This window comes from Staurois parvus, unplaced genomic scaffold (genome assembly GCF_062004578.1).
Source record: "Staurois parvus isolate SC_StPar_1 unplaced genomic scaffold, SC_StPar_1.0 ptg000132l, whole genome shotgun sequence".
Lineage (NCBI taxonomy): Eukaryota > Metazoa > Chordata > Amphibia > Anura > Ranidae > Staurois > Staurois parvus.
The window spans coordinates 6,016,788-6,160,966 of record NW_028317928.1 but is presented as its reverse complement, the minus strand read 5'-3'; the positions used below and the strand labels follow the sequence as shown (position 1 = coordinate 6,160,966).

General features: G+C 47.6%; 1 protein-coding gene across 1 annotated transcript; it reads left to right on the top strand.

Annotated features, from left to right (window-relative positions):
* The first annotated feature begins 27,631 nt into the window (after positions 1 to 27,631).
* Positions 27,632 to 129,746, top strand: LOC149466237 (uncharacterized). The gene is made up of 8 exons (XM_089672718.1): positions 27,632 to 27,757; positions 44,982 to 45,183; positions 51,640 to 51,738; positions 55,519 to 55,581; positions 61,298 to 61,369; positions 108,647 to 108,691; positions 128,368 to 128,442; positions 129,364 to 129,746. The coding sequence occupies exons 1-8, from the start codon at positions 27,632 to 27,634 to the stop codon at positions 129,744 to 129,746; spliced, it is 1,065 nt and encodes a 354-aa protein (XP_089528844.1).
* Positions 129,747 to 144,179: the final 14,433 nt, after the last annotated feature.

Here is a 144,179-nt window from a genome sequence, read left to right as displayed (position 1 = left end):
CCTAGGGAGAGTAGCAATAGTGCTAAACTTTCTCCATTTGTAGACAGTCTGTCTTACCGTGGACACATGAACATCAAGGCTTTTGGAGATACTTTTGTACCCTTTCCAGCTTTATGCAAGACAGCAATTCTTGATCGTAGGTCTTCTGAGAGCTCTTTTCTGCGAGGCATGGTTCACATCAGACAGTGCTTCTTGAAACCAGTAAACCCAAAAGGGCAGGACAGCTGTCAGCAACACATCCAATATCATCACACTGATTGGAGTCAAGGTTTGCTCACTCCTGGCTCCAATTAGCTCTGGGAGAAGTCATTAAGCTAGGGCCTCACATACTTTTCTGTATGCAGTGCACCTCTGAACTCTGCACTCTGTACATAGCGCACCCCTGAGCTCTGCACTCTGTATGCAGTGCACTTCTGAACTCTGCACTCTGTACATAGCACACCCCTTAACTCTGCACCCTGTATGCAGTGCACCTCTGAACTCTGCACTCTGTACATAGCGCACCCCTGAACTCTGCACTCTTTATGCAGCGTACCTCTGAACTCTGCACTCTGTACATAGCACACCCTTGAACTCTGCACTCTGTACATAGCGCACCCCTGAACTCTACACTCTGTACATAGCACACCCTTGAACTCTGCACTCTGTATGCAGTGCACCCTTCAACTCTGCACACTGTACATAGTACACTGCTGAACTCTGCACTATGTACATAGCACACCCCTGAACTCTGCACTCTGTGCATAGTGCACCCCTGAACTCTCCACTCTGTATGCAGTGCACCTCTGAACTCTGCACTCTGTACATAGCGCACCCCTTAACTCTGCACCCTGTATGCAGTGCACCCCTGAACTCTGCACTCTATATGCAGCGTACTTCTGAACTCTGCACCCTGTACATAGCACACCCTTGAACTCTGCACTCTGTACATAGCGCACCCCTGAACTCTACACTCTGTACATAGCGCACCCTTGAACTCTGCACTCTGTACATAGTACACTGCTGAACTCTGCACTCTGTACATAGCACACCCCTGAACTCTGCTTCCCTGTGCATAGTGCACCCCTGAACTCTCCACTCTGTATGCAGTGCACCTCTGAACTCTGCACTCTGTACATAGCACACCCTGAACTCTGCACTCTGTACATAGTGCACCCCTTAACTCTGCACCCTGTATGCAGTGCACCTCTGAACTCTGCACTCTGTACATAACACACCCCTGACATCTGCACTCTATATGCAGCGTACCTCTGAACTCTGCACACTGTACATAGCACACCCTTGAACTCTGCACTCTGTATATAGCATACCCCTGAACTCTGCACTCTGTACATAGCACACCCCTGACCTCTGCACTCTGTACATAGCACACCCCTGAACTCTGCACTCTGTGCATAGTGCACCCCTGAACTCTCCACTCTGTATGCAGTGCACCTCTGAACTCTGCACTCTGTACATAGCGCACCCCTTAACTCTGCACCCTGTATGCAGTGCACCCCTGAACTCTGCACTCTATATGCAGCGTACCTCTGAACTCTGCACCCTGTACATAGCACACCCTTGAACTCTGCACTCTGTACATAGCGCACCCCTGAACTCTACACTCTGTACATAGCGCACCCTTGAACTCTGCACTCTGTACATAGTACACTGCTGAACTCTGCACTCTGTACATAGCACACCCCTGAACTCTGCTTCCCTGTGCATAGTGCACCCCTGAACTCTCCACTCTGTATGCAGTGCACCTCTGAACTCTGCACTCTGTACATAGCACACCCTGAACTCTGCACTCTGTACATAGTGCACCCCTTAACTCTGCACCCTGTATGCAGTGCACCTCTGAACTCTGCACTCTGTACATAACGCACCCCTGACATCTGCACTCTATATGCAGCGTACCTCTGAACTCTGCACACTGTACATAGCACACCCTTGAACTCTGCACTCTGTACATAGCGCACCGTTGAACTCTGCACCCTGTATGCAGTGCACCCTTGAACTCTGCACTCTGTACATAGCACACCGCTGAACTCTGCTCTCTGTACATAGCACACCCCTAAACTCTCCACTCTGTATGCAGTGCACCTCTGAACTCTGCACTCTGTACATAGCACACCCTGAACTCTGCACTCTGTACATAGTACACCGCTTAACTCTGCACCCTGTATGCAGTGCACCTCTGAACTCTGCACTCTGTACATAGTACACCACTTAACTCTGCACCCTGTATGCAGTGCACCTCTGAACTCTGCACTCTGTACAAAACGCACCCCTGAACTCTGCACTCTATATGCAGCGTACCTCTGAACTCTGCACACTGTACATAGCACACCCTTGAACTCTGCACTCTGTACATAGCGCACCCTTGAACTCTGCACCCTGTATGCAGTGCACCCTTGAACTCTGCACTCTGTACATAGCACACCGCTGAACTCTGCTCTCTGCACATAGCACACCCCTGAACTCTGCACTCTGTGCATAGTGCACCCCTTAACTCTCCACTCTGTATGCAGTGCACCTCTGAACTCTGCACTCTGTACATAGCACACCCTGAACTCTGCACTCTGTACATAGCACACCCTGAACTCTGCACTCTGTACATAGTGCACCCCTGAACTCTACACTCTGTATGCAGTGCACTTCTGAACTCTGCACTCTGTATGCAGTGCACTTCTGAACTCTGCACTCTGTACATAGCGCACCCCTGAACTCTGCATTCTGTATGCAGCACACCTCTGAACTCTGCACATAGCACACCCCTTAACTCTGCACTCTGTACATAGTGCACCCCTGAACTCTGCACTCTGTATGCAGTGCACCCTTGAACTCTGCACTCTGTCAATAATACACCCCTGAACTCTGTACTCTGTACATAGCGCACCCCTGAACTCTGCACTATTTACATAGCACACCCTTGAACTCTGCACTCTGTATATCGCATACCACTGAACTCTGCACTCTGTACATAGCACACCCCTGAACTCTGCACTCTGTACATAGTGGACCCCTTAACTCTGCACCCTGTATGCAGTGCACCTCTGAACTCTGCACTCTGTACATAGCGCACCCCTGAACTCTGCACTCTATATGCAGCGTACCTCTGAACTCTGCACTCTGTGCATAGTGCACCCCTGAACTCTCCACTCTGCACTCTGTACATAGCACACATAGCACACCCCTGAACTCTGCACTCTGTACATAGCACACACTGAACTCTGCACTCTGTACATAGCACACACTGAACTCTGCACTCTGTACATAGTGCACCCCTGAACTCTACACTCTGTATGCAGTGCACTTCTGAACTCTGCACTCTGTATGCAGTGCACTTCTGAACTCTGTACTCTGTACATAGCGCACCCCTGAACTCTGCATTCTGTATGCAGCACACCTCTGAACTCTGCACATAGCACACCCCTTAACTCTGCACTCTGTACATAGCACACCCTTGAACTCTGTACATAGCATACCCCTGAACTCTACACTCTGAAGGGGGTTAAAAGTGAGATGTGGATGGAGGATGCAGAGGTGAGCAGCTGTAGAAGAATGTAAGGGGTGTAGTGCACCCTTGAACTCTGCACTCTGTATGCAGCACACCCCTGAACTCTGCACTCTGTACATAATGCACCCTTGAACTCTGCACTCTGTATGCAGTGTACCTCTGAACTCTGCACTCTGTACATTGCACACACCTGAGCTCTGCACTCTGTATGCAACGCATCCCTGAACTATGCACTTTGTATGTGGAGCACTATGAACTCTGCACTATGTACGTAATTCACCCCTGAACTCTGCACTCGGTACTTAATACCCTCCTGGTGTTTAAAAGCCTTTTAAGACCCTCCCACAGTTATAGAAATTTGGCCAGACCTCTTATCTGATGCAGTATGAGGAATGTGTGTGTGTGTGTATGTGGGGGGGGGTGGAGGGGTTTGGGGCATTGTGGTTGAGTTCCTGCACCTATTTTCTGGGGAAAAAGCCCTAGTTCCTGTGCATATAAGGAAAGGTCCATTTCTAACCCATGTGTCAATGACCTGTAAGAAGTTTTTATGTTGCTTACTTCGAATCAACATTATACGGAATGGGCACTCCATAAATCTTTGTAATGCACTATGATAATTGTTTGTCTTGGCACAATGGCATGTCAATGCAGCTCTTTACACAATGTCAGCAATTTGCATACTAGATAATTAAGCCTTTATTTATGCCAAGAAAAGCATTTCCAGCAATAAAAAAGCACGTACAAGGGTATAGTAAAAGGATGCTGACGTCACAATGGCTAAGAACCTCGGTAGTCCAGTTACTTGATATAGAGGGCTTCATGTGCAGCCCCTGATATTACCAACAGCACATAACATTCAGTGTATGTAATGTTACAGAAAACTAGCAGTAATCGGTTAAAGACTATGGACTGTATTGACGTGTCATTGACATGTTCTGTATTTGTCGAGTGAATAATCAATAAATGTATTATCTTTTCATGAATACAAAGTTTTTCATGTCTAGCACAGCTGCATGTATACCTTGACCTTCCAGTGAATTCATCTTTGGCCTGGATGTCCGGTGGACATTGAGCCAGAATGTTTGTTTTACGTTTTGGCTAGAAGGTTAAAGTATTGGTACCTGTGTTGGGTTTTCATTGCTGTTCATGAAAAACCTGAATTTTTTGCACTTATTTAACAGATATACAGTTGCAAGAAAAAGTATGTGAACCCCTTGGGATTAGGTGGAGTTTTGCATGAATTGGGCATAAAATGTGCTCTGAATGTCATCTAAGTCACAACAATAGAAGAACACAGTCTGCTGAACATAATACTACACAAACATTAGATGTTGCCATGGTTTAATTGCACATAACATGTAAACATTCACAGTGCAGGGAGGAAAAAGTATGTGAGGCGCTAGCTTAATGACTTCTCCCAGAGCTAATTGGAGCCATGAGTGAGCCAACCTTGACTCCAATCAGTGTGATGATATTGGATGTGTTGCTGACAGCTGTCCTGCCCTTAAAAAACACACACCTGTTTTGGGTTTACTGGTTTCAAGAAGCACTGTCTGATGTGAACCATGCCTCGCAGAAAAGAGCTCTCAGAAGACCTACAATCAAGAATTGTTGCAAGAAAAAGTATGTGAACCCCTTGGGATTACGTGGAGTTTTGCATGAATTGGGCATAAAATGTGCTCTGAACGTCATCTAAGTCACAACAATAGAAGAACACAGTCTGCTGAACATAATACTACACAAACATTAGATGTTGCCATGGTTTAATTGCACATAACATGTAAACATTCACAGTGCAGGGAGGAAAAAGTATGTGAGGCCCTAGCCTAATGACTTCTCCCAGAGCTAATTGGAGCCAGGAGTGAGCCAATCTTGACTCCAATCAGTGTGATGATATTGGATGTGTTGCTGACAGCTGTCCTGCCCTTAAAAAACACACACCTGTTTTGGGTTTACTGGTTTCAAGAAGCACTGTCTGATGTAAACCATGCCTCGCAGAAAAGAGCTCTCAGAAGACCTACAATCAAGAATTGTTGCAAGAAAAAGTATGTGAACCCCTTGGGATTACGTGGAGTTTTGCATGAATTGGGCATAAAATGTGCTCTGAACCTCATCTAAGTCACAACAATAGAAGAACACAGTCTGCTGAACATAATACTACACAAACATTAGATGTTGCCATGGTTTAATTGCACATAACATGTAAACATTCACAGTGCAGGGAAGAAAAAGTATGTGAACCCTTGGCCTTAATAACTGGTTGACCCTCCTTTGGCAGCAATAACCTCAACCAAACGTTTCCTGTAGTTGCAGATCAGACCTGCACAACGATCTGGAGTAATTTTGGACCACACCTCTTCACAAAACTGTTTCAGTGTAGCAATATTCTTGGGATGTCTGGTGTGAATCGCTCTCTTAAGGTCATGCCACAGCATTTCAATCGGGTTGAGGTCAGGACTCTGACTGGGCCACTCCAGAAGGCGTACTCTGTGCTGTTGCAGCCATTGTTTTGTTGAATTACTTGTATGCTTTGGGTCATTGTCCTTTTGCATCACCCATCCTCTGCGGTGCTTCAGTTGGCGGACAGATGGTCGTACGTTTTCCTGCAAAATGTCTTGATAAACTCTGGAATTCATTTTTCCATCAATGACAACAATCCATCCAGGCCCTGAGGCAGCAAAGCAGCCCCAAACCATGATGCTCCCTCCGCCATGTTTTACAGTGGGGATGAAGTTTTGATGTTGGTGTGCTGTGCCTTTTTTTCTTCACACATAGTGTTGTGTGTTCTTCCCAAACAACTCAATCTTGGTTTCATCTGTCCTCAGTATATTTTGCCAGTAGTGCTGTGGAACATCCAGGTGCTCTTTTGCAAACTTCAAACGTGCTGCAATATTCTTTTTGGACAGCAATGGCTTCCTCCGTGGTGTCCTCCCATGTACTCCATTCTTGTTTAATGTTTTCCTTATTGTAGATGTGTCAACAAAAATGTTAGCATGTGCCAGAGATTTCTGTAGGTCTTTAGCTGACACTCTGGGATTCTTCTTTACCTCATGCAGCATTCTGCGCTGTGCTCTTACAGTCATTTTTTCAGGACGACCGAGCCTAGGGAGAGTAGCAATAGTGCTAAACTTTCTCCATTTGTAGACAGTCTGTCTTACCGTGGACACATGAACATCAAGGCTTTTGGAGATACTTTTGTACCCTTTCCAGCTTTATGCAAGACAGCAATTCTTGATCGTAGGTCTTCTGAGAGCTCTTTTCTGCGAGGCATGGTTCACATCAGACAGTGCTTCTTGAAACCAGTAAACCCAAAAGGGCAGGACAGCTGTCAGCAACACATCCAATATCATCACACTGATTGGAGTCAAGGTTTGCTCACTCCTGGCTCCAATTAGCTCTGGGAGAAGTCATTAAGCTAGGGCCTCACATACTTTTTCTGTATGCAGTGCACCTCTGAACTCTGCACTCTGTACATAGCGCACCCCTGAGCTCTGCACTCTGTATGCAGTGCACTTCTGAACTCTGCACTCTGTACATAGCACACCCCTTAACTCTGCACCCTGTATGCAGTGCACCTCTGAACTCTGCACTCTGTACATAGCGCACCCCTGAACTCTGCACTCTTTATGCAGCGTACCTCTGAACTCTGCACTCTGTACATAGCACACCCTTGAACTCTGCACTCTGTACATAGCGCACCCCTGAACTCTACACTCTGTACATAGCACACCCTTGAACTCTGCACTCTGTATGCAGTGCACCCTTCAACTCTGCACACTGTACATAGTACACTGCTGAACTCTGCACTATGTACATAGCACACCCCTGAACTCTGCACTCTGTGCATAGTGCACCCCTGAACTCTCCACTCTGTATGCAGTGCACCTCTGAACTCTGCACTCTGTACATAGCGCACCCCTTAACTCTGCACCCTGTATGCAGTGCACCCCTGAACTCTGCACTCTATATGCAGCGTACTTCTGAACTCTGCACCCTGTACATAGCACACCCTTGAACTCTGCACTCTGTACATAGCGCACCCCTGAACTCTACACTCTGTACATAGCGCACCCTTGAACTCTGCACTCTGTACATAGTACACTGCTGAACTCTGCACTCTGTACATAGCACACCCCTGAACTCTGCTTCCCTGTGCATAGTGCACCCCTGAACTCTCCACTCTGTATGCAGTGCACCTCTGAACTCTGCACTCTGTACATAGCACACCCTGAACTCTGCACTCTGTACATAGTGCACCCCTTAACTCTGCACCCTGTATGCAGTGCACCTCTGAACTCTGCACTCTGTACATAACACACCCCTGACATCTGCACTCTATATGCAGCGTACCTCTGAACTCTGCACACTGTACATAGCACACCCTTGAACTCTGCACTCTGTATATAGCATACCCCTGAACTCTGCACTCTGTACATAGCACACCCCTGACCTCTGCACTCTGTACATAGCACACCCCTGAACTCTGCACTCTGTGCATAGTGCACCCCTGAACTCTCCACTCTGTATGCAGTGCACCTCTGAACTCTGCACTCTGTACATAGCGCACCCCTTAACTCTGCACCCTGTATGCAGTGCACCCCTGAACTCTGCACTCTATATGCAGCGTACCTCTGAACTCTGCACCCTGTACATAGCACACCCTTGAACTCTGCACTCTGTACATAGCGCACCCCTGAACTCTACACTCTGTACATAGCGCACCCTTGAACTCTGCACTCTGTACATAGTACACTGCTGAACTCTGCACTCTGTACATAGCACACCCCTGAACTCTGCTTCCCTGTGCATAGTGCACCCCTGAACTCTCCACTCTGTATGCAGTGCACCTCTGAACTCTGCACTCTGTACATAGCACACCCTGAACTCTGCACTCTGTACATAGTGCACCCCTTAACTCTGCACCCTGTATGCAGTGCACCTCTGAACTCTGCACTCTGTACATAACGCACCCCTGACATCTGCACTCTATATGCAGCGTACCTCTGAACTCTGCACACTGTACATAGCACACCCTTGAACTCTGCACTCTGTACATAGCGCACCGTTGAACTCTGCACCCTGTATGCAGTGCACCCTTGAACTCTGCACTCTGTACATAGCACACCGCTGAACTCTGCTCTCTGTACATAGCACACCCCTAAACTCTCCACTCTGTATGCAGTGCACCTCTGAACTCTGCACTCTGTACATAGCACACCCTGAACTCTGCACTCTGTACATAGTACACCGCTTAACTCTGCACCCTGTATGCAGTGCACCTCTGAACTCTGCACTCTGTACATAGTACACCGCTTAACTCTGCACCCTGTATGCAGTGCACCTCTGAACTCTGCACTCTGTACAAAACGCACCCCTGAACTCTGCACTCTATATGCAGCGTACCTCTGAACTCTGCACACTGTACATAGCACACCCTTGAACTCTGCACTCTGTACATAGCGCACCCTTGAACTCTGCACCCTGTATGCAGTGCACCCTTGAACTCTGCACTCTGTACATAGCACACCGCTGAACTCTGCTCTCTGCACATAGCACACCCCTGAACTCTGCACTCTGTGCATAGTGCACCCCTTAACTCTCCACTCTGTATGCAGTGCACCTCTGAACTCTGCACTCTGTACATAGCACACCCTGAACTCTGCACTCTGTACATAGCACACCCTGAACTCTGCACTCTGTACATAGTGCACCCCTGAACTCTACACTCTGTATGCAGTGCACTTCTGAACTCTGCACTCTGTATGCAGTGCACTTCTGAACTCTGCACTCTGTACATAGCGCACCCCTGAACTCTGCATTCTGTATGCAGCACACCTCTGAACTCTGCACATAGCACACCCCTTAACTCTGCACTCTGTACATAGTGCACCCCTGAACTCTGCACTCTGTATGCAGTGCACCCTTGAACTCTGCACTCTGTCAATAATACACCCCTGAACTCTGTACTCTGTACATAGCGCACCCCTGAACTCTGCACTATTTACATAGCACACCCTTGAACTCTGCACTCTGTATATCGCATACCACTGAACTCTGCACTCTGTACATAGCGCACCCCTGAACTCTGCACTCTGTACATAGTGGACCCCTTAACTCTGCACCCTGTATGCAGTGCACCTCTGAACTCTGCACTCTGTACATAGCGCACCCCTGAACTCTGCACTCTATATGCAGCGTACCTCTGAACTCTGCACTCTGTGCATAGTGCACCCCTGAACTCTCCACTCTGCACTCTGTACATAGCACACATAGCACACCCCTGAACTCTGCACTCTGTACATAGCACACACTGAACTCTGCACTCTGTACATAGTGCACCCCTGAACTCTACACTCTGTATGCAGTGCACCCCTGAACTCTACACTCTGTATGCAGTGCACTTCTGAACTCTGTACTCTGTACATAGCGCACCCCTGAACTCTGCATTCTGTATGCAGCACACCTCTGAACTCTGCACATAGCACACCCCTTAACTCTGCACTCTGTACATAGCACACCCTTGAACTCTGTACATAGCATACCCCTGAACTCTACACTCTGAAGGGGGTTAAAAGTGAGATGTGGATGGAGGATGCAGAGGTGAGCAGCTGTAGAAGAATGTAAGGGGTGTAGTGCACCCTTGAACTCTGCACTCTGTATGCAGCACACCCCTGAACTCTGCACTCTGTACATAATGCACCCTTGAACTCTGCACTCTGTATGCAGTGTACCTCTGAACTCTGCACTCTGTACATTGCACACACCTGAGCTCTGCACTCTGTATGCAACGCATCCCTGAACTATGCACTTTGTATGTGGAGCACTATGAACTCTGCACTATGTACGTAATTCACCCCTGAACTCTGCACTCGGTACTTAATACCCTCCTGGTGTTTAAAAGCCTTTTAAGACCCTCCCACAGTTATAGAAATTTGGCCAGACCTCTTATCTGATGCAGTATGAGGAATGTGTGTGTGTATGTGGGGGGGGGGGTGGAGGGGTTTGGGGCATTGTGGTTGAGTTCCTGCACCTATTTTCTGGGGAAAAAGCCCTAGTTCCTGTGCATATAAGGAAAGGTCCATTTCTAACCCATGTGTCAATGACCTGTAAGAAGTTTTTATGTTGCTTACTTCGAATCAACATTATACGGAATGGGCACTCCATAAATCTTTGTAATGCACTATGATAATTGTTTGTCTTGGCACAATGGCATGTCAATGCAGCTCTTTACACAATGTCAGCAATTTGCATACTAGATAATTAAGCCTTTATTTATGCCAAGAAAAGCATGTCCAGCAATAAAAAAGCACGTACAAGGGTATAGTAAAAGGATGCTGACGTCACAATGGCTAAGAACCTCGGTGGTCCAGTTACTTGATATAGAGGGCTTCATGTGCAGCCCCTGATATTACCAACAGCACATAACATTCAGTGTATGTAATGTTACAGAAAACTAGCAGTAATCGGTAAAAGACTATGGACTGTATTGACGTGTCATTGACATGTTCTGTATTTGTCGAGTGAATAATCAATAAATGTATTATCTTTTCATGAATACAAAGTTTTTCATGTCTAGCACAGCTGCATGTATACCTTGACCTTCCAGTGAATTCATCTTTGGCCTGGATGTCCGGTGGACATTGAGCCAGAATGTTTGTTTTACGTTTTGGCTAGAAGGTTAAAGTATTGGTACCTGTGTTGGGTTTTCATTGCTGTTCATGAAAAACCTGAATTTTTTGCACTTATTTAACAGATATACAGTTGCAAGAAAAAAGTATGTGAACCCCTTGGGATTAGGTGGAGTTTTGCATGAATTGGGCATAAAATGTGCTCTGAACGTCATCTAAGTCACAACAATAGAAGAACACAGTCTGCTGAAAATAATACTACACAAACATTAGATGTTGCCATGGTTTAATTGCACATAACATGTAAACATTCACAGTGCAGGGAGGAAACAGTATGTGAGGCCCTAGCCTAATGACTTCTCCCAGAGCTAATTGGAGCCAGGAGTGAGCCAACCTTGACTCCAATCAGTGTGATGATATTGGATGTGTTGCTGACAGCTGTCCTGCCCTTAAAAAACACACAAATGTTTTGGGTTTACTGGTTTCAAGAAGCACTGTCTGATGTGAACCATGCCTCGCAGAAAAAAGCTCTCAGAAGACCTACGATCAAGAATTGTTGCAAGAAAAAGTATGTGAACCCCTTGGGATTACGTGGAGTTTTGCATGAATTGGGCATAAAATGTGCTCTGAACGTCATCTAAGTCACAACAATAGAAGAACACAGTCTGCTGAACATAATACTACACAAACATTAGATGTTGCCATAGTTTAATTGCACATAACATGTAAACATTCACAGTGCAGGGAGGAAACAGTATGTGAACTTTTGGACTTAATAACTGGTTGACCCTCCTTTGGCAGCAATAACCTCAACCAAACGTTTCCTGTAGTTGCAGATCAGACCTGCACAATGATCTGGATTTGGACCACACCTCTTCACAAAACTGTTTCAGTGTAGCAATATTCTTGGGATGTCTGGTGTGAATCGCTCTCTTAAGGTCATGCCACAGCATTTCAATCGGGTTGAGGTCAGGACTCTGACTGGGCCACTCCAGAAGGCGTACTCTGTGCTGTTGCAGCCATTGTTTTGTTGAATTACTTGTATGCTTTGGGTCATTGTCCTGTTGCATCACCCATCATCTGCGGTGCTTCAGTTGGCGGACAGATGGTCGTACGTTTTCCTGCAAAATGTCTTGATAAACTCTGGAATTCATTTTCCCATCAATGACAACAATCCGTCCAGGCCCTGAGGCAGCAAAGCAGCCCCAAACCATGATGCTCCCTCCGCCATGTTTTACAGTGGGGATGAGGTTTTGATGTTGGTGTGCTGTGCCTTTTTTTCTCCACACATAGTGTTGTGTGTTCTTCCCAAACAACTCAATCTTGGTTTCATCTGTCCACAGTATATTTTGCCAGTAGTGCTGTGGAACATCCAGGTGCTCTTTTGCAAACTTCAAACGTGCTGCAATATTCTTTTTGGACAGCAATGGCTTCCTCCGTGGTGTCCTCCCATGTACTCCATTCTTGTTTAATGTTTTCCTTATTGTAGATGTGTCAACAAAAATGTTAGCATGTGCCAGAGATTTCTGTAGGTCTTTAGCTGACACTCTGGGATTCTTCTTTACCTCATGCAGCATTCTGCGCTGTGCTCTTGCAGTCATTTTTTCAGGACAACCACGCCTGTCAGAGATGCGGGTGTGACCAGAGATGTGTGTACTGACACAGGGAAACGCAGGCTTCAGATATGGTATAAATAAGACAATTTATTAAGACTAACAATACAAATATAAACGCAGTGCACCAAACCCCAAGCTAACACAAATACATACAACAAGGTGAAACAAACCAAAATCTAAACTGATATAGATACACAGGTACATACACATATAGAGCACAACGTAGTCAGGCAGGCTGGGTCGATAACTATCGGGCAGGTAGGTACAGGAAGAGCAGGCGGAGAGAATTGTCAGGGTCACAAGCCAGGGATCAAACAGGAGAAGTCAGCAGAGGTCAGGATCAGGCAGGGTCGGCAACAAGTCAGGCAGAAACAGGAACAGGAATGCAGGTTACAAGGTACAGGGGCCCATGGAAAAACACACACCAAGGCACAGACTGCAGGTCTGGCCATCCCTTAAATACACCACCTGCAATCAGCCCCAGGTGATGGCTAATTGCCGAAGTGAACCTCTGGCTGTTGAGAACACCCGCTGGCCAGCCCTGGTACTGCATCCCACAAGGCAGGTGAGTCCCACCACTATTTGCAAGTCCATTCCTGACAGTACCCCCCCCCCTCAAGGAGCGGCCTCAGGACGATCCAAACAGTCCTAGCTGGGCAAAATGTTCCACCGCCCGGGTCCGGTGACTGGCGGGATATCAAAGACTGGCACATCGGGCTGGACACCGGACGGAGGCACTTCGGGCTGGAAACCGGACGGAGGCACTTCGGGCTGGACACCGGACGGAGGCACTTCGGGCTGGACACCGGACGGAGGCACGTCGGGCTGGACACCAGACGGAGGCGCATCAGGCTGGACGCCGGATCACTAGGCGGAGCAGCGGGCACCGGGCCCCCAGGCGCAGCGGCGGGCACCGGGCCACCAGGCGGGGCGGCAGGCACCGGGCCACCAGGCGGGGCAGCAGGCACCGGGCCTCCAGGCAGGGCGGCGGGCACCGGGCCCCCAGGCGGAGCGGCGGGCACCGGGCAACCAGGCAGGGCGGCAGGCACCGGGCAACCAGGCAGGGCGGCAGGCACCGGGCCCCCAGGCGGAGCGGCAGGCACCGGGCAACCAGGCAGGGCGGCAGGCACCGGGCCCCCAGGCGGAGCAGTGGGCACTGGGTCGTCTGGCAAGACTGCGGGCACCGAGTCGTCTGGCAAGACTGCGGGCACCGAGTCGTCTGGCAAGACCGCGGGCACCGAGTCAACTGGCGGAACAGCGGGCACCGAGTCGTCTGGCAAGACTGCGGGCACCGAGTCGTCTGACAAGAGTGCGGGCACCGAGTCATCTGGCATAATAGGATCATCACTCTGTACATAGTGCACCCCTGAACTCTGCACTCTGTATGCAGTGCACCCTTGAACTCTGCACTCTGTAAATAATACACCCCGAACTCTGTACTCTGTACATAGCGCACCCCTGAACTCTGCACTATTTACATAGCACACCCTTGAACTCTGCACTCTGTATATAGCATACCCCTGAACTCTGCACTCTGTACATAGCACACCCCTGACCTCTGCACTCTGTACATAGCACACCCCTGAACTCTGCACTCTGTACATAGTGCACCCCTTAACTCTGCACCCTGTATGCAGTGCACCTCTGAACTCTGCACTTTATACATAGCGCACCCCTGAACTCTGCACTCTATATGCAGCCTACCTCTGAACTCTGCACTCTGTGCATAGTGCACCCCTGAACTCTCCACTCTGCACTCTGTACATAGCACACATAGCACACCCCTGAACTCTGCACTCTGTACATAGTGCACCCCTGAACTCTCCACTCTGCACTCTGTACATAGCACACATAGCACACCCCTGAACTCTCCACTCTGCACTCTGTACATAGCACACATAGCACACACTGAACTCTACACTCTGTATGCAGTGCACTTCTGAACTCTGCACTCTGTACATTGCACACACCTGAGCTTTGCACTCTGTATGCAGCGCATCCCTGAACTATGCACTCTGTATGCGGAGAACTATGAACTCTGCACTATGTACGTAATTCACCCCTGAACTCTGCACTCGGTACTTAATACCCTCCTGGTGTTTAAAAGCCTTTTAAGACCCTCCCACAGTTATAGAAATTTGGCCAGACCTCTTATCTGATGCAGTGTGAGGAATGTGTGTGTGTGTATGTGGGGGGGGGTGGAGGGGTTTGGGGCATTGTGGTTGAGTTCCTGCACCTATTTTCTGGGGAAAAAGCCCTAGTTCCTGTGCATGTAAGGAAAGGTCCATTTCTAACCCATGTGTCAATGACCTGTAAGAAGTTTTTATGTTGCTTACTTCGAATCAACATTATACGGAATGGGCACTCCATAAATCTTTGTAATGCACTATGATAATTGTTTGTCTTGGCACAATGGCATGTCAATGCAGCTCTTTACACAATGTCAGCAATTTGCATACTAGATAATTAAGCCTTTATTTATGCCAAGAAAAGCATTTCCAGCAATAAAAAAGCACGTACAAGGGTATAGTAAAAGGATGCTGTTGTCACAATAGCTAAGAACCTCGGTGGTCCAGTTACTTGATATAGAGGGCTTCATGTGCAGCCCCTGATATTACCAACAGCACATAACATTCAGTGTATGTAATGTTACAGAAAACTAGCAGTAATCGGTAAAAGACTATGGACTGTATTGACGTGTCATTGACATGTTCTGTATTTGTCGCGTGAATAATCAATAAATGTATTATCTTTTCATGAATACAAAGTTTTTCATGTCTAGCACAGCTGCATGTATACATTGACCTTCCAGTGAATTCATCTTTGGCCTGGATGTCCGGTGGACATTGAGCCAGAATGTTTCTTTTACGTTTTGGCTAGAAGGTTAAAGTATTGGTACCTGTGTTGGGTTTTCATTGCTGTTCATGAAAAACCTGAATTTTTTGCACTTATTTAACAGATATACAGTTGCAAGAAACAGTATGTGAACCCCTTGGGATTACGTGGAGTTTTGCATGAATTGGGCATAAAATGTGCTCTGAACGTCATCTAAGTCACAACAATAGAAGAACACAGTCTGCTGAACATAATACTACACAAACATTAGATGTTGCCATGGTTTAATTGCACATAACATGTAAACATTCACAGTGCAGGGAGGAAAAAGTATGTGAGGCCCTAGCTTAATGACTTCTCCCAGAGCTAATTGGAGCCAGGAGTGAGCCAACCTTGACTCCAATCAGTGTGATGATATTGGATGTGTTGCTGACAGCTGTCCTGCCCTTAAAAAACACACACCTGTTTTGGGTTTACTGGTTTCAAGAAGCACTGTCTGATGTGAACCATGCCTCGCAGAAAAGAGCTCTCAGAAGACCTACGATCAAGAATTGTTGCAAGAAAAAGTATGTGAACCCCTTGGGATTAAGTGGAGTTTTGCATAAATTGGGCATAAAATGTGCTCTGAACGTCATCTAAGTCACAACAATAGAAGAACACAGTCTGCTGAACATAATACTACACAAACATTAGATGTTTCCATGGTTTAATTGCACATAACATGTAAACATTCACAGTGCAGGGAAGAAAAAGTATGTGAACCCTTGGACTTAATAACTGGTTGACCCTCCTTTGGCAGCAATAACCTCAACCAAACGTTTCCTGTAGTTGCAGATCAGACCTGCACAATGATCTGGAGTAATTTTGGACCACACCTCTTCACAAAACTGTTTCAGTGTAGCAATATTCTTGGGATGTCTGGTGTGAATCGCTCTCTTAAGGTCATGCCACAGAATTTCAATCGGGTTGAGGTCAGGACTCTGACTGGGCCACTCCAGAAGGCGTACTCTGTGCTGTTGCAGCCATTGTTTTGTTGAATTACTTGTATGCTTTGGGTCATTGTCCTGTTGCATCACCCATCCTCTGTGGAGCTTCAGTTGGCGGACAGATGGTCGTACGTTTTCCTGCAAAATGTCTTGATAAACTCTGGAATTCATTTTTCCATCAATGACAACAATCCATCCAGGCCCTAAGGCAGCAAAGCAGCCCCAAACCATGATGCTCCCTCCGCCATGTTTTACAGTGGGGATGAGGTTTTGATGTTGGTGTGCTGTGCCTTTTTTTCTCCACACATAGTGTTGTGTGTTCTTCCCAAACAACTCAATCTTGGTTTCATCTGTCCACAGTATATTTTGCCAGTAGTGCTGTGGAACATCCAGGTGCTCTTTTGCAAACTTCAAACGTGCTGCAATATTCTTTTTGGACAGCAATGGCTTCCTCCGTGGTGTCCTCCCATGTACTCCATTCTTGTTTAATGTTTTCCTTATTGTAGATGTGTCAACAAAAATGTTAGCATGTGCCAGAGATTTCTGTAGGTCTTTAGCTGACACTCTGGGATTCTTCTTTACCTCATGCAGCATTCTGCGCTGTGCTCTTGCAGTCATTTTTTCAGGACGACCACGCCTGTCAGAGATGCGGGTGTGACCAGAGATGTGTGTACTGACACAGGGAAATGCAGGCTTCAGATATGGTATAAATAAGACAATTTATTAAGACTAACAATACAAACATAAACGCAGTGCACCAAACCCCAAGCTAACACAAATACATACAACAAGGTGAAACAAACCCAAACCTAAACTGATATAGATACACAGGTACATACACATATAGAGCACAACATAGTCAGGCAGGCTGGGTCGATAACTATCAGGCAGGTAGGTACAGGAAGAGCAGGCGGAGAGAATGGTCAGGGTCACAAGCCAGGGATCAAACAGGAGAAGTCAGCAGAGGTCAGGATCAGGCAGGGTCGGCAACAAGTCAGGCAGAAACAGGAACAGGAATGCAGGTTACAAGGTACAGGGGCCCATGGAAAAACACACACCAAGGCACAGACTGCAGGTCTGGCCATCCCTTAAATACACCACCTGCAATCAGCCCCAGGTGATGGCTAATTGCCGAAGTGAACCTCTGGTTGTTGAGAGCACCCGCTGGCCAGCCCTGGTACTGCAGCCCACAAGGCAGGTGAGTCCCACCACTATTGGCAAGTCCATTCCTGACAGTACCCCCCCCTCAAGGAGCGGCCTCAGGACGCTCCAAACAGTCCTAGCTGGGCAAAATGTTCCACCGCCCAGGTCCGGTGACTGGCGGGATATCAAAGACTGGCACATCGGGCTGGACACCGGACGGAGGCACTTCGGGCTGGACACCGGACGGAGGCACTTCGGGCTGAACACCGGACGGAGGCACTTTGGGCTGGACACCGGACGGAGGCACGTCGGGCTGGGCACCGGACGGAGGCACATCAGGCTGGACGCCGGATCACCAGGCGGAGAGCGGGCACCGGGCCACCAGGCGCAGCGGCGGGCACCAGGCCACCAGGTGGGGCAGCAGGCACCGGGCCACCAGGCGGGGCAGCAGACACCGGGCCCCCAGGCAGGGCGGCGGGCACCGGGCCCCCAGGCGGAGCGGCAGGCACCAGGAAACCAGGTGGGGCAGCAGGCACCGGGCAACCAGGCAGGGCGGTAGGCATTGGGCCCCCAGGCGGAGCGGCAGGCACTGGGCAACCAGGGAGGGCGGCAGGCACCAGGCCCCCAGGCGGAGCGGCGGGCACCGGGCCCCCAGGCGGAGCGGCGAGCACTGGGTCGTCTGGCAAGACCGCGGGCACTGAGTCGTCTGGCAAGACCGCGGGCACCGAGTCAACTGGCGGAACAGTGGGCATCGAGTCGTCTTGCAAGACTGCGGGCACCGAGTCATCTGGCAAGACCGTGGGCTCCGAGTCAACTGGCGGAACAGCGGGCATCGAGTCGTCTGGCAAGACTGCGGGCACCGAGTCGTCTGGCAAGACTGCGGCACGGAGTCATCTGGCAAGGCTGCGGGCACCGAGTCGTCTGGCAAGACTGCGGGCACCGAGTCGTCTGGCAAGACTGCGGGCACCGAGTCAACTGGCGGAACAGCGAGCATCTAGTCGTCTGGCAAGACTGCGGGCACCGAGTCGTCTGACAAGACTGCGGGCACCGAGTCGTCTGACAAGAGTGCGGGCACCGAGTCATCTGGCATAATAGGATCATCACTCTGTACATAGTGCACCCCTGAACTCTGCACTCTGTATGCAGTGCACCCTTGAACTCTGCACTCTGTAAATAATACACCCCGAACTCTGTACTCTGTACATAGCGCACCCCTGAACTCTGCACTATTTACATAGCACACCCTTGAACTCTGCACTCTGTATATAGCATACCCCTGAACTCTGCACTCTGTACATAGCACACCCCTGACCTCTGCACTCTGTACATAGCACACCCCTGAACTCTGCACTCTGTACATAGTGCACCCCTTAACTCTGCACCCTGTATGCAGTGCACCTCTGAACTCTGCACTCTGTACATAGCGCACCCCTGAACTCTGCACTCTATATGCAGCGTACCTCTGAACTCTGCACTCTGTGCATAGTGCACCCCTGAACTCTCCACTCTGCACTCTGTACATAGCACACATAGCACACCCCTGAACTCTGCACTCTGTACATAGCACACACTGAACTCTGCACTCTGTATGCAGTGCACTTTTGAACTCTGCACTCTGTATGCAGTGCACTTCTGAACTCTGCACTCTGTACATAGCGCACCCCTGAACTCTGCATTCTGTATGCAGCACACCTCTGCACTCTGTACATAGCACACCCTTGAACTTTGTACATAGCATACCCCTGAACTCTACACTCTGTATGTAGTGCACTTCTGAACTCTGCACTCTGTATGCAGTGCACTTCTGAACTCTGCACTCTGTACATAGCGCACCCCTGAACTCTGCATTCTGTATGCAGCACACCTCTGCACTCTGTACATAGCACACCCTTGAACTTTGTACATAGCATACCCCTGAACTCTACACTCTGAAGGGGGTTGAAAGTGAGATGTGGATGGAGGATGCAGAGGTGAGCAGCTGTAGAAGAATGTAAAGGGTGTAGTGCACCCTTGAACTCTGCACTCTGTATGCAGCACACCCCTGAACTCTGCACTCTGTACATTGCACACACCTGAGCTCTGCACTCTGTATGCAACGCATCCCTGAACTATGCACTTTGTATGTGGAGCACTATGAACTCTGCACTAGGTACGTAATTCACCCCTGAACTCTGCACTCGGTACTTAATACCCTCCTGGTGTTTAAAAGCCTTTTAAGACCCTCCCACAGTTATAGAAATTTGGCCAGACCTCTTATCTGATGCAGTATGAGGAATGTGTGTGTGTGTGGGGGGGGAATGGAGGGGTTTGGGGCATTGTGGTTGAGTTCCTGCACCTATTTTCTGGGAAAAAAGCCCTAGTTCCTGTGCATATAAGGAAAGGTCCATTTCTAACCCATGTGTCAATGACCTGTAAGAAGTTTTTATGTTGCTTACTTCGAATCAACATTATACGGAATGGGCACTCCATAAATCTTTGTAATGCACTATGATAATTGTTTGTCTTGGCACAATGGCATGTCAATGCAGCTCTTTACACAATGTCAGCAATTTGCATACTAGATAATTAAGCCTTTATTTATGCCAAGAAAAGCATTTCCAGCAATAAAAAAGCACGTACAAGGGTATAGTAAAAGGATGCTGACGTCACAATAGCTAAGAACCTCGGTAGTCCAGTTACTTGATATAGAGGGCTTCATGTGCAGCCCCTGATATTACCAACAGCACATAACATTCAGTGTATGTAATGTTACAGAAAACTAGCAGTAATCGGTAAAAGACTATGGACTGTATTGACGTGTCATTGACATGTTCTGTATTTGTCGCGTGAATAATCAACAAATGTATTATCTTTTCATGAATACAAAGTTTTTCATGTCTAGCACAGCTGCATGTATACATTGACCTTCCAGTGAATTCATCTTTGGCCTGGATGTCAGGTGGACATTGAGCCAGAATGTTTGTTTTACGTTTTGGCTAGAAGGTTAAAGTATTGGTACCTGTGTTGGATTTTCATTGCTGTTCATGAAAAACCTGATTTTTTTGCACTTATTTAACAGATATACAGTTGCAAGAAAAAGTATGTGAACCCCTTGGGATTACGTGGAGTTTTGCATGAATTGGGCATAAAATGTGCTCTGAACCTCATCTAAGTCACAACAATAGAAGAACACAGTCTGCTGAACATAATACTACACAAACATTAGATGTTGCCATGGTTTAATTGCACATAACATGTAAACATTCACAGTGCAGGGAGGAAAAAGTATGTGAGGCCCTAGCCTAATGACTTCTCCCAGAGCTAATTGGAGCCAGGAGTGAGCCAACCTTGACTCCAATCAGTGTGATGATATTGGATGTGTTGCTGACAGCTGTCCTGCCCTTAAAAAACACACACCTGTTTTGGGTTTACTGGTTTCAAGAAGCACTGTCTGATGTGAACCATGCCTCACAGAAAAGAGCTCTCAGAAGACCTACGATCAAGAATTGTTGCAAGAAAAAGTATGTGAACCCCTTGGGATTACGTGGAGTTTTGCATGAATTGGGCATAAAATGTGCTCTGAACGTCATCTAAGTCACAACAATAGAAGAACACAGTCTGCTGAACATAATACTACACAAACATTAGATGTTGCCATGGTTTAATTGCACATAACATGTAAACATTCACAGTGCAGGTGTGCTGCCTTGTATTACACAAGGCATTCTTTAGCGTTCAGCAGTGTCTGTCCCCTTTAATGACAGGGACTTCCTGTTTGCTAACTTGGGAGGAAGTGACCTCATCTCTTCAGACTGAAGAAATTCTACTATGCGAGTAGATGTGGGATGCTGTTCCCTCTTCATATATGGGCTTGATTAGACCCCCAAAGTCTGTAAGTACCCCTCCTATGTACTGAGGAATGTTATGCATATAGCTAGGTAGTTAGATATGTACTCATGTCTGTTTATTCTGTTTGTATTCCAGTTTTACCTCACATTCATTCACTCACATTCATTCATTCACATTCATACTTCATGTACTATGTTCACATGTTATCAGTAAAAGATCATCGGTTATCAATCATCGACTCGTTACTGTGTGGATATCAAAGGTTATACTGCCTGTTACCCTCTATAACTCTTTCATAACTGCAGAGAAGGCAGGACAGTAAAAAGACTTACACGGTTACTTCAGAGCACATTGTGTGAAAACGCTACAGCAAGCCCCACAACACAGAAAAGACTCTTAACTGTTAATACAACAGCACGTGTGTGTCTGAAATTCCCACAGCACAGCCAGTCTAGGCATAGCAAAGTGAAACTAACTCAGCTTGTGTGCTGAACAGACAAGCTGTCATCATCATTAACACGCTGTGTACTCCACTCAAGCACAATGCAGCACGCAGACACAGAGAAAGATATAAAAGGTATCACTAAATTAACCCTTCCTAAAATCTCGTGCAAACAGGAAGAAAATATGCACAGTACGCTGGAAACTAGGTCACAGTGCAGCACGCCGAGAACTTATAACAAATCGGATCTGTCGTCATCCAAAGCAGAAACCGCCAGATCTAAGCGTTCAAGTTCCAGGCATTCAAACGTCACAGACCTATCGTCAGTCAGTGCTGGAGCAACCAGAAGTAAAAGCATGAGCTCCAAACATTCAAACGTCACAAACTTGTCTTCAGTCAGCGCTATCGCCGCCAGGGCACAAGCCAAGGCCGAGGCCGCATGCGCCATGGCCTCCTATGCCATACGGGAAGCAGAGCTTATGAAAGAGCAAGGCTACCTAGATGGAGAGCAGAAAAAGAGACAAGCCGAAGGGGAAGCTGAAATAAAAAGGAGAAAGGCAGAAGTGCAAGCCTCTTTACACATACTTCAGCAACTGAAAATAGCTGCAGCAGCCATAGCTGAAGCCGAAGTTCTCGCGAGAGCTGCAGATATTCAGTTTGTAGAGAGCGATGTACTGGAAACCCTGATAACACCTCTCAGTACATTCCAACGCACCCGTGAGTACGTGCAATCACAAGCAACCCTGTACCCTGATAAACAGCCTAGTGACGCACCGAAACCATCAAGGACCCAGTTGGGAGCAGCCAGCTTTGATGTTACGCATCACTACAAGACTGATCCTGAACCGCCACGTGATAAGTCAACGAATCACGGGCTCAGATACCAAACCACCAACACGCTAAGAAACCAAGTAGATGGCGATATAACCTCTCCTCGTGCAAGATCAGATCTAGACTACAATAGAGGAGAGCAACCATCTGACCAAAATAGACTTAGTCAAATACCTCAACGAACCTATCAGTCACTATCAGCCAGTAGTCCCGCGTTTGTACCCAGAACAAACGCACCTGACACAGCAAGGGTTACAGACGTGTCGAAATACCTGATGCGCCATGAGATGGTGAGCACTGGTCTCTTGAAGTTTGATGATCGTCCTGAAAACTACTGGGCCTGGAGGTCATCCTTCCTAAGCAGCACCCAAAACTTAGAGCTGACAGACAGAGAGAAGCTCAACCTACTCGCCAAATACCTAGGACCAGAGTCCTCAGAGCAGGCCAAAAGAATCAGGTCAGTGCATGTCCATGATGCAACAGCAGGACTTGCGATGGTCTGGCAGAGGATGGAAGACTGCTATGGGTCACCTAAAGTAACTGAAGAAGCACTTTTAAAGAAAATGGAAACTTGCCCGAAAATGACAAACAAAGACAATCAGAAGCTGAGAGAGCTCGGAGACCTACTCCTAGAGATAGAAGCAGCAAAGACTAGTGGAACTCTGCCAGGTCTCTTATACTTAGACACAGCATGTGGAGTAGAGTCCATAATCGAGAAGCTCCCTTTCAACCTGCAAGAAAGGTGGGTCTCTCAAGCATCCAGATACAAGAAAGACTATCGAGTTGCATTTCCACCGTTTGACTTCCTTGCTGAATTCGTTGTAGACCAAGCTAAGACACGCAATGACCCAAGCTTTGCCTTCCTGAACAAGAGAGTTGCAAGCTCCCCAAGGACAGAGAAGCAGCCGCCAGTACACTACAAAGAACGCAGAGCAACAGTGTCTGTGCAGAAGACAGAAGTCCTGCCTGAGGCTGCAGCCAATCAGGAAGACAACACAAGCAAGGAAGTTGAGGATCCAGACAAACAGTGCCCAATACACAACAAGCCTCATCCACTAAGAAAATGTCGCAGTTTCAGAAGTAAGACATTAGAGGAGCGCAAGGCCTACCTTAAAGACAATCACATTTGTTTCAGATGCTGTGCCTCAATGCAACATCTTGCAAAAGATTGTAAGAGAGAAATACGGTGCACAGAATGCAACAATGAATGCTGACATCTGTCAGCCACCACCATGGAGATCAGAAGTTTCAGCAACTCAAGGAGATCATGGTGGGGAGCAAAAAGAAAGTGCAACACCAGCGATAACTTCAAAGTGCACTGAGATCTGTACAGAACCAGGACTCTCTAGATCATGCTCCAAGATATGCTTAGTCAAAGTGTATCCCAACGGTCTCAGAGAAAAGGCAGTGAAGATGTATACAGTCCTAGACAAACAAAGCAACAGGTCTCTAGCAAAGACAGAGTTCTTTGACCTCTTCGGTGACAAAGGAAGTTCAACTCCATACACCTTGAAGACATATTCTGGAGTTATAGAGACATCAGGGAGAAGAGCAAACAACTACACCATCGAGTCATTAGATGGAAAGACGCAGCTGACTCTTCCTACCCTCATAGAATGTGACATGATACCAGATGACAGGTCAGAGATTCCCAAACCTGAAGTGGCACGTCACTACCCTCATCTCATACGAATAGCAGATAAGATCCCAACACTCAACCCAGATGCTGCAATTGTCCTTCTACTAGGAAGAGACATACTGAGAGTGCACAAGGTCAGAGAACAATACAATGGGCTGCACAATGCACCATTTGCTCAACGTCTTGATCTTGGATGGGTTATCGTTGGAAATGTATGTCTGGACGGACTTCACAAACCCGCAAAGGTGAATGTCTACAGAACATATCTGCTGCAGAACGGTCACACATCATGTCTTTGCCCATGTAACAACAGCATGCAGATTAAAGAGAAACTATCTAACCCAACACATCCCCAGAACATCCAGAGGTTCCTGGAAGATACAGCCTCAGCTGAAGATTCAGATCAGCTAGGCCGCAAAGTGTTTGAGAGAACTCAAGATGATGAAAAACTAGCACCATCTGTTGAAGATAACCTCTTCCTTGAGTTCATGGACCGAGAAGTCTTCAAAGACAAAGCAGGCAGTAGGGTAGCCTCACTACCATTCCGTACACCACGGCATCGTCTTCCCAACAACAGAGTGCTAGCAGAGAAACGCTGTGCGCTATTGCAGCGCACTCTTGAAAGAAAGCCAGACATGAAAGAACACTTCCAAGAATTCATGCGGAAGATCTTTGACAATGATCAAGCTGAAAAAGCACCAGCACTGCATGAAAAACAAGAACGCTGGTACTTGCCAATATTCGGAGTGTACCATCCTCAAAAACCAGGTCAGATACGTGTAGTATTTGATTCCAGTGCAAAGCATGAAGGTATTTCCCTTAATGATGTACTTCTCAACGGGCCAGACCTGAACAACACACTTCTTGGAGTCCTTATCAGATTCCGAAGAGAACTTGTTGCAGTAAAAGCAGATGTACAGCAGATGTTCTACTGTTTCCTTGTCCGTGAAGACCACAGAGACTACCTGAGGTTCCTATGGTATGAAGACAACGACCTCAACAAAGGTATCATAGAGTATAGAATGAAAGTACATGTGTTTGGGAACAGTCCCTCACCAGCTGTCGCTATCTACAACTTGAGACGAGCAGCGCAGCAAGGTGACAGACACAACCCTGAAGCCAAACAATTTGTTATGAAAAACTTTTATGTAGACGATGGACTTGCTTCCTTCTCCAGTAGTGGAGAAGCCATTGACATTTTGAAAAGCACTAGAGACTTGCTAGCAGAATCTAACATAAGACTGCACAAAGTGGCTTCCAACAACAGCAAAGTCATGGAAGCATTCCCAGCAGAAGACCGTGCAAAAGACCTCAAAGACTTAGATCTAGGTACAGATTCACCACCCCTTCAAAGAAGCTTAGGGCTTAGTTTGGACTTGAAGACTGACAGCTTCACCTTCCGAGTATCCAGGGAAGAGAAGCCTTTCACAAAGCGAGGTGTCTTGTCTACGGTCAACAGTCTTTACAATCCCTTGGGGTTTGTAGCACCCATCACCATGCAAGGCAAAGCTCTTTTGAGAGAGATTACAACTGAGCTAGAACAAGGTGATTGGGACACACCTCTACCTGAAAAGAAAGAAATGCAGTGGAAGTTGTGGAAAGACTCTTTGCTGGAGCTTGAGCGACTTAGCATCCAAAGACCATACGTCTTTGTTTCTTTGTCTGTTACAAAACGAAGAGAGATACACGTGTTTTCAGATGCATCCACCGTGGCTATAGCAGCTGTAGCCTACCTTAGAGTCATAGACACTCAGGGACAAAGCCATGCAGGATTCATCTTGGGAAAGTGCAAACTGGCTCCAAGACCGGCTCACACAGTCCCACGCTTAGAACTTTGTGCTGCTGTCCTAGCTGTGGAGATAGCAGACTTACTCATTGCAGAACTGGACATCGAGATCCATGCAGTGAACTTCTACACAGACAGCAAGATTGTTTTAGGTTATATCCACAACGCTTCAAGAAGATTCTACACATACGTGTCAAACAGAGTAACACGTATCAGAAGGTGTACAAGTCCAGAACAGTGGCATCACATCAGTACAGACAAGAACCCTGCTGACCATGGGACTAGACTGGTACCAGCTGCTATCCTCAAACAGACTAACTGGTTCACAGGTCCATCCTTCTTGACTGGACCAGAAACTGAAGAGACTGATCAGAAAGGAACTTTTTAGCTTGTAGAACCAGACCAAGACAAAGAGGTAAGACCTCTAGTTGCAGTTTACAAGACTCTAACCCTGGTCTTGGCTCATGTAAGTTCGAAAGGTTTTCCAGCTGGAAGTCACTCATCCGTGCCATAGGGAAACTCATCTGCTTGTCCAGATCCTTCAGCAAAACAGCCAGTGTTGACCAGGGTAACAATGACTATCTTGAGCGAGCCAATGTCACCATTAGCAGATGTGTTCAGCAGGAAGCCTTCAAGGAAGAAATTCAATGTCTTCTCAAGAAAGAAGACCTTTCTAAACACAGCCTGCTCAAAAAGTTGAACCTTGTCCTTGATGAATATGGAGTGATGAGACTTGGAGGTCGTCTACCCGCAGCTGATACGACTATTCTAGAAAAACATCCCATTGTTATACCCAAGAATCATCACGTTGCCGTTCTTCTGACAAGACACCACCACGAGCAAGTTGCACATTAAGGTCGCCACCTCACTGAAGGAGCAGTCCGTTCAGCTGGATTGTGGATCCTAGGAGGTAAAAGACTAGTCTCCAGTGTGATTAACAAATGTGTAACTTGCAAGAAAATCAGAGGAAAACCTGAAGTCCAGAAAATGTCAGACTTACCTCCAGAAAGGCTGGCTTCAGATCCTCCATTCACAAATGTGGGCCTGGACGTTTTTGGTCCTTGGAACATTTCTTCTCGTAAGACCAGAGGAGGCAGTGCAGAGAGCAAACGCTGGGCTGTTCTTTTCTCGTGTATGAGTACCAGAGCAGTTCACATTGAGGTAATTGAGTCTCTATCTACCTCAAGCTTCATCAATGCCTTGAGAAGATTTTTCTCCATTCGAGGACCAGCAAAACAGATTCGTTCTGACTGTAGCACAAACTTTATTGGAGCCTGCAAGGAATTGAAGATCGTTGCAACAGACTCAGAGACAAGTAAATATCTTCAAAACCAAAGATGCACTTGGATCTTCAATCCTCCTCATGCTTCACATATGGGAGGAGCTTGGGAGAGGATGATTGGAGTAGCTCGTCGAATTCTAGATGCAATGCTTCTAAAGATTGGATCTACTCCTCTCACCCACGAAGTCTTAACCACGCTGATGGCTGAAGTCATGGCTATCATGAACGCCAGACCTTTGGTTCCAGTGTCTACTGACCCAGAGATGCCAACCGTCTTGACACCGGCAACGTTGCTGACCCAGAAGATGGAGATGGTGACAGCTCCCAACGGGGACTTTGATCTTAAAGACTTGTACACCAAGCAAAGGAAACAAGTTCAAAGCCTTGCCAATATCTTCTGGAAGAGATGGAGGCAGGAGTACCTGATGACCCTCCAACCACGCAACAAATGGCAAGCCGACAAGCCCAACTTACAAGTTGGAGATGTTGTTCTACTAAAAGACTCTCAGGCCCACAGGAGCGAGTGGCCAGTTGGACTCATTGTGGGGACTGATGCTAGTAGTGATAGCAGAGTCAGGAAAGTAGAGGTCAGAGTAGTAAAACGGGGCACCCCTAAGGTGTACCTTAGACCCATCACAGAAGTCGTTTTACTCCTTCCAAGAGTTTAATAGTGGCATATCATTATTATGCCAGGTGGGGAGTGTGCTGCCTTGTATTACACAAGGCATTCTTTAGCATTCAGCAGTGTCTGTCCCCTTTAATGCCAGGGACTTCCTGTTTGTTAACTTGGGAGGAAGTGACCTCATCTCTTCAGACTGAAGAAATTCTACTATGCGAGTAGATGTGGGATGCTGTTCCCTCTTCATATATGGGCTTGATTAGACCCCCAAAGTCTGTAAGTACCCCTCCTATGTACTGAGGAATGTTATGCATATAGCTAGGTAGTTAGATATGTACTCATGTCTGTTTATTCTGTTTGTATTCCCTTTTTACCTCACATTCATTCACTCACATTCATTCATTCACATTCATACTTCATGTACTATGTTCACATGTTATCAGTAAAAGATCATCGGTTATCAATCATCGACTCGTTACTGTGTGGATATCAAAGGTTATACTGCCTGTTACCCTCTATAACTCTTTCATAACTGCAGAGAAGGCAGGACAGCAGGGAAGAAAAAGTATGTGAACCCTTGGACTTAATAACTGATTGACCCTCCTTTGGCAGCAATAACCTCAACCAAACATTGCCTGTAGTTGCAGATCAGACCTGCACAACGATCTGGAGTAATTTTGGACCACACCGCTTCACAAAACTGTTTCAGTGTAGCAATATTCTTGGGATGTCTGGTGTGAATCGCTCTCTTAAGGTCATGCCACAGCATTTCAATCGGGTTGAGGTCAGGACTCTGACTGGGCCACTCCAGAAGGCGTACTCTGTGCTGTTGCAGCCATTGTTTTGTTGAATTACTTGTATGCTTTGGGTCATTGTCCTGTTGCATCACCCATCCTCTGCGGAGCTTCAGTTGGCGGACAGATGGTCGTACGTTTTCCTGCAAAATGTCTTGATAAACTCTGGAATTCATTTTCCCATCAATGACAACAATCCGTCCAGGCCCTGAGGCAGCAAAGCAGCCCCAAACCATGATGCTCCCTCCGCCATGTTTTACAGTGGGGATGAGGTTTTGATGTTGGTGTGCTGTTTCCTTTTTTTTCTCCACACATAGTGTTGTGTGTTCTTCCCAAACAACTCAATCTTGGTTTCATCTGTACACAGTATATTTTGCCAGTAGTGCTGTGGAACATCCAGGTGCTCTTTTGCAAACTTCAAACGTGCTGCAATATTCTTTTTGGACAGCAATGGCTTCCTCCGTGGTGTCCTCCCATGTACTCCATTCTTGTTTAATGTTTTCCTTATTGTATGTGTCAACAAAAATGTTAGCATGTGCCAGAGATTTCTGTAGGTCTGTAGCTGACACTCTGGGATTCTTCTTTACCTCATGCAGCATTCTGCGCTGTGCTCTTGCAGTCATTTTGTACAGGACGACCACGCCTGTCAGAGATGCGGGTGTGACCAGAGATGTGTGTACTGACACAGGGAAATGCAGGCTTCAGATATGGTATAAATAAGACAATTTATTAAGACTAACAATACAAATATAAACACAGTGCACCAAACCCCAAGCTAACACAAATACATACAACAAGGTGAAACAAACCCAAACCTAAACTGATATAGATACACAGGTACATACACATATAGAGCACAATGTAGTCAGGCAGGCTGGGTCGATAACTATCGGGCAGGTAGGTACAGGAAGAGCAGGCGGAGAGAATGGTCAGGGTCACAAGCCAGGGATCAAACAGGAGAAGTCAGCAGAGGTCAGGATCAGGCAGGGTCGGCAACAAGTCAGGCAGAAACAGGAACAGGAATGCAGGTTACAAGGTACAGGGGCCCATGGAAAAACACACACCAAGGCACAGACTGCAGGTCTGACCATCCCTTAAATACACCACCTGCAATCAGCCCCAGGCGATGGCTAATTGCCGAAGTGAACCTCTGGTTGTTGAGAGCACCCGCTGGCCAGCCCTGGTACTGCAGCCCACAAGGCAGGTGAGTCCCACAACTATTGGCAAGTCCATTCCTGACAGTACCCCCCCCCCTCAAGGAGCGGCCTCAGGACGCTCCAAACAGTCCTAGCTGGGCAAAATGTTCCAGCGCCCAGGTCCGGTGACTGGCGGGATATCAAAGACTGGCACATCGGGCTGGACACCGGATGGAGGCACTTCGGGCTGGACACCGGACGGAGGCACTTCGGGCTGGACACCGGAAGGAGGCACGCCGGGCTGGACACCGGACGGAGGCACATCGGGCTGGATACCGGACGGAGGCACGTCGGGCTGGGCACCGGACGGAGGCACATCAGGCACGACGCCGGATCACCAGGCAGAGCAGCGGGCACTGGGCCACCAGGCGCAGCGGCAGGCACCGGGCCACCAGGCGGGGCGGCAGGCACCGGGGCGGCAGGCACCGGGCCACCAGGCGGGGCGGCAGGCACCGGACCCCCAGGCAGGGCGGCGGGCACTGGGCAACCAGGCAGGGCGGCAGGCACTGGGCTACCAGGCAGGGCGGCAGGCACCGGGCCCCCAGGCGGAGCGGCAGGCACCGGGCAACCAGACAGGGTGGCAGGCACTGGGCCCCCAGGCGGAGCGGCGGGCACCGGGTCGTCTGGCAGGACTGCGGGTACCGAGTCGTCTGGCAAGACCGCGGGCACCGAGTCAACTGGCGGAACAGCGGGCATCGAGTCGTCTTGCAAGACTGCGGGCACCGAGTCGTCTGGCAAGACTGCGGGCACCGAGTCGTCTGGCAAGACTGCGGGCACCGAGTCGTCTGGCAAGACCGCGGGCTCCGAGTCAACTGGCGGAACAGCGGGCACCGAGTCGTCTAGCAAAACTGCAGGCACCGAGTCGTCTGGCAAGACTGCGGGCACCGAGTTGTCTGGCAAGACTGCGGGCACCGAGTCGTCTGGCAAGGCTGCGGGCACCGAGTCTGGCAAGACTGCGGGCACCGAGTCGTCTGGCAAGACTGCGGGCACCGAGTCAACTGGCGGAACAGTGGGCATCGAGTCGTCTGGCAAGACTGCGGGCACCGAGTCGTCTGGCAAGACTGCGGGCACCGAGTCGCCTGGCAAGACTGCGGGCACCGAGTCAACTGGCATAATAGGATCATCACTCTGTACATAGTGCACCCCTGAACTCTGCACTCTGGATGCAGTGCACCCTTGAATCTGCACTCTGTAAATAATACACCCCTGAACTCTGTACTCTGTACATAGCGCACCCCTGAACTCTGCACTATTTACATAGCACACCCTTGAACTCTGCACTCTGTATATAGCATACCCCTGAACTCTGCACTCTGTACATAGCATACCCCTGACCTCTGCACTCTGTACATAGCACACCCCTGAACTCTGCACTCTGTACATAGTGCACCCCTTAACTCTGCACCCTGTATGCAGTGCACCTCTGAACTCTGCACTCTATACATAGCGCACCCCTGAACTCTGCACTCTATATGCAGCCTACCTCTGAACTCTGCACTCTGTGCATAGTGCACCCCTGAACTCTCCACTCTGCACTCTGTACATAGCACACATAGCACACCCCTGAACTCTGCACTCTGTACATAGCATACACTGAACTCAGCACTCTATACATAGCGCACCCCTGAACTCTGCACTCTATATGCAGCCTACCTCTGAACTCTGCACTCTGTGCATAGTGCACCCCTGAACTCTCCACTCTGCACTCTGTACATAGCACACATAGCACACCCCTGAACTCTGCACTCTGTACATAGCACACACTGAACTCTGCACTCTGTACATAGTGCACCCCTGAACTCTACACTCTGTATGCAGTGTACTTCTGAACTCTGCACTCTGTATGCAGTGCACTTCTGAACTCTGCACTCTGTACATAGCGCACCCCTGAACTCTGCATTCTGTATGCAGCACACCTCTGAACTCTGCACATAGCACACCCCTTAACTCTGTACATAGCATACCCCTGAACTCTACACTCTGAAGGGGGTTGAAAGTGAGATGTGGATGGAGAATGCAGAGGTGAGCAGCTGTAGAAGAATGTAAGGGGTGTAGTGCACCCTTGAACTCTGCACTCTGTATGCAGCACACCTCTGAACTCTGCACTCTGTACATAGTGCACCACTGAACTCTGCACTCTGTATGCAGTGTACCTCTGAACTCTGCACTCTGTACATTGCACACACCTGAGCTCTGCACTCTGTACGCAACGCATCCCTGAACTATGCACTCTGTATGTGGAGCACTATGAACTCTGCACTATGTACATAATTCACCCCTGATCTCTGCACTCGGTACTTAATACCCTTCTGGTGTTTAAAAGCCTTTTAAGACCCTCCCACAGTTATAGAAATTTGGCCAGACCTCTTATCTGATGCAGTATGAGGAATGTGTGTATGTGTGTGGGGGGGGGGGGGGAATGGAGGGGTTTGGGACATTGTGGTTGAGTTCCTGCACCTATTTTCTGGGGAAAAAGCCCTAGTTCCTGTGCATATAAGGAAAGGTCCATTTCTAACCCATGTGTCAAGGACCTGTAAGAAGTTTTTATGTTGCTTACTTCGAATCAACATTATACGGAATGGGCACTCCATAAATCTTTGTAATGCACTATGATAAGTGTTTGTCTTGGCACAATGGCATGTCAATGCAGCTCTTTACACAATGTCAGCAATTTGCATACTAGATAATTAAGCCTTTATTTATGCCAAGAAAAGCATGTCCAGCAATAAAAAAGCACGTACAAGGGTATAGTAAAAGGATGCTGTTGTCACAATAGCTAAGAACCTCGGTAGTCCAGTTACTTGATATAGAGGGCTTCATGTGCAGCCCCTGATATTACCAACAGCACATAACATTCAGTGTATGTAATGTTACAGAAAACTAGCAGTAATCGGTAAAAGACTATGGACTGTATTGACGTGTCATTGACATGTTCTGTATTTGTCGCGTGAATAATCAATAAATGTATTATCTTTTCATGAATACAAAGTTTTTCATGTCTAGCACAGCTGCATGTATACCTTGACCTTCCAGTGAATTCATCTTTGGCCTGGATGTCCGGTGGACATTGAGCCAGAATGTTTCTTTTACGTTTTGGCTAGAAGGTTAAAGTATTGGTACCTGTGTTGGGTTTTCATTGCTGTTCATGAAAAACCTGAATTTTTTGCACTTATTTAACAGATATACAGTTGCAAGAAAAAGTATGTGAACCCTTTGGGATTACGTGGAGTTTTGCATGAATTGGGCATAAAATGTGCTCTGAGCGTCATCTAAGTCACAACAATAGAAGAACACAGTCTGCTGAACATAATACTACACAAACATTAGATGTTGCCATGGTTTAATTGCACATAACATGTAAACATTCACAGTGCAGGAAGGAAAAAGTATGTGATTCCCTAGCCTAATGACTTCTCCCAGAGCTAATTGGAGCCAGGAGTGAGCTAACCTTGACTCCAATCAGTGTGATGATATTGGATGTGTTGCTGACAGCTGTCCTGCCCTTAAAAAACACACACCTGTTTTGGGTTTACTGGTTTCAAGAAGCACTGTCTGATGTGAACCATGCCTCGCAGAAAAGAGCTCTCAGAAGACCTACGATCAAGAATTGTTGCAAGAAAAAGTATGTGAACCCCTTGGGATTACGTGGAGTTTTGCATGAATTGGGCATAAAATGTGCTCTGAACGTCATCTAAGTCACAACAATAGAAGAACACAGTCTGCTGAACATAATACTACACAAACATTCGATGTTGCCATGGTTTAATTGCACATAACATGTAAACATTCACAGTGCAGGGAAGAAAAAGTATGTGAACCCTTGGACTTAATAACTGGTTGACCCTCCTTTGGCAGCAATAACCTCAACCAAACGTTTCCTGTAGTTGCAGATCAGACCTGCACAATGATCTGGATTTGGACCACACCTCTTCACAAAACTGTTTCAGTGTAGCAATATTCTTGGGATGTCTGGTGTGAATCGCTCTCTTAAGGTCATGCCACAGCATTTCAATCGGGTTGAGGTCAGGACTCTGACTGGGCCACTCCAGAGGGCGTACTCTGTGCTGTTGCTGCCATTGTTTTGTTGAATTACTTGTATGCTTTGGGTCATTGTCCTGTTGCATCACCCATCCTCTGCGGAGCTTCAGTTGGCGGACAGATGGTCGTACGTTTTCCTGCAAAATGTCTTGATAAACTCTGGAATTCATTTTCCCATCAATGACAACAATCCGTCCAGGCCCTGAGGCAGCAAAGCAGCCCCAAACCATGATGCTCCCTCCGCCATTTTACAGTGGGGATGAGGTTTTGATGTTGGTGTGCTGTGCCTTTTTTTCTCCACACATAGTGTTGTGTGTTCTTCCCAAACAACTCAATCTTGGTTTCATCTGTCCACAGTATATTTTGCCAGTAGTGCTGTAGAACATCCAGGTGCTCTTTTGCAAACTTCAAACGTGCTGCAATATTCTTTTTGGACAGCAATGGCTTTCTCCGCGGTGTCCTCCCATGTACTCCATTCTTGTTTAATGTTTTCCTTATTGTAGATGTGTCAACAAAAATGTTAGCATGTGCCAGAGATTTCTGTAGGTCTGTAGCTGACACTCTGGGATTCTTCTTTACCTCATGCAGCATTCTGCGCTGTGCTCTTGCAGTCATTTTTACAGGACGACCACGCCTGTCAGAGATGCGGGTGTGACCAGAGATGTGTGTACTGACACAGGGAAACGCAGGCTTCAGATATGGTATAAATAAGATAATTTGTTAAGACTAACAATACAAATATGAACGCAGTGCACCAAACCCCAAGCTAACACAAATACATACAACAAGGTGAAACAAACCCAAACCTAAACTGATATAGATACACAGGTACATACACATATAGAGCACAATGTAGTCAGGCAGGCTGGGTCGATAACTATCGGGCAGGTAGGTACAGGAAGAGCAGGCGGAGAGAATTGTCAGGGTCACAAGCCAGGGATCAAACAGGAGAAGTCAGCAGAGGTCAGGATCAGGCAGGGTCGGCAACAAGTCAGGCAGAAACAGGAACAGGAATGCAGGTTACAAGGTACAGGGGCCCATGGAAAAACACACACCAAGGCACAGACTGCAGGTCAGGCCATCCCTTAAATACACCACCTGCAATCAGCCCCAGGTGATGGCTAATTGCCGAAGTGAACCTCTGGTTGTTGAGAGCACCCGCTGGCCAGCCCTGGTACTGCAGCCCACAAGGCAGGTGAGTCCCATCACTATTGGCAAGTCCATTCCTACAACGCCTAGGGAGAGTAGCAACAGTGCTAAACTTTCCCCATTTGTAGACAGTCTGTCTTACCGTGGACACATGATCATCAAGGCTTTTGGAGATACTTTTGTAACCCTTTCCAGCTTTATGCAAGTCAGCAATTCTTGATCGTAGGTCTTCTGAGAGCTCTTTTCTGCAAGGCATGGTTCACATCAGACAGTGCTTCTTGAAACCAGTAAACCCAAAACAGGTGTGTGTTTTTTAAGGGCAGGACAGCTGTCAGCAACACATCCAATATCATCACACTGATTGGAGTCAAGGTTGGCTCACTCATGGCTCCAATTAGCTCTGGGAGAAGTCATTAAGCTAGGGCCTCACATACTTTTTCCTCCCTGCACTGTGAATGTTTACATGTTATGTGCAATTAAACCATGGCAACATCTAATGTTTGTGTAGTATTATGTTCAGCAGACTGTGTTCTTCTATTGTTGTGACTTAGATGACGTTCAGAGCACATTTTATGCCCAATTCATGCAAAACTCCACGTAATCCCAAAGGGTTCACATACTTTTTCTTGCAACTGTAGGCCTGAGTTTGGGAGGAGCAAGAGCCATGGACTTGGTCACCAAAGGGTAATCAGTCAAGGTACATATCAGCCGATAAGGTTGAGGCAAAAAATTATTTTACTTCCTGGGTTTGGACTTGTGACAGAGTACTGACTAGCTAGATTCTGTCCCCACCAACCTAAGTCTCAAGTCACAGAGTCACCAGGGCGGTTACTGGTTCTCTATCTTTCCACGGCTTCAACAAATTTATGTGGTAGATCTGATAAAGCTTCCTCTGGTAACCCCTGTAATTTACTTCCCCCACTTTAGCCACAATCTCAAACAGGCCTTGCCACCTGACCAGAACAAGCTATCCACAATGCCTTCTCTGCACTTTCCATATGGTCCCTGAACAGTGACATCACCACTGTTGCGTCTGGAAGGCATATTCTAAAACACTCATGTGAGGGGTGGACTCACTCTCCCTCTATTCCATCACCAGGTCAAGCAAACTCTGAGTTCTCTGTTAGGGATGAAGTGTTTGGTTCAAACTCAGGTTCAGACCAGACCTTGAACCATGCTGTCACATCAGCCAAATTAGTGACCAATCAGCCACAGTCAGACATTCCCTGCCCTGAAGCAAATGGGGAGGGGATGCTCATGAGATCATTGGGATGAAGGATTTGGTTTAAACTTAGGTTCAGACAAAACCCGGAACCATGCTGTCACATCAGCCAAATTAGCAACCAATTAGCCACAGCCAGGACATTCCCTGCCCTGAAGCAAAGGAGGAGGGGATGCTCATGAGATCATTGACTTAATATAGTCACATGATCATTTTTGGCAAATTATATCACTCAAATATGGCCATGTGGCTATATTAGGTCAATGATGTCATGAGTGTCCCCTCTCCTTTGTTATGTGCAACTGCAGAAAATGACCTGGCTGTGACTGATTGGGTGCTTATTTGGTGGGGGTGAAAGCTTGCTTCTAGGTTCGATCCAAACCTAAGTTGGTACAAACCCACACCCATTCCTAGTCTCCACTTGAAGGGCAAAAACCCCATAAAGGCCTGAGGCTCTTAAAATATGGCAAACAGAAGTGCTGGCAAGACAGGCAGGGCCACCAAGGGGCTGCAGAAGTGCAGCACCGGAGCAGTTAACTGACAGGTGGGACAAGACATACAGTATTTCTTTACCTCAGCTTTCAACCCTGGCGAGTAGAACTGGTCAGTAATACAAGCTTCAGTTTTCTCATTTCCCAGCAGTTTGCCCAAAACATCATTTATGGGCCAGACCAAGGACTTTCCGTCTTTATGACGGGAACAGCTGATGAACAATTACTTACTGAACTTTGATAACCCAATAAAGTAGGCCATTGCTGGCCACAAAATAAGACTATCTCAATTTGCACCCAGTACCTGGGGAACCCCAATTTCAATTGCTTTTTGTTCTCTTGCCCAGGCCAAAGTAGGTTCCTGCATTTGAGCCATGTCAAAATCCCCAGGGATAAATCCAGATCAGGGAGGGAAGGGTTAGATGTTGTCTCCTCAGTGTGCTTCCCAAGCATTATCTGTAACAGAGAAATCCCCCTTTTCTCCCAGAGGGCAGCTTGGTTTCAGTACCCTGTACTGGTAATCTTCTCATTTCGGGCTGGGTATGCAGAATGTTCATCATTTTCAGCACCACATAAATCTTAATTTGACATATCTATAACAACATCCTCAGAAGATCAGAAGTCTGACCTACCTATCAAGTCAGACCCTGCTTCCCCACTGTTTACCTCACTTCCCAGAACGTGGAAAAGTGACAGGGTGTAGCAGATTTGTAACCAGTCTAACTCTTCTATTCAACAGTTCCACAGATGGTGGTAAAAGACAAGGACAACAGTGTGTAGACCCTTGTAATTATATTGTAAAGCGCTGAGCAAACTGTTGGCACTATATAAATCCTGTATAATAATAATATAATAATAATAATATTGCCATGACTGTAGATGACCCAGTCTGTCTTGGCCACAGATCCCACTCCACAGACCTAAGTGTCCTGTACCAGGGTCACCCCTTGTCTAGAAAGGCTGTTACTAGAATCTGGTTGATGATCACAGTGCATTTAAAGGTGCATGCACTTGAAAGGGGGTGTGCAGTACAGACTCCTTGTACAAAGAGAATGCAAGGGGAGCCCGCACTGCATGGGTTCTGCTTGCCAGGGGCATTATGCCCTAATTTGGCCCCAATTGTGACAACTCTAACATTGTATTAGGACCCCCCCCCCAGCCATGTGGCTTGGATGGTCTGGGTTGCTCCCCAGGAGGGATGATGGCTGACTCTTCCTGGAATTCCTTTAAGCTGATTCCAGGGTTCTGCAACACGGAAGAAAAACATGTTGCAGAAGCACTTGCTGCACAAAGTGAGGGGATACATACCTGCCTTCCAAAATGCATCCATTGTGACCAGTACAATATAAATATATATATATAGTGACAGGCCAATCAGGCAGATGCATTCATGTAAGAGGAGAGGATGCTTGTGACATCATTGGCCTCATATGGTCATATTTGGTTCTGATTGAACCCAAGTGTTAAATAAAGCTTTGATCAACATAAAATGATTGTTGCATTCTTTGAGAAGGGTGTGGTCCTCTTTACCAAGACACATAAATTTTACAGGAAATTTATTTGTTAGAGATTATTTCCTTGCAAGTATTTGCATATTTTATTTGTTCATATTTGTTTTTAACAACCCTTGGCTTAGTTTGATTTGTGTAAGAAGGCCAATATTGTGTCAGGATATATAGAGGCACCTTGGACTTCACTACACCTGATTCAGATAGCTTCATTGTAAGTGCCTGAGTTGGTGAGTAAAATCACTCTATATGAACGATATTTATACGAGTCAATACCTGCAGCGTAGAATAATTCCAGCAGTCAATCACAACTGTTAGGGATCAACGACTGCCATTTCTTAAAAATAAGATCCTTGTTTGCACTCTTTTTCATCTGAGTGCTGCTGATCCCCTACAACCTCTTTGTAGCCAATTCCTGCCTGCATGCACTTCAAGGATGGCTGCATGGCATTTCTCAGGACTGTTCTTCTAATGGTGACAACAGAGGACCACGTTGGAAGCCCAAGTCATAGGTTTACAGTTGAGAGGCAGAGTGTTGTCACACTTATAGATGAAGTATCTAAGCAGGGACATTCATGGCAGGATCATCAGGGATTATTTACTGAAAGCTACTGATTTGAAAAGATTGAAAGTGACTTTTGGAATGACATTAATACCATGTATTAAATAGTGAAGCGCTCCAAAATTACCTAAGAAAATTCCCTATATGCATATCATAAATACCAACTGAACCTGAAATAGTCAATACCATAAGGTGATAAAAAACATATAAACTAAGTCTATTGGTGAAAAACTAAAATACATGAATACCTCATATATATACCAATCATTAATACCTCATAATTGATCTGTGATGGAAAATAACAAATATAAAATTCATAATAAATACTCAAATATCAGTGATAAAATCAATCATCATAATGATACTAATTCATAATATAATAAAAACTGTGACAATCCATGATAAATTGTGACAAACCTATGGATCAAAATAAATAGTGATTCTTCATCAAATAAATACGTAATGCATAAATTCTGTGATAAAACCATACATCAGAATAAAAAAATTTAAATAAAATGCTACTTAATTCTGTGATAAAGTAAATGAACACTGTGTCTAGAATAAACTCAAAAAGTCCATGCATAAATGTGAAAACACTATGTGATCTTCACTTCTAGTGCTCAAAAAGGAATCCTCCAATGGCAGCAATGCCTGCTCACCTCCCCACCTCGACCCACACAGGGCCACAAGGCAAAAACTCTCCTCAAAGGCAATCCTTTACTCCAGGCAGCTCAGCAAGGGACCTCAGGACTTCCACTCCACCTCCTCTCAAACGTCATATAGGACACAAACAAAGCTTCCCATAGTATGATAACGTTTATTAAGAACACTTAGCATAACGTACTTTTTCCACTCACATGTAATCCTTGTATACAGCGCTTTCCACCTCACATCATGGGTGTATTCACATACAGGGAGGGAAACAAATATGGCCGCTACGTCCGGACATGCGTCCCCACAAGACCGGAAGTGACGTAATCTTGAACTGGGAATGGCGTTCTGACGCGTTGCGTCACGTGCGCCATGACTTCATCAGGGTCTGATGAAGTCACTTCCGGTCACGTGGGGACGCATGTCTGGACGTAGCGGCCATATTTGTTTCCCTCCCTGTATGTGATTACACCCATGATGTGAGGTGGAAAGCGCTGTATACAAGTGTCAGGGCTCCCGGGTGTGACCAGAGGTGTGTGACTGACGCAGGGAAACGCAGACTTCAGATATGTTATAAACAATGTAATTTATTAACACTAACAATACAAACATAAACGCAGTGCAATACTAAAACATAACACAGTGCAAACAAACCAAACCAAACCACCCACAGATAACAGTACATACAATGCAAGCGTCGTCAGGCAGGCCGGGTCAATATTAATCGGGCAGGTAGGTACAGGGGGAGCAAGCGGAGAATGGACGGGGTCACAAGCCAGGTTCAGCAGGTAGCGGGCAGCGTAGTACAGAGGGTCAGGCAGAGGAGAATGGTCAGACAAGCCAGGGATCAGGAGCAGGAGAATGGTCAGACAAGCCAGGGATCAGAGCAGGGTCAGCAGAGAATCAGACAGGAACAGGAACAGGAAACAGGGCCCAGGAGAAACACAACACCAAGGCAGAGTCTGCAGGTCTGAATGTCCCTTAAATACACCAGTATAATTAGTTCCAGGTGTTTGACTGGCTGCAAGGTTGAGTCTCTGATTGCTGGGAGCACCCGCTGGCCAGCCCTGGTACTGCAGCTCATAAGGCAGGTGAGTCCCACTATTGCTGGCCAGTCCATTCCTGACAACAAGGATTACATGTGAGGTGGAAAGCGCTGTATACAAGGATTACATGTGAGTGGAAAAAGTATGTTATGCTAAGTGTTCTTAATAAACGTTATCATACTATGGGAAGCTTTGTTTGTGTCCTATATGACGTTTGAGAGGAGGTGGAGTGGAAGTCCTGAGGTCCCTTGCTGAGCTGCCTGGAGTAAAGGATTGCCTTTGAGGAGAGTTTTTGCCTTGTGGCCCTGTGTGGGTCGAGGTGGGGAGGTGAGCAGGCATTGCTGCCATTGGAGGATTCCTTTTTGAGCACTAGAAGTGAAGATCACATAGTGTTTTCACATTTATGCATGGACTTTTTGAGTTTATTCTAGACACAGTGTTCATTTACTTTATCACAGAATTAAGTAGCATTTTATTTAAATTTTTTTATTCTGATGTATGGTTTTATCACAGAATTTATGCATTACGTATTTATTTGATGAAGAATCACTATTTATTTTGATCCATAGGTTTGTCACAATTTATCATGGATTGTCACAGTTTTTATTATATTATGAATTAGTATCATTATGATGATTGATTTTATCACTGATATTTGAGTATTTATTATGAATTTTATATTTGTTATTTTCCATCACAGATCAATTATGAGGTATTAATGATTGGTATATATATGAGGTATTCATGTATTTTAGTTTTTCACCAATAGACTTAGTTTATATGTTTTTTATCACCTTATGGTATTGACTATTTCAGGTTCAGTTGGTATTTATGATATGCATATAGGGAATTTTCTTAGGTAATTTTGGAGTGCTTCACTATTTAATACATGGTATTTATGACTTATTGGTTGAGGTTGAGTGATTGCAGCTGTAAGATAGGGACGTATCCATATTAAGCGCAGGAGGATATCCCCCCCCCCTTTTTTGGAATGACATTAACATGTCAAGATGTATATGATATTTTAGTTATTGGGTTTACATCTATACTTTAACTTTAACAACTCATGGATTTTATGGATAGTTGAGTTTAGGGCCAGGACAGGGGATGGGCAGGAGGGGCGTCTGCCCTGTGTGCAATGGTTTACTATAGGGATGGAGCACCTTCCTTCTGTTACAAAGCTGACAAGAGTAGTGACAGCCGCTGTGATTTTGACAAGCAAGTGACTGCTGGGCATAGGATCTCCTAAGCTTGCACATCATGAATGGGGGGTGGGGGGAGCAGTTTGACATCTTTGCTCTGGGCACTGAATAACCTTGTCCCGGCACTGGTTGAGTTGGTCTGAAATTGATTAACAACGTGTACTTTGGGCCTCCAAGTTGATCTGGTTGGAGCTTACACTAGGACCAAGGTCACAATATGAAAGGTGAGACCCCATAGCTTAACCATTAAAGGAGCCCCCAGTTTTCCATCTCAACGACTATTCTTCTGGTGATTCAGAATACTGTCATCACAGTGGTTGTATAGAGGTTCACAAACTTTCTATATATTAAAGTGTATATAAACCCTAGCAATAAACCTATTTGCTCCCTTTTGATCAGTTAAAAAGGACCTTCCACATCAGTGGCAAGATCTGCTTAGTCATGGCTCCCCTGCTCCCTAAAACATTGTGGGGGGAAGAGTCAGACAATATACTCACCTTTCCTCAACTTCCAAAGTCAGGGGGTGACTTCTTCCTCCTGCCAACAAGATCCCTGGCAATGCTGTGTAGCCCAAATTTCACAAGCTGTTGCCACAGGATAGCACAGGATCGGCAAGGTATGGGCTACTCAACATTGTCCAAAATCTGGCTTGTAAAATGACGTCACCTAACATAAGAAGACAAAGCAGCAAAGATCTAAAAAAAAATATGTACAAAAAGGATAACAAGATTCCAGTGAGAATATACCTAGGCTCTTTAAGCGATTGATGAGAACTGTACCATACCCTTAGGTTAAGGCACTCATGCCTGGATTGGCTATTCAGGCACCCAGAGTTGCATTAGTCATATACTCTGCTATAACAAAAGTACCAGTTATTTCACTTTGTATCCAACAGTATAGCAGGGGAACAAACGGAATGGTAATGTAAGCATAGGGGGAGCAATTGCCTGCCCCAAATGTGCTACAGTAGACCTAGATGTCCTGTAGTAGCCCTAGATTTCCTAGAGTAGCCTTAGATGTCCTAGAGGCATTCTAGATGTCCTACAGCCATCCTAGATGTCCTAGAGTAGGTCCTAGATGTCCTATGGTAGCCCTATATGTCCTACAGTAGTTTTTTATGTCCTGTAGTAGCCCTAGATGTTCTAGAGTAGTTCTTGATGTCTTGTAGTAGCCTTATATGTTCTAGAGTAGTTCTTGATGTCTTGTAGTAGCCCTAAATGTCCTAGAGTTGTCCTAGATGTCTTAGAGTCATACTAGATGTTCTAGAGTAGTCCTAGATGTCCTATAGTAGACATATATCCTAGAGTAGTTTTTGATGTCCTGTATTAGTCTTAAATGTCCTAGAGTAGTACTTGATTTCCTGTAGTAGCCCTATATGTTCTAGAGTAGTTCTTGATGTCCTGTAGTAGCCATAGATGTACTAGATGTCTTAGAAAATGACAGAAAAAATCCTCTTGCGCTAAAATGGAGCCCTAACCCTCAAGCAGCTGACACTAACCTCTTACCAATAGAGTAAAGTGAATAAATAAATATTAAACAGTGCAGCGCTATAAATGTGAATAAATTAATATACATTAACATATATATCAATACATAAAACTCCCCAGTGTACAAAAGGGTTAAACTATTAAAAGTGCAACATGTATATTCCCTCCGGGAATATAAAATATGTGATCCATGTCGTATCAACACTCAAAAATCAAAAACATCAAATAATCACTCTGCCGTGAATAAATTTAGCACAATAATACAACACGTCAAATGTCCATAAAAGGTGCTCAAATGATAATATCCATGCAAGTGCTGCTAAGTGCTCACTCCGTGCAATTCCTCAAATAGCCGAAGTGCCCCCTCATCTCCTTAAATCGACCCCACAGGGTCATCTCACTCTGAGAATCAGAACCCCTCTGAATGGCCACAGGATCCTGTTCACATCCACTCCCAGGTCCTCCGATAGAGCTGTGTGGAGGACCTGGGAGTGGATGTGAACAGGATCCTGTGGCCATTCAGAGGGGTTCTGATTCTCAGAGCGAGCTGACCCTGTGGGGTCGATTTAAGGAGGTGAGGGGGCACTTCGGCTATTTGAGGAATTGCACGGTGTGAGCACTTAGCAGCACTTGCATGGATATTATCATTTGAGCACCTTTTATGGACATTTGACGTGTTGTATTATTGTGCTAAATTTATTCACGGCAGAGTGATTATTTGATGTTTTTGATTTTTGAGTGTTGATACGACACGGATCACATTCACATATTTTATATTCCCGGTGGGAATATACATGTTGCACTTTTAATAGTTTAACCCTAGATGTCTTAGAGCCATCCTAGATGTCCTAGAGTAGTCCTAGATGTTCTATAGTAGCCCTATATGTCCTATGGTAGTCCTTGATGTCCTGTAGTAGCCCTAGATGTCGTAGAGTAATTCTTGATGTCCTGTAGCAGCCCTAGATGTCCTATAGTAGTCATAGATGTCTTAGAATCATCCTAGATGTCCTAGAGTAGTCCTAGATGTCCTATAGTAGCCCTATAAGTCCTAGAGTAGTTCCTGATGTCCTGTAGTATCCCTAGATGTCCTAATGTAGTCCTAGATGCCCTGGAGTAGTCCTAGATGTCTTATAGTAGCCCCATATTTCCTAGAGTAGTTGTTGATGTCCTGTAGTAGCCCTAGATGTCCTAGAGTAGTTTTTCTTGGTGTCCAGTAGTAGCCCTATATGTTCTAGAGTAGTTATTAATGTCCTGTAGTAGCCCTAGATGTCCTAGAGTAGTTATTGATGTCCTGTAGTACCCCTAGATGTCCTAGAAGATTTCTCTATGTCATGTAGTAGTCCTAGATGTTCTAGAGTAGTCCTAGATGTCTTATAGTGGCCCTATATGTCCTAGAGTAGTTCTTGATGACCTTAGTAGCCCTAGATGTCCTAGAGTAGTTCTTTATGATGTCCTGTAGTAGCTCTATATTTGCTAGATGTTGTTTTCTCTCCTACAGAGAAGATATATTTGGAAAATGACAATTGTGCAGGTTCTCGGTGTACTTCTGCTCCATGTGGCTCTAGTGTCTCCAGCAGTGCAGATATGTCAAGATGCCAATGAGAAGGCCTACTCCATTGTCACATGTGGGGCCCCAGGGAAGGACGGTCTCCCGGGCATGGAAGGGAAAGATGGAGCTAAGGGGGAAAAGGGTGAACCAGGTAAAACTACACACAATTTTAATACCAATACAGTAAAAACACAGAATTGAAGATATATAGCCCAATACTTCACTGCATGGATTCCAGAGGGCTGAGAGATCTTCTGACCTCTTAAATGTCTTGGAGACTCTTCCTGTTGTATACTCCATAATAACATTTTGGTTTTGTCTAAATAACCCTTTGAAGGAATTTAAGGGAACCTGATTCACAGCAATCTCGTGGTGTTCTGGTGTGACATATTCAGTACTGTATTAAGGAGTGCAGAATTTACTGTTGACATTGACCCTGTGAAATTTTAAATCAAGAAGAACTGATGTTAGATGTACAGGAGGAGACCTCAGAATGGTTGTCACTGTTCACAGATTCCCTTTTCATGATGTACAATAAAAATAATTTGTTGTCCTTTATTGTCCTCAGAGCTTCTGGTCATCCTGTCCAACACTGAAATTATTCATTGATGCCTAACACAGTCTCTCTCTGGCTGTAAAAATGTTTCCTCAGCTTAAAACTAACAGTTTGTACCTTTGCAAGAAAAAAATACATTTTAAAGAGGTTTGTATTGGGGTTATAAAGTAATTTGCATGATACAATTATGTTGTGCTATAAAATATTGTGATTATTGAAGCCCCTCTTCTCGGACAATGTCTATCCACAACACTGGTCTCTGATAGTGTACTGACTATGCTGACAGCTTTCCTGCTACCTGTTCCTGATTTAGAAATACTTCATGTTGGGAGCAGGGAGGTCGCTGGGGGCCCAATCAAAATGTTGCTATGGGGCACCATGATGTGTAGGTCTAACCCTGCTTAACATAAAATGATCCTGATTAACCCAATTTCAGGAATTTAAAAAATGCACCCTTGCAGTGCCTGTCCAGCTCCAGCACTTTCCTCCTCTCCCTGGAGCTCATTGGTGAGTGGTGGGCTCTCTCGCATATGGTGAGCAACCAAGGTGATCCCCAATGTGATGCTAACCTTCTCGGCAATACAAGACTTTACCAGATGACTCTTCCTGATGTGTAGGTGGTGCATGGAGACCGTCCCCTGATCCACCCTCCTGACTGTGTGCTTTATCCCCTTCTCTCCCAGCCGGCTGCAGACACTGGGCACTTTCTGCAGGCCCAGCAGCAAAGAGACACCAGTAGAACATATGCTCACATTCTTTCAAGCAGCATTTTTACCAAATAAAGGCACCATGAAGCTGGATGTGGTTAATGTTCTTTTACTGAAAGTCTCAATCGAAACATGGCTCCAACTGGACAACACAGTACAGTAACGAATCAGACTCTTGGTCCCAAGCTCTGCAGCTGGATGCTCTTGTCCCTGCAGTTAGATGGACCTATGTTCTTCCTGACCTAGGATGGAGTAAATGGAGAAGTAAACCAGCTCCATGGCTTTCTCTTCTCTTTCCTGGAAATGGGATTGGAAACCCCAGGGCACCCAGGTCTCCTCCAGGTGGGGGGAGAGGAGGAGGACAGCAGATGATCTTGCCCCTTCCTCCTACTTCCCCAGACTGCCCACCTCCCAACTAGGACCTGTCTAGTCTACCTCCTTCTTCCAGGGAGGAGACTCCACTCTACCACTTGCCTACAGGCAGAGCCTTGGCGCCATCACGTACAATACAGCGCAGTTAACCCTGTATTGTACATGGTGGGAGTGAGCATGCACCTGCCACCTGAAGGGCCATAGATAGTAGGCTGTAGGAGTTTGATTGCAAGATAACTATTAGTCCTTTTCTGTGTATCCCAAGACCAAGACTTTAAACCTTGCAATGTTAAGGGGCGCCATTGCAAGGGTGGATTTCGTTTAATTTCTAAAACCAGCTTTAAATTTATTTCATGGGGTTTGGAACTTACTTTGTGCTACCAAGAGTCTCAGTAAGTACAGGCCATAAAAAATCAATGGGCAGGAAAAAGTGGAATGTTGCTATGTCTAGGTGTTCTGTAATGGAGCAGGATCTTCAGGTCTTGCTGTCATCCATCTCTGACAACATCAAGTACCTTTACTATGATATTGTGTGTGCTTGTTTGATTTTGTTCATTTCCTGCTGTAATATTCATTGCAGTAATAATTTTTGTAAATGTTGTTAACTTGCATTATGTAACTATGTATTCCATGACTAGGTCCACCTGGACCCCCAGGAAAAAACGGAGAAACTGGAGCAAGTGGAGAGCAGGGACCAGTAGGACCAAAGGGAGAAAGAGGAGACACAGGAGATTCAGGTAAACTTTGAACTGTAGAACAGTCATCACTTTCCTGTCAATTTAAGGATTACCGCCATGCTCTGATGAGTGAAAGAGTCTGAAAACAGGAGAAACTCATGAAATGTTTGGCACTACTGAACTGGAACCAATGAGAATTAATCTCCATCTTTATTTAAATCTGAAGTTTAGTATATTTTTGTGGGGATACAATGCCATATACATTAGTTATGTGTGATGTTGTATATCCCATTACCTGCAGGCAGCTGCTTCTGTAAAAATCTTACCTTCTGTGCCTCCTTCACAACTGCCAGATGCTTCCCAGATCAATGTTGTAAAGGTTAACAGACATCACTGTTACTGAAAAAGTTGCACCACCTGCCCCCTTCTGTTGTCCCCACCATTCACAGAACTCATATTGCTACAATTTCAGACATCACTGTTACTGAAAAAGGTTGCACCGCCTGTCCGCTTCTGCTGTTTCTACCATTCATAGAACTCATATTACTACAATTCCACAATGCATGGCAATCTGTGAATAGGCAGAGGAGATCCTGTCTTTCAAATGCTCCTTTCCAATTCACAGAATTAAATGCATTGTTTGAGAGAAGTGATACGAGCAATATGAATGGAAAAGAGGGAAAGCAACACAACTTTTCTCAGTAGTAGTGACTGCAGTTAAAGTGATTCTAAAAAAGCCAAAAGTTTTCTTTTTAATTGAAATAAAAAAAAGATGTTATACTGACTTGCTATGTGCAGCGATATTGCACAAAGCCAGTCCCTTATGTTTTCTTTGGTGCCTGCCGATGCTGTCTGCTTCTTAGAATGTTAAAACTGGGAAAAAGAAGGAACTAAGGAAAGCACATTATAAGCAGATTAAGCTTCAGCTTTTACAATTTCATGATTGATTAGGTTCTTCTGGAGTACAAGGAATTGCTGGTCCGCCTGGAGCAACAGGAGAAAGAGGAGGAAACGGGGAAAAAGGTACCTTACCTTATCCACTAAACTAAAGTGTCGATTTTTCAACTTTAAATTAGAAGATTAAAAGACATATCAACACAAAGTTAAAACAGTTTTTGAAAACCCAGGGGACCAAATGCATATATCCCTTGGTCTTGTTCTTTTACATGTTGTGATTGTTGAGCTAGTATTGTTGACAGGTTCCCCCTCACCCCATGCTGGTTAGAAGGAGATGAATAAATAATTAGGTGTTAGTGACAGCGCTCTTCGGTTGCCACTGAAACCAAGTGCTGTCATTCACCATAGCAGGCTGAGGGGAGCCTGTAGATAGGGCACAGTAGCGGTCTGTTGCAATTTCTGTTTTTGGCCAACTAGATGTCCCATGTCCATTGTGGGGGGGCCTAAAGCGGTGGATGGACTTCATACATTTTTGAGACAACTCACAGCCATGAGATGCTGGACTCTAGGGCACCCTTCTGTGAGTAATGGGTCTCTTAACTCTTCTCCCAACTAAGCTGGATTGTTTTAACTTAAGCTGGGTGCTGCCACCTTCAAATGATGGCTGAAGTAAGTAAATATCTCTGTTTCTGTTGATCCAGTGAACTGCTGAAAGGCATTCCTAGTGAGGGCCCCACCGTCTTCTCATCTCTACATGCAGACATCTCCGGAAAATGAAGATTGTGCCTAAGGGGTCCATTGGTGTAACGCTTGAAGTATGGGGAGCACATCCACTCTGTGTTGTCTGGCTCAGGTGACACCCATGGCCACTAGAGTTCTCCAGCATGGGGCTCCCCAGGGTTTCCATCATTTCACCTGTAAGGGGAACCTGAGGGCAATCCAGCAATTTGTAACCAGGACCCCAAGGCTCTTTTCCAACCTGCTCCTACCTTACTAGCAATGGACCCTGCTGAAGACACCAGTGTGGTGTCCAACTGATGCTCCATTCTTGTAGAATCAGCAATCAGACCACACAAGAATAGTCTCTTTGATATCTTTACAATAATCAAACATAAAAATGCAGCCACCCTTGGGGGTTGTAGCACATGGCTTCAATAGTGGCAAACAGTCCACAACAAGTTGACAGCAACATAGTGAGAGAGATAGCCCAATAGCCAAAAAGAATGGGGATGTGACCAGTCCCAGGTGAGAATGTCCTAAGGCTTTCCCCCCAAGGGAAAACTATGTGGTTCTGGCTTACCGCCTACACTATACTCTATTTCCTGGCCCAAGACAGAGAATCAGACTACAATGCCCCACTCCATTAAAAGCAACCCAATAAGCCTCCTGTTTTCCTATATAGCCTATCCCATCCCAGGGTTTACTTTTTGCAATAGTTACATCTTATGGCGAGTCAGGAAAACTACATGTATGCCATACCCTACACTTCCCCCATGTTAAAATATGGTATGGTATATACCGACTACAGCGGGGCAGAAAAAATGTCCCCTTAGGACTCTGCAGGACCCAAACAAAATGGCAACAGAAGCCCTCTTCCTTCAGTCAGATCTCCAAATAGCCATAAACAGCAAAAAAGAACATTTTTACCATGATAGCATAATCCCTACAGAGTGCAAAAGTTTATACTGCATATGTTCAGCATGAATATGATCACCAATATGTACACAGTGCGTTTAGCATTTTTCTACTGTTTGTAAACAATATACAAATACGGTAAATTACTCATGTTGACGGGGATTGTAGTAATGGTTCACCCCTCCTGTCTGAGGGTCCCTCCATGTAACCGTTTTCCAGGAATCTTCCATATTGTAAACACCAAACTACTAACAAATGAAAACCCCTCAAATTGTGTAAAAGGAGAAATAATCTTAATAAGCTGCAAACACCAAAGAGGATATCCTCTCCAATGAACAAATTAGATATTGTGTGTTGTGCTTATACATGTGTGTACAAAATAATACTAAATTAAAAATACATTAATATGGTATATGATAAGTTACCCAAAATCTTCAATTATAAATTACCATTAAAGTGCAAAATATATGAAACCAAAAGTCCAGTGAAAAAAAAAAACACAAAGTGAAAAATATCCAAGAGTGTGAATTACATAACAGTCCTCTTGGAAATGTGCAATCCAAACTTGGTTGACTTCTGACTATCACCAGTAACACCCAACACCACCGTGTAAGCAAGATGCAGGCATACCAGATACATTGACCCTCTTGTTCAGAGTGGTCAGTAAACCCTTTAGTTTATTATGCCAGATAGAGAAATCTCCGCATCAATCCAGCCACTGATGGTTCAAACACCACTCCTCAGATGAAAGCCTAATGTAGGTGCATGGGAACAGAAAATACACCTCTCATAGTGTAGATAATTTAAAACACCATTTAATAATTTGGTTTTGCACTCAGAAGCATAAAGAGTATAAAAGTTCTCAGTATAGTCACCAAACAGCATAAGAATTCCAGACTTCTGGAAAACCTGTATGCAATGATGTCACAGAGAAGGCTCCTACCAACGTGTTTCGCCATAACAGACGTCTTCTGAGGCTGCACTGGCCAATTGGCACAGTCAGTGGTCAGGCTTGGGGATCAGTAGCTATAGCAGTAGAACGTTCCCACCGACCAGCAGATTAGGTATACAAGCAGGTCACCGTGGCAGATGATACAAGCTCACCCAAGGTGCAAGGTCTAAGCACTAACCTGAATTCACCAGAGCTCCTGAAGGTGGAGATGGTTTTTGCTGCATGTTAGTACCTGGTCGAAGTCCTCAGGATCACCCCACTAGACGGTAAGCAAGCCAGGGTCCACCCACTTGGAAGAAATATATATTTGATATATATTTTAAAAATATTCTTCCCAAATATATTGTCATATATTTGAAATACTGCAATTTTGACCATATTCAATATATTTCATTATATATTTTTATATATATATATATATACTGTATGTTGAAATATGTTTTTATTACAAAATATCTGAAAAATATTTTAAAAAATACATTTTCAAATAAAATGTATGTATTTAAAAATACAGATCTACATTTTTGGAATGCATTTACAAATATATGTAAAATATATGTTAAAATGACTTTTTATATGTTAAAAAAAATCTGAAGAATATATTTTAAAAAAATTGACAGCTCTCCTCCTACTTGCCCTTGATTTAGACATACTTTGTGTTAAGATCAATGACAAATAGGGAGGTCACCAGGATAACCCATCAAAGTTTGCCATGGGGCCCCATGATCTGTAGTGAGGCCCCTGCCCAAAATGAAAAAAATATATCTGATGAGAGGTCCACTTTAACTCTTTAAGTGTATTCCATAACTAGGTCAGCCTGGACAACCAGGAAACACTGGAGAAACTGAACCAAGAGGAGAGCAGGGGCCAGCAGGACCAAAGGGAGAAAGAGGAGACAAAGGAGCTTCAGGTAAACTCTGAACTGTAGAAGAAGAGAGTCATCACCGTCTTGCCAATTTGGGGATTAGATACCCTTTAGGTGGGCTTGTATTGGGATAATATGGTATATGGAGGGCCAGGGCCGGGACAAGTGGTGGGCAGGAAGGAAGGGCGGCTGCCCTGGACATTGTGGTATCATGTGAGGTAGGGAGGTACTACAAGGAGATTGGGGAGAGGGGATTTGGGTTAGAAAGGGGAATTTAGGGGGCGGCAGGGGGTAAGAATTGTTCTAGGAGGGTAAATTTGGGGAGGTGTGCTAAGAATGGTGGTTTTGGGGGATTTGTGTTGGGAGGGGTATGGGGGAAGAGGATTTGTGCTAGGAGAGGGGATTCGGGGGGGGTTGTGCTACAAAAGTAATATGGTGGGAGTGAGGGGATTTGTGCTAGGAGGGGAATTTTACTAGGGGAAGGGGTATTTGTGCTAGTAGGGATGATTGGGGGGTATTTGTGCTAGGACTGGAAGAAATATGCAGGAGGGACTAGGGGGAGGGGAATTTGTGCTGATGGGGTGGGATTTGAAGTGGAAGGTAAGGATTTGTGCTTGTAGGGAAAATGTGAGGGCTAGAGGACTTGTGCTAAGAGGGAGAAATTGTTTTTTTGGTAGGAGTATTGGTAGTGGGGTCAAATGGGAAGAGAGAGGATATGAGCTGGGGAGGGGATAGGGGGCAAAAATTTGTGATGGGAGATTCCAGCAGGGGGGTGGATTTGTACTGGAAGGAGAAGGAATTTATGCTTAGGAAGTAAGCATGCAGATTAATGCTTCATTTTGTGTGTGTGTGGGGGGGGATTTTTTCTGATTCAGAAAGAATGCTCATACATCTTGATTGGAGGGGGTGCTATTTGGCATGTTCGCCCTAGGTACTAGATGACCTCGTCCTGGCACTGATGATGGGGGCTATTCTATATCTTCAATATAGATCATTAGTCTCCAACCTAAAAGAGCAGGTGCATTGGTTGATGTTGGAGAGAAGAAATCAACCAAACCCATGGAATCTCGTGATTTTTTTTGCCTAACCTTTAGCACCAATTGTATTTGCAGTAACTATAGATATAATTCTATATGGTCCTCTAAACTTACTTCTTGTCAGTAACCGTATCACATGGTTGTTTAGGAATACCTGGCACCCCAGGGGTTGCAGGACCAGCTGGCCCAAAAAGAGACAAAGGAATCACCGGGCCTTCAGGTAAAAAAAGAAACATTGTAAAGAAATGAAGACCTTGTTTTGTTCTCTAGTCAGCAATTCAGCCAAAGCTTCCAATAGATTGGTGGCGTAGCAATAGCCATAGCAGCCCACGTGATTTCCTTGAGGCCTGAGGGTGGAAGAGGCCCCATTCAGGGGGCTGTTTGAGGCAATTTAAACATAAACAAATTATGTGCATATGAAGATAACCCTTTTTACTGACTACTATACCACTTCTTTTAGCACTTGCTTATTATGGCAATGGTTGGGGTGGAAAGACATAGGACCTACACTGAAGCCCTACTGAGGACATTGCGGTCAGCTGGAAAATAAATGTTTAAGGTTTATTCCCTGCACTGTTGCCCTTTTTCCCTGCAACCTCTATCCACAGCACCGGTCCTGATTAGTGTACTTATGTGACAGACCTGGGTGCCTCTGCCAAACAGTGCCTCATGGCCTCCAAACCCTTCCAGCAGACCAAAAGCTAATACCAGCCCTTTACACCAAGCATCATGCACAGACAAGATATTGAGATAAAATACAAAGGAATATCTTTATTGAACAGAAATACAGGTTTTTATACACTTCAAAAATAGGGGCAGTCCCCACATGAACAATAAAAACAAATATTACACATTAGGGGAAACATCCCCCAATGGTTAGGTAACGAGGTAAAGTTGACACAAGACTATTCACCTCAAGGCAGAAACAATGGGTGACTCAATTAACAATGGGAATTCATACCTAGGAGGCCCACAATGGGGAAAATTTTAATTATTCTAAGGGGCCCCTATGATCTGTAGTTATGCCCCTGCTTAAAATTAAAAAATATATCTCATGAAAGATCCATTGTAACTCTTTAAATATATTACATAACTAGGTCCATCTGGACCACCAGGGAGCACTGGACAAACTGGACCAAAAGGAGAAAAGGGCCCAGCAGGACCAAAGGGAGAAAAAGGAGACAAAGGAGCTCCAGGTAGGCCTGAACTGTAGAAGAACAAAGTCATCACTTTCCTGCAAATTCAGAAATTATGGCCATACTATGCACTTCAGGTAAACTCTGAACTGTAGAAGAATGTTCTGTCTCAATGATATGTACAGTATTGTTTCTGTGTTGTATTGAACTGCATTGGGTTATTATTGTTCTGAAGGATGCCGGCATCTAGTGGCTGTGTTGGGCCATTACAACTTGTTTAATTATGTGCTTTGATATCTCCCTCTGTCCCCCCTCCTCCTGTTAAGTGTTAGTTAGTTCAGTCCTAGCTAGACCTCTCTTATTTTTTCCACACTCTCTCAGTCAGTGTTAGTTCTTTGCAGAGACAGGGCTTAGGAATGTCATTGTCTTCTTGCACTTCAAAAGACTGGAAAACCATCCCCTTTACTGCAAATGTTTGAAGTAAAATTATGTTGGCTTCAACTCTGTCTTATATTATTTATTTATTACAGGTACCTACACCCACCGGCCACTTTATTAGGTACACCTGTGCAATTGCTTGGTAACACAAATTACTAATCAGCTCAATCACATGGCAGCAACTCAGTGCATTTAGGCATTTAGATGTGGTGAAGACAACTTACTGAAGTTCAAACCGAGCATCAGAATGGGGAAGAAAGGGGATTTAGATGACTTTGAATGTGGCATGGTTGTTGGTGCCAAACGGGCTGGTCTGAGTATTTCAAAAACTGCTGATCTACTGGAATTTTCACACACAACCATCTCTAGGGTTTACAGAGAATGGTCTAAAAAGGAGAAAATATCCAAAGAGTGGCAGTTGTTGGGAGGAAAATGCCTACTTGATGGCAGAGGAGAATGGGCAGATTGGTTGTTGCGACATTCAGATGGTAGGGTCAGAATTTGGTGTAAACAACATGAAAGCATGGATCCATCCTGCCTTGTATCAACGGTTCAGGCTAGTTGTGTACTGCTGTGGGGGATGTATTCTTGGCACTAGCAAGGTGCACCTAATAAAGTGGCATGAGTGTATATATCACCATCAATTTACACAGCACTTTACATATATACTGTACATCCACATCAGTCCCGGCCCTCAAGGAGCGTACAATCTAAGGTCCCTAACTCACATTCATACATACACATGTGAGGGCCAATTTAGATAGAAGCCAATTAACCTACCGGCATGCCTTTGAAGTGTGGGAGGAAACCCGCACAGGTACAGAGAGAACATGCAAACTTCAGGCAGGTGGTGCCGAGGTTGGGGTTCAAACCAACAATCTAGTGTCACCAGCCAGAAGTGCTAACCACTTAGCCACTGTGCTTCCCTTACTGAAGAGTTAAGCTGCCTGTGGATGATACCATGTCATGCCTCTAAAGACATATGTCAATGCATAAAGTGTCATTTGAAACAGAGCAAAGAGTTACAACTTTTCTGACAATTCAGGGATGTGCTATGATGGGTGCAGGCGTCTTCATTGGCCAGCTTGAAGACACGGTAAGCTTGTCAAATACTTGGTACTACTGGACTGGAACCAGAGAGATCAAACCTTCATTTTTGTTTAAAGGACAAAGAAGCAGATTAAACTCTGGCTTTTACTTTCATGACTAATTAGGTCCTCCTGGAATACAAGGAATTTCCGGACCAGCTGGCGCAAAAGGAGCCAATGGGCCACCAGGTAACTGGGTCCACTAAGGGGAATGCTATATATTTTCATTATTAGTTTGTATCATTTTGAATGAAATTCAATCAAAAGTATGACTTTGTTTTTTCATTTACATTTTATTGATAAAAAGAGGAAACAAAGAGAGGAATAAATGCACCACAGCAGAAAGGGAAATTAGGTTATGCCATATGGGCCATGGGATGCCTAGGTGTATTGGGGCTTCTATTATAGGTAATATGGTAAAGGGGCTATGTCTGCAATATAGGCCACTGGACATTAGTGCCTATGAGGGTTATATTAGGGGCAATATGGTAAATGGGGTCTACAATATTAGTCATTTGGCAACTATATTTAAAGGGGTTCATATTAGGTGGCATTAAAAAATAGGACTATTCTGCTTCCTTTATATAAATTGTACATCAAAAATAAAACTCCTGCACTACATCTCTACAATACATGCACATTTCCCTGTATTTCCTACAAATAAAAAAAAATACCCTTTGATGTACCAGAAATGTAGTCAACTCCTAATGCAGGCCATAGATGGGGAGAAAAACGGCAGATTTTTCTTTTAAAAAACGAAAATTCGGTTGTTCAAGCGGCCGACGTTACCATCAATGGTAAAAAAAAAATCGGCCGATTTTCATCCCTTCTACAGCCGGCAAAAAGTGTCCCTGCAGAGAGCTCCGCTATTTCTGACAGTTCTCTGACAGTTCCTTCACATTTACAGCAGTTGAAACATTGTATCTATTTGTTTCCATTTAGGATACAGATGTTTTTATTCGGGAACAAATAGATACATTGTTGCAACCGCTGTAAATGTCAAAGAACTGTCAGAGAACTGTCAGAAATAGCGGAGCTCTCTGCAGATACACTTTTTGCTGGACTGGAATTCTTCTTATTTTCATCCTACTTCTTCTTCTTCTTCTTCATCCTCATCCTCTTCTTCTTCATCATCATCCTCATCCTCTTCTTCATCCTCATCCTCTTCTTCATCCTCATCCTCATCCTCTTCTTCTTCTTCTTCTTCTTCATCCCCATCCTCTTCTTCTACATCCTCATCCTCTTCTTCTTCTTCATCCTCATCCTCTTCTTCATCCTCATCCTCCTCTTCTTCATCCTCATCCTCTTCTTCTTCTTCTACATCCTCTTCTTCTTCTTCTTCCTCATCCTCTTCTTCTTCTTCCTCATCCTCTTCTTCTTCATCCTCTTCTTCTTCTTCTTCTTCCTCACCCTCATCCTCTTCTTCTTCATCATCCTCATCCTCTTCTTCTTCATCCTCATCCTCTTCTTCTTCTTCATCCTCATCCTCTTCTTCTTCTTCATCCTCATCCTCTTCTTCTTCATCCTCATCCTCTTCTTCTTCTTCTTCTTCTTCTTCATCCTCATCCTCATCCTCTTCTTCTTCTTCCTCATCCTCATCCTCTTCTTCTTCTTCATCCTCCTCTTCTTCTCCTTCTTCATCCTCATCCTCTTCTTCTTCTTCTTCTTCTTCTTCTTCCTCATCCTCTTCTTCATCCTCATCCTCTTCTTCTTCTTCCTCATCCTCTTCTTCTTTCTCTTCTTCTTCATCCTCCTCTTCTTCTTCTCCTTCTTCATCCTCATCCTCTTCTTCTTCTTCTTCTTCTTCTTCATCCTCATCCTCTTCTTCTTCTTCTTCCTCATCCTCTTCTTCTTCTTCTTCCTCATCCTCTTCTTCTTCTTCTTCCTCATCCTCATCTTCTTCTTCTTCCTCATCCTCTTCTTCTTCTTCTTCCTCATCCTCTTCTTCTTCATCCTCGATTTTCGACCCATCTATGGCCTGCATAAGTCCTGTTATGAGGACTGAGTAATGTCAGCAAGTGGCATAGGGTAACTAGAGCCATAGCAGATCATGCCGGCTGCTATGGGGCCCAGGGGTGGATGGAAAATGTTATATTTAAGAAAATATTACTCTGTTGTCAATTTGTAGATTATCATTGAACAAAAGCACATTTTGTGAACCAAAATCCACTTCTTCAGGAATACAAGAGAAGAATGTTGTATAACGGAACTGACCCAGACTGCGCTTAGGTACTGTCAAGGTCCTACCTTTTCCCAGAGGTTATGCTGCTCCATGTGCTGGCATCCATCTGGATTTCTGCAGAGCATGGTGGGAGTCTTTTATGCCTTCAGGCCCCCAGAGGGGTGTGGTTGATCACATATAAGCCTGTTGTTCGCACGTGCCCTTTGCATTCGTGTCTTGTGTGTTAGTGCGACTATAGCTCCGTTTATACTCTCGTGGCTCTCCTGGAATCTGACTCGGCTTTTGACTGACCATTCTCTGCGTTTTTCACTGATCTGACCTTCCGTTGCTGAACCCGGCCTGTGACCTGTTATTCTTGTCTACCGTTCTGTACCGTTTGTCCCGTTGTTATCAACCCGGCCTGCCCGACTACTCTGTCTATCTGGTCCCTACCAGCTACACACCATTGGCGGCGGCCACTACCGCAGCTGGGGTGTCTCGGGGGCCGTGACCTGGTTCCTGGCTGCGTCAAGTCCATCCCCACCACCAGGGGCCCTGGTGAAGGGCAGCCTGGGACTTAGACTCCGTGCCCTGAGGGACTCCGGTCTGTGGGTGGTGGTTGTCATCAGTCAGTGCGTGACCCTGCCCTGACAGGTACTTCCGTTAGAATACTGCTTCCCCGTCCGAACACCAACAACAGACACCACATGCCACCATACAAGATTAGACGATACCAGTCTTGAAGTAAACCAGGAGGTAGAATACTTTATTTGAACACAGATACAAGATATATACACTCAGGGGACAATCCCCCCTCCCTGCATAATGACACGGGGGGGGGGCAATCTACATTTAGTAACAAGAGACACACAGGTATTCAAACTTCACTCCAGCAGAAAGTCCCATCAGGAGGGAGGGCTGCCGGAGACACGCCCCCCCACTAAGCTAATACACATAAAAACATACATCCCATAATAGTTTGTTCCCAAACCAGACAAACAATAGAACAATGGGATGCAGCCACATGACATTAAACAATCAACAACCCCCACCCCAATATTAGGTCAGATCACCCTGTACCCCTAACAGGCACAGGGTGATTTACACATAAGCGGGATAATGGGAGCTGAGACAGGGGTCTCCCCATCTCTCCAAAGTGAGCTGGGTTCCATGGGCCCCCCACCCAAAGTGACTCCCGTCACATGTTATATCTTCATTTGTACAAACAAAATCTTCGAAATCATACGAAAAGTGAACTTTTGTTCACGAAACGCGTCAAGAAGTCTTAATCTGCCAAATAAATAGCTGCAAAAGGTTTTATCCACCCAGTGGAGTATAGCTAATAAATAATGATCATCTACAAATTGACAATAAAGTATTGTTTTGAAATGTAACATTTGGCATCCACCCTGGGCCCAGAAGCAGCCAGCATGTTTTGGCATCTTCCCATACATTGGCATCTCCCCAAAAAGTGCAACCACTTTTTTTATAAAGGTATCAAAATGACCACTAAAGGTATGGAGTATGAACAAGACTTGAGAGTTTTAGATGTGTAAAAGTCAAGTTTTAGTTTAAATTCAGACTTGCAGCTGTGTATTGCTCATTGGACTGTTTACGAGGGGCTATGTACTACATGACTTCATTAAGAGTCTTTTGAAGACTTTGGCTAATGAAGATTTACTACAGCTTTTCTTGACGTCTAGCTTGGGAACCACTATATGAAATGTCTTCAAACTGGTTTGTGCTTCTCACCAAAGACATGAAATAAATATCTGACCAATTTTATCAGCAACTTGTGAATTTTGGAAAAAATGAGGGTGGTGTTGTGTTCATCAAGACTTCCCTGTTCCCACCACATGGTTTAGGTCTCATTAGACTCTCTATTGTCACAGGTAACTAATACCCTCTTCAATACCGGACACTTTCACCGCCTCCCAGTCCAGGCCAACTTTCACATTTCAGAGCTGTCAGACTTTGAATGACAAATACTCATTTATACAACACTGCGCCCAAATGGAATTTTAAGCATTTTTTTCACACAAATAGTGCTTTCTTTTGGTGGTATTTAACCTCTTCCCCGCCGCCCTATAGCAGATATACTGCTACAGGGTGGCAAGGGTGCGCAAAATCACGTATACATAGTTCCAGGTAGGGGGCCCTACCCACGCTGCCGTTCGTGGCCGCGGCTATCAATCACCGGATCCCGCCAGGTAATTACCTGCCGTTGCCCGGTGATTACCGAGCATCTCCGACGGGGAGGAAGACTGTTTTGTTTCCTAACAGTCTTCGTTCCTGTCAGCTGTGCACAGCCATCCAGAGCAGTGTGCTTACAGTGAAGCACACACCCCTGTCCCCTAGTAAACCACTCCCAGCACACAGTTAACCCTTTAATCGCCCCTCATATTAACCCCTTCCTGCCCAGTGCCATTAGTACAGTGTCAGTGCTTTTTTTTAGCACTGATCACTGTATTGGGGTCACTGGGGATGTCAGTGATACCAAGTCAGTTCCCCCCAGTGTCCGCCGCAGTCCCGCTATAAGTAGCTGATCACCACCATTACTAGTAGAAAAAAAGAAAAAAAAATCCCAGTATCTATACCGCCATGTGTAAACACTATAGTTTTCATGTAAACCAATTAATTTACATGTATTGGGATTTTTTTTAGCAAAGATATGGAGCAGAATACATTTTGGCAGAAATTTATCAGGAAATTTGATTTTTTTAATTTTTTTACTGGACATGTTTAATAGCAAAAAGTCAATAATATTGTTTATTTATCAAAATTGTCTGTTTTTTTTTATAGTACAAAAAATTAAAAACGCATAGGCAATCAAATACCACCAAAAGAAATTTCAGTTCATCAGAAAAAAAATTTAAATTTCATTTGGGTGCAGCCTTGCATGACCGTGCAATTGTCAGTTAAAGTAACGCAGCGCCGTAACGCAAAATGTGGCCTGGTCAGGAAGAGGGGTAAATTCTCAGGAGGGCAAGGGGTTAATCACCACAAAGTTTTTCAGGGGTTTTTTTTTTTGCTATATAAATGAAAAGATACTGAACATTTTGAAGCAAAACATGTTTTTCTTATACAAGTTAGCAAATAAATAATCTTTCCTCATAAATGTAGGCCAAAATGCATTCTGTTAAATTTTTTGGGTAAAACTAACCTACATTATTGGATATTACTCTGTATGAAAGTTATAGAGTCTACAATTCATGTTATATATTTGAAAATTGAGTTCTGATGTAATCACAGCCTACCTAATTTTTTGGGGCCCTATGCCAGGACAGTACAAATATCCCCAGAATGACCCCTTTTTGGAATGTAAACAGTCCGAGGTATTTAGCAAGAGGCATGGTGAGTTTTTGTAAGTTGTATTTCTTGTCACACTTTTTTGTTTTTTTTGGAACATTAAGACATTAAATAAAATTTGGGTTTTTTTTACAATTTTTTTTTACATGCTGCCACCAAACCAGTACAGCGTCAATTTTTTTTTTCCATTTTTTTTAGCTTTTTTAGAATTTTTTTTCACAATGTTTTTTACATACTGTGACCAGAGCAGTACAGTGTTACCTTTGTGAAGAACCATGCGAGCGGGAGGACATCATATGACATCCACTTTGGATAATGGTGCTCCCACCCGGCCGTATTATTATAATAGGCAGGGCGGGAGGTTGTTAATATATATTATTATACATGGTATCCTAATATTAATTGTTTCAGTAACTGTATCACAAGGCTGTTTAGGAACCCATGGGACCTCAGGGACCACTGGACCAGCAGGCCCAAAAGGAGAAAGAGGAAACAGTGGGCCATCAGGTAAAAAAGGAACATATACCATAGTTTTTGTACATTTAATAGTTGAGGCTCCATTATGTTTTCTGGACTGTATTTTAAAAAAAAAAAATTTTAAAAGTGTATTCCCTGCACCAATGCCCCTCTTACCTGACAACGTCTGTCCATAGTGCTGGTACCTAATAGTGTACTTGCTGACAGCTCTCCTGCTACCTGTCCTTGATTTAGACATACACTATATTGCCAAAACTATTGTGACTTCCCTCCAAACCATTGGATTCAAGTGTTCCAATCCCCCCATGGCCACAGGTGTATACAATCAAGCCCCTAGGCATGCAGACTGCTTCTACAAACATTGTTGAAAGAATGGGTCACTCAGTGACTCCAAGCGTGGTACCGCGATAGGTTGTCACCTGTGCAATAAGTCCATCCGTGACATTTCCTGGCCACTAAATATTCCACGCTCAACTGTTAGTGGGATTATAACAAAGTGGAAGCAACTGGGAACAACAGCAACTCAGCCACCAAGTGGTAGGCCACGTCACATGACAGAGCGGGGTCAGCGCATGCTGAAGCGCACAGTGTGCAGAAGTCACCAACTGTCTGCAGAGTCAATAGCTAAAGACCTCCAAACTTGGTGTGGCCTTCAGATTAGCACAACAGTGCGTAGAGAGCTTCATGGAATGGGTTTTCATGGCCGAGCAGCTGCATCCAAGCCTTACATAACCAAGTGCAATGCAAAGTGTCGGATGCCGTGATGTAAAGCATGCCGCCACTGGACTCTAGAGCAGTGAAGACGTGTTCTCTGGAGTGACCAAGCATGCTTCTCTGTCTAGCAATCTGATGGACGTGTCTGGGTTTGGTGGTTGCCAGGAGAACAATACTTGCCTGACTGCATTGTGTCAAGTGTAAAGTTTTGTGGAGAGGGATTATGGTGTGGGGTTGTTTTTCAGGGGTTGGGCTTGGGACCTTAGTTCCAGTGAAGGGAACTCTTAAGGCGACATTTTGGACAATTTTATGTTCCCAACTTTGTGGGAACAGTTTGGGGATGGCCCCTTCCTGTTCCAACATGACTGCACACCAGTGCACAAAGCAAGGTCCATAAAGACATGGAGTTTCGGGTGGAGGAACTTGACTGGCCTACACAGAGTCCTGACCTCAACCCCATAGAACACCTTTGGGATGAATTAGAGCAGAGACTGCGAGTCAGGCCTTGTCGTCCGACATCAGTGCCTGACCTCACAAATGTGCTTCTGGAAGAATGGTCCAACCTTCCCATAGACACCCTCCTAAACCTTGTAGACGGCCTTCCCAGAAGAGTTGGATCTATTATAGCTGCAAAGGGTGGGCCAACTCAGTATTGAACCCTATGGAATAAGACTGGGATGCCATTAAAGTTGCTTAACATAACAAAATATATCTGATGAGAGGTCTACTTTAACCCTTTAAATGTAGTCCATGAGTGCCTGGATTGTGATTGTTAGCCTCAGAACACTCCCCTTAGTTGGTACAGACAGGTTTAAACAGAAGTGAGAGCAAAACACCATTAAATAACATGATAGGAAGGTGCCCTGAACCTGCCAGTGAAGTGGTTCATCTGTACAATGTACACAACCTGCTACAGCGGGGGTCGGCAAGCCGTCGATCGCGATAATTCTGTTGACCGTGGGCAGCCGATGAGTGGATCAGGAACACAGCCCTGCTTACAGTCCTTTCCCCAGCCTGCGCCGCTCCCCTCTTCACTGCTGAGTCACAGTACTAGATAGAGGGTGAGGGTGGGAGCTGCCGGAGTTAACTTCTCACATTAACCAGTGGGTGACTGGTTGCCAGGCGGTCCTAGCAACCAATTACCAGCTTGTTAATGTAAAAGATTAAACTCCGTCAGCTCCCACCCTCTATCCCATACTGGCAGACTGCCTGCTCTCTGCTCTGCTATACACCAGTGTAGGGTAGGAGAGTGTACACGCTGGTGTGAAGGGGACAGAGGACACTACTGTGGGGGGAGTGGTGAAGGAGATAAAGGACACTGCATTGGGAGTGTGTAGGGGACAGAGGACATCACATGGGGGGGCAGAGGACACTACAGTGGGGGGGGGGTGTAGGGGACAGAGGACATCACATTGGAGGGGGGCAGAGAACACAACAGTGGGGGGAGGGTATGAAGGGGACAGAGGACACCACAGTGGGGGAGGGGTGAAGGAGACAAAGGACACTGCATTGGGGGTGTGTAGGGGACAGAGGACATCACATGAGGGGGCAGAGGACACTACAGTGGGGGGGGGGGGTGTAGGGGACAGCTGACATCACACTGGGGGGGCAGAGGACACAACAGTGGGGGGGAGGGTATGAAGGGGACAGAGGACACTACAGTGGGGGAGGGGTGAAGGAGACAAAGGACACTGCATTGGGTGTGTGTAGGGGACAGAGGACATCACATGGGGGGGCAGAGGACACTACAGTGAGGGGTGTGTGTAGGGGTCAGAGGACATCACATGGGGGGGGCAGAGGACACTACGGTGGGGGGGAGGGTATGAAGGGGACAGAGGACACTACAGTGGGGGGAGAGGTGAAGGAGACAAAGGACACTGCATTGGGGGTGTGTAGGGGACAGAGGACATCAGATGGGGGGGCAGAGGACACTACAGTGGGGGTAGAGGTGTCTGTAGGGGACAGAGGACATCACACTTGATGGGGGACAGAGCACACTACAGTGGGGGAGGGGTGAAGGAGACAAAGGACACTGCATTGGGGGTGTGTAGGGGACAGAGGACATCACATGGGGGGGCAGAGGACACTACAGTGGGGGTGTGTGTAGGGGACAGAGGACATCACATTGGAGGGGGGAAGAGGACACAACAGTTGGGGGAGGGTATGAAGGGGACAGAGGACACTACAGTGGGGGAGGGGTGAAGGAGACAAAGGACACTGCATTGGGGGTGTGTAGGGGACAGAGGACATCACATGGGGGGCAGAGGACACTACAGTGAGGGGAGGGGTGTGTGTAGGGGACACAGGACATCACATTGGGGGGGGGCAGAGGACACTACGGTGGGGGGGAGGGTATGAAGGGGACAGAGGACACTACAGAGGGGGGAGGGGTGACGGAGACAAAGGACACTGCATTGGGGGTATGTAGGGGACAGAGGACATCACATGCGGGGGGGCAGAGGACACTACAGTGGGGGGGTATGAAAAGGGACAGAGGACACTACAGTGGGGGAAGGGGTGAAGGAGACAAAGGACACTGCATTGGGGGGGTGTAGGGGACAGAGGACATCACATGGGGGGGCAGAGGACACTACAGTGGGGGGAGAGGTGTGTGTGGGGGACAGACGACATCACACTGGGGGGGGGGGCAGAGGACACTACAGTGGGGGGAGGGTATGAAGGGGACAGAGGACATTGATTTTGAGGGGCAGAGGACTCTCTGGTGGGGTGTGTAAAGGGAACAGCGGAAACTGCTATGGGGGGACAGAGGACACTACAGTGAGGAGGTGTGAAGGGGACAGGGGACACTGCTATGGGGGCACAGGGGACACTACAGTGGGGGGATTATGTGAAGGGGACAGAGAACATTGCTATGGGGGGGCAGAGGACACTACAGTGGGGGAGGGAGTGATGTGAAGGGGACAGAAAAACTGCTTTGGTGGAGACAGAGGACACTGCTATAGGGGAAGGGGCAGAGGACCTTACTCCTGGGATAGAAGGGGGGCAGAGGACACTGCTATGGGGAGCAGTGGGCACTATTTTTTGGGGGGGGGGTGATGTGCAGAACACTGCTCTGGGGAGGCAGGGGACACTACTGTGGGAGAGGGGGAACTACTGTGGGGCAGGCAGAGGACACTACTGTCAGGGAGATGATGTGAAGGGGAGCAAAAGACTCTAATTGGGGTGGGAAGGTACAGGACACTATGCTGTGTTTTTATTGGGGGCTTGATAGTTATTTTTTTTAAGGGTGCCCTCCCCCATTCCCCTTGGGGATCTTTGATTTTCTCCATGTTGTCCAGGTAGATCTCAACCTCTGAAAGGTTGCCTACCCCTGCAACATAACATTTGCAAAAAAAAAATGTTTCAATTGCCACCAAAATGACAGCTCCCAGCCATTATATTCAGTTTCTAAAAAAATGTCCTGGGAAATCCATTTATCTCAGTGATTCCATTCATTCCATTCATTCATTGATCTGGTACCTCCATCCCTAATATTATAATCCAACAAAAACATTGTAAGTGCCCATTGGAATTTTTTAGATGTACATTACCAAAAACAAACAAAATTAAACGTTTATTATAAATATCAACACAACAAAAATTATTCTATATTAAAAGCAACGTGTTTCTTGAATACCCAATCAGTTTTGACATGATGTTCAAAAACAAAATTTCAAAAATCAGAATTGAAGACACTAATAGCACATTCATCCCTTTGAGGGATATCATTGGCACCTTGTGGACCTGTCTGTGAAAACATATTGAAAATTTGAAGATGAATTGTTCCTAACAAATCAGCTTGTTTCTTTTAATTGTGAAGGTTTGTATTGTGTTGTTATTTATATTAAATGATTTTTGTGAATTTTGTTTGTTTGATGTACTGCTAATAAATCCCATGGGCACTTACAATGTTTTTGTTGGATTATCCCAGATAAGGCCTTTCAGTTCAAGTATGAATTTTAACGGGAACCCCCACAAAAAAAACATTTGTTTGAGGTTCCCCCAAATTCCTCAAAGGGCTTGGTATGGATTTCAGGGGAAAACCCCACGTATACATAAAAAAAAAGACATGGGGTCCCCTCCAAAAAAGTATACTAGACCCTTATCTGAGCATGCAGCATAGCTGGCCAGGAAAGAGAGGGACGAGCATACATCCTACCTCCTGAACCAAACCAGGTCACATGCCCTCAACATGGGGGAAGACCTTGCCAGGGTTGGAAACACACATTCAGCTTGTTGTGAGTGTAGACCAGCCATTCTCAACCAAGGTTCCATGAAACCCTTGGGTTCCTCCAGAGGTTGTTAGGGGCTCCTTGAGCAGTTTCTGCCTCTCAAAAAAGTAGCCATTGACCAATGATCATTTTAGCTATCTGTAAGGGAGAATTCTTCCCAGTGGACCTCAAATGTAAGGAGCATTCTTCCCAGTGACCATCACGATGATGAACTGTGAGCTTTAGCTAAAGTTCTTATTAGCAGGAGTGGAAAGTTGTTTCAAGGGTTCCTCCATGGTTGAGAAAGGCTGCTGTAGACGGTGCATGCTGAGAGTTTGTACTAAAGCTGCATATAACACCTCAGAATGCATTACCATGCAAAAATCTTTTCCTCCACCACCCCAAAAACCCCCAAGATGCACAGTAGTTTGCTACCTAATGAGTTCACATCTGTTTTATAAGACCAGTTCCTACAAGCGCTACACTAACCTGTCCCAATGCAATTTATTGCCCTATCACAGCTAAGTGCCTTGTCAATATGGCTGGGGACCCTAGATTTTAAAATGAGGGGGCAGGTACACAATAAAGACCCCTTTTTTGGCCATTATGAGCCACCTGACCTAAAGGCCAGATAGTGTATTATTGGTAGTTGGTTGCTATGGTACTGAAAGTTCATATTAGTTCAATATGTCTGCAAACTGTGAATGGGTTGGGTTTGCTGTGAAGCAATGCTCGACCCGAACCCAAAGCTCATCCATAATAGTAACTTGTGTAACAAGACGGGTAATCAGCCAAGACTCTACAGCAGGGGTCTGCAAACTTTCTAACTGAAGGGCCGAATTACTGTCCTTTAGACTATAGGGAGCCGCACTCATTGATGGCGTAAAACACGCATATCCTTAACCCCTTGACGCCAATGTAACACAAATATGCGGCCTCACAGAACTGGGCTTTTTTCCATCAGGCCGCATATTTGAGTACCTGTCTATGTGCTGGGAGCGTGCCGCACGGCGCGCTCCCAGCACAAAGACCGCAGTGTCACTGAGAGTACCGGGTCCCGTTCTAATGATCGGGACCCAGGACTACCGATTCCGGGTCACATGAACGCTGTGATAGCCTCTGATTGGCTATCACAGTGATCAGTCACTGTACAGCCTGGCCCCTTGTTTTTTTTTTTCTCTCTATGAATGGAAGAGAGAGATACATTGTATCTCTCTAACTCCTGGCATTGACGGGGAAAAAAAAAAAGAAATAGATAAATAAATAAATATTAAAAAATAAAAGAAAAAATAAAGAAAAAATACCTAGATCAAGGTTTGATCTAGTTCAGTGCCAGGGTAAGTGTTTGGGACAAGGTCAGGGTCAAAGGTCAAGGTCAAAAGGTCAGGGTCAAAGGTCAGGATTAAAAAAATTGATGTCAGTGTGTTTTAGGTAAAAAAAAGACAAAAACAAAATGCGCACTATTGTTTCTGGGCTGTACTACGGGTACAAACAACAAATAACATACACATATATGGTATCACTGTGATCGTCAAGAGCTGGAGAATTTATTTTGGGTTGTTCTTTGATGGTAGGTTATGGTAGTAACAAGAAACACACAGCTAAATTTTAAAAAATGCGTTTTTTACTATTTTGGGCCAGTTTTCCTTTGATAATAAAAAAAAAAAAAATCAGGAGATATCCATTACCATTTACCACCAAATGAAAGCCCAATTTGTCCTGAAAAAAGCAAGGTATAATCCACCTGGAAGAACAAAGTAGTTGTGATGATATGGACGGTTTTACTAACATGTTAACGTTGCAAAATTGTGCTTAGACATTAAGATTTGTTTTACCCTTAGGGGGGAAGGGGTTAAGGCTTTCCACCACTGCACAGCTTCCTTTAGAAGGGCAATATATCTGATAAGAGGTCCACTTTAACTCTTTCAATGTATTCCATGACTAGGTCCACCTGGACCACCAGGGAGCACTGGACAAACTGGACCAAGAGGAGGTCAGGGACCAGCAGGACCAAAGGGAGAAAGAGGAGACAAAGGAGCTCCAGGTAAGCCCTGAACTGTAGAAGAGCCATCACTTGCCCGCCAATTCCGGGAATACCACCATTCTATGACGCAAGAGCCTACATTTACCAGTTTAAATACAGGAGAAACATGAACATCAGTAACAGGAAACTATACTGGCTTTTTGACAGTTTAATTAAATTTTTTTTTTCTTTATGATTTTTTAAAACTGATATTTTAGAACTGTTTTTATTTTTTTTATTATGTACATAATTTTTTTTGTTTTACAATTAAACAAGGTAATGCCGGACCAACTGGAGCGAAAGGAGAAAAAGGAGCTAACGAAACACCAGGTAATTGGGAACTTTGTCCACTAAAGTGAACGCTGTGTGCTTACTTGAATCATTTCTATGGCATTCTGAAATTAAATCCAAAAAAGATGGCTTTTTTTTCTCATTGATATTTTACCGATAATTAGAAGAATCACAGAAAGGAATAAATTCACCAGAGCCGAATGTGAACTGTATAATTAGGTCTTCGATATAGTCCATTGGGTCACATCAAACATCCATTCCTTCTTTATTTGGGAGATGATAATGAACCCCTCCTGTCCAAGTGTAAAAAAGAATGTGACTGTGAGGCCGCAAGGGCCCCCTGGAACATGGCACGAGGACGCCATTGTGACCTCTGATGCTACACCAGTGGTCGGGGGGGGGGGGTGAATAAAAACACATCTAATTGTCTTGAATCACAATGTAAACAAGCCCTTACTGTCCTGAGCCCCTTATGAGGTTGCTTTCACAATGACGTGCTGCGGTTTACCCGCACCATGGCTACAGCACAGTGCACCTGTGGCTTTCCTGCAGGTTAGCTGTGCTTTGCCATTGACTTCTATTATATCTTATGGATGTTGCACATTTCTGAAAACACACCAAAACTCCTGTATTCAGTTTGAGGGCCACATCAGAGGGCTCTGAGGGCCACATGTGGGTTGAGCACCCCTGGTATAGGCCACTGGGTCCCTAGGTATACATGGGCTCATACTTGGGGTAATATGGTAAATAGGGGCTATTCTCAGATCTGCAATATTTGCCGTTTGGCATCTATATTTAAGGGAGCTAATTTTAGGGACCGAGTGGTTTTGTCAGGGCTCCGGGGTGTGACCAGAGGTATGTGACTGACGCAGGGAAACGCAGGCTTCAGATATGTTATAAATATAATTTATTAACACTAACAATACAAACAAACGCAGTGCAATACTAAAACATAACACAGTGCAAACAAACCAAACCAACCACCCACAGATAACAGTACATACAATGCAAGCGTCGTCAGGCAGGCCGGGATTATCAACAGGAGGTCAGAACGTATGGGGTTAAGCAGGCGAATGGTCAGACAAAGCCAGGGATCAGGAGCAGGAGAATGGTCAGACAAAGCCAGGGATCAGGAGCAGGAGAATGGTCAGACAAAGCCAGGGATCTGGAGCAGGAGAATGGTCAGACAAAGCCAGGGATCAGGAGCAGGAGAATGGTCAGACAAAGCCAGGGATCTGGAGCAGGAGAATGGTCAGACAAAGCCAGGGATCAGGAGCAGGAGAATGGTCAGACAAGCCAGGGATCAGGAGCAGGAGAATGGTCAGACAAAGCCAGGGATCAGGAGCAGGAGAATGGTCAGACAAAGCCAGGGATCAGAGCAGGGTCAGCAACGAATCAGACAGGAATAGGAACAGGGAGCAGGAACAGGATACAGGGCCCAGGAGAAACACACACCAAGGCAGAGTCTGCAGGTCTGTCCATCCCTTAAATACACCAGTATAATCAGTTCCAGGTGTTTGACTGGCTGCAAGGTTGAGTCTCTGATTGCTGGGAGCACCCACTGGCCAGCCCTGGTACTGCAGCTCATAAGGCAGGTGAGTCCCACCATTGCTGGCCAGTCCGTTCCTGACAGTACCCCCCCCCCTCAAGGAGCGGCCTCAGGACGCTCCAAACAGTCCTAGCTGGGCAAAATGTTCCACCGCCCGGGTCTGGTAACTGGCCGGATATCAAAGACTGGCACACCGGGCAGGACTCCGGGCAGTGGCACACCGGGCAGGGGCACACCGGGCAGGGGCACATCGGGCAGAGGCACACCGGGCAGAGGCACACCGGGCAGAGGCACACCGGGCTGGACTCCGGGCAGAGGCACACCGGGCTGGACTCCGGGCAGAGGCACACCGGGCTGGACTCCGGGCAGAGGCACACCGGGCTGGACTCCGGGCAGAGGCACACCGGGCTGGACTCCGGGCAGAGGCACACCGGGCTGGACTCCGGGCAGAGGCACATCGGGCTGGACTCCGGGCAGAGGCACATCGGGCTGGACTCCGGGCAGAGGCACATCGGGCTGGACTCCGGGCAGAGGCACATCGGGCTGGACTCCGGGCAGAGGCACATCGGGCTGGACTCCGGGCAGAGGCACATCGGGCTGGACTCCGGGCAGAGGCACATCGGATTACCAGGCGGAGCAGCAGGCAGCGGGCCACCAGGCGGGGCGACAGGCACCGGGCCCCCAGGCGGGGCGACAGGCATCGGGCCCCCAGGCGGGGCGACAGGCATCGGGCCCCCAGGCGGGGCGACAGGCATCGGGCCCCCAGGCGGGGCGACAGGCATCGGGCCCCCAGGCGGGGCGACAGGCATCGGGCCCCCAGGCGGGGCGACAGGCATCGGGCCCCCAGGCGGAGCGGCGGGCACCGAGTCACCAGGCACAACAGTGGGCTCCGAGTCAACTGGTATGACCGCTGGCACTGGGTCAGACATTGGATCTTCTGGCTGGACAGCGGGCATCAGACTGAAGAGAGGCATCAGGCTGAAGAGAGGCATCAGGCTGGGTACAGGCATCAGGCTGGGTACAGGCATCAGGCTGGGTACAGGCATCAGGCTGGGTACAGGCATCAGGCTGAAGTGCGGGTGCCGAGGCACCAGGCTGAACCACGGAAGGCAGGTTCTCAGACGGCAGGCTAACCGGTTTGGATACTGGCAGGATGGTATTGGTTGGAAAGAATTTTCGCTTTTTTCTGGTTTTAACTACTGGAGCACTGCAAGTAAACGCAGGTCTGCAAACGAATGGAGCAGCTGGAGACAGAGAAGAGATGGAGGATGGAACAGAGGAGGGAGCAGTTGCTACAGAGGGCTTTTTTACAGGGTTAAAGGCAGGATAGGTGCAGCGAGTGGGAACAGGGTACTGACATGCGGTAGATAGCAGGGCAGGAGGAGCTGTTGGGAATGCAGGAATAGAGCTTTGAGGAAATAGATTAGAAGCAGGACTGGGTTTTTGTAAGCTGACTGAGGCTGGGTGCAACAAGTCTGTCCATGTCTGCAGTATGGGTTGAACAAAGCTGAGCTTACACAAAGCCTGTCTGACTAAAGACTGCACTGCGTTTATACAATCTCTTAGTATCTGTGGTGAACATGCAGCATAATGCTCCAAGAAGCAATCCACATCATCCTCTAATAACCACACCAGGGACTCTACCTGGTCGGCACTAAATGGCGGCAAAAATTCATCCCTGCATTCGGGGGTACCAGATGAAACCAACTCCACACAAATCTGAATCAATGGCTGCACCTCAGAGAATTCTGTGCCCTGATCTACTAGAACATGAGCGAGCCGTATACATTCTAGCAGTTCATCCCGGGGATACTCCTTCAGAGTTTGATAAGTATACTCCCTGTCATCAAACACTAGCAGATATAAATACACAACCTCATCAAGATCCATCCTTCCCATCAACAAACCAAGATGGCTTCCCTGTGCAGCCACTTCTGGTCAGGATTGGCCTTGGTGTAATGTCAGGGCTCCGGGGTATGACCAGAGGTGTGTGACTGACGCAGGGAAACGCAGGCTTCAGATATGTTATAAATATAATTTATTAACACTAACAATACAAACATAAACGCAGTGCAATACTAAAACATAACACAGTGCAAACAAACCAAACCAACCACCCACAGATAACAGTACATACAATGCAAGCGTCGTCAGGCAGGCCGGGATTATCAACAGGAGGTCAGAACGTATGGGGTTAAGCAGGAGAATGGTCAGACAAAGCCAGGGATCAGGAGCAGGAGAATGGTCAGACAAAGCCAGGGATCAGGAGCAGGAGAATGGTCAGACAAAGCCAGGGATCAGAGCAGGAGAATGGTCAGACAAAGCCAGGGATCAGGAGCAGGAGAATGGTCAGACAAAGCCAGGGATCAGGAGCAGGAGAATGGTCAGACAAAGCCAGGGATCAGAGCAGGGTCAGCAACGAATCAGACAGGAACATGAACAGGGAGCAGGGAGCAGGGAGCAGGATACAGGGCCCAGGAGAAACACACACCAAGGCAGAGTCTGCAGGTCTGGCCATCCCTTAAATACACCAGTATAATCAGTTCCAGGTGTTTGACTGGCTGCAAGGTTGAGTCTCTGATTGCTGGGAGCACCCGCTGGCCAGCCCTGGTACTGCAGCTCATAAGGCAGGTGAGTCCCACCATTGCTGGCCAGTCCATTCCTGACAGGTTTTGTTTTAATTCATTAATTAAAGTAGAACTGCACTGTATCTGAGCACCAGAAACCAAAAATGCTATATAATTCATTTTTAATATTCAAAGCAACCCCCCCCCCATTCCCCCCACCCCCCATCCATCCATGTACCCATGTTTTATTTTGCTGGGAAATCATTTTGAAAAACACCCCCTGGCGCTTCTGGCAGTGGCCATCTTGAGTAAGGGCAGGTGATTTATGTAGCATTTACTTCCTGGAATCCATCTGCCCTTAGCTCAGCAATAGGCTGAGCTGAGAACCCGCCCCTCCTGAAGACTCCTGGGATGTATGACATCATTTGCCTAGGCATGGAAACCAGGAAGTAACTGAAGAAATGTAACAAAAAGTTTAAAAGAAGTAAATATGATATACTTTCCTTTCTATCTACTAGCAGCATAAGGATAAAAATGATCCATGTTGATTGAAAGAGTGAAGTTCCATTTTAACCCCTCGCCTACAGGGCACTTATACCCCCTTCCTGCCCAGGCAAATTTCCAGCTTTCAGCGCTATCACACTTTGAATGATTAATTGCGCGGTCATGCAACACTGTACCCATATTAATTTTTTATCATTTTTTTGTAACAGATAGAGCTTTATTTTGGTGGTATTTAATCACCTCTGGGATTTTTATTTTTTTAAACAAACTAAAACCACTGAAAATTTTGAAAAAAAGATGTTTTTTCTTAGTTTTTGTTATACAATTTTGTAAATAAGTGATTTTTCTCCTTCACTTATGTGCGCTAATGAGGCTGCAGTGATGGGCACTGATAGGCTGCACTGATGGACACTGATAGGTGGCACTGATGAGGAGGCACTGGTAGGTGGCACTGATGGGCATTGACAGGCATCACTGATGGGCACTGAAAGGCAGCACTGATACATGGCACTGATATATAGCACTGATAGGCAGCACTGACTGGCACTGTTAGGCGGCACTGACTTGCACTGTTAGGCGGCACTGACTTGCACTGATAGGCGGCACTGATGCGCACTATTAGGCAGCACTGACTGGCACTGATAGGCGGCACTGACTGGCACTGATAGGTGGCACTGATTTGCAGCACTGATAGGTGGCACTGATTGGCATTGATGGGTGACACTGAAAGGCAGCTCAGATGGGTACTGATATGTGGCATTGATGTGCACTGGTAGGCACTCACTGATATGTGGCACTGATGTGGCACTGATGGGCACTGGCACGAGGCACTGATGAGCACTGACATAAGGCACTGATGGACAATGACAGGTGGCACTGCTGGGGCTACACTGGTCATCAGGGCACACTGATCATCAGTGCCCTGATGATCAGTGTACATGTCCTCTCCGCCGAAAGCCAATTACCGGCTCTCCTCTCCTCTCGAGCTGTCAGCGTGACAGCTCGAGAGGAGAGAAATGCCGACAACCGGCATTTCCCTGTTTACATGTGATCAGCTGTGATTGGACACAGCCGATCACATGACCGAGCCGACATCTTCGGATCTTTCCGTGATCGGTGATCCGCTGTGTCCGAGGGACACACTGCACCGCCGATCGCCGCGCTGCGCTTTCCTGAGCCGCGCATGCGCAGTGAGAATTCTTTTCATTGATTCATTTTCAAATTCGATTTGAATTTTGTGAATTCAGTAGAATTGAATTCAATTTGTCCCAATTCGGAAAATTTAGAACCGGCATTCGAATTCAAATTTATTCTAGTGAAAATTTAAATTTTATGGTGATGTTATATTCTATTTTTTTCCATTCTATTCTATTCTTTTCTTTTCCACTCTATTCTGTTCTTTTCTATACTAATCTATTCTGTTCAAATTCAGATTTATTCTATTCAAATTTCAGAAGACTGTTATAGTCTTTTTATTCCAATCTGTTCTATTGTTTATTTTATTATTTTCTATTCTACTGTATTCTTTTATTTTCTATTCTATTCTGTTCCATTCAAATCTATTCTATTAGAATTCAAATTTATTCTATTCAAATATCAGAAGACAATTATATTCTTTCTATTCAATTCTATTCTATTGTTTTTTTCTATTCTATTATTTTCTTTTATTTTCTATTCTATTCTGTTCCATTCAAATGTATTCTATTTGCATTCAAATTTATTTTATTCAAATTTCAGAAGACTGTTATATTCGGTCCACTTAATTCTATTCCATTGGTTTCTCTTTTTTATTATTTTCTTTTCCATTATCTTCTGTTCTATTTGAATTCAATTTTCTCTATTTGAAATTCAAATTTATTCTATTCAAATTCAAATTTAAGTAGACAGTTATATTATTTCTATTTGTATTCTATTCTGTTTTATGCTATTTTTTTATATCCTATACTTTTCCATTCTATTTTATTTTTTGTTCTATTTTTTCTAATCTATTGCCTCATCTTCAACTCTTATTTATTTTCAGCCGACCTCGAAACCTGCCCCCCCGACCTCACCACCCCCGCCACACCCCGCAGCCTCCCAAAAAAATTTCTAAACCAACCTCGAAACTCGCCCCACCAAGCTCACCACCCCCATCCACCCAACCCCCCCCAAAAAAACTATCTCAGACAACCTCGAATCCTGCCCCCCGACTTCACCACGCCCGCCCTACCCCCCACCCCCCCAAAAGAATATCTCAGCCGACCTCGAAAACTTGCCACCCGACCTCACAACCCTGGCCCCACCCCCCCAAAAAAAATTCTCAGCTGACCTCGAAACCGCCCCCCCAACCTCACCACCCCCGCCCTTCCTCCCACCGTAAAAAACAACTCTCAGCCGACCTCGAAACCAGCCCCCCCAACCTCACCAACCCCACCCTACCCCCCCACGCCAAAAAAAGCCGAGCTCGAAACATGCACCCCTGACTTCACCACCCTCACCCCACCCAGCCAAACCCCCCAAAAAAAAACATCTCAGCTGAATCCGAAACCCATCCCCCCACCTCACCATCCCTGCCTCACCCCCCAACACCCCCCAAAAAAAAAATTCTCAGACAACCATGAAACCCGCCCCGCTGACCTCAACTCCTCCTCCCCACCCTCCACCCCCCAAAAAAAAAAAAACTCTCTCAGCCGACCTCGAAACCTGCCCCAGACATCACCACCCTACCCCCCCACCCCAAAACAAAATATATCTCACCCGACCTCAAAACCCGCCCCCGACCTCACCACCCCGCCCCACCTCCTCACCCCCCAAAAAAAACTTTCTCAGCCGACCACGAAACCTGCCCCCCCCGACCTCACCACCATCGCCCCACCCCACAACCGCCTTTAAAAAATTTCTCAACCGACCTCGAAACCAGCCCCACCAAGCTCACCACCCCCACCCACCCAACCCCCCCAAAAAAATTATCTCAGCCGACCTCGAAACCCACCCCCCTGCCCTCACCTCCCATGCCCCACCCCCCAAAAAAACTATCTCAGACAACCTCGAATCCTGCCCCCCGACCTCACCCTGCCCGCCCTACCCCCCACCCTTCCAAAAGAATATCTCAGCCGACCTCGAAAACACGCCACCTGACCTCACAACCCCGGCCCCACCCCCCAACAAATGTTCTCATCCGAACTCAAAACCCGCCCCCCCTGACCTCACCACCCCCGCCCCACTCCCCCATCCCCAAAAAAAAACTTATCTAAGCCAACCTCAAAATCCACTCCCGACCTCAACACCCCCGCCCCACTTCTCCCACCAAAAAAAACCCTATCTCAGACGACCTCATTATCTACCCCCCCCGACTTCACCACCCATGCCCTACTTCCCTATCCCCAAAAAAATTATCTCAGCCAACCTCAAAATCCCCGCCCCACTTCCCCCACCCCAAAAACAATCCTATCTCAACCGTCCTCAAAATCCACCCCCCGACCTCACCACCCCCGCCACACTCCCCCCACCCCAAAAAACCCTATCTCAGCCGACCTCGAAATCCACCCCCCTGACCTCAACACCCCCACCACTCCTGCATCCTAAAAAAAAAATATTTCAGCCGACCTTGAAATCAGCGGCCCCCAACCTCACCACCCACACCCCACTCTCCCCACCCCAAAAAAACCCTATCTTAGCCACCCCAAAAAAACCCTATCTCAGCCGACCTCGAAATCTGCCTCCCGACCTCACCACCCCCGACCCACTCCCCCCACCCCAAAAAAAACCCTATCTCACCCAACCTCAAAATCCACCTCCCGACCTCACCACTCCTGCCCCACTCCCCCATCCCAAAAAAAAACCTATCTCAGCCGACCTCGAAATCAATCCCCCCAAACTCACCACACCCACCCCACAAAAAACCCTATCTCAGCTGACCTCAACATCCAACCCCCCGACCTTAAAACCACCGCCCCACTCCCTGATCCTAAAAAAAAAAAAACCTATCTCAGCCGACTTCTAAATCATCTCCCCCCCAACTTCACCACCCCTGATCCACTCCACCCACCAAAAAAACAACCCATCTCAGCCGACTTCGAAATCAGCCCCCCCAACCTCACCACCCCCGCCCCACTCCCTCCATCCCAAAAAAACCCTATCTCAGCCGACCTCAAAATTCACCCCCCCCGACCTCACCACCCCCACCCCAGTCCCCCCACCCCAAAAAAAACCCTATCTCAGCCGACCTCGAAATCCAGCTCCCCCGACCTCACCTCGCCCGCCCAACTCCCCCCACCCCAAAAAAAACCCTATCTCACCAGAATGCAAAATCCACCCCCCGACCTCACCACCCCCACCCCACTCCAAAAAAACCCTATCGGCCAACCTCAAAATCCACCCCCCCCGACCCCAGCAACCCCGCCCCACTCCCCCATCCCCCCAAAAAATCCTATCTCAGCCGACCTCGAAATCAGCCCCCCCGAACTCACCACCCCACCACACTCCACCCACCCCAAAAAAAACCTATTTCAGCCGACTTCAAAATCCACCCCCCCGACCTTAAAACCCCCACCCCACTCCCTGATCCTAAAAAAAAAAAATCTCAGCCGACCTCAAAATCAAGCCACCCAACCTCACCACCCCCTCCCCACTCCCCCCACCCCAAAAAAAAACCCTATCAGCCGACCTCAAAATCCATCCCCCCGACCCCAGCAACCCCGCCCCACTCCCCCTCCCCCAAAAAACAACCTATCTCAGCTGAGCTCAAAATCAACCCCCTGACCTCACCACCCCTGCCCCACTCCCCCCACCCCAAAAAAAAAACCTGTCTCAGCCAACACCCAAATCAGCCCCCCCCCGACCTCACCACCCCCCACCCCACTCTCCCCACCCCAAAAAAAAATCCTATCACAGCCGACCTCGAAATTAGCCACCCCAACCTCAGCACCCCCGCCCCACCCCCCTACCCCCAAAAAAACCTATCTCAGCCGACTTCAAAATCCAGCCCCCCAACCAAACCCCCACATCTGCCCCACTCCTCCCACCCCAAAAAAATCCTATCTCAGCCGACCTCGAAATTAGCCCCCCTGACTTCAGCACCCCCGCCCCACCGCCCCACCCCCAAAAAAAAACCTATCTCAGACGACCTCAAAATCCACCCCCCGACTTAACCACCCCTGCCCCACCCCCCTACCCCCACACCCCCTACTAACACAGCCGACCTCAAAATCCAGCCCCCCAACTCACCACCCCCGTCCCACTCCCACCCCAAAAATAATCCTATCTCAGCTGACCTCAAAATCAGCACCGCAACTTCACCACCCCCGTCCCACTAAACCCAGCCCAAAAAACACCCTATCTCAACTGAGCTCAAAATCCACCCCCAACCTCACCACCCCCGCCCAACTCCCCCATCCCAAAAAAAAACCTATTTCAGCCAACCTCGAAATCAGCCCCCCAGACCTCACCACCCTAAAAAAAACCCTATCTCAGCCGACTTCAAAATCCACCCCCCAGACTTCACCACGCCCCCATCCCAAAAAAAACCTCAACTGACCTTGAAATTGGCCTCCCCGACCTCACAACCCCCACCCCACTCCCCCATCCCCAACAAAAAAACCTATCTCAACCGACCTTGAAATCATCCCCACCGACCTCACCACCCCGGCCCCACTCCCGCACCCCAAAAAAACCCATCTCAGCCGACCTCGAAAACCGCCCCACCAACCTCACCACCCCCACCCCAAAAAAAACCCATCTCAGCCGACCTTAAAATCCACCCCCCGACCTCAGCACCCTACGCCCCACTCCCCCATCCCCAAAAACAAGACTATCTCAGTCAGCCTCCAAATAAACCCCCCCCAACCGCACCACCCACACCCCACTCCCCCCATCCCCAAAAAAATCATATTGCAGCCGAACCTCAAAATACCCCCCCCCCCGACCTCACCACCCCCGCCCCACTCCCCCTACCCAAAAAAAACCCTATCTCAGCCGACCTCAAAATCCACCCCCCGGACCTCACCACCCCTACCCCACTCCCCCATCCCAAAAAAAAAACCTATCTCAGCCGACCTTGAAATCGACCCCCCTTGATCTCACCACGCCTGCCCCATTCACCCCACCCCAAAAAAAACCTATCTCAGCCGACCTCAAAATCAATCCCCCCGACCTCACCGCACCCACCCCACTCCCCCCACCCCAACAAAAATCCTATCTCAGCCGACCTCAAAATCCACCCCCCCCGAACTCACCACCCCCGCCCCACTCCCCTATCCCAAAAAAAATCTATCTCAGCCGACCTCAAAATCCACCCCCCGGACCTCACCACCCCTACCCCACTCCCCCATCCCAAAAAAAAACCTATCTCAGCCGACCTTGAAATCGACCCCCCTTGATCTCACCACGCCTGCCCCATTCACCCCACCCCAAAAAAAACCTATCTCAGCCGACCTCAAAATCAATCCCCCCGACCTCACCGCACCCACCCCACTCCCCCCACCCCAACAAAAATCCTATCTCAGCCGACCTCAAAATCCACCCCCCCCGAACTCACCACCCCCGCCCCACCCCAAAAAAAACCCATCTCAGCCAACCTCGAAATCTGCCCCCCCGACCTCACCACCCCCGCCTCACTCCCCCCACCCCAAAAAAACACTATCTCAGCCGACCTCAAAATCCACCCCCCCGACCTCAGCACCCCCGACCCACTCCCCCATCCCCCCAAAAAATCCTATCTCAGCCAACCTCGAAATCAACCCCCCCCCCGACCTCGCCACCCCCTCCCCACTCCCCCCACCCCAAAAAAAACCCTATCTCAGCCGACCTCAAAATCCACCCCCCCCTTCCCACTATCCCCACCCTAAGAAACAACCTATCTCAGCTGACCTCAAAATCAACTCCTTGACCTCACCACCCCCGCCCCACTCCCCCCACCACAAAAATACCCTATCTCAGCCGACACCCAAATCAGCCCCCCCCCCTCTGACCTCACCACTCCAAAAAAAAATCCGCCCCATTCACCCTACCCCAAAAAAAAACTATCTCAGCCGACCTCAAAATCCACCCCCCCGACCTCACCACACCCTCCCCACTCCCCCCACCCCAACAAAAATCCTATCTCAGCCGACCTCAAAACCCACCCCCCCCGACCTCACCACCCCCGCCCCACTAACCCTACCCCAAAAAACACCCTATCTCAGCCAACCTCAAAATCCGCCCCCGACCTCTCCACCCCCGCCCCACTCCCTCCACCCCAAAAAACCCATCTCAGCCGACCTCAAAATCTGCCCCCCCCCCGACCTCAGCACCCCCGCCCCACTCCCCACACCCCAAAAAAAACCCATCTCAGCAGACCTCAAAATCCACCCCCCCGACCTCAGCACCCCCGACCTCTCCACCCCCGCCCCACTCCCTCATCCCCAAAAAAAATCCTATCTCAGCTGACCTCAAAATCTGCCCCCGACCTCTCCACCCCCACCCCACTCCCCCATTACAAAAAACCCCCATCTCAGCCAACCTCGAAATCATCCTCACCGACCTAACCACCGTGGCCCCACTCCCCCATCCCCCAAAAAAATCCTATCTCAGCCGACCTCAAAATCAACCCCCCTGACCTCACCACCCCCGCCCCACTCCCCCCACCCCAAAAAAACCCTATCTCAGCCGACCTCAAAATCCACCCCCCCGTCCCACTATCCCCACCCTAAGAAACAACCTATCTCAGCTGACCTCAAAATCAACCCCCGACCTCACCACCCCCGCCCCACTCCCCCCCACCACAAAAATAACCTATCTCAGCCGACACCCAAATCAGCCCCCCCCCCCCTGACCTCACCACCCCAAAAAAAAAATCCTATCTCAGCCGACCTCAAAATTAGCCACCCCGACCTCAGCACCCCTGCCCAACCCCCCTACCACAAAAAAAACCTATCTCAGCCGACCTCAAAATCAACCCCCCCCCCGACCTCACCACAACCGCCCCATTCCCCCCAACAAAAATCCTATCTCAGCCAACCTCAAAATCCACCCCCCAGACCTCACCACCCCTACCCCACTCCCCCATCCCAAAAAAAAACCTATCTCAGCCGACCTCGAAATCAATCCCCCCAAACTCACCACACCCACCCCACAAAAAACCCTATCTCAGCTGACCTCAACATCCAACCCCCCGACCTCACCACCCCCACTCCCCCCACCCCAAAAAAACCCTATCTCAGCCGAACTCAAAATCCACCCCTCCCGCCCCACTATCCCCACCCTAAGAAACAACCTATCTCTGCTGACCTCAAAATCAACCCCCGACCTCACCACCCCGCCCCACTCCCCCCCACCACAAAAATAACCTATCTCAGCCGACACCAGAAATAAGCCCCCCCCCCTGACCTCACCACCCCAAAAAAAAAAATCCTATCTCAGCCGACCTCGAAATTAGCCACCCCGACCTCAGCACCCCCGCCCCACCCCCCTACCGCAAAAATTTTTTATCTTAGCTGACCTCCAAATCCACCCCCCTTGATCTCACCACGCCCGCCCTTTTAACCCCACCCCAAAAAAAACCTATCTCAGCCGACCTCAAAATCAACCCCCCCCCCCGACCTCACCACAACCGCCCCATTCCCCCCACCCCAACAAAAATCCTATCTCAACCGACCTCAAAATCCACCCCCCCGACCTCACCACCCCCGCCCCACTCCCCCACCCCAAAAAAAACCCATCTCAGCCGACTTCGAAATCTGCCCCCCCGACCTTACCACCCCCGCCCCACTCCCCACACCCCAAAAAAAATCCTATCTCAGCCGACGTCAAGATCCACCCCCCCCCCCGACCTCAGCACCCCCATCCCCCAAAAAAATCCTATCTCAGCCGACCTCGAAATCCGCCCCCCCAACCTCACCACTAGAGATGAGCGAAGTATTCAAAAATTCGATTCGGCTGATTCGGCGAATTCGCGGAATAAATTCGATTCGAGTCGAATATATTCGCTGCGAATTTAACTTATAAAAAGGGTGTTTCTAGGCTTCAGAGAGACTTTATATTAGTGCAGAACACTGTACCTTTAATTTAAATGCCCTTGGAGTCTGCTGGGGAAGAGAAATAATACTGTCAGTCAGTATGACATGCAGATGAGTGCCGTCGATCTTAGAATCACCGCACACTTCACTCATTTGGGCAGTCACGGGGCCAAAACCAGAGTGTGGAGCCACAGTGTGGCGGTGGAGGCAGCAGCAATGGGAGGCCATACAGCACCCTATGACAAAATGGAACCCACCAGCAGTGTGAGGAGACCTGAAAGTGGCACATGGCAGAGTATGGCGATGAAGACAGCAGCAATGGGAGGCCGTACAGGGACCCATGAGAGACTCTGGACCTGGGAGCAGCATGAGGAGGCGGTACAGGGGCCCATGACAGATTACGGGCCTGGCAGCAGCATGAGGAGTCGGTACGGGGGCCCATGGCAAATTACGGGCCTGGCAGCAGCAATGGGAGGCCGTACAGGGACCCATGACACACTCTAGACCTGGCAGCAGCATGAGGAGGCGGTACAGGGGCCCATGACAGATTACGGGCCTGGCAGCAGCATGAGGAGTCGGTACGGGGGCCCATGGCAGATTACGGGCCTGGCAGAAGCAATGGGAGGCCGTACAGGGACCTATGACACACTCTGGACCTGGCAGCAGCATGAGGAGGCGGTACAGGGGCCCATGACAGATTACGGGCCTGGCAGCAGCATGAGGAGTCGGTACGGGGGCCCATGGCAGATTACGGGCCTGGCAGCAGCAATGGGAGGCCCGTAATCTGCCAGCACCCTATGACAAAATGGAACCCACCAGCAGTGTGAGGAGACCTGAAAGTGGCACATGGCAGAGTGTGGCGATGGAGACAGCAGCAATGGGAGGCCGTACAGGGACCCATGAGACACTCTGGACCTGGCAGCAGCATGAGGAGGCGGTACGGGGGCCCATGGCAGATTACGGGCCTGGCAGCAGCAATGGGAGGCCCGTAATCTGCCAGCACCCTATGACAAAATGGAACCCACCAGCAGTGTGAGGAGACCTGAAAGTGGCACATGGCAGAGTGTGGCGATGGAGACAGCAGCAAAGGGAGGCCGTACAGGGACCCATGAGAGACTCTGGACCTGGCAGCAGCATGAGGAGGCGGTACAGGGGCCCATGACAGATTACGGGCCTGGCAGCAGCATGAGGAGTCGGTACGGGGGCCCATGGCAGATTACGGGCCTGGCAGCAGCAATGGGAGGCCGTACAGGGACCCATGACACACTCTGGACCTGGCAGCAGCATGAGGAGGCGATACAGGGGCCCATGACAGATTACGGGCCTGGCAGCAGCATGAGGAGTCGGTACGGGGGCCCATGGCAGATTACGGGCCTGGCAGCAGCAATGGGAGGCCGTACAGGGACCCATGACACACTCTGGACCTGGCAGCAGCATGAGGAGGCGGTACAGGGGCCCATGACAGATTACGGGCCTGGCAGCAGCATGAGGAGTCGGTACGGGGGCCCATGGCAGATTACGGGCCTGGCAGCAGCAATGGGAGGCCCGTAATCTGCCAGCACCCTATGACAAAATGGAACCCACCAGCAGTGTGAGGAGACCTGAAAGTGGCACATGGCAGAGTGTGGCGATGGAGACAGCAGCAATGGGAGGCCGTACAGGGACCCATGAGACACTCTGGACCTGGCAGCAGCATGAGGAGGCGGTACAGGGGCCCATGACAGATTACGGGCCTGGCAGCAGCATGAGGAGTCGGTACGGGGGCCCATGGCAGATTACGGGCCTGGTAGCAGCAATGGGAGGCCGTACAGGGACCCATGACACACTCTGGACATGGCAGCAGCATGAGGAGGCGGTACAGGGGCCCATGACAGAATACGGGCCTGGCAGCAGCATGAGGAGTCGGTACGGGGGCCCATGGCAGATTACGGGCCTGGCAGCAGCAATGGGAGGCCGTACAGGGACCCATGACACACTCTGGACCTGGCAGCAGCATGAGGAGGTGGTACAGGGGCCCATGACAGATTACGGGCCTGGCAGCAGCATGAGGAGGCGGTACGGGGGCCCATGGCAGATTACGGGCCTGGCAGCAGCAATGGGAGGCCCGTAATCTGCCAGCACCCTATGACAAAATGGAACCCACCAGCAGTGTGAGGAGACCTGAAAGTGGCACATGGCAGAGTGTGGCGATGGAGACAGCAGCAATGGGAGGCCGTACAGGGACCCATGACACACTCTGGACCTGGCAGCAGCATGAGGAGGCGGTACAGGGGCCCATGACAGATTACGGGCCTGGCAGCAGCATGAGGAGTCGGTACGGGGGCCCATGGCAGATTACGGGCCTGGCAGCAGCAATGGGAGGCCCGTAATCTGCCAGCACCCTATGACAAAATGGAACCCACCAGCAGTGTGAGGAGACCTGAAAGTGGCACATGGCAGAGTGTGGCGATGGAGACAGCAGCAATGGGAGGCCGTACAGGGACCCATGAGACACTCTGGACCTGGCAGCAGCAAGAGGAGGCGGTACAGGGGCCCATGGCAGAGTGGCGAAGCGTAAGCAGCTTAAATTGAAGGCCATACAGAGGCCTATGTTAAAAATAATAACATGTTTGGGGCATGATTCATGGCGGATTTAGTCAGTTGTGTCAGGAACTGGTGGTTTGAAATCCAGACTAATCCACGCCTGATTCATTTTCACAAACGTGAGTCTCTCCACACTTTGGGTAGACAGTCGTGTCCTCCGCGGAGTTACAATACCTCCTGCCGCACTAAACACGCGCTCCGATGCCACGCTACTGGCCGGGCATGACAGCCTTTCAAGGGCAAATTCAGCTAGTTGGGGCCAAAGGTTAAGTTTCGTTGCCCAGTAGTCAAGGGGATTGTCTACCTCGGTTGGCAGGGTGCTGTCCAAGTAGGCCCAAGCCTGTTGTTTGAGGTCCTGCTCCAGGTCCACCTGATGCTGCTGCTGCTGCGGCTGGTTAGTAGTTTCCTCACTGCGCTGGTGAAGAAAGCTACTCATCATCGACTGCAGACTGAGGCAGCCGCTGCTGGTGGAGCTGCCACTGCTCCTACCACCCCACCCCTCCCCTGCTGCCATGGCAGCGGAACGCGAGCGCACAGGGCCCACAGTGTCTGAGGATGGACGTTGGCGCAGAAAGGCAGAGACCAACTGACTACATAGATGGTTTTTATAGTACGTTATTTTGGCCTCCCTCTCAGCAGGTGTGAAAAAGGCCACCATTTTTGAACGGTAGCGAGGGTCCAACAAGGTGGACAGCCAAAAGTCATCCCTCTGTCTGATGGTTATTATTCGGCTGTCGCTACGCAAGCAACCGAGCATGCTATGGGCCATTTGTGCCAAGGAATGCGAGGGACTCCCTGCCTCCATCTCCACAGGATACTGCCACGGTGCGTCTGGGTCCTCTGTCTCCTCCTCCTCCTCTACCAGATGCTCCTGCTCCTCCACTCCTGTCCGCTGAGTGGAAAAACCACCCATTTCACTCAATAATTCCTGAGCACCAATGTCCTCCTCTACCTCCTCCTCTTCTTCCTGTCCTGCCCCCACAGGGGTCATGTGGCGTTGAGATCTGTGCGCCACGTCTACCGCACCCTGACCAGCCATTGTTAACAGCATTTGTTCCAGGACGTGCAACAGAGGAATGACGTCGTTCATCCCATAGTCCTGCCGACTCACGAATAGCGTGGCCTCCTCAAAGGGCCTGAGCAAGTGGCAGGTGTCACGCATGAGCTGCCAATGGCTGACATCTAAGTTACACAGGGGAGTACCTTTATCCGCTTGTAACATCAGGAAATTGGTGATGGCCTTTCGCTGTTCGTAAAGGCGGTCTAACATATGTAGGGTTGAATTCCACCTTGTTGCAACGTCGCAGATCAGGCGATGCTGTGGAATTCCGTTCTGCCGCTGCAGCTCAAGGAGGGTGTGCTTTGCGGTGTAGGAATCGCTGAAATGCATGGAAAGGGAGGGACTGCAGCACCAGCAACTTGGACAGGAGGACGTTCAGCTTTTGCACCGTCGGGTGCGTGCTCGCAAACTGTTGTCTCTTGGAAACGGATTCCAAGAAAGACTGCTGACGGAATCCGTAAAGAGGAGTAGCAGGAGAAGGAGCATCTGAACGAGCGGAAGATGCCAACGAGCGACAACTCCCCTCAGCAGAGGTGTTGGAGCCTTGACTGGCTGATAGAGGGCAATTGACGTCGGGTGAAGGAGCAAGTAACGGAGCGGGTGATGGAGCGGGGGCTGGGGCAGGCAGAACCGCCGTATCTTTATCACGGTTTTCCCAGGCCACCGAATGGCGACGCTGCATATGCTGCCGCAACGCTGTAGTCCCAACATGGGCCCCCTGGCCACGCTTGACTTTCTGGCCACATATTCGACATACGGCTACGTTTACTTCCTCGGGCGGCTTGACGAAAAATTGCCACACCGCCGAGTAGGAAACTTTGCCCCCGATACACCTCACTGGCTGACTGCTACTTCCTCCGTGCACACCGGCACCACTACTGGCCGTGGTGGTAGGCTGCAGTGGAGCTGGTGCTCTACTCCGTGGCCGTTTGCCTCCACTGACACGACCCTGCTGCCTCCTGGGCAACCCACCGACTGTTTTGCTCGCTGCCAAGCTGGCACCCTCTTCTCCTGATGATGCGGAAGCAATAGCCTGATGACGACGAGGCTGCCAAGTGCGATCAGCCTCATCATCATCAATTAGGGTCTCCGCCTCACTACTAGCCCCCTCGGCTGCGTGTGGGTCAGGAGACAGACCTGTCTCTAGACCGGCTACCGAGCCACTCTCCTCGCCAGTACTTCTTCGCCTGGCTGCTGAAGAGGCGGATGTCTCCCCCCGTTCCTGACCGCCCTCTGTTAGCTCTTCCTCACTGTACAGTGGGGCTGAGCCCACAGCATGCGATACTTCGCTTGGTGAGGGAACACCAAAGGACAGGGGCAGGTAGAGGACACGTGATTTCAGTGGGCTTGCTCCCGGGCCATGCCAACTAACGGTTGTGTCTGACGTACCCACCGACCGTTGGCTGTAGGTGTCAGAGGTGACCTGGGAAGAGGAAGACGACCGAGCCAACCAATCGATGACGGCAGGGTTGTCGGTGGAGACACGACCACTGGATGACACCGGGAGCACTGGCCTCTGGCTGCGACTAGTGCTGCCTCGACCCCTTCCTCTGCTGCCACGTCTGCTCGCTCCTGAAACATTGCCTCCTCTGCCACTCCTCTGCGTGTTGTCTGACATACTCTTTAATTCAACGATTCTGTGTCCCTGAGTAACGATTCTGTGTCCCTCAGTAAAGATTCTGTGTCCCTCAGTAACAATTCTGTGTCCCTCAGTAACAATTCTGTGTCCCTCAGTAACAATTCTGTGTCCCTCAGTAACAATTCTGTGTCCCTCAGTAACGATTCTGTGTCCCTCAGTAACGATTCTGTGTCCCTGAGTAACCATTCTGTGTCCCTGAGTAACCATTCTGTGTCCCTGAGTAACCATTCTGTGTCCCTGAGTAACCATTCTGTGTCCCTGAGTAACCATTCTGTGTCCCTGAGTAACGATTCTGTGTCCCTCAGTAACGATTCTGTGTCCCTCAGTAACAATTCTGTGTCCCTCAGTAACAATTCTGTGTCCCTCAGTAACAATTCTGTGTCCCTGAGTAACAATTCTGTGTCCCTGAGTAACAATTCTGTGTCCCTGAGTAGCAATTCTGTGTCCCTGAGTAACAATTCTGTGTCCCTCAGTAACAATTCTGTGTCTGTCCCTGAGTAACAATTCGGTGTCCCTGAGTAACAATTCTGTGTCCCTGAGTAACAATTCTGTGTCCCTGAGTAACAATTCTGTGTCTGTCCCTGAGTAACGATTCTGTGTCTGTCCCTGAGTAACGATTCTGTGTCCCTGAGTAACGATTCTGTGTCCCTGAGTAACGATTCTGTGTCCCTGAGTAACGATTCTGTGTCCCTGAGTAACGATTCTGTGTCCCTGAGTAACGATTCTGTGTCCCTGAGTAACGATTCTGTGTCCCTGAGTAACGATTCTGTGTCCCTCAGTAACAATTCTGTGTCCCTCAGTAACAATTCTGTGTCCCTCAGTAACAATTCTGTGTCCCTCAGTAACAATTCTGTGTCCCTCAGTAACAATTCTGTGTCTGTCCCTGAGTAACAATTCTGTGTCTGTCCCTGAGTAACAATTCTGTGTCCCTGAGTAACAATTCTGTGTCCCTGAGTAACAATTCTGTGTCTGTCCCTGAGTAACAATTCGGTGTCCCTGAGTAACAATTCGGTGTCCCTGAGTAACAATTCGGTGTCCCTGAGTAACAATTCGGTGTCCCTGAGTAACAATTCGGTGTCCCTGAGTAACAATTCGGTGTCCCTGAGTAACAATTCTGTGTCTGTCCCTGAGTAACAATTCTGTGTCTGTCCCTGAGTAACAATTCTGTGTCTGTCCCTGAGTAACAATTCTGTGTCTGTCCCTGAGTAACAATTCTGTGTCCCTGAGTAACAATTCTGTGTCCCTCAGTAACAATTCTGTGTCCCTCAGTAACAATTCTGTGTCCCTCAGTAACAATTCTGTGTCCCTCAGTAACAATTCTGTGTCCCTCAGTAACAATTCTGTGTCTGTCCCTGAGTAACATTTCTGTGTCGCTCAGTAACAATTCTGTGTCCCTGAGTAACAATTCTGTGTCCCTGAGTAACAATTCTGTGTCTGTCCCTGAGTAACAATTCTGTGTCCCTCAGTAACAATTCTGTGTCCCTCAGTAACAATTCTGTGTCCCTCAGTAACAATTCTGTGTCCCTCAGTAACAATTCTGTGTCCCTCAGTAACAATTCTGTGTCCCTCAGTAACAATTCTGTGTCTGTCCCTGAGTAACAATTCTGTGTCCCTCAGTAACAATTCTGTGTCCCTCAGTAACAATTCTGTGTCCCTCAGTAACAATTCTGTGTCCCTCAGTAACAATTCTGTGTCCCTCAGTAACAATTCTGTGTCCCTCAGTAACAATTCTGTGTCTGTCCCTGAGTAACAATTCGGTGTCCCTGAGTAACAATTCGGTGTCCCTGAGTAACAATTCTGTGTCCCTGAGTAACAATTCTGTGTCCCTGAGTAACAATTCTGTGTCCCTCAGTAACAATTCTGTGTCCCTCAGTAACAATTCTGTGTCCCTCAGTAACAATTCTGTGTCTGTCCCTGAGTAACAATTCGGTGTCCTTGAGTAACAATTCTGTGTCCCTCAGTAACAATTCTGTGTCCCTCAGTAACAATTCTGTGTCCCTCAGTAACAATTCTGTGTCCCTCAGTAACAATTCTGTGTCCCTCAGTAACAATTCTGTGTCCCTCAGTAACAATTCTGTGTCTGTCCCTGAGTAACAATTCTGTGTCCCTGAGTAACAATTCTGTGTCCTTGAGTAACAATTCTGTGTCCCTCAGTAACAATTCTGTGTCCCTCAGTAACAATTCTGTGTCTGTCCCTGAGTAACAATTCTGTGTCCCTGAGTAACAATTCTGTGTCCCTGAGTAACAATTCTGTGTCCCTGAGTAACAATTCTGTGTCCTTGAGTAACAATTCTGTGTCCCTCAGTAACAATTCTGTGTCCCTGAGTAACAATTCTGTGTCCCTGTCAGGGATCCCCTCGATCCCCGCCGCGATGGTCCCGGCGCAGGTGCAGTATGCCGCCCTGTGCAGGGACTCGAGCACTGGGTCCGGGCCGGCCGCGGCGTTCGAGTTCGCGCATGCGCAGTAGAAGCCGCGGCCGCCCGCTGGGCACCAATGGCAGTGCAGGGCGGGATATTTAAACGACCCTGAGCTGTCATTCAGTGCCTTCTGGTCTTACCTGTATCCTGTATCCGTGAACCTGTGTATTGTAAGTTGCTGACCCGGATTGTATCTGACCTTGCTGTATTTCTCCTGCCCAGACCCTTGCTTTGCCTGACCTCTCTCCTGAATGCCCCCTATTGGATTTGACCTGCTGTTGCTGACCTGGCGTGTGACCCGACTATTCTATGCCCGCTGCCTTGTACCTTGCCGTCCTCTCTGTTACCGACCCGGCCCGTCTGACCTTGCTCATCCATCCATCCATCCCGTGCAGCGGGGTCTGCTGACCTCCTCATATCAGACTCTTCCCCGTGGGAGCCCTTGGCGCATACCACTACCACTGACGGACGCACCCAGTAGCCACGACCTGGTCTCAGGGGGCTCCAAGTCCATCCCCACCATCAGGGGCCCTGGTGAACAAGCACTCTGGGACTTAGACTCCGTGCGCTGGGGACGCCTATTCAGTGGAGTGCTAGTGGTACCGCCAGGCGGTCCCTTACAGTACCAGAAGGCCATGACTGAGTCTAGAGGAGGGCCCTCGCCGCTTGAGGAGATCTGCAGGCACCTGTCTAACTTGACGCAGGCCGTATCGGCCCTGCAGGACAGATGTCAGCAGATTGAGAATCACTTCCAGACCTGCACTATATCCGTTTCTGCCCCACAGGCCGCGGTCCCCGCACCCCCGGCCGTAGCAGCCCCTGTACCGGTTTCTGGGGCATCCGCCCTACTCCCGGCGGCCGAACCCCGAGTACCCCTACCGGAACGGTTTCACGGGGACCGCACACGCTTCAGGTCATTCCGTGAGTCCTGTCTCCTCTATTTTGAGTTGCAACCACGAACCTTTGTGACTGAATCCGTGAAGGTGGGGTTCATCATCTCCCTCCTGCAGGGTGAACCCCAAGACTGGGCCCACCGACTGTGGGGAAAAAATGACCCTCACCTTAGCTCGGTTGACTTTTTTTTTGACGCAATGGCCATCCTATACGATGACCCACAGCGGGCAGCTTCTGCTGAAGCTACTTTGTACACGCTCCGGCAAGGCCGCCGAGCGGCGGAGGAGTACGCGTCTGAATTTAGGCGCTGGATGGGGGACACACGTTGGAACGAGTTTGCTCTCCTGCATCAGTTCCGTATAGGCCTATCAGAAGGCCTGAAAGATGAGCTCGCCCGGGTGGAGGTGCCTGAGACTTTAGAGGACTTAATTGCACTGACTATTAAGATTGACCGTAGACTGCGGGAACGCAGGTTTGAGAGGTCCGGCCAGGGTCATGGAAATCCCTGGGGGCCATTTCAAGGGCCCAGTCAAGCACCTAGGCCAAACATCCAGAACCGGCCACCTGGAGATATCCCTGAACCTATGCAACTCGGCCTGGCGCGGCCTAAACTATCTCCAGAGGAACATCAGCGCAGACGATCCCAGAACCTGTGCCTCTACTGTGGCGAAGCTGGTCATATGGTACGATCCTGCCCGCAGAAACTGAGTAAGTGCACCTCTTCTTCCTTGTCCATTGGCAATGTTAGTCCATCCCAATACTTAGTGGTGCCCCTTTCCTTTCAGCTTCCGGAAAGGACCGTGGAAGTGTCGGCCATAGTTGATTCAGGGGCATGCAGCTGCTTCCTGGACATTAAGTTTGCTCACCAGCAGGGTATTCCTCTCCAATTGAAACAGAAGGGGTTCAATATTTATTTGGCTGACGGTTCCCGGATAAAATCAGGGGTGGTGAACCAGGAAACCCCCTCCATCGCCACTGTCATTGCCGGCCAGCACCAGGAACTGCTCCGCCTGGATGCTATAGCTTCACCCCTCTTCCCAGTCATTTTGGGGCTCCCATGGTTACGGGCCCATAACCCCCAAATTGACTGGGAGACCGGAGTAATTTCGTTCCCTTCTCCATACTGTCGGGTATACTGCCGCACTTCGGGCCCGGGGGTCCCCCAAATCCTCCTGTGCTCTGAGGGGGAAGCTGAATTAAAACAGGTAATCCCGGCAGCCTACCATGAGTTTCTAGATGTGTTCAGCAAGCGGGGAGCTGATACTCTACCCCCCCACCGCCCTTATGACTGTCCCGTTGACCTGTTACCCGGTTCAGAAATTCCTTTTGGGCGAATCTTCCCCCTTTCAGAGCTCGAATTGGGAGCCCTGAAGGAATATATCGAGGACAGCCTCCAGGAGGGGTTCATCCGCCCCTCCACTTCACCGGCGGGGGCGGGAATTTTCTTTGTTGAAAAAAAGGACAAAACCTTGAGGCCGTGTATCGATTACAGGGAGTTGAACAGGGTCACGATAAAGAACCGTTACCCACTGCCGTTAGTACCAGAATTGTTCCAAAGTTTAAAAACAGCAGTGGTTTTTACAAAGCTGGATTTGAGGGGAGCATACAACTTGGTTCGCATAAGGGAGGGGGACGAGTGGAAGACGGCCTTCCGCATCCGCTTCGGCCATTTTGAATATTTGGTCATGCCGTTCGGTTGTGTAATGCTCCGGCCACGTTTCAACACTTTGTGAATGACATTTTTAGGGACTTCCTGGATGTCTTTGTTATCGTCTATCTAGACGACATTTTGATTTTCTCCCCTTCCTTGGGGGAACACAGAATACATGTAGCGAGGGTATTGGGGCGATTGCGGCAGCATGGGTTGTACGCCAAGGCAGAGAAATGTTGTTTCGAACAATCCAGCATTACTTTCTTGGGCCTGATCATCTCCACCGCGGGGGTCGCGATGGATCCCCAGAAAGTCGCTGCAATACTGGATTGGCCTGAACCCACAGACAGGAAAGGCGTCCAACGGTTTATTGGTTTTGCAAATTTTTACCGAAAGTTCATCAAGAACTTCTCGGGTCTGGTCTCCCCCATTACTCAGCTAACCAAGCTGGGAACCCGGTTTAGATGGACACCTGAAGCTCAGAAAGCTTTTGAAGCCTTGAAGAAGTTGTTCACCTCGGCACCCATTTTGGGTCACCCAGACGCCGCCCTGCCCTACATCCTGGAAGTGGATGCATCGGAGAATGCGGTAGGTTCCATTCTCTCCCAGCGGAAGGGCACCAAGGAATTGCTCCATCCTGTAGCTTTCTTCTCACGGAAGCTTATCCCAGCAGAGAAGAATTATGATATCGGTGATCGAGAGCTACTGGCGATCAAAACGGCATTAGAGGAATGGAGGTACCTGCTGGAAGGTGCTATGCACCCCATCTTAATTTTTACTGATCACAAAAACCTAGAATATCTGAGAACCGCCAAGCGTTTACGCCCGCGACAGGCAAGATGGGCACTATTCTTTTCTAGATTCAACTTCCACATTACGTACCGGCCTGGATCAAAGAACACTAAGCCAGATGCGTTATCACGTATGTACGAGGACGCCAAGGAGACCCCAGTACCCGACACCATCTTGTCCTCGGGAAACTTCTTGGCCCTTCAGTCGGACCTTCGTTCCAAGATAATGGAGGCATCCACAACCGTCTCTACCTCAGCCGGAGGGCTCCTCCAGAACAAGGGGGGACTCCTATGGAGGGAAGATCGGATTGTGGTGCCGGAGGAAGCCCGAACCCTGGTCTTGGGCCATTGCCATGACCACCCGATGGCGGGGCACTTTGGCCCAGAAAAGACCCTGGAACTTCTCCGACGCTCCTTCTGGTGGCCGGACATGGCTAAAGATTGTAAGGGCTATGTAAGGTCCTGTATCACCTGCCAAAAGAATAAGCCTTCCAGAAACAAAGTTTGGGGTCTGCTCCGACCCTTACCGATTCCTGAACGGCCTTGGCAAAAGATATCGTTAGACTTTATAGTCGAGCTTCCGCCATCACTAGACCACACAGCAGTCCTGGTGGTCGTAGACCGCTTGTCCAAAATGGCCCACTTCATCCCGTTGAAGAAAACCCCCTCGGCAGCCGAGACTGCGCGAGTTTTCATTCGTGAGGTAGTAAGGCTGCATGGGGTCCCCGAAGACATTGTCTCAGACCGAGGGGTCCAGTTCACGTCGAGATTTTGGAGGGCACTGTGCAAAGCCCTGGACATCAAATTGTCCCTTTCCTCTGCATTCCACCCTCAAACTAACGGTCAAACCGAAAGGACCAATCAGACCCTGGAGCAATACTTGAGATGCTACACTTCATTTACTCAAGATGACTGGATGCCACTTCTCCCCCTAGCGGAATTCGCATACAACAATGCCCGTCACTCAGCGACGGGCCAGTCCCCGTTCTTTGCCAACTATGGGTTTCACCCTGTCTTCCTCCCGGATTTGGTCCCGGAATGCCCAGTACCAGCATCGCAAGACGTAGTAACGTTTTTCTCCACGAACAATAAGAAGCTTCAAGAGGCCATCAGTCGGGCCCAGGAAGACTACAGGAAGGCATTCAACAGGAAACGGAGGGGAGATCTTGTGTTGCGGCCTGGGGAGAAGGTTTGGCTAGCGACGTCCAATTTAAAGATGCTTTGTCCGTCTAAGAAATTGGGACCCAAGTTTATAGGCCCCTTCTGCATTAAACGGATGGTCAACGAAGCGGCCTACGAACTCGTCCTTCCTGACACACTCAAAATCCACCCAGTCTTCCATGTGTCTCTGCTGAAGCCAGTAATCCCAGATGCCTTCCCTGACCGAGAATCTAGACCCCCGGAAGCCATAACGGTCGAGGGTGAGGAGGAATTTGAGGTGGAATCAATCCTGAAGTGTCGAAGGAGGGGGGGCCAGGCCCAATTCCTAATCAAATGGAAGGGCTATGGCCCTGAGGACAATTCCTGGGAACCAGCCCAGAATGTCCATGCACCTAGACTTGTCCGGAGGTTCTTTCGCGATCACCCGTGGTAGAGAGATCGGGTGGGCATCCGGAGGTTGCCCGTAGGGGGGGGCAATGTCAGGGATCCCCTCGATCCCCGCCGCGATGGTCCCGGCGCAGGCGCAGTATGCCGCCCTGTGCAGGGACTCGAGCACTGGGTCCGGGCCGGCCGCGGCGTTCGAGTTCGCGCATGCGCAGTAGAAGCCGCGGCCGCCCGCTGGGCACCAATGGCAGCGCAGGGCGGGATATTTAAACGACCCTGAGCTGTCATTCAGTGCCTTCTGGTCTTACCTGTATCCTGTATCCGTGAACCTGTGTATTGTAAGTTGCTGACCCGGATTGTACGTGACCTTGCTGTATTTCTCTTGCCCAGACCCTTGCTTTGCCTGACCTCTCTCCTGAATGCCCCCTATTGGATTTGACCTGCTGTTGCTGACCTGGCGTGTGACCCGACTATTCTATGCCCGCTGCCTTGTACCTTGCCGTCCTCTCTGTTACCGACCCGGCCCATCTGACCTTGCTCATCCATCCATCCATCCCGTGCAGCGGGGTCTGCTGACCTCCTCATATCAGACTCTTCCCCGTGGGAGCCCTTGGCGCATACCACTACCACTGACGGACGCACCCAGTAGCCACGACCTGGTCTCAGGGGGCTCCAAGTCCATCCCCACCATCAGGGGCCCTGGTGAACAAGCACCCTGGGACTTAGACTCCGTGCGCTGGGGATGCCTATTCAGTGGAGTGCTAGTGGTACCGCCAGGCGGTCCCTTACAGTCCCTGAGTAACAATTCTGTGTCCCTGAGTAACAATTCTGTGTCCCTGAGTAACAATTCTGTGTCCCTCAGTAACAATTCTGTGTCCCTCAGTAACAATTCTGTGTCCCTCAGTAACAATTCTGTGTCCCTCAGTAACAATTCTGTGTCTGTCCCTGAGTAACAATTCTGTGTCCCTCAGTAACAATTCTGTGTCCCTCAGTAACAATTCTGTGTCCCTCAGTAACAATTCTGTGTCCCTCAGTAACAATTCTGTGTCTGTCCCTGAGTAACAATTCTGTGTCCCTCAGTAACAATTCTGTGTCCCTCAGTAACAATTCTGTGTCCCTCAGTAACAATTCTGTGTCCCTCAGTAACAATTCTGTGTCCCTCAGTAACAATTCTGTGTCTGTCCCTGAGTAACAATTCTGTGTCCCTGAGTAACAATTCTGTGTCCCTGAGTAACGATTCTGTGTCCCTGAGTAACGATTCTGTGTCCCTAAGTAACGATTCTGTGTCCCTAAGTAACGATTCTGTGGCCCTAAAGTCTCTCTGGCCCTAACTCTGTCCCTAATACAGACAGGTCTGTCTCTCTTGAATGACCGGAGGCTAATGGAGAATTGTAAGATGGCCGCAATTTATAGCTCCACCATTACACAGTGCTGGCTGGCTGGCTGCTGATTGGCTAATGCGATCACATGTCATGAATGAATGCATTATGGGTCAGCGCGCCTTGTCTGCGCGCCTTCCCAGAGATCCCCGCTCCGTCGCCACACATGTCGCCGCCATTTTTGGGAAAATTCGATTCGTGCATCCGAAGTTGGCTAATTTTCGGATTCGGCGCGAATCGAATATTTCCCAATATTCGAAACGAATTCCACTTCGCCATGTTCGATTCGCTCATCTCTACTCACCACCCCCACCTCACTCCCCCCACCCCAAAAAAACCCCATCTCAGCCGACCTTAAAATCCACCCCCCGACCTCAGCACCCTATGCCCCACTCCCCCATCCCCAAAAACAATCCTATCTCAGTCAACCTCGAAATCAACCCCCCCAACCGCACCACCCATGCCCCACTTCCCCCATCCCCAAAAAAATCATATTGCAGCCGAACCTCAAATTCCCCCCCCGACCTCACCACCCCCGCCCCACTCCCCCTTCCCAAAAAAAACCCTATCTCAGCCGACCTCAAAATCCATCGCCCCAACCTCACCACCCCCGCCCCACTCATCTATCCCAACAAAAACTTATCTGAGCCGACCTCGAAATCATCCCCCCCACCCCCACCACCCCCGCCCCACTCCCCCATCCCAAAAAAAACAACCTATCTCAGCTGACCTCAAAATCAACCCCCCGACCTCACCACCCCCGCCCCACTCCCCCCACCACAAAAATAACCTATCTAAGCCGACACCCAAATCAGCCCCCCCCCCCCCCCCGACCTCACCACCCCAAAAAAAAATCCTATCTCAGCCGATCTCAAAATCCACCCCCCCCGACCTCAGCACCCCCGACCTCAGCACCCCCGACCCACTCCCCCCACTCCCCCAAAAAATCCTATCTCAGTCGACCTCAAAATCAACCCCCCTGACCTCACCACCCCCGCCCCACTCCCCCCACCCCAAAAAAACCCTATCTCAGCCGACCTCAAAATCCACCCCCCCGCCCCACTATCCCCACCCTAAGAAACAACCTATCTCAGCTGACCTCAAAATCAACCCCCCAACCTCACCACCCCCGCCCCACTCCACCCATCACAAAAATAACCTATCTCAGCCGAAACCCAAATCAGCCCCCCCCCCCCGACCTCACCACCCCCGCCCCACTCTCCCCATCCCAAAAAAAAAATCCTATCTCAGCCGACCTCGAAATTAGCCACCCCGACCTCAGCACCCCGGCCCCACCCCCCTACCGCAAAAAAACCTATCTCAGCCGACTTCAAAATCCAGCCCCCCAATCTCACCACCCCCACCTGTCAGGAATGGACTCGCCAATGGTGGTGGAACTCACCTGCCTTGTGGGCTGCAGTGCCAAGGCTGGCCAGCGGATGCTCTCAGCAGCCAGAATCTCACTCCTGCAATCAAGCCATCACCTGAGGTTGATTGCAGGAGGTGTATTTAAGCAGGACCAGGCACTGTGATCAGTGCCTTGGTGTATTGTTTCCCATGAGCCCCTGTACCTTGTATTCTGTGAGTCTTCTGTTGCTGACCTCTGCATTGTTCCTGACCCTGCTAACCATCTCCTGTTTAACCCCTGGCTTGCCTGACCATCCTTCTGCCTGATCCTCTGTACCACGCTGCCCGTGAGTTACTGAAACCTGCTTGTGACCCTGACCATTCTCTGCCTGCTCCTCTGTACCGCGCTGCCTCTGAGTTACTGAACCCGGCTTGTGACCCTGACCATTCTCTGCCTGATCCTCTGTACCGCGCGCTGCCTGTGAGTTACTGAACCCGGCTTGTGACCCTGACCATTCTCTGCCTGCTCCTTCGGTACCTCGCTGCCCGCACATTGCTGACCTGGCCTGCCTGACTACGCCTTACGCTACCCAGATGATCCATCTATCCATCCCGCATGGATCTGGCCGTTACCAGGTCTGCCAGCCTCTTCGCGTCAGGCTCCTTTCCCCGCACACCTCTGATGACGCTCTCTACCATTGCTGGATGTACTCAGGGGTCGCAACCTGGTCTCAGTCTGCTCCAAGTCCATCCCCACCATCAAGGGCCCTGGTGAATAAGCAGATTGGGACTTAGACCCCGTTCTGTGGGTTGCTAGAGACGTCGCCAGGCGGTGCTTAACAATACCAAACGGCCTGCCTGAACATTCCACCTCTCCAGCCCTGACTACACCTGTGTTCCCACACATTTCTGGTCATACCCGGATCCCTGACACCGCCCCACTCCCCCCACCCCAAAAAAATCCTATCTCAGCCGACCTCGAAATTAGCACCCCCGACCTCAGCACCCCTGCCCCACCCCAAAAAAAAAACAATCTCAGCCGACCTCAAAATCCGCCCACCCCCCCGACTTCACCACCCCCGCCACACTCTCCCCACCCCAAAAAAAAAACAATCTCAGCCGACCTCGAAATTAGCCACCCCGACCTCACAACACTCGCCCCACTCCCCCCAACCCCAAAAAACCCTATCTCAGCCGACCACAAAATCCACCCCCCCACCCCAAAAAACACCTATCTCAGCAAACCTCAGAAGCCACACCCCAGACCTTACCACCCCCACCCCACTCCCCACACACCAAAAAAACCCTATCTCAGCCGACCTCAAAATCCATCCCCCAACCTCACCACCTCCGCCCCACTCCCCTCACCCTCAAAAAAAAAAAAAAAACAGACGACATCCAAATCAGCCCCCCCCCCCCCGACCTCACCACCCCCGCCCCACCCCAAAAAAAAAACCTAACTCAGCCGACCTCAAAATCCACTCCCCCGCACCTCACCACCCCTGCCCTACTACCCCCATCCCAAAAAAAACCCATCTCAGCCGACCTCGATATCCCCCACCCCCAAAAAAAAAAACTTATCTCAGCCGACATTGAAATCCGCCCCCTCGACCTCACTCCCCCCCCCCCCCCAATAAAAAAGCTATCATAGCCAACCTTAAAATCCACCCCCCCCCGACCTCACCACCCCCGTCCCACTCCCCCATCCCAAAAAAAAACCTATCTCAGCCGACCTCAAAAACAGCCTCCACCCCAAAAAAAATCCATCTCAGCCGACCTCAAAATCCACCACCACAATTGCCCCACTCCCCCACTCCAAAAAAAAAAACCTTTCAGCCGACCTCGAAATTCCCCCCACCGACCTCACCTCCCCCGCACAAGTCCCCCCACCCCAAAGAAAATCTCAGCCAACCTCACCACCCCCACCCCCCAACCACAAAAAACAACCTATCTCAGCCAACCTCAAAACCCGCCCCCCGACCTCACCACCCCCACCCCCCAACCCCAAAACAATTTCTAAGCTGACCTCAAAACTCGCACCCCGATCTCAGGATCCCCGCCCCCCCAAAAAAGAAACTCAGCCGACCTAGAAACCCGCCCCTCTGACCTCACCACCCCCGCCACACTCTCCCCACCCCAAAAAAAAAAACAATCTCAACCGACCTCGAAATTAGCCACCCCGACCTCACGACACCTACCCACTACCCCCAACCCCAAAAAAACCCTATCTCAGCCGACCACAAAATCCACCCCCCCACCCCAAAAAACACCTATCTCAGCAAACCTCAGAATCCACACCCTAGACCTTACCACCCCCACCCCACTCCCCACACACCAAAAAAACCCTATCTCAGCAGACCTCAAAATCTACCCCCCCGACCTCACAACCCCTGCAGCACTCCCTCATCCTAAAAAAAAAAAAACTATCTCAGCCGACCTCAAAATCCACACCCTTGACCTCACCACCCCCGCTCCACTCACCCCACCCCAAACAAAAACCTAACTCAGCCGACCTCAAAATCAACCCCCCCCGACCTCACCACCCCCGGCCCACTCCCCCGACCCCAAATAAATCGTATCTCAGCCGACCTTGAAATCCACCCCCCTGACCTCACCACCCACGCCCCACTCACCCCACCCCCCAAAAAAACCTCTCAGCTGACCTCAAAATCAACCCATCGACCTCACCACCCCCGCCCCACTCACCCCACCCCCAAAAAAAACCTCTCAGCTGACCTCAAAATCAGCCCGTCGACCTCACCACCCCCACCCAACTCCCCCCTCTCCAAAAAACACCCTATCTCAGCCGACCTCAAAATCCACCCCCCCCCCCCCGACCTCACCGACCTTGCCCCACTCCCCCCACCCCAAAAAACACCCTATCTCAGCCGACCTCAAAATCCATCCCCCAACCTCACCACCTCCGCCCCACTCCCCTCACCCTTAAAAAAAAAAAAAAAACAGTCGACATCCAAATCAGCCCCTTACCCCCGACCTCACCACCTCCGCCCCACTCCCCTCGCCCTCAAAAAAAAAAAAAACAGCCGACATCCAAATCAGCCCCCCCCCCCCGACCTCACCACCCCCGCCCCACCCCAAAAAAAAACCTAACTCAGCCGACCTCAAAATCCACTCCCCCCTACCTCACCACCCCTGCACTACTACCCCCATCCCAAAAAAAACCCATCTCAGCCGACCTCGATATCCCCCACCCCCAAAAAAAAACTTATCTCAGCCGACATTGAAATCCGCCCCCTCGACCTCACTCCCCCCACCCCAATAAAAAAGCTATCATAGCCAACCTTAAAATCTACCCCCCCGACCTCACCACCCCCGTCCCACTCCCCCCATCCCAAAAAAAAACCTATCTCAGCCGACCTCAAAAACAGCCTCCACCCTTGCCCCACTCCCCCACTCCAAAAAAAACTCTCTGTCGACCTCAAAATCCTCACCACCTCCGCTCCACTCCCCCTCCCCAAAAAAAAAAAACCTTTCAGCCGACTTCGAAATTCCCCCTACCGACCTCACCTCCCCTGCACAACTCCCCCCACCCCAAAGAAAACCTATCTCAGCCGACCTCGAAATCGGCCTCCCCGACCTCACCACCCCCGCCCCCCAACCACAAAAAACAGCCTCTCAGCCAACCTCAAAACCCGCCCCCCGACCTCACCGCCCCCCAACCCCAAAACAATTTCTAAGCTGACCTCAAAACTCGCACCCCGATCTCACGATCCCCGCCCCCCCAAAAAAGAAACTCAGCCGACCTCGAAACCCGCCCCTCTGACCTCACCCCCCGCCCCACTCCCCCCCACGCCAAAAAAACCACTATCTCAGCCGACCTCGAAATCAGTCCCGCCGACCTCACCACCCCCACCCCACTTCCTCATCCTAAAAAAAAAACCTATCTCAGCCAACCTCAAAACCCGCCCCCCCTGACCTGTCCACTCTCGCCCCAACCCCCCAAAAATAATTTCTCAGCTAACCTCAAAACCCACCCCCTTGACCACACCACCCCTGCCCCATCCCTCCACACCCCCAAAAAAACGATCTCAGCTGACCTCAAAACCTGCCCCCCCCGACCTCACCACCCCCGCCCCACCTCCCCACCCAAAAAAAAAACTATTTCAGCCGAACTCGAATCCCACCCCCCGACCTAACCACCCTCGCCCCACTCCTCCAACCCCCCCAAAAAAACTTCTCAGCTGACCTCAAAATCCGCCCCCTCGACCTCACCACCCCAACCCCACTTCCTCATCCTAAAAAAACATTTCTCAGCCGACCACGAAATCAGTCCCCCCAACCCTCACCACCCCTGCACCACTCTCCCACCCCAAAAGAAACCCTATCTCAGCCGACCTCAAAATCCACCACCCCGACCTCACCACCCCCGCCCCACTCCCCCACCCCAAAAAAAAACCTGTCTCAGCCGACCTCAAAATTAACCTCCCCGACCTCACCACCCCCGCCCCATTCCCCCACCCCCAAAAAAAATCCTATCCCAGCCGATCTCAAAATCCACCCCCCCCCCCTGACCTCAACCCAAAAAAACCCCTATCTCAGCCGACCTCAAAATCCGCCCCCCGACATCCTGCCCGCCCCACTCCCCCCACCCCAAAAAACACCCTATCTCAGCCGACCTCGAAATCCACACCCCCAACCTCACCACCCCCACCCCCCTCTCCCCACCCCCGAAAAAACCCTATCTCAGCCGACCTCAAAATAAACTCCCCCCACCCCCCAAAAAAAACTGTCTCAACCGACATCCAAATCAGTCCCCCTACTCGACCTCACCACCCCCGCCCCACTCCCCACCCCAAAAAAAATCATGTCTCAGCCGACCACAAAATCCACCCCCCCCCCCAACCTCACCACCCCCAACCAACTCCCCCACCCCAAAAAAATGCTATTTCAGCCGACCTCAAAATCCACTCCCCCCACCCCCTAAAAAAACCTGTCTCAACCGACATCCAAATCAGCCCCCCTCTCCGACCTCACCACCCCCGCCCCATTCCCCCCCCCGAATAAAACCCTATCTCAGCTGACCTCGAAATCCGCCCACCCCGACCTCACCACCCCCGCCCCATTCCCCCACCCCAAAAAAAAAAAACAATTTCAGCTGACCTCAAAATCAACCCCACAGACCTCACCACCCCCGCCCAACTCCACCCACCCCAAAAATAAATTATCTCAGCCGACCTCGAAATCCGACCCCCTGACCTCACCACCCCCGCCACACTCACCCCACCTCGAAAAAAAAAACAATCTCAGCTGACCTCGAAAACCCACCCCCCTGACCTCACCACTCCCGCCCCAGACCCCACCCCCCAAAAAAAAAAAAAACTATCTCAGCCGACCTTGAAACCCACTCCCCAACCTCAGCACCCTCGCCCCACCCCCCCAACCCCCCAAAAAACTATCTCAGCCGACCTCAAAACCTGCCCCCCCAACCTCATCACGTCCGCACCACACCAAAAAAAAAAAAAAAAACTTGTCTCAGTCAAGCTCGAAACCCGCCCCCGTGACCCCACCACCCCCAACCCACCCCCCCAAAAAAAAACTATCTCAGCAGACTTCAAACTGCCCCCCCGACCTCACCACCACTGCCCCACCACCCTACACCCCAAAAAAACCTCTCAGCCGACCTCAAAACCCGCCCCAACCCCCCCAAAAAAAAATTCTCAGCCGACCCCGAAACCTGCCCCCCCCCGACTTCACCACCCCCGCCCCCCAAGAAAAAAATTCTCAGCCGACCTCGAAATCCCACCCCCCCAACCTCACCACCCCTGCCCTACCCCCCACCCCCCCAAAAAAAACTGTCTCTGATGACCTTGAAACCCGCCCCCCCGACCTCCCCTCCCCTGCCCTGCCCCCCCCACCCCAAAATAAAAACTGTCTCAGCCGAACTTGAAACCTGCCCCCCTTACCTCACCACCCCCGCCCCACTCCCCCACCACAAAAAAAAACTATTTCAGCTGACCTCGAATCCTGACCCCAACCCCCCTATCCCCCCTCCCCGACCTCACCACCACCACCCCAAAAAAACAAATTATCTCAGCCGACCTCGAAACCCGCCCCTCCATTTTTATTTCTATTCTTTTTTATTCTGTTCAGTTTCACTATTCTTTTCTATTCTATTCTATTTCTTTACTTTCTATTCTTTTTTTATTCTATTCTTGTTTTCAAATTTGATTAGAATTCGATCTAGACAAAATCTAATTTTGTTATTTCGAATTTGTTTAAATTCATTACTATTGCAATTCGGAAAGTTGGATACATCCAAATCTCTGAATAACAAAAAGTTTTTCCGAATTTCAGTTTGGAACAAAGCGAACCACACATTTGGCCTAGGGGCAGACTGACAACTCATGGGGCCCCCGGGCAATAGGGGATCATGGGGCCCCTGTGTCTTTGCCCAAACTCAAAGTCTATGAAAAAGGTACCAGGGGCATCTCATGGGGCCCCTTACTGACCTCGGGCAGTGCTCGAGTTTCCAAATGGTCAGTCCACCCCTGATTGGGCCACAATGTTCATAGAGGCTCATATTAGGGGTAATGTAGTGAAGGTGGCTATTATTAGGTCTGTAACCCTAGAATATCAGGTACATTAGCTGCTGTTGTTGAGGAAGGGGAACCCAAACAAAGGTTTGCTATGGCTTCCTGGAACTTGTAGTCACCCTCTTAGCCACGTGTGTTCAGTTTTTTTGGGCTGAATTCTATTCTATCCTCCTACCCACCTCTGAGCACCATCCCTTGGTTCCACCCCCTACCCACCTCTGAGCACCATCCCTCGGTTCTACCCCCTGCTCACCTCTGAGCACCATCCCTTGGTTCCACCCCCTACCCACCTCTGAGCACCTTCCCTTGGTTCTACCCCCTACCCACTTCTGAGCACCATCCCTTGGTTCCACCCCCTACCCTCCTCTGAGCACCATCCCTTGGTTCAACCCCCTACCCTCCTCTGAGCACTATCCCTTGGTTCTACCCCCTACCCACCTCTGAGCACATACCTTTGTTCCACCCCCTTCCCAGTACCACCTCTTTTACAGAATTCAGAATCAAGTAATATTTTGTAGTGCTAAGTAATGGGTATGGAATTTGTTAATGATAGTAAAAAAAATCGTAAAATAGATCTCCTGCAGCCAGCAACCACAGACTCCCACCAGCATCAATAAACCCGCCTCCTAGCAACAATAGATCCCCCTACACAATAACTGACCCCTTAACAACAATGGATCCCCCCGCAACAAAATACAACCCCAGCAACAGTAGACCCCCAGCAGCCACAACAGACCTCAAAGCAACTAGCATCATTAGACCCTCCAACAGCCAGCATCAATAGACCTCTCCCTCAACAGTAAACCCCTCCCAGCAACATCTCATCCCCCAGCACCATAAGTCTCCCTAGCAACAGTAGATCCCCCACCACCAATTATAGACCCCAACACAAAAATAGATCCCCTTCAGCAACTATAAATCCCCCAGCAACCAGCATCAACAGACACTCCAGGACACCCCAGCACATCCTTGCCTTTACATACATTCAGTGCTGGAGGTGCCGGAACTGCGTCTTCAACCCCCCCCCCCCCCCACACACACACACACACACACACACACACATTCCCGAGTTCAACCAATAGAAAAAAATAATTAAATAGAATACAGATAGTAAAACCTCTGTATACATGTAGGACACCCTTGGGTGGAACTTGGCTAGATATATAGGTTCAGCTCCCACCTAAATCTGGTGACACCTCCGATTAAACCCAGAACACTTCGACACTCTGAGAATATTTTTTATGGGTTTTATTGAAGACAAACCCTGAAAAAGATCTAGCTGATTAAAACAGGTAATGTACATAAAACACAGATACCACTTTGCATAACGCAGTTAATAAGAAGTCACAATTCACTCGCCAAAGACTCCAAAAACAGACTAGTATCACACTGACTAGGGTGGCATATGAGAGTGACATTGACACATGAAACAATAATTGTTAATAAGGTTTAGCAGCTTATTGACATTTGTTATAGCAGTACTATCTAGAGCAGAAATATCCTATCTAACCACTGGCCAGTGGGATGAAACCTAAAGTCTCTCAATGTTGGGGCCCTTTAATCAATGGAAGAGCGCTCATCTCTGCATGGGAGAGTATTTGTAATCCAGGGGTAGCAGGATAGCACAGTCTCCTTTAAGCAGAATCTTCCAGTGAACATTGCAATAGAAGAAAACAACACTTCAACAAATCTTTACCATACAAGTGAAATCCTGATATACTGACACTTGCTCAGTATATTCAAAGCAGCAAGCTTCTGTGGGGACTTGGAACTAAACACACTCTTCAGCCACAGCACAAGTTTTGAGGAGACAATCACCAGTAATATACAGAAACAGAGTTCTCTCATCAATCAGCAGCAGGAATAGCTAATTCTGAGCAGCTTGGGCTTTCCAAGATCTAAGTCACTCTGAGAATTAGAGAACAGGCTTTCTCATGGCCATTCTCCAGAGATGAACAGCAAATGCAGCAATATCAAAATCCCCTTTCATCACAGAGTACTCACTGTTTCTGGATTGTTCTCTAGATAGCATTAGACAGTAGTATAAATCCTCTCTCTTTCAGCTGCTCCAGACTTTGAGAGACACATGCACTTGAGTGGCTGTAATCCTGAGTGTCAGACAGGATAATCCTTGATTTGCACATTGTCCTCCTGCAACAATTCCTCTGCTACACACTCCCAGCCCAGTCCATGGGCTCTAGCAGCACAGAGAGTGAGACTTTACACCAGGAGCCCTTGCTCCATGCGGTCCCCTGAAAATGTCTGTGTCAGGAATGGACTCGCCAATGGTGGCGGGACTCACCTGCAGCCCTGACATTACACCAAGGCCATTCCTGACCAGAAGTGGCTGCACAGGGAAGCCATCTTGGCTTGTTGTGAAGGATGCATCCGGAGGAGGGTATATACTTGTATCTGCTAGTCTTAGATGACAGAGAATATGCCTATCAGACTTTGCAGGAGTATGCCAGGGATCAGCTGCTAGAGTGCATACGGGTCGCTCATTCACTAGTAGATCAGGGCACAGAGTTCTCTGAGGTGCAACCATTGATTCAGGCTTGTGTTGAGTTGGCTTCATCTAATACCTCTGAAAGCAGGAATGACTTTCTTCCACCATTCAGTACAGATCAAATAGAATCACTGGTATGGTTGTTGGAGGATGACCCGGATTGCTTCTGGGAGCATTATTCAGCATGTTCACCACAGGTGCTAGTGGAGTGTATAAACGCAGTGCAGTCTTTGGTCAGACAGGCTATGTGTAAGCTGAGTTTTGTTCAACCAATACTAGAGTCCTGGTCAGACTTGTTACACCCAGCCTCAGGCAGCTTGCAACAAACCAGTCCTGCTTCCAATCATTCCTCTGCTCAAAGCTCTACTCCTGCATTCCCGACAGCACCCCCAGTGACAGCCCAATATACCCTGTTATCTACCACATGTCAGTACCCTGTTCCCACTCGCTGCACCTATCCTGCCTTTAACCCTGTAAAAAAGGCCGCTGTAGCAACTATTCCCTCCTCTGTTCCATCCTCCAGCTCTTCTCTGTCTCCAGCTACTCCCTGCATTTACTTGCAGTGCCCCAGTAACTAAACCCAAGAAGAAGCGAAAATTCTTTCCAACCAGTACCATCCTATCAGTATCCAAACCGGTCAGGGTGCTGTCTGTGAACCCGCCTTCCATTGTTCAGCCTGGTGCCCTAATGCCTGATGACCAAGTGTACGCTACCCGGCTTGATGATCCTACCCGGCCTGATGATCCTATCCAGCTGGATGATCTGGTGCCCGCTACCCAGCATGATGATCCTACCCGGCCTGATGATCTGGTGCCTGCTACCCAGCCTGATGATCCTATGAATGAATGACTTGTTTATAGAGGGGGGGTCCCTCAGAGTCAAGTCTCAGTCATGCATAAACTGTCAAATACCTTTTTAAATTATGGCTCGTGATATCCAAACCCCTCCCACTCACAGGTGGACGGTATATCACCACTCATGTGACCCCCAAGCTTTGGATATGAAAACTTACAATCATACTCATATATTACAAATAAACATAGATCAGTACCCTAGAGCCACATGGTATGTGACAGTCTATGCATGATTGATATTTTTCTCTGAGGAAGAGGGAATCCCCCTCAAAATGCTTCAACCATTATGAGTGTCTTACCATGGTTGGGACTCGTGCAGTTGACCAGGTCATGTAGGACATTGTTGTTATTGATTAGCTTGAGTTTGTGAGTATACATCTCTTTTATCACTTTAATAAAAGGATCTATAAAGATAATGCGCAAGGCTGGAGCACCCTCTGTTCTTTGCCTCCTCATGTTAGAGCCTCCAGCAAGGAGAACAATGAGCAGTACAGTGATTCTATCACCAAATCTCATTCTAAATCTGGTGAGAACTAGTAGATACAGCAGTGCCTTAGATCTCACACTGTAGATATACAGCTATGAAAGTGTGAGTACAGGAGTGCCTAGACACCCTCACATACCACCAAGTACACTTCTATGCCTTAGAAGGAATTCCAGACAAAAGGTTAATTTTTTGGTGTATTGCTCAAGCACAATTACTTTATTCCACTTCAAGTTCCTTTTTAAATGAGTGACTTGCATGAACAGACAGACAGCCATTATTGCTTTTGATTAAAATAACGATCCTCGACTACCAGACATTAGTAGGCTACAATTTTAGTCTTCCTCTGGCACACATAGTTACATCAAATGTTAGTGGTTTCTATGCATTAGTACAATAATGCCCTGTGCACAGAACAAGGCCAATACAAAAATGGTTCCCTGATTACATAGTTACATAGTTAGTCTGGCTGAAAAAAGACAAAAGTCCATCCAGTACAACCATTAAAAAAAAGGTATGATCCTACACCTACAGTTGATCCAGAGGAAGGGTAAAAAAACCCAGCAAAACATGATCCAATTTGCTCCTGCTGGGAAAATAATTCCTTCCTGATCCCCCGAGAGGCAATCCGATATTCCCTGGATCAACTTGACCTATAAATGTTAGTATCTAGTTATATTCTGTGTATCTAACATCACACATTGATATAGATCTAATTGTATAGATTTTGTTTTGCTAACTCTCTCATTAAATATGTTCTAAAACTGACAGGACCACCAGGACCGAAAGGGGAAAAAGGAGACAGCGTGGCCCCAGGTAATAAGGCCATTTTTCCTGAAAGGAAAGGTTCCTTGCTTCCATAATCACATGCTATTGTAATTCTTTTGCCTACTTTATGAACAGAAATGAAGTCAGACAGTGCCTCCTATTTCTCGGGGACCCTATTAGTAATATCTCTGATTTCCCTGGTCCACATACCTGCTGTGGCCATTATAGGGTTTCCCACCATCAATGCTGGATTTGTACTTTTTCTATTTTATGGAGAACCTAACAAGGGGAGTAGGAACACATACAGGCAGAAACACCCAAAATCCAAATAACAAAACTGGAAACTATGGCTGGGATCTCAATTAGGAATGTCTAAGACATCAATTTTGGGTACAAGGTCCTTTCCTCTTATACTAGAGTACCAAATCAATTACTTTATAATATCTGCAAGCAGGGTCAGACTGGGACAATAGGCCCACCAGAGAAAGTTGGGTTTTGGAGCCCATCTGCCCAACCCATCAAATTTTTTAACACAACCCAACAATTATGTTCGTCCTCCACCATTGCCTTGAATCCTGATGCCACAACATGAAACATTTTGACTTTTCATTGTATTTATCATGCACACAATAGCAATATTTATATAGTAAATCTACATACATGATAATGATTGAGGAATCCCATATCCAAATTTAGGCCGTTATCTCTTGTGTCAAATAGAATTATTCTTAGTTCAAAAGTTTTTCTTTCCTGAATGGATTTGAAATTTCCTTTAAGAACTAAAATATTGACCTCTTTGGATGACCTCAATATTTTAGTTCTTGGCTATACCTTGCTGAGGAAGTGCAATTGCACAAAACGCGTCCAAGGAGCCATAACGCCGTGACATCCTGCCACCAGGCTCTTGTTATAGGTCCTGTGGCCCCCTTTATTACATTGTACGGTCAGTGTACTTTTACCTATTTACATATCTTGATTTTACCATTTACCCACGTGGATTAATAAATTACTTTTATCAAATTACTACACTATGGGCTATTATTTTTGTTGACTGCCCTGAGAGCCAACAATTCATTCCTAGAGCCCGAACCCCTTGGCACAGGAGATATCCTTATATTGCTGACACCAACCTATCACTACCTGAGGAGAATGCCAGATCCAGGGCGACCCACCCGATTCTATATCTGAGAGGCTTCCACGGTGGTACTCGGTGATTTCCCAGGAGAGACAACTACTGACCAGACTAATACCAAGAGGGGGAGAGTCCATTATAAGCGGTTCAGCTCATCCATCCCATCCCTGAGGGGGACCTCTGTTTATTGATTATACGCGTATATAAGATACGCATCTGGTGAGTGCGTATTTATTTTTCTTCCATAAAGTTTATTAGGGAAATGCAAAACTTAACATACAGTTGGTACAAAAAGTAAAAGGGGAGAGGGAATGGAAGGCAGACACATAAGTCAGCAAACATAAGCCACACAAAAGAAGGCTATCATGAGCTTTTGACATGGACAATCACCGTAGGTCATACAGAATAATAATAGAAGAGGTAATAAGCGGATAAGAGGTAACAAACAACCATTACACACAGGCAGGCATAGAATACTTGAGCGCCATAAAAGGAGCATCTGAGGGTCTCAAGACAAATAAATACAGGCATTTATTACCCCATGTGTCCGGATTGGAGGACAAGCGCAAAAAAAAAGGGGGATACAGGACAAACTGTAGGATAAAAGAGGGGGCTGTGGTGTGGGATGTAGGCTCTGGTTACCCGTGTGCAGGAGGAAGACTACAGAAAAACCACAGGCTCATATGGTGCTGACTCTGTATGAGTATGCGACACCCAAGGGCAGTGTGCAAAGAAAAATGACAGGAGGAGAAGGGAGAGAGAAAGAGAGGAAGAAAAAAGAAAAGAAAAAAAGGGGGGAGAAATTAATAGTTTATGACCATTATGAACAGATCAAGAGCAAGGAAATGCGTCGTGGCAATCAGGTATAGTGGACTAAAAGGTATCAACCTACAAATAAGGGGGAAAGGAGATGTCAGAATGTCTTAAGAAAGAGTAAGAGGTGAAGGAAGGGATATGGTTAGGAAAAGTTCGGCACTGGATCAACTGGAATGGCCCATAAGGGAACGAAATTGATCATATGCATGGCCAGAGATTTAAAATAAAGACGTCTCGGGAGAGAGGAGTGGTGAAGAAGGAATTGAGCTGGAGAAAAATCGAGGGGTAAAGTGGAAACAGATACGGCAATCCGATGCACCTCTCGCCAGAAGGGCTGAATAAGCGGACAAGACCACCAAATATGGAGAAGTGACCCGTCAGGTATCCCACATCTCCAACATTTGTTAGGCTGGGAGGGATTGTAGCAGTGAATTCTAGAAGGGGTACGATACCACCGGGAGGCCAATTTGTAGCCATTCTCTTGTGTTGAAACATTGAGCGAACCTTTATGAGAGTAAGAAAATATTAGGTCCCAGTCCCAGTCCAAGGAGGAGAAGTCTATTTCCAGATCTCTGCCCCATGTTCGACATGATGGAAGGGAGCCATGGTTCCAACCGCCAACCAAGAGGAGGTACACTACTGAAATCAGATGCCTCTGGGGTTCAGTTTTAGAACAAATGGATTCAAAGATGGTAAGAGGACGGGTCCAATTTTGACGGTGTTCATGTGTTTGAAGAAAATGTCTAATTTGGAGGTAAGCCCAAAAAGGAAAAGTGCGATCCATCATGCTACCTACCAACGAGGAGTATGCTATCAAACAGCCATTATGGAAAAAGTGTTCAGCTTTTATCTGGCTATGGGGCCAATGTTTGGAAAGAAAGGCTGCATGCATTCCTGGAGGCAAGTCTGGGTTTAGGCGAAGAGAAGTTAGGGGGTTAGGAGCATCTGAAATGGAAGCGGATTTGCAGGCCAGATGGAAAATTTTCAGGGTAGGTCCCAGCAATGGGTGTGAGAGGACTTGAGGTGTATGTTTCGCCCGAAGCCAAGAGATCGATGTTAATGAGTAGGGTGAAAAAGAGTTCTCTAAATGGACCCAATCTTTGGTGGATGAGTGAACATGCCAATCAATGATTCAAGAGAGATGACATGCCCAATAGCAGCGTTGTAGGTTGGGAATACGAAATGTGTGGACGCTTATGATTCCAGAGGAACAACGAGCACAATCTCCTGCAGGAGGTAAAAAAGGCAGTCGGTAGTTGAATAGGCAGGGTTTGGAAAAGATAGAGGAGGCGGGGAAGTACGTTCATCTTGAGGATCGCGGCCCTCCCGAACCAAGAGAAACAAGGGCGGTGCCACTTATCGAGGTCTTCCTGAATGGAACGGAGAGCTGGGATGAAGTTATTGGCATATAGGTCATCTAGATTATGAGTAAGCAATATGCCAAGATAAGAAAGGGCTTCCTTTTCCCGTCGAAAGGGGAAGTGAGACTGGCAAAAAGATACTGTGTCAGGTGAAAGAGATGTTAAGGGCATAGGACTTAGAGTAATTGATTTTATAAGTGAGAGGCTGAGGAAAGATCATGCTGGGGTACAGTGTCCAGCAGCGTGTTAGAGGCTGTGCTCTGAGAGCTGGCAGCACCTGCATCTGTGGAGGTAGGGGGGGAGGGGGACGGAGAGGGAGAGAAGGATGCCTGCGGCCTTGCTCGCTGTTGGGAGTGGAAGAGCTCCTTTATGTGTCTGGCCGGCTGCTGCTGCTGATTCGGGGCCCGAGGGGATCGTGACCTAAATCCAGAGGCGCTCCGATCCATCTTCCCCATGACTGCCCCCCCTCACTCACCCGGTCCTCTGTGCAGGGAAAGAGTTTGTCTCCAGCCGGCAGGAGCTCCGTGCTTAGGCGGCCATTCCGGATTGCAGCAGAGAATTAAAGAGTGGTGTCCAGCTTTTGAGAAGTCTTGTAAGTCTTGTGGAAGAACAAACCATTTTGCTAACGTTTGCTTGTCAAATAAACGACGGCCATCAATAGGCAAATTACACAACGTGGAGAACACATCCGCATATGAGGAAGAGACACACACCACTGCAGTCAAATACAGCAGCAGGTGGTACACCTGAGTATGCACAACACACAGTTTGCAATGTTCAACGGGACCTGGATGTCCTGTCACAGATTAATCATTCAGACTATTTAAACGTCACGGACCAACAATTGCTTCAGATAAAACAGCACACTGAAACCAATGAGAGTTTGCAGGCTCTTAAATATGTTGTTCTGAATGGTTGGCCTGATTCCAAGTTGGAAGTACCATTACTTGTGAGAGAATATTGGACTTTTAGAGATGAAATCGCCATTCAAGATGGCATACTGTACAAGGGGCCAAGGGTCATCATTCCTAAATCTTTAAGATCGGAAATGCTGACTCGTATTCATGCCAGTCACATTGGCGGAGAAGCATGCTATAGGCAAGCATGTGATACCCTATATTGACCCAACATGCAGAATGAGATTAGAGACTTTGTTAGCTCTTACTCGGCATGCAATGAATATGCGCAAGCACGACAGAAAGAACCAATGATGTCGCATGTGCTGCCCATCCAGCCTTGGCAAATTGTAAGCATGGACTTACTGAATTATGCTGGGCAGGATTTTCTACTAATTGTTGATCACTATTCCGACTTTTGGGAGATTGAGCTACTTCCTGACCTGTCTGATGATACTACCATCAAGCATTGTAAAGCACAGTTTGCACGTTATGGCCAGCCGGATAGAGTAATCTCGGATAATGGACCTCAATTTGCATGTGAGCAATTCAGACGGTTCTCTACAGATTGGGGATTCAAGCATGTTACCTCATCCCCGAGGCACCCACAAGCCAATGGCAAAGCGGAATCGGCTGTCAAGATAGTGAAGAATCTTTGTAAGAAGGCCAAGTTTGATGGTACTGATCCGTGGAAGGCCATTCTACATTGGAGGAACACTCCATCTGAAGGCATGGACAGTAGTCCTGCACAGCGCTTAATGTCTAGGAGACTGAAGACTTCATTGCCTGTGGCCAACAAATTACTTGATCCTTGTGTGGTTACAGGTGTCCCGGCGAAATTGCAGCTGAGGAAACAGATTGCAAACTGTCATACGATGTGTCTGCTAAAGACTTACCTGAACTAAGCATTGGGGAGCCAATCCGTATAAAGCCGCTTCCAGGTGACAGGACCGGTCGCTGGAGACTGGGTTCCTGTGTTCAGAGGGTTGCTCCTCGATCATATCTTGTGGATGTAGAAGGCAGTCTTTACCGCCGCAATCGAGTGGACCTGCGAAGGGCAGAACGATTCACCACACAAGCCTATGAGCATCCTGCGCGTGTTCCTCCTGAGGTGCTCAATGCCCCGAGTCCTACTGGACCATATACTCAAAGCAGAGTGAACTCTGCTGTCATATCGGGATACAATGAGGATGACATAATGCAGCCACATATCCCGTCAAGTTCTTCTTTGCCAAACACACCAGCCAGGAAAGAGGGTAGTTCCTTATCAACACCTTCTGGAGCTAAACGATTTCCCCAAGCAAAATCCCTGTGGTCTTGTGTAGTGGTCGAGTTTCAAGACCACCAGATAGACTCAATCTGTAGCATATTGTCAAGGTCCTACCTTTCCTCAGGGCTTGTGCTGCTCCATGTGCTGGCATCCATCTTAGGTGTCTGCAAAGCATTGTGGGATCCTTTATGCTTTCAGCCCTCTGCGGCTCCTCCCCCAGGAGGTGCAGCTTATCACATTTAAGTCTGCTGTTTGTAGCTGTCCATTGCATTCATGTCCTGTCTCTTGCACAGCAGCAAGCTCCTGTTTAGCTACTCATTGCTTTCCTGAATACCGACTCGGCTTTGGCTAAGACTCCTCCTGGCTTCTGTCTCTCAGATGCATTGAAGGACGAGATTGCAGCCAAAGAACTGCCTGTGGAGCTCGAAGCACTCATTTCCTTCCTAATCCTGATTGACACCAGGCTCAGGGGGAGGCCTTCACTGAAGGAGCGTCTGCGGAGGCCTCCTAACCGATTGGCGCCTACGTTTTCTGTCCCACCCATTTCTCCCTCGCCTCCTGGGGATGGCTTGTCAGGCGGTGAGCCCATGCAGCTGGGGTTTGCTCGCCTTTCCGAGGGGGAGTGGGCCTATCGGCGTCGGGAGGGTCGCTGCCTGTACTGTGGTCTCGGTGGGCATTTTCGGCAGTCCTGTCCGGTCCGTCCGGAAAACGCTCGCTCCTGAGATCCTATCGGGGGCAGATCTTGGGTGGAGTTTCCTCGTCCCTGATGTCCCGCAAAGATAAACCGCTAATCACCATTGTCCTCTTTTGGGCGGAAGGCTCGGTGACGGCCCAGGCGTTGGTAGACTCTGGTGCTGGCAGGTTGTTTATGGATAGTTTGTTTGCTGCCCAGTACTCCATTCCTCTGCAGGCTCGAGTTACTCCATTGGTTCTTGAGGCAATAGATGGCAGGGCCCTGCAACCGTTGCAGGTTACCCACGAGCCCCTCCCGGTTGAAGTAGCTATTGGGGCTGTTCACAGGGAGTTGGCCTGTTTCCAGGTAATTTCTTCTCCGCACTACTCCATGGTTTTGGGATATCCATGGCTTCAGAAGCACAATCCGACCTTTAATTGGCGGTCAGCCGAGATCCTCTCGTGGTCTCCACAGTGTGGGGCCGGTTGCATCCATGGACCTGTTAAGGTGTTGTGTGCCTCCTCGGACTCTGTGTTGCCCACTGACTATGGGGAGTACCTGGACGTGTTTGACAAGGTGCGTGCCCTGCCTCCGCATCGTCCATACGATTGTGCCATAACCTTGCAACCCGGTGCCACTCCTCCGCGTGGCAGGGTGTATCCTCTTTTGGTTGCGGAAAATCAGGCCATGGAGGAGTACGTTGCGGATGTGCTTTCCCGGGGGCATATTCGCAAGTCTGCTTCTCCAGCAGGAGCTGGCTTTTTCTTCGTGAAAAAGAAGGGAGGTGAATTGAGGCCTTGCATTGATTTTAGAGGTCTCAATCGAATCACGATTAAGAATGCTTACCCTATTCCATTGATTACCGAGTATTTACTAAACTCGACCTTAGGGCGGCGTACAACCTTGTACGGATCAAGGAGGGCGACGAGTGGAAGACCGCGTTCAACACCAGAACCGGCCACTATGAATCCCTGGTTATGCCCTTCGGGTTGTGTAACGCGCCCGCGGTCTTTCAGGAGTTCATTAATGATGTCTTTCGTGACTTGTTGCAGCAGTGTGTGGTGGTTTACTTGGACGACATCCTGGTTTACTCTATGTCTATGGAGGCTCATATCGAGGATGTTAAGCGGGTGCTGCAATGGTTACGTGAGAACGAGCTTTTCTGTCAGCTCAAGAAGTGTGAATTTCACCGATCCCAGGTTGCCTTTTTGGGCTGCATCATTTCCGCTGTGGGATTTCCATGGACCCTCAGAAGGTTTTGGCGGTTCTGCAGTGGCCTCGTCCCAGTGGTCTTTGGTCCATTCAGCGCTTTTTGGGATTCACCAACTATTATCGGAAGTTTATCAGGAACTTCTCCACGCTGGCCAAGCCTCTCTCAGATCTGACCAAGAAGGGCAGTAATCCCCACGAGTGTTCATCCGAGGCCATCTTAGCTTTTGAAGCTCTGAAATCCGCCTTCGCTTCGGCTCCGATACTGTCTCATCCCAATCCTGGGTTTGTCCTCGAGGATGCATCTGAGACGGGAGTAGGCGCCCTCCTGTCTCAGCGTTGGTCGCCCAATGGACCCCTACTTCCCTGTGGGTTCTATTCCAGATAGGTTTCCTGTGCAGAATGCAACTACCAGATTGGAGACAGGGAGTTGTTGGCCATTATTCAGGCTCTCAAGAAATGGAGGCACCTGCTCGAGGGTTCTGCGGTTCTGGTCCTCATTCTCACTGACCACAAAAACCTGACGTATTTCTCGGAGGCCAAGAGGTTGACGCCCCATCAGGCCAGATGGGCTCTGTTCTTGTCGCGTTTTAACTATGTGGTCTCCTATTTGCCTGGCTCCAAGAATGTCAGGGCTGATGCCTTGTCACGGCAATACTCTGAGCTGTCCAGGGAGGACTCTGAGCCGACCTCGGTCATACCTCCGGATCAGATCCTGGCTGCCATTCGTACCAGCCTGACCTCCCCTTGGGGAGCAGATTTTGGCGGCTCAAACTGATGCTCCCGCTGAGAGACCGGCTGGTAGATGTTTCGTACCTGAGGGATTGCGGTCATCCGGGGAGGAACCAGTTGTCCTGGGTCGGAGATCGGGTGTGGTTGCCCACTCGTAACCTCAATCTTCGGGTGCCCGCACCGAAACTGGCTCCCCGTTTTGTTGGTCCTTTCCGCATCCTCCGCAGGGTGAACCCGGTTGCCTATGCCCTTGCTCTTCCTCCTGGGATGCGTATCTCCAATGTCTTCCATGTATCCCTGTTGAAGCCTCTGGTCTGCAATCGCTTTACTGCCTCTCCGCCTCGGCCTCATCCTATCCGGGTTGACGGTCATGAGGAATATGAGGTGAACCGAATCCTGGGCTCTCGGTTGGTCTGCGGTTGGGTGCAGTTCCTGGTCCATTGGTGTGGTTATGGTCCCGAGGAGCATTCCTGGGTTCCTTCCACGGATGTTCATACTCCTGCCCTCCTCCTCTTTTCACGCCCGCTTTCCCCAGAAACCTTTTGTTGAGCCGCGGAGGGGGAGGGGCCCTTGAGGAGGAGGTACTGTCAAGGTCCTACCTTTCCTCAGGGCTTGTGCTGCTCCATGTGCTGGCATCCATCTTAGGTGTCTGCAAAGCATTGTGGGATCCTTTTATGCTTTCAGACCTCTGCGGCTCCTCCCCCAGGATGTGCAGCTTATCACATTTAAGTCTGCTGTTTTTAGCTGTCCATTGCATTCGTGTCCTGTCTCTTGCACAGCAGCAAGCTCCTGTTTAGCTACTCATTGCTTTCCTGGATACCGACTCGGCTTTGGCTAAGACTCCTCCTGGCTCCTGATCCCGGCTCTGGCTACCATTCTTCCTGGCTCCTGATCCCGGCTCTGGCGACGATTCTTCCTGGGTCCTGATCCTGGCTCTGGCGACCATTCTTCCTGGCTCCTGATCCCGGCTCTGGCGACCATTCTTCCTGGCTCCTGATCCCGGCTCTGGCGACCATTCTTCCTGGCTCCTGATCCCGGCTCTGGCGACCATTCTTCCTGGCTCCTGATCCCGGCTCTGGCGACCATTCTTCCTGGCTCTTGGCTCCGGCTTTGGCTACGATTTCCGCTGTTGGACTTGCATAGACTCTTGTCTTATTTTTATATTAATAAACCTACCTTTAATTGCACCTCCTTGTGTGTCTGGCTCCTCGCTCCCTGACACGTATCTACCAGTAACACAGTATGCCATGTTCAAGACTGTTCAGGATCTGTTTTAGTTTAATTGTTTTACAAGGTTTGAATTGAATGTAAAAAAGGGAGATGTTATAGAGTTATTATGCAAATACTGTGACCCTACTTGTATATGGTAATATTGCATTGCCTTATACTTCCTGTTTCCTGTTCTATGCTGACCTGGATGTACAGTAGTTCTGTTGTACAACATGATTCCTCACACCAGCATCTTGTGTTGTCTGCAATCCTGTACATGAAACAACCACGCCCCCCGGTGAGTGCGTATTTTAGCTATTTTATCACCTCACCACCTGGAACATTGAAGTCACTTATATCTCCTGTAACTATCACCTACCACAGATTGTCACCGATTTACACATTTATTTTAACATACTGTGATTTTAACTTTTATCATATGTTCAGCTGGTTTATGGACTGGAACTATTAATTTGCAATATTTTAGCACTGCACTTTCTTTTCTTTTTAAGTATTGTTGCACTATGCATGTGCAAGATGAGCTGATGTCATGTGCTCCATCCGACACGTGCAGTATGACTATTCTATGAGATGACCCCTGAAATTTTCAAAATGGCAACACGGGAGTGGGGGCACAGGCAGCAGGTGGCACCATAAAAATGGCTACAGGAAAAAAAGGCAGCATAGAGGCATGTAAGTGTACTTACTTAGGTACAGATGTTGACATCCACTAGAGACACCAACAGATATTGATGTTGAAATGGGACTCTACTGCAGATGTTGTTCAATGAGACACTGTGACAGATGTTGATGGGACACTGATACACTGTAACAAATGTTGATGTGCATTTGTACACTGTGACAGAGGTTGATGGGACACTGTAACAGATGTTGATGTGCATTGGTACACTGTGACAGATGTTGACGGGACACTGGTACACTGTAACAGATGTTGATGTGCATTGGTACACTATGACAGATGTTGATGGGACACTGGTGACACTGTTTCAGACATCCATGTCTTTTTCTATAAAACGGGAGGAAGGGAGGGGGTCCATTTTGAGGCTTAATGTTAATCTATATCAGATCTAGATCAGCCATTCTCACCCTTTTAAACACAGAGGAATCCTTGAAATAACTTTCCACTCTCAGGGAACTCCTGCTAATAATGACTATAGCTACAGCTCCTTTTGCATTAGCGTGATGGTCAGTGAGATGAATGACCCTTACATGTGTGGTCATTAGGAAGAATCTCCACCTTACAGATGGCTAAAAAAATAATTGTCAGTGGTTGGTTATTAGAGAGGCAGAAACTGATCGTTGCTCAAGGAATCCCTAGCAAGCTCCAACGGAACCATAGGGTTCCATGGAACCCTGTTTGAAAAAGGGTTGTGTGACGTACATGTAAGATTTGAGTAGCTGAGATGTGACCTGTAGAAATATGACATTGTAGATTTAGCATTCCATGTTAATATAAGATGTGTTCAGAATTAAGTCAGAGACATATGGTCACCAATTAGCATCTGAAGGAACAGAGCTTCCTCTAGACTGGAGGTAACACCTAGATGCCAATAAGACTTGTCACCTACTTCTAGACATTTCGGCTTCAGAGGCAGCGGGAGACCAAGAGAGGGCTCCGATCTGTCTAGGAGCTCTAAAGTATATCAGCAGATCAAATGAATATATTTCATCTCTCCTAAAAGCTAAAATATTAGTTGCAGAGAGATGAAAATACTTCCTTCTGATTGGACACACTGTAGGCTACACCTGCATGTAAAACTGTATTTGTAGCCTATGTAGAATCCCAGAGAAATGCAGAAAATGGTTCTATGGTGCCTGATTGCGACAGCTGAACAGTGATTGGTACTGTCGCGATCGGACTAATGCGCTGGTGTCGGAAATTCAATCTCTGACTTGATGATTCAAACCGTTCCTGGTCCAATCGACTTTGGGCATTTCAGTACCCAGAACGTCCTGTGGTCTGGTACAGAAACACCCCCCAGAGTTGATTGGCCAAGGGCTAATATCCAGCCCACTTCCATATTCCCATAAATTGAGGACCTGAGATATGGACGGCGTGATTCGTACGGAGCCAGTTTTATCGACTGGCGGATCGCGGACTTTCTCTGACTTGCTCCAGTCGCAGGATAATTCTTGGTAAAAGTTTTATATCTGTTTTATTCCCTTTTATTTTATAGTCAATAGCCAATTGTGTGTCTTCTTGTATTTCTTGTATTTTCTGTAACTTTTTATACTTTGTACATATTTTATGCACTGCCCACTTTCGGGATATTAAATCATAAAATTAATAAGTGACTTCTGTGTACTTAAGCTCGGGCTCATATCTCCAGAGAGATTAGATTGTATTGTATTTTAATGTCTTTATATGCTCGGTCAAGTTCATTGCCAATCTGTATGCAATTGCACTGCGTGTTGGCAGATTGTAAAGGTAACAGATCTGCCAGACGGAGATATGTGTGTGTGTGTGTGTGTGTGTGGTGGCCCAGCAGGCCAGTCTGTGGATAACACTGTTGGGTGGTGGCAAGCTACCGTTTGTGGTGTGTCTGGTGTTGGGGTTTGTGGACAGTGGAAGAGTGATTAACACCGGGGTTCTAGCTGGTAGGATAGCTGGAAATATTTTATTAGATAAAATCTTGCAACCAGCATCAAAATTTTCTTACAAAAAGGTATAAAATACATATATACAAAATAAATAAATAAATAAATACAAAAAACCATACATCTGGTCATAAACAAAGAAAAACCCTATCTGGTTACAACATCCTCCTAAAACAAAAAATATCAAAACACACTATACTACTAACAAACACACAGTAAAGGCCAAGAAACATGGATCTTCAGATGCACATAGCCTTTCTTCAAAAAGCTCTTGTCATCAAAATCTAAAGGAGTGAAAACACAGAGGAAAAAAGAACAGAATCCTCACCCAGAGTTCAACAGACCGCGGCTACAGACCGGATATTCCTCCACGCCTCTATCCAGGTCCTTCGCCGCTGCCTGTCTCTCTCAAGACCCCGAATTTTCCCAACCTCACCAAGGATGTCATACACCACCACCGGGACAGGAAGAATTTTCTGCCGAATGGAAACCTGACACCGTGCGTTCCAAGTGTAGTAACGGACCACTAGACAAACTAAAAAAAAGAGTGTCAAAATCAAAATCCACTTGTGTTTTGAAAGCCCCATATACCCACTCTGCATAAGACATGCAGTGCAGGAGGGGATGTCTAGAGCCCTCCCCACCTCTTTGTACACCTCTATATTGAAAGGGCACTGAAGCAAGAAGTGGTCCATAGTCTCCACTTCACCCCCACACTCTGTCCTCGGACAACCACGGTTGTCCAGAGAACGGCACTTCAAGTTCCCTCTCACATATAGCCTGCCATGGAACGCGAGCCAGGCCTGGTCCCTAAACTTTAAGGGAATCCTTTCCATATTTATCAATCTTAAGCCCTCCCGCAGACTATGGCCTGGGCAATCCTTCAAGGCCAGCGGTGCATGAAAGGCAGTGGCCACGACCCTCTCCCTGAGGAATTTCCCAGGAAGCGATCTGACCTCTTCCGCTGTCACACACCACCGCCTAAGTATTTTCAAGCTCTGGGCAACATAAGCCGGGAGCTCACCGTGCTTGACTCTCAGGCTTCTCACTGGCCCGCCACTCTCCCAACAGCTTAGAAAGGGTCTAAACCAAGCCCGAAACAAACCTACCCATGAAGGCGGCTTCTCTTTCAGCATATTACCAAAATTATGTTTTACAAACATAACAGAGAAGAAAACGATCGGGTTGACCATCCCTAGGCCACCCTCCCGCCTGGACAGGTAGGTCACATTCCGCTTCACTAGGTTCAGTCTGTTCCCCCATAATAGCTGGAAGAAACAGCTGTAGACCCTCGTATAGAGAGACTCTGGCAAGAGACAAACGTAACAGACGTACAAAAAGACCGGAATGAGGTAGGTTTTGATCAGATCGACCCTTTCCCTTAAGGAGAGCCGCCACCCCTTCCAGCATCTCACTTTACCCTCGGCATCAGACAACCTGGATTCCCAATTCGATTTACCATAATCATCAGGGCCAAATGTGATGCCTAACACTTTGATCTTTGGCTGGGGCTGCGGGAAGGTATCCGGAAGCGAGAAGTTCTCACCTTCCCTACCCATCCAGAAAACGTCACTTTTCTCACGATTGATCTTGGAGCCTGATGCCTCCGCATACTGTTCCATCTCCGAGACCACCTCCTGCGCCTCTTCAGTCCCAGAGATGAAAACAGACACGTCATCGGCATAGGCCACGACTCTCAAAGGCGGCTCACCAGTAGCACCCACCGGCACCCCACCCAAAGCCCCGCCATCTAGCCTCCTAACGAAGGGGTCAATGGCAAAGGCATAGAGCAAGGGACTCAGCGGACATCCCTGGCGCACCCCAGAGCCAACCTCAAAGGGTCGCCCAACCCAACCATTGATCAACATGAAGCTCTCCGCCCCTCTGTACAATGTTTTCAACCAGCCAATAAACCTCCCTTCCAGGCCATACCGGTCAAGGAGATGCCAGAGGTACTTATGATCTACCCGATCAAAAGCCTTGGCCTGATCCAGCGCCAGCAAATACTTCCCACTGCCATCAGCCCTGCATCGCTCCAGAACCTCCCGGACAGCTAACACCGCTGTGAATGTACTTCTGCCCTGAACCGAGCAGTGCTGACGTTGCGAAAGTAACCCGTCTGCCACTGACGACAAGCGCCAGAAAAGGATCTTGGCCAGAATCTTCCTATCGACATTGAGAAGGCTGATGGGGCGCCAATTCTCAATCATCGAAGGGTCCTTACCTTTTGACAACAAGATCACAGCCGATTTCCTCATGGAGGGAGGGAGTGAACCCTCATCCAGACAACTATTAAAGACCTCCACAAGCCGAGGTGCCAAGCTGGACTTAAAAGCCTTAAAGAATTCTGCTGTCAAACCATCTGGCCCAGGTGTCTTCTTAATGGCCAGACTATCTATGGCTTTGACAACCTCTTCAACTGTGATCTCGCTTGTCAAACTTGTGAGCGGAATGTTATTTTCCAGACCTGGCGTAGACTCCAAAAAGCTCGACATCCTTGCCTGGTCGAGGTGCTTCTCCCCCAGGAGATCTTCAAAGAATGCCCTTGAGACCTCCAAGATCCCTGACCTGGATTTCGTCAGAGATCCCGTACCATCTCTCAGACCGGTGACCGTCTTAATCGCTATACCTTGCTTGCAGTTCTGGTAAGGGTCAGGCGAATGGTACTTCCCATAATCCCTCTCCAGAACCAAGGAGGCATGCCGGTCATACTGATACTTCCTTAGGAGAAGCTTAACCTCCGAGACTGCCCCAGAATCTCCACCATCAGAGACAAGGCGATCGAGCCTCCTCCGCAGCTGTTGGTAGGCAACATACCTATCAAATTGTTTTTTCTTACCTAGGGCCTTGAAAAACCTGCCAATCCGCACTTTGGTAAGCTCCCACCACTCCGACTTACTGCTGCAGAAATCCAGGATGGTCTCCTGAGCCTGAAAAAAATCCTCAAAGGATCGTCTCACATCCTCATCATCCAGCAGAGTCGAATTCAATCTCCAGACACCCCTCCCCTTCAGTGGCGTATCTGAAACATTCAAAGACACAGTCAGCAAAAGGTGGTCGGAAAACTCCACCGCCTGACACACAGGTGCCGAGAAGGCGGAGTCCCCCTTTAAAAAAAACCTATCTATTCTACTCTCACTTCTACCTCGCCTAAAAGTGAATCCCGTGCTGTCCGGGCTGCGCTTAATTAAGGCATCTTCCAGACCTGCTTCCCTGACTATCGCATTTAAAAAAACGCTGTCATACTCCAGCCTGTCAATGGAGCCCTTCCTGTCCTTAAGCCTAGTGACAGTATTAACGTCTCCTCCAAAGACAACTTGCCGGGACGTAAAAAGGAAAGGCTTAATCTTTGTAAAGAGGCATTTCCTACCCCATGTAGACTGGGGACCGTAGATGTTAATGAGCCTTAGCTTTTGCCCCTTCACAAGGACGTCCAAGACCATACATCTTCCAATCTCCACCTCAATGACCCGCCGACACGTTACCATGCCGGTAAAAAGCACCGCAACTCCGCTGTAAGGCTCGGCCGCAAGAGACCAGAAGGAGGGACCACACCTCCACTCCCTCTTCGCCAGATGGACATCAGCCAGACTGCTGAGCCTGGTCTCTTGCAAAAACAAAACATCAGCACAAATACTGCTGAGCAAAAATAAGGCCACACTTCTAGCACCTACAGACTTTATGCTGGCAACATTAATGGTTGCCACATTTATCGGAGCGGGAACTGCCATCAAGGTAATTGAGATGGTCGTTTCTTAACCTTTGTTTTCCTCTGCTTTGCAGGGGACCCAACTCTTTTTAGAGACCCTCCAGTCTCCCCCTTATCCATGAGAGAGAGGGTTCCCACAGAGTCTCCTTCCTCCCCTGAAAGAATATCAAAATGATTTTTGGAAAAAACCTCCTCCACCTCAAAAGAAGAAATTGAGGATGCAGGAGATAACACTACCCTGCTCTTCCCACTCCTCACCACCGACCACCCTTCCCCCTTACCCTCTTTTATTCCTCCTGATCCACTATCCTCAGGGGCAGGAACTGAAAGCTTCCCTTTCCCAACACCACCAGAAGCCACCCCATCCCCTACAGGATCTTGGCGACGTAACGGGAGCAGAACTGGGGGAGGTACCACAGAAGGTGCTGCAGATGCCTTCTTGGCCCTCACACCCCGATTTCTCCGGGCAGGGGGGACAGGAACACTGGGGGCAGGGGTAGACAACACTGGGGGAGAAACATGGGGAGGCAAAGGGTCAGGGGGGGACTTCACAGAGGGGGGAGGCACAGGCACATTAGGGGTCACATTGGGTGCCTCTGGTGCTGGAGCACCTGAGGTGGCAGGATTACCAGGGGGAGGGGGAGATGGCACCACCTCCATCTCCTCAACCTCCATCCTATCGAGCTCCTCCATTAATCCTGGCAGATTATGAAGGGCCTCAGGACAACGATTATAAGAATGTCCCAGCTGTTGACATAAATTGCACCTAATTAAGTTACATTCACGGGCCGTATGCCCAACACCCTGGCATAGTGAGCATTTGAGCACCTCACAGGTTGCTGCGAAGTGCCCCTTAATGCCACATCTGTGGCATACCTTTGGCTGCCCTGCATAGAATATAACTAAACGATCCTTGCCAATGAAGGCTGAAGTAGGTAGGTGCTTAATTCTATCACCTTCCGTGTGCAGTCTCATTGTTGCTGCCCACCCTCCTGTCCAAATCCCCCTGTCATCCAACATTTTCCTCAATGGAGCTAGCACATCACCATACCTCCACAGCCAAACGGTTATATCCGCTGGTGGGATCGATTCGTTTCGCACCAGAATTGTAACACTCTTCACCAATGACTGCCTTGAGATGACTTTTGGGACTAGCCCCTCCCACCTTGGGGTCCCCTTGCAATCCTTCTCATAACGGATCAAAAACACATCTAAACTTTCCGCCCTCTGAAAGGATATATCATACTCCCCTGTGCCCACCGGGGCTATAAAAGCAAAAATTTCCTGTGCTCTAAACCCCATTTCCATTAAGCGGTCAACCACTTCCCTTCTTATAGGGGGGGAACCCCTTCCTTCCCATCTCAGTTGGACCACATTCCTCCTTTTTACACCCATAACTCCACCACTCCTCTCAGATGACATTGCCACACTCCTTCCCCCTCTCACTGCAGAAGAGAAACTAAGTACCCTGCCACCCACAGGAGGGGGGCTCACCACATCCACTGGACTCGGCAGACTGACATTTGTATTACCTGGCAGGTTACCATCAGTAATAACCAGCGGGCTGACATTTGCATTAACTGGCAGACTACCATCAGTATTAACCAGCGGGCTGACATTAGCATTAACTGGCAAACCATCCCCTACACACCCCATCAAGTTAACATCTGCATTCACCGGTAAGCTGACACCTGCACTGACCGGCAGGCTAACGTCCGCACTCACAAGCAAGCCGGCCCCTGCACCCACTGGCAGGCTGACATCTGCAATTACCGGCAGGCCGACTCCTGCATTAACCAGCAGGATGGCATCTGCACTCACAGGCATGCTGACATCTGCCCCTGCCAGCACCGCACACTGATCAGATCCATTACTCACAGTCCCTGCATGCGGCTCTCCTGCCGGCTTTGCCGCTACTTCCATCACCTGGTCTTTAGGGATCATTGAGCTGGGGATCCGCTCCAGCCGCACAAACATCGCTTTGTCCTTGGGAATCAGCTTGGCAGGCTTTGGGCAGGTATCCTCATCCTCTCCAGACTCCTCAGAAGTGAACACAAACTGCCTTCCACTGAGCGGGGACTCCATTTCCGAAATGAACCGTAAGCCGGACGGCACTTCATTGGGATCCTCCTGGGTCCCCCACTCTGGCTGTTTCTCCTGCTGCTGCTGCTGATGAGCAGGGATGAATCCCTGTGACTCCTCCACACTCACTGGTCTCCTCCCGCCGGAACACTCTGAGGCACACTCCACTGCAGGGGATGACACACCAGGGGGATCTGATTGATCCCCAGACGAGGTCTCTCCTCCAGGCTGTCCCCTGGCCGCAGCGAATGACCGCTCCCGAGCAAGCCTGAAGCGGTCCTCATTCACATATTTTTCGCGGAGGATCCCGCTTGCCTGCTTCAGCGACGTGACAAGGGAGCTCTGCTGGCGGACAACAAGCTCCAGCGAGTCTAGCTCGGGTCTCATTGCCTGTCGCTTGTTGCTCCACACACGGTCATAACTGGCCTTCATCTTCCGTAGCTTCAGCTTCAACTTTGCCAGTCTCTCTTCCTCCCTCCCGATACGGGCCACATGAGCTGACACTCTCCCACGATAAGAGGTGTACGACTCACCCCTTTTTGGCACATTTCCCAAGTCCTCGATAGCATTAGGACTGGTACTCTGCCCTGGGGGGGGTCCCCCACCCGGGTCATGGCCGGGCTCGGCCATCCAGCCAAGGGCTTAAACAATAAATCTAGCCCCAGGCTTGGTTTTGGACCTAGAAAGCTGCAGAGCCTCACTCTCTGCTTCACAAGCTGTCTGTGCAGCAGCCACACCCACTGCCTCCTAACGAGGCCCAGCTGTAGGATAGCTGGAGGAATCCTAGAAGGGTGTGCCGATTGCTAGGCTGCTCCTCAACCCTTAGCATGCACCAGATTGTATATAAGATTTGTATCTGCCTGTGTGTGTGGTTGGCCAGCTGGATTGGAGTCTTCCTCTAGTGGTGGCCAGAGGTAGTGCGGGCTGTGAAAGTATATCACGGCTGGTCTTATATATATTGAGATTAAGTCTCCCTTATTCCCTCTTACCCCAAGTCACGGCCGCACGTGCATGCCTCGGTTAGCTAGTCGCTGTGGGCGTGTGCGTTGGATTCGTGACAGGTTGATCTAGATGTTTTATTGTAGTCCTGATTAAGAGTACCCTTTTAAAACCCTGAAACATCTTAGTTGTTTTGTTAAGCATTACTGTGACAAAAAAAAAACATTTCTGTCAACAATATCTTGGTGCTCTCTTCTACAAACTTCAGAGGTCACTTGAAGCCAAAAGTTCCTGCTTTGCCAACTGCCTGCCCTGACACAGACATACCATCTCTAGGTTGGACCTATGGAGGAAGTCTTGTAAAACTTCATGTCACGACTTTGATCATGCACAGGGCTGACGACTCTCTCTGCAATTTCATGCGATAGCACTTATAGCTTGAATAGCCGATCACCATCAGAGCTGTCTGGTGGGAGGAAGGAGCATGAGTCACATTTTCCTTCATACCTTGAACTGCTGGGCAATTCTTCTGACTCTGGGGGAACAATAACAAAGTGTGACTGTATGGCTATTGCTTAGCTCTATTTTCTTGGCTTAAAAGTAACCTGATCTCGTAAGGACCCAAACCAAAAGCAAGACTAAAATCCTGCTTGTCATTGTTGCCTGCACTTACTGTTCAATAACTTCAAAAGTCTCCCAGAGAGTGCAAAAACCCAGGGAGCTCAATCATACAAATAGCAACTTCAGTTCTGAAGTTAGAGTTCTACTGCCTCTCTTGCTTTGCTATTGGCTCAATATGGTAACTGGTTTTACTGACCAACAATGAGATGCAAGAGGCAGGTCAGATCTCCAACTTCAAAGCATAGGTTATCATTTGCATAACTCAGCTCCTTTTGGTTTCTGGGCACCTGAGAAGCTCAGAAATACCTCTATGTACTGTATACTTAGGTACCTCTAGGTGAAAGATTTTAAGTCTTGCTAACAGTTTAGCCTCCTTTACATGGACCATGTAAAGATAAGAGTACAGAGGACGTAAAAAGTGAATCATTTGAGTGATAACCTACTTCTGTTTTTTAGCATTTGAAGAGCTTAAAAGGCGAATCTCGGATTTGGAAAAACGACTCCAATCAAGCTTAGAGCAACTGAGAAAAGGTTACTGGATACTATGCATGGTTAAGGTTAACCATGACCACACTTAAGAAATAGCAGACCTGTAAACTCAGCACAAGGATGGTGGTGGGATCCCCTCCATAATCTTAGTGCAGAAATATCACCAATAGAAAGAAAGTGTCAGGGATCGCGGCTCCGTAGTCCAGGATCGCGGCGCCGTCCCCCGCGCATGCGCACTGGCGGCAGATCGCGCCGGGACACAGGCACTAGGTCCCGGCGAGCCGCGGCTGACAGGACGCCGCGCATGCGCAGTAGGAGCCGCGGGCGCGCCTCAGGCATCCAATGACAGCCGGGGGCGTGTCCTAGCCGGCCAATGACAGTGCAGGGCGCACTATTTAAAGATGCCCTGCACTGTCACAGATTACGCTCTGAGTAGGTCTGTCAGTTGGCAGCCTGAGGCACCACCTGGCGGATCATAACAGAAAGAAGGGACTATCAAGGTATTCAACACTCCCCACTCACCAAAAACTGGAATAGCAGTTTTGAGTGGACTGTCTCTTTAAGCTACTGAGTCTTATTATTTAAAAGTCCAAGAACAGAGTATCTTCTCTACACTAGTTTGCAATTTCCAGTTCAAGCCTGCAAGAGGTCGGATGCTGTCTGGAAGCACGGACAGTTCTATTTAATTTAAATCTGTGGGAAGAGACTGGGGAAAACTGACATAGACAAAGGGGCATTCTAACAGCCAGGTAGATCTGAATACAGCAGGTAGACCTTCCCACAATTTCAAAAATTGACTGGGCCAACCTGTGCCAGTAAGCAGGTAACAGCAGTTAATTCAAATTACTTGCTAAATAGGTAATCCTCCAGGAAAGAATATATTTTATTGTATTAAGCAACAAAATTACAGTTCCATGGGTCGAAAAGGTTTCTTTCCTTATACATTTTCCCTTCTTGTTTCAGCTTTTGCATGTCTCAAGGGAGGAGCCAGAAGTGGTGACAAAATCTACATTTCAGACGGCGCTATAGTCACTTATGATGAAGCGGTAACCATTTACAGAAATGCCGGAGGTCAGCTAGCCTCACCACATAATTCAGCAGAGAATAATGCTATTCTATCCATCCGTAACCAACTTGGCACAGATACAATCCTTGGTATAAACGACATACAGAAGGATGGAACTTTCCGGTATCTCAATGGCATGGACATCTCCTACAAAAACTGGGATTCCGGAGAACCCAATAATTATAAGGGCAAGACCGAGCAGTGCGTAGAGATGCGAAATACTGGAAAATGGAATGACTACGTTTGTAAAAACAAAAATCTTGTCGTTTGTGAGGTCTAAATCCTCAGAAATTCCATGATCCTATGCTCTGTGATTAGGCAACTTTAGTGACCCTGTTTATCTACAGGTGAAACCCTAAAAATTAGAATATCGTACAAAAGTTCATTTATTTCAGTAATGCAACTTAAAAGGTGAAACTAATATATGAGATAGACTCATTACATGCAAAGCAAGTTAGTTCAAGCTGTGATTTGTCATAATTGTGTTGATTATGGCTTACAGCTCATGAAAACCCCAAATCCACAATCTCAGAAAATTTGAATATTGTGAAAAGGTGCAATATTCTCGACTCAAAGTGTCCCACTCTAATCAGCTAATTAAGCCATAACACCTGCAAAGGGTTCCTGAGCCTTTAAATGGTCTCTCAGCCTGGTTTAGTGGGAATCACAATCATGGGAAAGACTGCTGACCTGACAGTTGTGCAGAAAACCATCATTGACACCCTCCATAAGGAGGGAAAGCCTCAAAAGGTAATTGCAAAAGAAGTTGGATGTTCCCAAAGTGCTGTATCAAAGCACATTAATAGAAAGTTATGTAGAAGGGAAAACTGTGGAAGAAAAAGGTGCACAAGCAGCAGGGATGACCGCAGCCTGGAGAGGATTGTCAGAAAAAGGCCATTCAAAAGTGTTGGGGACTTTTACAAGGAGTGGACTGAGGCTGGAGTCAGTGCATCAAGAGCCACCACACACAGACGGATCCTGGACATGGGCTTCAAATGTCGTATTCCTCTTGTCAAGCCGCTCCTGAACAACAAACAAAATCAGAAGCGTCTTACCTGGGCTAAAGAAAAACAGACCTGGTCTGTTGCTCAGTGGTCCAAAGTCCTCTTTTCTGATGAGAGCAACTTTTGCATCTCATTTGGAAACCAAGGACCCAGAGTATGGAGGAAGAATGGAGAGGCACACACTGCAAGATGCTTGAAGTCCAGTGTGAAGTTTACACAGTCTGTGTTGATTTGGGGAGCCATGTCATTTGCTGGTGTTGGTCCACTTTGCTTCATTAAGTTCAGGGTCAACGCAGCCATCTACCATGAGATTTTGGAGCACTTCATGCTTCCTTCTGCAGACGAGCTTTATGGGGATGCTGACTTCATTTTCCAGCAGGACTTGGCACCTGCCCACACTGCCAAAAGCACCAAAACCTGGTTCAATGACCGTGGGATTACTGTGCTCGATTGACCAGCAAACTCGCCTGACCTGAACCAAATAGAGAATCTATGGGGCATTGCCAAGAGAAAGATAAGAGACATGAGACCGAACAATGCAGAAGAGCTGAAGGCCGCTATTGAAGCATCCTGGTCTTCCATAACACCTCAGCAGTGCCACAGGCTGATAGCTTCCATGCCACGCCACATTGAGGCAGTAATTGCTGCAAAAGGGGCCCAAACCAAGTACTGAGTACATATGCATGCTTATACTTTTCAGAGGTCCGATATTGTTCTATGTACAATACTTGTTTTATTGATTGCATGTAATATTCTAATTTTCTGAGATTGTGGATTTATGGTTTTCATGAGCTGTAAGCCATAATCATCACCATTATGACAAATCACGGCTTGAACTATCTTGCTTTGCATGTAATGAGTCTATCTCATATATTAGTTCCACTTTTTAAGTTGCATTACTGAAATAAATGAACTTTTGCACGATATTCTAATTTTTCGAGTTTCACCTGTAAGTTCCCAGCTCTTCTTGACTTCCGTTATTGCTTATAGTCACCTTCACTTAACTTACTAGCTGCAGGAAACTTAATGTGATATCTTAGTTGGTCTAGTTGGAGCTTACACAAAGCTTAGTGCTCTCTTCATGTGGAGCTTTGTGATGGGTTGCTTGAGCCACTCAATGGGTGGAAAGGAGGTGAGTCACAGGTTTCCAAATCCCTGGGCGTATGAAGTGATACTCTGTGGAGTTGCATGGGTGAAGGGAAGATGATGATATACAACATGGGGGTTTGTCCTGCATGGACAAAGCACAAGTTCTCTTTAATGGAAACCTGCTCTAAGAGAAAACAGACACTAATTTGGCCTTTTGAAAATGCTAGTTGTCTGCCCGCCATGCCAAACCAACTAGGGAAACTGTAAACTTTTATTAAAATGACCTAAAAAGGAAATAAAGGCATTTTTGAAAAAAATAATTTTCTAGCTATGAACATATTAAATATAGGATAAAAAACAAATATGAAAGATTTCAGATTGGGGATCCTGGCCCTCAAATCTCCATGTTTGTTCTAGATCAGTAGCTCAGAGTGTACTGGAGCCAAAGGCAGCCAGGCCAGTTATTTTCCAAAGGAAGTCAGAAATGGAAGTTCTATCAGTACACATTTCCTTTAACATCTTCTCTGTCAGACTCAGATTCTCATTTCTACAAATCATTACCAAACATAATCAGTTTTGATGGAAGTGGGCAATAATTCTTCTGATTGTCTAAAAAATAGATCTTTGGTTATATGAGCAAAAAAATAAAAGATATTAAAAAATGCTTCATACTCATAGTTGACTTTTCATCTATTGTTTTAGGTGTGTGTTAGAACCAGGGCTGCTGTTAGATACCACGAGGCCCCATACAGCCAACCTGAGAGGGCCCCCCAACCAAAAAAAAAAAATCAAAAACACAGTTTACTAGGCTTCAGTTGTGAATGAACACAGTGAGTGATCGGTAGCGATCACTCATTGTGTTCATTCAGGAAAGGGGTTGGTAATTGTGACATATTTACAGCACCCTGCCCCCACTCTCCATTCTGAAGGATCCTGTTGAGTGCTTGCAGCTGCTGGTGGGTAAGTCAGCAGCACTGTGGGGGTGGAGACACACAGGGGGGCCTGAGCAGCAGGGGGAAACATATAGTGCACAGAGAGGGCGATCAGCACGACAGGGGGGCCAATTACTGGAACCGTTCCCCTGTGTGGCTCTCTCTGCAGCCAGCAGGAGGGAGAGGAGAAGAAGCCAGGTGTCAGCTGCTGCAGAGAGAGCCATACAGGGGATTGGCTCCAGCAACTGCCCCCCTCCATCATGCCAAACTACCTCCCTACCTACATCTGATTCACCCAGCTGCCTGGGCCCCCTGCTGGCCTGGGCCCCGTACAGGAGAACTGGTGGTACCCCCTTATCCACGTCCCTGGTTAGAACACAACACAATCATATTTGGCCAGTTCAAAGAACAATTATGATGAGCTAGACGCAGCAACCTCTAACCACCAATAAACAATCATCTATGTCTGGTAGCATGAAGGTGAAAGCGGTTTGACTGGTTGTTGAACTAGCCATATGAGACCTTCAGGCTGTCAAGCCAATAGGTTGTTTGGGATTCATTTGTAATTTATGGATCCTACAAATAATAAAATTCAATATTCAAAAAAAAAAAAACAGTCAAGTCAAAAATTATGAAACTTAGGCATAAGAAGGCACCACCATCTAAGTGTAGCGTGTCATAAAATCCAAGATGGAACCCTCTGTGGAGAGGCTATGTTCTGCAGAGATCGTCGGGTAGGTGGTTGTTAAATACAGACCTATGCTGGGAAGCTGCTGGTGTGGGGAGGATGATCTCTGTCAGTCTGGAACACAAGCTGCCTCAGATGCAGCTTGGTGCCTTCCAGGATCGCTTCAGCTGGCTTGGCACGGGTCGGCTCCACTTCCATAATCTTCAACAATGATATCACTACATAAACTGAAGGCTAAGTATTTCAGGGCCAGGAAAGAACCTTTATCAAGCCAAAAGGAGGCTTGACAAATAGGTGCTCCTGGTAACCCCGTTCCTCCACCTGTAAAAGTGATCCAGTGGCTGAATAGCCCCTCAGATCTAAAAGAGAATCTCTAGCTGAAAAGAACAATACTAGGATAATTACTGTAGCTGCAATCATGATTCTGGTATAACCGTTGCTTATAAACGGCTTACAAACGGGAAGTGGTTAAAGTAATATTGAACCCTCAGCATATTTTGGCTTAACACATTGAGCGCAATAAAATAAACATTGCTCAGTAAACAATTTCTACTCACAATTCTTGGACTTTAGAACTTTCAATGCTAAATAGTTACGTAGTTAGTCTGGCTGAAAAAAGGTAAACGTTCAGCCAGTTCAACCATTAAAAAAAGTTATAATCCTATACCCACAGTTGATCCAGAGGAAGAAAAAAAACCCAGCAAAGCATGATCCAAATTGCTCCTGCAGGGGAAAAAAATTCCTTCCTGAGAGGCAATCGGAAATTCCCTATTCCTGCTCTCTCTTCTTTCCTGAACTTCCAGTCTACACAGGAAAGAGTTAAAGCCCAAGTTTAGCTAAAAATAAGAACATAAAAATCAGTTCAAGGGATGAGACTTATAGTTACTATGATGTGTCCCTTGTGTTGGTTATTCTCCTTTCAGTAGCAATCTTCCTCTGTCTTATCCCCCAACCCTTCCAAGCTTCAGCACAAAGTGTCCTCTGTGTCTCCAATAGGCATTATGCACTTCAAGATCTTCTTGACTTCTCCAAATTTATGTCATGGTCTTCCCCTCAGACTCCCAGAATGCTAGAGTGTTTCCATTGCCTAATGAGGTCCATTGTGGAATGCCAAGAATGGAGAGCCATAAATGCTAAAACAGGGTCTTTCAAGATTAAAGCATTGGGGACAATTCACTAAAGGTTATCACATGCATTATGTCGGTCATGTGACCACATATCACATGCGATACTGAAAATGTCAATTCACTATTGCAGTATGTGGCATTTACCGAAAATAGCAAAAACGCCTGGTAAACATAGCATAAAAAGACCTTAAAGTCAATTCACAGAAGGAAATAAGTCATTCAATGCAAGTAGTGGTCCATGCATGTGGTATGTACTGGTAACTGTCATGGTTGTTAAGGAGTGGGTGGCCCTGTATCCTTAACAACCTATGAGTCATTAGCTGTCAACGGGGTTCCCCTCACCCACAGACCCCCACAACCACCGGCCAGGGTTGTGGGGAAGAGGCCTTCTCCCCTTCATAGGGACAAGATGCTTTGGGGGGGAGCCCTGGATGCCCCAAAGCACCCCCCATGTTGAAGGCATGTAGCCTGGTATGGTTTGGGGGGGTACTCACTCGTCCCCCCCCCTTTTCTGACCTGCCAGGCTGCATGCTCGATAATAGTCTTGTATGGATTTTGGGGGATCCCCACACCATTTTTAAAATTTTGGTGTGGGGGTACCCCTAAAAATCCATACCAGACCCAAAGGGCTTGGTATAGATGGGGGGGACCCCACAACTTTTTTTGCTTAATTTTAATTGCCGGCAATGTTTTTTTTTTAGAGTCAGTCGGGAAACCCACTAACAGCTGATACACTACTGCATGTTTCCACTACTAAAATACCGCATGACTTCATAAAACAGCTGGTAGTAGTGTTTTTTAGTAAGTGCCAACTTTTTTTTTTTAAATGCTGTGTGGTATCTTACTGTATACTCGGATTTGGTAGGATACTGCTTAGTGAATTGTTCCCACAGCCATAAAGAATGTGATCGATTTGATTTGTCATCTCTTAACACTCAAAGATGACAAGACACTTCTCTCCCCAATTCTTATCATCCCAAATTCCATTGTCAAACATTTCTGCACAATCTTTCACTCCATGATCATGGTTGGGTTTACCAGAAGAACAGTGTGAGTACGAGATAACGTCACCAGTTGGGTATTGGAAAGTGTCCTCTGTCTGGCTTTCATGTACAACTAGAAATGCATGAATGCTAATTCTGGATAGCAAGCACAGCTTGTTCGTGGTGAAACCAGATGGCTTCCAGCATTACTGCACTAGGCTCTGGTGTCATTATAATTGGATACAAAGAAAAACAAACAGAGGGCACACCGACCCAGTGCATTATCGTAAAAAATGTATTGGAAGGATAAAAATAAGTATCATGCTCACAATAGGCAAACAGGTCAAAGGCACATCACACTAAACAGTGGTGTCCAGTCCACATAGCAGGGCTTGAAAAAGCTGCTCGTCCGCTCGCCAAATGCGAGTAGAAATTCCTCTGTGGTGAGACGCGAGCGGCTGCGAGCGGCAAGCACAGATGAAGAGGCATTGAGCGACTGCACATGCGCTCCAAGCCTCATTCTGGAGCCGAGCTCCGGTTTACAACTTCCAGTTTCCGCGGCATCGCCATTACAATCCTCAAAAACTCTCTAATAATCCCCAAAGAAAAGTCAACCTTTCACCCTTGAAAGTACAAACATCAAAACCTTTTCTCCAAAACCTTATACTAAACACACTAAATAATACTGCAATAAATGTCCAAAATTAAAGTCCAAAATGTCCAAAAGAATAAATCTTCAAAATGTTGTGTGAAAATATCCAATTCAATTCACCGCTCCAGGTCCAGAATACCTCAAAAATATGAAACTAAATATAGTGCGTTATCCTTTAAATTATTCAGTGGTGTGTGATTCCATGCAAAACCACTAGTGGAATAAAAAAAAACTATATGATGAATAAACACTGTGAATTTCTATTCAAAATGTGAATATCAGCACTTCAAAGAATATAAATACATTAAAATAAAATGCAAGTGAACAATCTGTGACTCCCCCACTTGTGAGGTAAAATTCACAGCAAGCTGAACAACCTGTGATATTGTGCTAAATACAATGGTGCCACACCATAGTGGGATTCAATGCAATTGCCCTCTCTCAGCTTAAACCAGCATATACCAGCACTCCAGGGTATTTCCAGCTTCCACCCTGCGGGTACGCCCAAGTCAATCTCCCCCGCTCCTCAGAAGGGCAGAGGAGGCAATAATCAGTGGAGTGTAAAGGGTATCATAACAACTTTATTCAAATCTTACATTAATAACAGGAAAAACCATCCATCCTTCCCAGCAGTTCTCACAGCCGAATTCCAATAAAAAGATGGCCGCACCACTCCTTCCGGTTTTGCGTCTGATGGCACGTCCTGACGCATTTCGTCACTTCCAACTTCTTCTCGAAGGATCCTGACATCTAGGACGCGGCTTTTCTTATCCTGCTCTATATTACTGGCAGGAGATACGAGCCGCCATCTTAACTTAGGGCAGCCAGTGCCGATTTTCACAAGCCACCTTATTTCAAATTCACAACCTTATAGCATGATCAATTGAACCGAATTTCCATAATGATACATACACAATAATATAAACTCACCAAATACCATAACATCATTAAAATCAACTTCCTATAAATATTCCAGTGTTCCATGATATCCGATGAATATAAATACCATTTTTATTTTCTCATCCCATAATATAAACCATACCCTAATTAAAATCATCTCTACTAAAATAAAATGAAATAAACTCATACAATGTATATTTACCTTATACATATACATCATATTAATTATATCATTATACCACAGTACCCTCTACTGGCCACACTGAATATACAATTCATGAATCAATACTAAGATTTATATAAATTCTTAATTATGATTAAATAAAACACCTTCATCATACAATCCTAAATTATAAATATAGTTAAAACATCTCCATAAATCCTGCAATCTTATTATATCTAGTATTTACATTCCTAAAATATTATATATACCCTTAATCTATATTAAAATTAGTATTAATTTTTTAATATAATAAAATAATAAGATTTTATAATAAAACCATATAATTCCTATTCTATACTCCCCTCTTATAAATCTGAAATGAAGCAGTTAAGGTCTAATTCTATATTTAAACCTCTAGGTTTCAAAGTGCGCAGTTGATAGATCCAGAAAGTCTCATTACGCGATAACATCTGTATTCTATTCCCTCCCCTCCAATGAGCCTCCACCGTATCGATCCCACAAAACCTTAGTACACTGGGATCTGATTTTTGAAATTCTTTAAAGTGTCTTGACACACTATGATTCTTTTTGCCTTTTTTAATATTTCCTACGTGTTCTTTCAATCTCTCACAAAGGGACCTTTTAGTCCTACCCACATATTGGAGTTTACAGGGACATTCTAACAGATACGTCACATATTTTGTACTGCATGTTATGAATTTTTCTACCTCATATTTTTCTCCAGTGTTATGTGATTCGAAACCAGAAATTATTCTATTTTTTATATTCATAATTTTACATACCTTACATTTCCTACAGGGATAGAATCCTTTGAAATCAAACATCCTAATACCTTTCTGATTGGGAGGTGAGATGACACCTTTCACCAGGTTACTTCTTGGGTTCATATTTTTTCTATATATAAACGGCGGTTTATTAGGGAGAACAGATCCTAAAATCACATCTTTTCTTAAAATCGGACAATGTCTCTTAAAAATATTTTCTATATCTTTATAATGGCAGTTAAAATGAGAAATAAAAGCATAATCTACTTTATTAGTTTTTTCCTCTTTCATCTTGTTTTTCTTCTTAATTTTTCCTTCACCCAAATAGTTCTGACTTATTTTGTACCTGTTTTTTTCCAATTTGATAGGGTCATACCCTTTGTGGATAAACCTTTCCTTAATGACCTTCGATTGTACAATGTAATCCTCTAGCCTGGAACAGTTCCTCATAATCCTTGAAAACTGCCTTTTTCGGTATTCCTTCAATCCATTGCGGGTGATGGCAACTATTGGTTGGGATATACCCATTCCTATCGGTCTATTTAAAAAACGTTTTAAAATATAATTTATTATTATGCTTAAAAATCTTAAGATCTAAAAAATTTGCCGATTCTTTGCTAATATTACAGTGGCAGCGTCGTTGAGGGAACACGTGCAGGAGAGGTCCGCTCTCCTACGCTGAGAGGAGACACCCTCTCCACCGCCGCAGGGGACTCGAGGCCTGCTCTACACCGCTGAGGGGGACACGAGGCCCGCTCTCAACCACCTTGGGGGACACGAGGCCCGCTCTACACTTCCTTGGGAGACACGAGGCCCGCTCTCCACCGTCTTGGGGGACACAAGGCTCGCTCTACACCGCCTTGGGGGACACGAGTAAGGTTTGTGCCTGACTAGTAGGTCTGGACTCAAAATTTTAACCCCTGCACAAAGCATATAAGTCCAAAAAAATGGAACCCTGGACTTCCAATAGCCAGGAAGAGGTTGAGACATCGAAACGCGTTAGCCTGTTGCAAGTCCAGGGTTCCCTTTTTTTGGACTTATTTGCTATGTGGACTGGACACCGCTGTTTAGTGTGATGTGCCTTTGACCTGTTTGCCTATTGTGAGTAAGATACTTATTTTTATCCTTCCAATAATTTTTTACGATAATGCACTAGGCCGGTGTGCCCTCTGTTTGTTTTTCTTTGTATCCAGTGACATAGGACTACCCCAGTCCATTGAGGGCAGCAAGGAGTGCATTTTCCAGGATATCTGTGATGATACCATAACCCTAGCCGAGTCCATCCAAAAGCACAGGAGTACGGTGTTTTCTGTGTTGTCATTATAATTGGCCTGAACCCCAGTTGCAGCATAGGTCTTATCTTTACTTCTCACGCTCCCTTTTGAAAAATGCAAAAGCTGAAACAGGGATAGGGGAAGGGCAAGAGAAAAATATTTATTTGATTCCAGGGGCGGACTGACAACTCATAGGGCCCCCAGGCAATAGGGGATCATGGGGCCCCTGTGTCCTTGCCCAAACTCAAAAAAGCCTATAAAAAAGGTACCAGGGGCATCTCATCAGGCCCCCTACTGACCCCGGGCCCTCAGGCAGTGCCCAAGTTTCCAAACAATCAGTCCGCCCTTGTTTGATTCTAAAACTTTAAGGCCCATGATTATCTGAAACCAAGTCTACAAGTTCAAGTACATTTTTTAGAGGTATCAAACTCAATTTCAATGTGGGGTGTATCAACATTTTGGTTGCCCTCAAAAGGCTGGTTGTATCTGTAAGACTAGATGTCTAGAGTACTCCACCACCCTTACATCAGATGTTAAGAGTCCCCCCCCACCACCAACAGAAGCCAAGAGTACCCCATCCTCACACACATCACAGTGCACACCCCTTAGCTGGTGCCGGGAAGAAGCTTGGGGTGGAGCTGAAAAGCAGAAAGTGCAGGGTCTGGAGGAGGACTGAAATCAGTTGCTGGAGTCCAAGTGAGGTCGATACGAGGGGGTGCGGCAGCTGCACAGATCGTGGAGGATCTGTAGGAGGAAGGGGCGGACTGACCATTTGGAAACTCGGGCACTGCCCGAGGGCCCGGGGTCACTAGGGGGCCCCATGAGATGCCCCTGGTACCTTTTTCATAGGCTTTTTTGAGTTTGGGCAAGGACACAGGGGCCCCATGATCCCCTATTGCCCGGGGGCCCCATGAGTTGTCAGTACGCCCCTGGTAGGAGGAGTTCTGTTCTCCTCTCTGCAGCTGAGACAGAGGGAGCAGAGATGAACACAGAGAAGCACAGGCTCTAGTAGAGTTCTGGCCTCCTCTCTGCTGCCGACTACTAAGACAAGGTGGGGGCGGAGATGAGGGGGGTTCCCCAGTTGTAGGAGAGGTGCAAGGGCCACAAGAAATTTCCTGATGAGCTAGATTCGGTGTGGGCCTTGTGTTTGACACATGTGGTTTATGTTAATGAAAATGCCATAGCAATGAAGACCATTCTTGTTTCTGACTTTTTGGAAAGTGAGTTCAGCTGGTAGTTAAGCTTTCTTATAAATGGGCCCTATAGAATGCAATCAGTGATATGGATGCTCATGGAAGAAAGTCTCAAGGTCAGCTCCATAAATGAGGGTTTCCCATAAAAGGCCATACTTACAGGCGTACCTCGGTTTACGAACTCCTCGGTCAGTGTAATTTTCGGTTTACAAATAAAAATCCATTGAAAATAATGCCTCGGTTTACGATTTTTTAACTAATTTTTTTTGCAATACGAAGCAATTTTCCCTAGGATGCATTGCGCCTGGGAGGTTTATAGCGCCGCATGCTGGAGTCTGTGGTAGCACGTGGTGTCGAGTGTAGAGGTCAGAGGTGTTGGAGCGGTTTTTGCATCGAGTTATTGCTTGATTAATCATGTCCCTGTACAGTATTTATGCCTTTAACCACTTGCCTACAGGGCACTTATACCCCCTTCCTGCCCAGGCCAATTTTCAGCTTTCAGCGCTGTCGCACTTTGAATGACAATTGCGCGGTCATGCAACACTGTACCTATATGAATTTTTTAGCATTTTTTTTTGAGACAGAGCTTTCTTTTGGTGGTATTTAATCACCTCTGGATTTTTTATTTTTTGCTAAACAAACCAAAAACAACTGAAAATTTTGAAAAAAAAAGTTTTTTCTTAGTTTTTGTTTTAAAATTTTGTAAATAAGTGATTTTTCTCCTTCACTGATATGTGCTAATGAGGCTGCAGTGATGGGCACTGATAGGTGGCACTGATGAGGAGGCACTGGTAGGTGGCACTGATGGGCACTGAAAGGCAGCACTCATATATGGCACTGATAGGCGGTACTGACTGGCACTGTTAGGCAGCACTGACGGGCACTGATACGCACTGATAGTCGGCACTGACTGGCACTGATAGTTGGCACTGACTGGCAGCACTGATAGGTAGCACTGACTGGCATTGATAGGTGGCACTGACTGGCACTGATAGGTGACACTGAAAGGCAGCTCAGATGAGCACTGATATGTGGCATTGATGTGCACTGGTAGGCACTGATATGTGGCATTGATGTGGCACTGATGGGCACTGGCAGGTGGCACTGATGAGCACTGACAGCTGGCATTGATGGACACTGACAGGTGGCACTGCTGGGGCTACACTTATCATCAGGGCACACTGATCATCAGTGCCCTGATGATCAGTGTACATGTCCCCTCCGAGGAATGCCGATTACCAGCTCTCCTCTCGAGCTGTCAGCGTGACAGCTCGTGAGGAGAGAAATGCTGATAACCGGCATTTCCATATTTACATGAGATCAGCTGTGATTGTACACCTTGGAAATCTTCGGCTCTTTCCGTTGATCGGTGATCCGCTGTGTCCAAGGGACACAGCACACTGCCGATCGCCTTGCTGTGCGCTCCCAGACCCGTGCATGCTCGGTTAGAGTAGGAGGACGTCATATCACGTTCTCCCAGAATGAGAGAACTGCCATGCGCCCGTCATTGCCTTATATGACGGGCGGGAGGTGGTTAAAGTGCACTTTATACAGAGTTTTGAACAGATAAAATACTTTTTTTTATTTTTTCTGACCTCTGAAACAGATTAATTGGTTTTCAATGCATTCCTATGGGAAACCGTGTTTCGGTTTACAGATTTTTCGCAATATGAAACGACTCGGAGAACACATTGAATTTGTAAACCGAGGTACACCTGTATTTGGAAAATTTTTTAAAAAGGCTACATTGCTAATGTGAGTCGAGTTCATGGCAAGGGCCGATGTACTGTGGAATATAGCAGTGATATTTACTTTTATTTTGGATAGAGCGGGAAAGGTTTTTATTGCAGTCTGTGACCCCAATTAAGGATGATTCGTCCCACATCCAGTACCGGTGACAGGGAAACGAGAGGCAGAAAATGATGGCAAATGTTTCCAATGGGGACAGAGACAGTAACAAAAACATGGCGTTACCCTCAAGAGTGACATTCCGTTCTGTTTATTTTTGAAAGTTTTGAAAGGGTGTTTGTAGACACCAGTACTGCGAATTTAAAGTCCAAATTTCTGGCACTCAAGGCATTTTAGATTGTTCAGTTGGGTACTTGCATGATAGCTGGAGTCAATGACAGATAAGGGTATCAATATGTATCACAATAGTGATATTTGCTTTTAATAATATATTATACATGTCAGGTACTGTATATTCACTGGAACCCAGGATACCGGGACGTTGTGAATTTCCATGTTGTCTGCAGATGCCATGTTCTATTTGGGTGTATGCATTACAAACAAATATGCAGATACCATAGTCATGTGTATGAGCAGTTGTCAGTTACGGGAACTACATCAGTATGCTTTGGCACCTTTAGGTTCTGCTTCATGGGCAATTTTTATGAAGGTATAAACCAAAAAAATTTTTTATAGTTTGGTATGACCTTTTGCAAGCTTTGGAAAAAGCTATTCTTTCCTGCAATAAGGATGTAGGGATCTGCGGTAGCTGAAGCCTTTTCAAGTTTCTACATTTTGGAACATTCAGCCAATGAATTTTGTGGTGATAGAATACACAATAAGACCAAAAGTAGCCAGATGCCATCCTCTCCAGCATCTCATTCAGTAACTTCATGTAAAATCTGTTTCCCAATAGCAGTTGGACCATTATAGGATTTGTTTCAATGGTGAGGATGGGCTCTGATGTTGGCCTGCATCCAAGTTGGTGTTGCGGTTGATCTCGTTGGATTTAAATCTAAACTCCGAGCACAGCTTTCCACCTAAGCGCTGAGTTAGTTTTAAAAACATGAAGATAACTACCCCAAATTGTTACTAATTCTATAGTCATGTGACACACAAAGTCTTTTTCTAGTCTTTCCTGTAGAGCGAGCAGATTCTTCTTCAGGTGTCCATGTCACTACCTGGGTGACAAGGACACTTCCTATGGACTGTCTAGTGGTTCGGTCCTTTCAAGAATCAGAAGAATGCAATGGCATTGTGATATCATAAGGAGGCTATATATCGGCACCGACTGCAGCGCTGAATTGTTGAAGGACATTGATGGTGAAGTTAGCTGAATATAAAAATGGGTGAGTGGGGATGGGAGAGGAGAAATTTGCCCAGAAATTAGCTCATATTTGGGTTGTTATCAAGGCTTTATTAAGGTGAGTTAAGTTCTTCCACTTTCACAGTATGAGCTGTGAAAATGTAGAATAGACTCCCTCAAGAGTTGGTTCTGGCCAGCTCAGTGGATTGTTTTAAAAAAGTCCTGGATTCTTTCCTAGATACACAGAATATAACTGGATATAACATTTATAGGTAACATTGATCCAGGGAATATCTGATTGCCCTTCGGGGGATCAGGAGGGAAATATTTTCCCTGCAGGAGCAAATTGGATCGTGCTTTGCTGGGGGGTTTTTGCCTTCCTCTGGATCAACTGTGGGTGTAGGATTATAACTTTTTTCTTTTTTTTAAAGGTTGAACTGGATGGACTTTTGTCTTTTTCAGCCAAACTAACTATGTAACTATGTAATTCAGGAACCATTTTTGTATTGGCCTTGCTCTGCGCACAGGGCATTATTGTACTAATGCATAAAAAAGTCAATATGCAACCATTAAGTAGAAACCAGTAACGTTTGATGGTAACTGCATGGTCATGTGCTTCAAGTATAAGGCAAGTATATTTGGATAGGTGGAAAATGGATTAGAACACCTGGCAGTTGTTCTTGCTGTCTGTGTCCCCGTTAAGGAGTATCACCCCCTCTATTTGTCCTGTTTACCATTATCATTGAAATTGAAAGTAAAAGAAAAACCCAAATTTTTGACTGTCCCTAAAAAAGTAATAGAGGGGAAACACTCCAATGGAGACACTAGTACTGGAGACCTTGGGGTCCCCAAGAGATTCCCTTAATTTGCATGGGTTTCCTGTTTGGCT

Coding starts and splice junctions, on each gene's coding strand:
- LOC149466237 (XM_089672718.1), top strand. CDS start 27,632: ATGATTGGAGTAGCTCGTCGAATTCTAGATGCAATGCTTCTAAAGATT. Junction 45,184..51,639: donor GGGGGAAAAGGGTGAACCAG/GTAAAACTACAC, acceptor TTCCATAACTAG/GTCAGCCTGGACAACCAGGA. Junction 61,370..108,646: donor AGGAAACAGTGGGCCATCAG/GTAAAAAAGGAA, acceptor TAAAACTGACAG/GACCACCAGGACCGAAAGGG.